The sequence below is a fragment of the Humulus lupulus genome, chromosome 1 (genome assembly GCF_963169125.1).
Source record: "Humulus lupulus chromosome 1, drHumLupu1.1, whole genome shotgun sequence".
In the NCBI taxonomy this organism is placed as follows: Eukaryota; Viridiplantae; Streptophyta; class Magnoliopsida; order Rosales; family Cannabaceae; genus Humulus; species Humulus lupulus.
The window spans coordinates 96,825,120-96,969,298 of NC_084793.1; positions in this window are offsets into that span (position 1 = coordinate 96,825,120).

A 144,179-nucleotide genomic window follows, 5' to 3' on the forward strand; every position below is an offset into this window, starting at 1 on the left:
GATGTTTTTCTTGAAAAACATGAGATATCAATAAAGAATTAACGTGAACTAAGCTTTTCAAAATCAATATCCTGGAAATAACCCGGTCCTAAACTTAGAAGTTGATTAAAATTGATTAATTGATGTTTTTCTTAAAAAACATGAGATATCAATAAAGAATTAACGTGAACTAAGCTTTTCAAAATCAATATCCTGGAAATAACCAGGTCCTAAACTTAGAAGTTGATTCAAATTAATTAATCGATGTTTTTCTTAAAAAGCACGAGATATCAATAAAGAATTAACGCGAACTAAGTTTCTCAAAATCAATGTCCTGGATGCAACCAGGTCCTAAACTTAGAAGTTGATTCAAATTGATTAATCGATGTTTTTCTTAAAAAGCACGAGATATCAATAAAGAATTAACGCGAACTAAGTTTTTCAAAATCAATATCCTGGAAATAACCAGGTCCTAAACTTAGAAGTTGATTCAAATTGATTAATCGATGTTTTTCTTAAAAAGCACGAGATATCAATATAGAATTAACGCGACCTAAGTTTTTCAAAATCAATATCATGGAAATAACTAGGTCCTAAACTTAGAAGTTGATTCAAATTGATTAATCGATGTCTTTCTTAAAAAACACGAGATATTAATAAAAAAATGAATGCGAACTAAGTTTTTCAAAATCAATGTCCTGGATGCAACCAGGTCCTAAACTTAGAAGTTGATTTAAATTGATTAATCCATGTTTTTCTTAAAAAGCACGAGATATCAATAAAGAATTAACGCGAACTAAGTTTCTCAAAATCAATGTCCTCGATGCAACCAGGTCCTAAACTTAGAACTTGATTCAAATTGATTAATCAATGTTTTTCTTAAAAAGCACGAGATATCAATAAAGAATTAACGCGAACTAAGTTTTTCAAAATCAATATCTTGGAAATAACCAGGTCCTAAACTTAGAAGTTGATTCAAATTGATTAATTGATGTTTTTCTTAAAAAGCACGAGATATCAATAAAGAATTAACGTGAACTAAGTTTTTCAAAATCAATATCCTGGAAATAACCAGGTCCTAAACTTAGAAGTTGGTTCAAATTGATTAATCGATGTTTTTCTTAAAAAGCACGAGATATCAATAAAGAATTAACGTGAACTAAGATTCTCAAAATCAATGTCCTGGATGCAACCAGGTCCTAAACTTAGAAGTTGATTCAAATTGATTAATCGATGTTTTTCTTAAAAGCACGAGACATCAATAAAGAATTAACGCGAACTAAGTTTTTCAAAATCATTATCCTGGAAATAACCAGGTACTAAACTTAGAAGTTGATTCAAATTGATTAATTGATGTTTTTCTTAAAAAACATGAGATATCAATATAGAATTAACGTGAAGTAAGCTTTTCAAAATCAATATCCTGGAAATAACCAGGTCCTAAACTTAGAAGTTGATTCAAATTAATTAATCGATGTTTTTCTTAAAAAGCACGAGATATCAATAAAGAATTAACGCGAACTAATTTTCTCAAAATCAATGTCCTGTATGCAACCAGGTCCTAAACTTAGAAGTTGATTCAAATTGATTAATCGATGTTTTTCTTAAAAAGCACGAGATATCAATAAAGAATTAACGCGAACTAAGTTTTTCAAAATCAATATCCTGGAAATAACCAGGTGCTAAACTTAGAAGTTGATTCAAATTGATTAATCGATGTCTTTCTTAAAAAACACGAGATATTAATAAAAAAATTAATGCGAACTAAGTATTTCAAAATCAATGTCCTGGATGCAACCAGGTCCTAAACTTAGAAGTTGATTTAAATTGATTAATCCATGTTTTTCTTAAAAAGCACGAGATATCAATGAAGAATTAACGCGAACTAAGTTTCTCAAAATCAATGTCCTGGATGCAACCAGGTCCTAAACTTAGAAGTAGATTCAAATTGATTAATCAATGTTTTTCTTAAAAAGCACGAGATATCAATAAAGAATTAACGCGAACTAAGTTTTTCAAAATCAATATCTTGGAAATAACCAGGTCCTAAACTTAGAAGTTGATTTAAATTGATTAATTGATGTTTTTCTTAAAAAACACGAGATATCAATAAAGAATTAACGTGAACTAAGTTTTTCAAAATCAATATCCTGGAAATAACCAGGTCCTAAACTTAGAAGTTGATTCAAATAGATTAATCGATGATTTTCTTAAAAGCACGAGATATCAATAAAGAATTAACGCGAACTAAGTTTTTCAAAATCAATATCCTGGAAATAACCAGGTACTAAACTTAGAAGTAGATTCAAATTGATTATAATATGTTTTTCTTAAAAAACATGAGATATCAATAAAGAATTAACGTGAACTAAGCTTTTCAAAATCATATCTTGGAAATAACCAGGTCCTAAACTTAGATGTTGATTCAAATTGATTAATTGATGTTTTTCTTATAAAGCACGAGATATCAATAAAGAATTAACGTGAACTAAGTTTTTAAAAATCAATATCTTGGAAAGAACCAGGTCCTAAACTTAGAAGTTGATTCAAATTGATTAATAGATGTTTTTCTTAAAAAGCACGAGATATCAAAAAAGAATTAACGCGAACTAAGTTTCTCAAAATCAATGTCCTGGATGCAACCAGGTCCTAAACTTAGAAGTTGATTCAAATTGATTAATCGATGTTTTTCTTAAAAAGCACGAGATATCAATAAAGAATTAACGCGAACTAAGTTTTTCAAAATCAATATCCTGGAAATAACCAGGTCCTAATCTTAGAAGTTGATTCAAATTGATTAATCGATGTTTTTCTTAAAAAGCACGAGATATCAATAAAGAATTAACGCGAAATAAGTTTTTCAAAATCAATATCCTGGAAATAACTAGGTCCTAAACTTAGAAGTTGATTTAAATTGATCAGTCGATGTCTTTCTTAAAAAGCACGAGATTTTAATAAAAAAATTAATGCGAACTAAGTTTTTCAAAATCAATGTCCTGGATGAAACCAGGTCCTAAAATTAGAAGTTGATTCAAATTGATTAATCGATGTTTTTCTTAAAATGCACGAGATATCAATAAAGAATAAATGCGAACTAAGTTTTTCAAAATCAATGTCCTGGATGCAACCAGGTCCTAAACTTAAAAGTTGATTCAAATTGATTAATCGATGTTTTTCTTAAAAAGCACGAGATATCAATAAAGAATTAACGCGAACTAAGTTTCTCAAAATCAATGTCCTGGATGCAACCAGGTCCTAAACTTAGAAGTTGATTCAAATTGACTAATCGATGTTTTTCTTAAAAGCACGAGATATCAATAAAGAATAAACGCGAACTAAGTTTTTCAAAATCAATATCCTAGAAATAACCAGGTACTAAACTTAGAAGTTGATTCAAATTGATTAATTGATGTTTTTCTTGAAAAACATGAGATATCAATAAAGAATTAACGTGAACTAAGCTTTTCAAAATCAATATCCTGGAAATAACCAGGTCCTAAACTTAGTAGTTGATTCAAATTAATTAATCGATGTTTTTCTTAAAAAGCACGAGATAACAATAAAGAATTAACATGAAATAAGTTTTTCAAAATCAATATCCTGGAAATAACTTGGTCCTAAACTTAGAAGTTGAATTAAATTGATCAGTCGATGTCTTTCTTAAAAAGCACGAGATATTAATAAAAAAATTAATGCGAACTAAGTTTTTCAAAGTCAATGTCCTGGATGAAACCAGGTCCTAAAATTAGAAGTTGATTCAAATTGATTAATCGATGTTTTTCTTAAAAAGCACGAGATATCAATAAAAAATTAACGTGAACTAAGTTTTTAAAAATCAATATCTTGGAAAGAACCAGGTCCTAAACTTAGAAGTTGATTCAAATTGATTAGTCGATGTTTTTCTTAAAAAGCACGAGATATCAATAAAGAATTAACGCGAACTAAGTTTCTCAAAATCAATGTCCTGGATGCAACCAGGTCCTAAACTTAGAAGTTGATTCAAATTGATTAATCGATGTTTTTCTTAAAAAGCACGAGATATCAATAAAGAATTAACGCGAACTAAGTTTTTCAAAATCAATATCCTGGAAATAACCAGGTACTAAACTTAGAAGTTGATTCAAATTGATTAATTGATGTTTTTCTTGAAAAACATGAGATATCAATAAAGAATTAACGTGAACTAAGCTTTTCAAAATCAATATCCTTGAAATAACCAGGTCCTAAACTTAGAAGTTGATTAAAATTGATTAATTGATGTTTTTCTTAAAAAACATGAGATATCAATAAAGAATTAACGTGAACTAAGCTTTTCAAAATCAATATCCTGGAAATAACCAGGTCCTAAACTTAGAAGTTGATTCAAATTAATTAATTGATGTTTTTCTTAAAAAGCACGAAATATCAATAAAGAATTAACGCGAACTAAGTTTCTCAAAATCAATGTCCTGGATGCAACCAGGTCCTAAACTTAGAAGTTGATTCAAATTGATTAATCGATGTTTTTCTTAAAAAGCACGAGATATCAATAAAGAATTAACGCGAACTATGTTTTTCAAAATCAATATCCTGGAAATAACCAGGTCCTAAACTTAGAAGTTGATTCAAATTGATTAATCGATGTTTTTCTTAAAAAGCACGAGATATCAATATAGAATTAACGCGACCTAAGTTTTTCAAAATCAATATCATGGAAATAACTAGGTCCTAAACTTAGAAGTTGATTCAAATTGATTAATCGATGTCTTTCTTAAAAAACACGAGATATTAATAAAAAAATTAATGCGAACTAAGTTTTTCAAAATCAATGTCCTGGATGCAACCAGGTCCTAAACTTAGAAGTTGATTTAAATTGATTAATCCATGTTTTTCTTAAAAAGCACGAGATATCAATAAAGAATTAACGCGAACTAAGTTTCTCAAAATCAATGTCCTCGATGCAACCAGGTCCTAAACTTAGAAGTTGATTCAAATTGATTAATCAATGTTTTTCTTAAAAAGCACGAGATATCAATAAAGAATTAACGCGAACTAAGTTTTTCAAAATCAATATCTTGGAAATAACCAGGTCCTAAACTTAGAAGTTGATTCAAATTGATTAATTGATGTTTTTCTTAAAAAGCACGAGAGATCAATAAAGAATTAACGTGAACTAAGTTTTTCAAAATCAATATCCTGGAAATAACCAGGTCCTAAACTTAGAAGTTGGTTCAAATTGATTAATCGATGTTTTTCTTAAAAAGCACGAGATATCAATAAAGAATTAACGTGAACTAAGATTCTCAAAATCAATGTCCTGGATGCAACCAGGTCCTAAACTTAGAAGTTGATTCAAATTGATTAATCGATGTTTTTCTTAAAAGCACGAGACATCAATAAAGAATTAACGCGAACTAAGTTTTTCAAAATCATTATCCTTGAAATAACCAGGTACTAAACTTAGAAGTTGATTCAAATTGATTAATTGATGTTTTTCTTAAAAAACATGAGATATCAATATAGAATTAACGTGAAGTAAGCTTTTCAAAATCAATATCCTGGAAATAACCAGGTCCTAAACTTAGAAGTTGATTCAAATTAATTAATCGATGTTTTTCTTAAAAAGCACGAGATATCAATAAAGAATTAACGCGAACTAATTTTCTCAAAATCAATGTCCTGTATGCAACCAGGTCCTAAACTTAGAAGTTGATTCAAATTGATTAATCGATGTTTTTCTTAAAAAGCACGAGATATCAATAAAGAATTAACGCGAACTAAGTTTTTCAAAATCAATTTCCTGGAAATAACCAGGTCCTAAACTTAGAAGTTGATTCAAATTGATTAATCGATGTCTTTCTTAAAAAGCACGAGATATCAATGAAGAATTAGCGCGAACTAAGTTTCTCAAAATCAATGTCCTGGATGCAACCAGGTCCTAAACTTAGAAGTTGATTCAAATTGATTAATCAATGTTTTTCTTAAAAAGCACGAGATATCAATAAAGAATTAACGCGAACTAAGTTTTTCAAAATCAATATCCTGGAAATAACCAGGTCCTAATCTTAGAAGTTGATTCAAATTGATTAATCGATGTTTTTCTTAAAAAGCACGAGATATCAATAAAGAATTAACGCGAACTAAGTTTTTCAAAATCAATATCCTGGAAATAACCAGGTCCTAATCTTAGAAGTTGATTCAAATTGATTAATCGATGTTTTTCTTAAAAAGCACGAGATATCAATAAAGAATTAACGCGAAATAAGTTTTTCAAAATCAATATCCTGGAAATAACTAGGTCCTAAACTTAGAAGTTGATTTAAATTGATCAGTCGATGTCTTTCTTAAAAAGCACGAGATTTTAATAAAAAAATTAATGCGAACTAAGTTTTTCAAAATCAATGTCCTGGATGAAACCAGGTCCTAAAATTAGAAGTTGATTCAAATTGATTAATCGATGTTTTTCTTAAAATGCACGAGATATTAATAAAGAATAAATGCGAACTAAGTTTTTCAAAATCAATGTCCTGGATGCAACCAGGTCCTAAACTTAAAAGTTGATTCAAATTGATTAATCGATGTTTTTCTTAAAAAGCACGAGATATCAATAAAGAATTAACGCGAACTAAGTTTCTCAAAATCAATGTCCTGGATGCAACCAGGTCCTAAACTTAGAAGTTGATTCAAATTGACTAATCGATGTTTTTCTTAAAAGCACGAGATATCAATAAAGAATAAACGCGAACTAAGTTTTTCAAAATCAATATCCTAGAAATAACCAGGTACTAAACTTAGAAGTTGATTCAAATTGATTAATTGATGTTTTTCTTGAAAAACATGAGATATCAATAAAGAATTAACGTGAACTAAGCTTTTCAAAATCAATATCCTGGAAATAACAAGGTCCTAAACTTAGAAGTTGATTCAAATTGATTAATTGATGTTTTTCTTAAAAAACATGAGATATCAATAAAGAATTAACGTGAACTAAGCTTTTCAAAATCAATATCCTGGAAATAACCAGGTCCTAAACTTAGTAGTTGATTCAAATTAATTAATCGATGTTTTTCTTAAAAAGCACGAGATATCAATAAAGAATTAACGCGAACTAAGTTTCTCAAAATCAATGTCCTGAATGCAACCAGGTCATAATCTTAGAAGTTGATTCAAATTGATTAATCGATGTATTTCTTAAAAAGCACGAGATATCAATAAAGAATTAACGCGAAATAAGTTTTTCAAAATCAATATCCTGGAAATAACCAGGTCCTAATCGTAGAAGTTGATTCAAATATATTAATCGATGTTTTTCTTAAAAAGCACGAGATATCAATAAAGAATTAACGCGAAATAAGTTTTTCAAAATCAATATCCTGGAAATAACTAGGTCCTAAACTTAGAAGTTGATTTAAATTGATCAGTCGATGTCTTTCTTAAAAAGCACGAGATATTAATAAAAAAATTAATGCGAACTAAGTTTTTCAAAATCAATGTCCTGGATGAAACCAGGTCCTAAACTTAAAAGTTGATTCAAATTGATTAATCGATGTTTTTCTTAAAAAGCACGAGATATCGATAAAGAATTAACGCGAACTAAGTTTCTCAAAATCAATGTCCTGGATGCAACCAGGTCCTAAACTTTGAAGTTAATTCAAATTGATTAATCGATGTATTTCTTAAAAGCACGAGATATCAATAAAGAATTAACGCGAACTAAGTTTTTCAAAATCAATATCCTGGAAATAACCAGGTCCTAATCTTAGAAGTTGATTCAAATTGATTAATCGATGTTTTTCTTAAAAAGCACGAGATATCAATAAAGAATTAACGCGAAATAAGTTTTTCAAAATCAATATCCTGGAAATAACCAGGTCCTAATCTTAGAAGTTGATTCAAATTGATTAATCGATGTTTTTCTTAAAAAGCACGAGATATCAATAAAGAATTAACGCGAAATAAGTTTTTCAAAATCAATATCCTGGAAATAACTAGGTCCTAAACTTAGAAGTTGATTTAAATTGATCAGTCGATGTCTTTCTTAAAAAGCACGAGATTTTAATAAAAAAATTAATGCGAACTAAGTTTTTCAAAATCAATGTCCTGGATGAAACCAGGTCCTAAACTTAAAAGTTGATTCAAATTGATTAATCGATGTTTTTCTTAAAAAGCACGAGATATCGATAAAGAATTAACGCGAACTAAGTTTCTCAAAATCAATGTCCTGGATGCAACCAGGTCCTAAACTTTGAAGTTAATTCAAATTGATTAATCGATGTATTTCTTAAAAGCACGAGATATCAATAAAGAATTAACGCGAACTAAGTTTTTCAAAATCAATATCCTGGAAATAACCAGGTCCTAATCTTAGAAGTTGATTCAAATTGATTAATCGATGTTTTTCTTAAAAAGCACGAGATATCAATAAAGAATTAACGCGAAATAAGTTTTTCAAAATCAATATCCTGGAAATAACCAGGTCCTAATCTTAGAAGTTGATTCAAATTGATTAATCGATGTTTTTCTTAAAAGGCACGAGATATCAATAAAGAATTAACGCGAAATAAGTTTTTCAAAATCAATATCCTGGAAATAACTAGGTCCTAAACTTAGAAGTTGATTTAAATTGATCAGTCGATGTCTTTCTTAAAAAGCACGAGATTTTAATAAAAAAATTAATGCGAACTAAGTTTTTCAAAATCAATGTCCTGGATGAAACCAGGTCCTAAAATTAGAAGTTGATTCAAATTGATTAATCGATGTTTTTCTTAAAATGCACGAGATATCAATAAAGAATAAATGCGAACTAAGTTTTTCGAAATCAATGTCCTGGATGCAACCAGGTCCTAAACTTAAAAGTTGATTCAAATTGATTAATCGATGTTTTTCTTAAAAAGCACGAGATATCAATAAAGAATTAACGCGAACTAAGTTTTTCAAAATCAATATCTTGGAAATAACCAGGTCCTAAACTTAGAAGTTGATTCAAATTGATTAATTGATGTTTTTCTTAAAAAGCACGAGAGATCAATAAAGAATTAACGTGAACTAAGTTTTTCAAAATCAATATCCTGGAAATAACCAGGTCCTAAACTTAGAAGTTGGTTCAAATTGATTAATCGATGTTTTTCTTAAAAAGCACGAGATATCAATAAAGAATTAACGTGAACTAAGATTCTCAAAATCAATGTCCTGGATGCAACCAGGTCCTAAACTTAGAAGTTGATTCAAATTGATTAATCGATGTTTTTCTTAAAAGCACGAGACATCAATAAAGAATTAACGCGAACTAAGTTTTTCAAAATCATTATCCTTGAAATAACCAGGTACTAAACTTAGAAGTTGATTCAAATTGATTAATTGATGTTTTTCTTAAAAAACATGAGATATCAATATAGAATTAACGTGAAGTAAGCTTTTCAAAATCAATATCCTGGAAATAACCAGGTCCTAAACTTAGAAGTTGATTCAAATTAATTAATCGATGTTTTTCTTAAAAAGCACGAGATATCAATAAAGAATTAACGCGAACTAATTTTCTCAAAATCAATGTCCTGTATGCAACCAGGTCCTAAACTTAGAAGTTGATTCAAATTGATTAATCGATGTTTTTCTTAAAAAGCACGAGATATCAATAAAGAATTAACGCGAACTAAGTTTTTCAAAATCAATATCCTGGAAATAACCAGGTCCTAAACTTAGAAGTTGATTCAAATTGATTAATCGATGTCTTTCTTAAAAAGCACGAGATATCAATGAAGAATTAGCGCGAACTAAGTTTCTCAAAATCAATGTCCTGGATGCAACCAGGTCCTAAACTTAGAAGTTGATTCAAATTGATTAATCGATGTTTTTCTTAAAAAGCACGAGATATCAATAAAGAATTAACGCGAACTAAGTTTTTCAAAATCAATATCCTGGAAATAACCAGGTACTAAACTTAGAAGTTGATTCAAATTGATTAATTGATGTTTTTCTTGAAAAACATGAGATATCAATAAAGAATTAACGTGAACTAAGCTTTTCAAAATCAATATCCTTGAAATAACCAGGTCCTAAACTTAGAAGTTGATTAAAATTGATTAATTGATGTTTTTCTTAAAAAACATGAGATATCAATAAAGAATTAACGTGAACTAAGCTTTTCAAAATCAATATCCTGGAAATAACCAGGTCCTAAACTTAGAAGTTGATTCAAATTAATTAATTGATGTTTTTCTTAAAAAGCACGAAATATCAATAAAGAATTAACGCGAACTAAGTTTCTCAAAATCAATGTCCTGGATGCAACCAGGTCCTAAACTTAGAAGTTGATTCAAATTGATTAATCGATGTTTTTCTTAAAAAGCACGAGATATCAATAAAGAATTAACGCGAACTATGTTTTTCAAAATCAATATCCTGGAAATAACCAGGTCCTAAACTTAGAAGTTGATTCAAATTGATTAATCGATGTTTTTCTTAAAAAGCACGAGATATCAATATAGAATTAACGCGACCTAAGTTTTTCAAAATCAATATCATGGAAATAACTAGGTCCTAAACTTAGAAGTTGATTCAAATTGATTAATCGATGTCTTTCTTAAAAAACACGAGATATTAATAAAAAAATTAATGCGAACTAAGTTTTTCAAAATCAATGTCCTGGATGCAACCAGGTCCTAAACTTAGAAGTTGATTTAAATTGATTAATCCATGTTTTTCTTAAAAAGCACGAGATATCAATAAAGAATTAACGCGAACTAAGTTTCTCAAAATCAATGTCCTCGATGCAACCAGGTCCTAAACTTAGAAGTTGATTCAAATTGATTAATCAATGTTTTTCTTAAAAAGCACGAGATATCAATAAAGAATTAACGCGAACTAAGTTTTTCAAAATCAATATCTTGGAAATAACCAGGTCCTAAACTTAGAAGTTGATTCAAATTGATTAATTGATGTTTTTCTTAAAAAGCACGAGAGATCAATAAAGAATTAACGTGAACTAAGTTTTTCAAAATCAATATCCTGGAAATAACCAGGTCCTAAACTTAGAAGTTGGTTCAAATTGATTAATCGATGTTTTTCTTAAAAAGCACGAGATATCAATAAAGAATTAACGTGAACTAAGATTCTCAAAATCAATGTCCTGGATGCAACCAGGTCCTAAACTTAGAAGTTGATTCAAATTGATTAATCGATGTTTTTCTTAAAAGCACGAGACATCAATAAAGAATTAACGCGAACTAAGTTTTTCAAAATCATTATCCTTGAAATAACCAGGTACTAAACTTAGAAGTTGATTCAAATTGATTAATTGATGTTTTTCTTAAAAAACATGAGATATCAATATAGAATTAACGTGAAGTAAGCTTTTCAAAATCAATATCCTGGAAATAACCAGGTCCTAAACTTAGAATTTGATTCAAATTAATTAATCGATGTTTTTCTTAAAAAGCACGAGATATCAATAAAGAATTAACGCGAACTAATTTTCTCAAAATCAATGTCCTGTATGCAACCAGGTCCTAAACTTAGAAGTTGATTCAAATTGATTAATCGATGTTTTTCTTAAAAAGCACGAGATATCAATAAAGAATTAATGCGAACTAAGTTTTTCAAAATCAATATCCTGGAAATAACCAGGTCCTAAACTTAGAAGTTGATTCAAATTGATTAATCGATGTCTTTCTTAAAAAGCACGAGATATCAATGAAGAATTAGCGCGAACTAAGTTTCTCAAAATCAATGTCCTGGATGCAACCAGGTCCTAAACTTAGAAGTTGATTCAAATTGATTAATCAATGTTTTTCTTAAAAAGCACGAGATATCAATAAAGAATTAACGCGAACTAAGTTTTTCAAAATCAATATCCTGGAAATAACCAGGTCCTAATCTTAGAAGTTGATTCAAATTGATTAATCGATGTTTTTCTTAAAAAGCACGAGATATCAATAAAGAATTAACGCGAACTAAGTTTTTCAAAATCAATATCCTGGAAATAACCAGGTCCTAATCTTAGAAGTTGATTCAAATTGATTAATCGATGTTTTTCTTAAAAAGCACGAGATATCAATAAAGAATTAACGCGAAATAAGTTTTTCAAAATCAATATCCTGGAAATAACTAGGTCCTAAACTTAGAAGTTGATTTAAATTGATCAGTCGATGTCTTTCTTAAAAAGCACGAGATTTTAATAAAAAAATTAATGCGAACTAAGTTTTTCAAAATCAATGTCCTGGATGAAACCAGGTCCTAAAATTAGAAGTTGATTCAAATTGATTAATCGATGTTTTTCTTAAAATGCACGAGATATTAATAAAGAATAAATGCGAACTAAGTTTTTCAAAATCAATGTCCTGGATGCAACCAGGTCCTAAACATAAAAGTTGATTCAAATTGATTAATCGATGTTTTTCTTAAAAAGCACGAGATATCAATAAAGAATTAACGCGAACTAAGTTTCTCAAAATCAATGTCCTGGATGCAACCAGGTCCTAAACTTAGAAGTTGATTCAAATTGACTAATCGATGTTTTTCTTAAAAGCACGAGATATCAATAAAGAATAAACGCGAACTAAGTTTTTCAAAATCAATATCCTAGAAATAACCAGGTACTAAACTTAGAAGTTGATTCAAATTGATTAATTGATGTTTTTCTTGAAAAACATGAGATATCAATAAAGAATTAACGTGAACTAAGCTTTTCAAAATCAATATCCTGGAAATAACAAGGTCCTAAACTTAGAAGTTGATTCAAATTGATTAATTGATGTTTTTCTTAAAAAACATGAGATATCAATAAAGAATTAACGTGAACTAAGCTTTTCAAAATCAATATCCTGGAAATAACCAGGTCCTAAACTTAGTAGTTGATTCAAATTAATTAATCGATGTTTTTCTTAAAAAGCACGAGATATCAATAAAGAATTAACGCGAACTAAGTTTCTCAAAATCAATGTCCTGAATGCAACCAGGTCATAATCTTAGAAGTTGATTCAAATTGATTAATCGATGTATTTCTTAAAAAGCACGAGATATCAATAAAGAATTAACGCGAAATAAGTTTTTCAAAATCAATATCCTGGAAATAACCAGGTCCTAATCGTAGAAGTTGATTCAAATATATTAATCGATGTTTTTCTTAAAAAGCACGAGATATCAATAAAGAATTAACGCGAAATAAGTTTTTCAAAATCAATATCCTGGAAATAACTAGGTCCTAAACTTAGAAGTTGATTTAAATTGATCAGTCGATGTCTTTCTTAAAAAGCACGAGATATTAATAAAAAAATTAATGCGAACTAAGTTTTTCAAAATCAATGTCCTGGATGAAACCAGGTCCTAAACTTAAAAGTTGATTCAAATTGATTAATCGATGTTTTTCTTAAAAAGCACGAGATATCGATAAAGAATTAACGCGAACTAAGTTTCTCAAAATCAATGTCCTGGATGCAACCAGGTCCTAAACTTTGAAGTTAATTCAAATTGATTAATCGATGTATTTCTTAAAAGCACGAGATATCAATAAAGAATTAACGCGAACTAAGTTTTTCAAAATCAATATCCTGGAAATAACCAGGTCCTAATCTTAGAAGTTGATTCAAATTGATTAATCGATGTTTTTCTTAAAAAGCACGAGATATCAATAAAGAATTAACGCGAAATAAGTTTTTCAAAATCAATATCCTGGAAATAACCAGGTCCTAATCTTAGAAGTTGATTCAAATTGATTAATCGATGTTTTTCTTAAAAAGCACGAGATATCAATAAAGAATTAACGCGAAATAAGTTTTTCAAAATCAATATCCTGGAAATAACTAGGTCCTAAACTTAGAAGTTGATTTAAATTGATCAGTCGATGTCTTTCTTAAAAAGCACGAGATTTTAATAAAAAAATTAATGCGAACTAAGTTTTTCAAAATCAATGTCCTGGATGAAACCAGGTCCTAAACTTAAAAGTTGATTCAAATTGATTAATCGATGTTTTTCTTAAAAAGCACGAGATATCGATAAAGAATTAACGCGAACTAAGTTTCTCAAAATCAATGTCCTGGATGCAACCAGGTCCTAAACTTTGAAGTTAATTCAAATTGATTAATCGATGTATTTCTTAAAAGCACGAGATATCAATAAAGAATTAACGCGAACTAAGTTTTTCAAAATCAATATCCTGGAAATAACCAGGTCCTAATCTTAGAAGTTGATTCAAATTGATTAATCGATGTTTTTCTTAAAAAGCACGAGATATCAATAAAGAATTAACACGAAATAAGTTTTTCAAAATCAATATCCTGGAAATAACCAGGTCCTAATCTTAGAAGTTGATTCAAATTGATTAATCGATGTTTTTCTTAAAAGGCACGAGATATCAATAAAGAATTAACGCGAAATAAGTTTTTCAAAATCAATATCCTGGAAATAACTAGGTCCTAAACTTAGAAGTTGATTTAAATTGATCAGTCGATGTCTTTCTTAAAAAGCACGAGATTTTAATAAAAAAATTAATGCGAACTAAGTTTTTCAAAATCAATGTCCTGGATGAAACCAGGTCCTAAAATTAGAAGTTGATTCAAATTGATTAATCGATGTTTTTCTTAAAATGCACGAGATATCAATAAAGAATAAATGCGAACTAAGTTTTTCGAAATCAATGTCCTGGATGCAACCAGGTCCTAAACTTAAAAGTTGATTCAAATTGATTAATCGATGTTTTTCTTAAAAAGCACGAGATATCAATAAAGAATTAACGCGAACTAAGTTTCTCAAAATCAATGTCCTGGATGCAACCAGGTCCTAAACTTAGAAGTTGATTCAAATTGACTAATCGATGTTTTTCTTAAAAGCACGAGATATCAATAAAGAATAAACGCGAACTAAGTTTTTCAAAATCAATATCCTGGAAATAACCAGGTACTAAACTTAGAAGTTGATTCAAATTGATTAATTGATTAATTGATGTTTTTCTTGAAAAACATGAGATATCAAAAAAGAATTAACGTGAACTAAGCTTTTCAAAATCAATATCCTGGAAATAACAAGGTCCTAAACTTAGAAGTTGATTCAAATTGATTAATTGATGTTTTTCTTAAAAAACATGAGATATCAATAAAGAATTAACGTGAACTAAGCTTTTCAAAATCAATATCCTGGAAATAACCAGGTCCTAAACTTAGTAGTTGATTCAAATTAATTAATCGATGTTTTTCTTAAAAAGCACGAGATATCAATAAAGAATTAACGCGAACTAAGTTTCTCAAAATCAATGTCCTGGATGCGACCAGGTCATAATCTTAGAAGTTGATTCAAATTGATTAATCGATGTATTTCTTAAAAAGCACGAGATATCAATAAAGAATTAACGCGAACTATGTTTTTCAAAATCAATATCCTGGAAATAACCAGGTCCTAAACTTAGAAGTTGATTCAAATTGATTAATCGATGTTTTTCTTAAAAAGCACGAGATATCAATATAGAATTAACGCGACCTAAGTTTTTCAAAATCAATATCATGGAAATAACTAGGTCCTAAACTTAGAAGTTGATTCAAATTGATTAATCGATGTCTTTCTTAAAAAACACGAGATATTAATAAAAAAATTAATGCGAACTAAGTTTTTCAAAATCAATGTCCTGGATGCAACCAGGTCCTAAACTTAGAAGTTGATTTAAATTGATTAATCCATGTTTTTCTTAAAAAGCACGAGATATCAATAAAGAATTAACGCGAACTAAGTTTCTCAAAATCAATGTCCTCGATGCAACCAGGTCCTAAACTTAGAAGTTGATTCAAATTGATTAATCAATGTTTTTCTTAAAAAGCACGAGATATCAATAAAGAATTAACGCGAACTAAGTTTTTCAAAATCAATATCTTGGAAATAACCAGGTCCTAAACTTAGAAGTTGATTCAAATTGATTAATTGATGTTTTTCTTAAAAAGCACGAGAGATCAATAAAGAATTAACGTGAACTAAGTTTTTCAAAATCAATATCCTGGAAATAACCAGGTCCTAAACTTAGAAGTTGGTTCAAATTGATTAATCGATGTTTTTCTTAAAAAGCACGAGATATCAATAAAGAATTAACGTGAACTAAGATTCTCAAAATCAATGTCCTGGATGCAACCAGGTCCTAAACTTAGAAGTTGATTCAAATTGATTAATCGATGTTTTTCTTAAAAGCACGAGACATCAATAAAGAATTAACGCGAACTAAGTTTTTCAAAATCATTATCCTTGAAATAACCAGGTACTAAACTTAGAAGTTGATTCAAATTGATTAATTGATGTTTTTCTTAAAAAACATGAGATATCAATATAGAATTAACGTGAAGTAAGCTTTTCAAAATCAATATCCTGGAAATAACCAGGTCCTAAACTTAGAAGTTGATTCAAATTAATTAATCGATGTTTTTCTTAAAAAGCACGAGATATCAATTAAGAATTAACGCGAACTAATTTTCTCAAAATCAATGTCCTGTATGCAACCAGGTCCTAAACTTAGAAGTTGATTCAAATTGATTAATCGATGTTTTTCTTAAAAAGCACGAGATATCAATAAAGAATTAACGCGAACTAAGTTTTTCAAAATCAATATCCTGGAAATAACCAGGTCCTAAACTTAGAAGTTGATTCAAATTGATTAATCGATGTCTTTCTTAAAAAGCACGAGATATCAATGAAGAATTAGCGCGAACTAAGTTTCTCAAAATCAATGTCCTGGATGCAACCAGGTCCTAAACTTAGAAGTTGATTCAAATTGATTAATCAATGTTTTTCTTAAAAAGCACGAGATATCAATAAAGAATTAACGCGAACTAAGTTTTTCAAAATCAATATCCTGGAAATAACCAGGTCCTAATCTTAGAAGTTGATTCAAATTGATTAATCGATGTTTTTCTTAAAAAGCACGAGATATCAATAAAGAATTAACGCGAACTAAGTTTTTCAAAATCAATATCCTGGAAATAACCAGGTCCTAATCTTAGAAGTTGATTCAAATTGATTAATCGATGTTTTTCTTAAAAAGCACGAGATATCAATAAAGAATTAACGCGAAATAAGTTTTTCAAAATCAATATCCTGGAAATAACTAGGTCCTAAACTTAGAAGTTGATTTAAATTGATCAGTCGATGTCTTTCTTAAAAAGCACGAGATTTTAATAAAAAAATTAATGCGAACTAAGTTTTTCAAAATCAATGTCCTGGATGAAACCAGGTCCTAAAATTAGAAGTTGATTCAAATTGATTAATCGATGTTTTTCTTAAAATGCACGAGATATTAATAAAGAATAAATGCGAACTAAGTTTTTCAAAATCAATGTCCTGGATGCAACCAGGTCCTAAACTTAAAAGTTGATTCAAATTGATTAATCGATGTTTTTCTTAAAAAGCACGAGATATCAATAAAGAATTAACTCGAACTAAGTTTCTCAAAATCAATGTCCTGGATGCAACCAGGTCCTAAACTTAGAAGTTGATTCAAATTGACTAATCGATGTTTTTCTTAAAAGCACGAGATATCAATAAAGAATAAACGCGAACTAAGTTTTTCAAAATCAATATCCTAGAAATAACCAGGTACTAAACTTAGAAGTTGATTCAAATTGATTAATTGATGTTTTTCTTGAAAAACATGAGATATCAATAAAGAATTAACGTGAACTAAGCTTTTCAAAATCAATATCCTGGAAATAACAAGGTCCTAAACTTAGAAGTTGATTCAAATTGATTAATTGATGTTTTTCTTAAAAAACATGAGATATCAATAAAGAATTAACGTGAACTAAGCTTTTCAAAATCAATATCCTGGAAATAACCAGGTCCTAAACTTAGTAGTTGATTCAAATTAATTAATCGATGTTTTTCTTAAAAAGCACGAGATATCAATAAAGAATTAACGCGAACTAAGTTTCTCAAAATCAATGTCCTGAATGCAACCAGGTCATAATCTTAGAAGTTGATTCAAATTGATTAATCGATGTATTTCTTAAAAAGCACGAGATATCAATAAAGAATTAACGCGAAATAAGTTTTTCAAAATCAATATCCTGGAAATAACCAGGTCCTAATCGTAGAAGTTGATTCAAATATATTAATCGATGTTTTTCTTAAAAAGCACGAGATATCAATAAAGAATTAACGCGAAATAAGTTTTTCAAAATCAATATCCTGGAAATAACTAGGTCCTAAACTTAGAAGTTGATTTAAATTGATCAGTCGATGTCTTTCTTAAAAAGCACGAGATATTAATAAAAAAATTAATGCGAACTAAGTTTTTCAAAATCAATGTCCTGGATGAAACCAGGTCCTAAACTTAAAAGTTGATTCAAATTGATTAATCGATGTTTTTCTTAAAAAGCACGAGATATCGATAAAGAATTAACGCGAACTAAGTTTCTCAAAATCAATGTCCTGGATGCAACCAGGTCCTAAACTTTGAAGTTAATTCAAATTGATTAATCGATGTATTTCTTAAAAGCACGAGATATCAATAAAGAATTAACGCGAACTAAGTTTTTCAAAATCAATATCCTGGAAATAACCAGGTCCTAATCTTAGAAGTTGATTCAAATTGATTAATCGATGTTTTTCTTAAAAAGCACGAGATATCAATAAAGAATTAACGCGAAATAAGTTTTTCAAAATCAATATCCTGGAAATAACCAGGTCCTAATCTTAGAAGTTGATTCAAATTGATTAATCGATGTTTTTCTTAAAAAGCACGAGATATCAATAAAGAATTAACGCGAAATAAGTTTTTCAAAATCAATATCCTGGAAATAACTAGGTCCTAAACTTAGAAGTTGATTTAAATTGATCAGTCGATGTCTTTCTTAAAAAGCACGAGATTTTAATAAAAAAATTAATGCGAACTAAGTTTTTCAAAATCAATGTCCTGGATGAAACCAGGTCCTAAACTTAAAAGTTGATTCAAATTGATTAATCGATGTTTTTCTTAAAAAGCACGAGATATCGATAAAGAATTAACGCGAACTAAGTTTCTCAAAATCAATGTCCTGGATGCAACCAGGTCCTAAACTTTGAAGTTAATTCAAATTGATTAATCGATGTATTTCTTAAAAGCACGAGATATCAATAAAGAATTAACGCGAACTAAGTTTTTCAAAATCAATATCCTGGAAATAACCAGGTCCTAATCTTAGAAGTTGATTCAAATTGATTAATCGATGTTTTTCTTAAAAAGCACGAGATATCAATAAAGAATTAACGCGAAATAAGTTTTTCAAAATCAATATCCTGGAAATAACCAGGTCCTAATCTTAGAAGTTGATTCAAATTGATTAATCGATGTTTTTCTTAAAAAGCACGAGATATCAATAAAGAATTAACGCGAAATAAGTTTTTCAAAATCAATATCCTGGAAATAACTAGGTCCTAAACTTAGAAGTTGATTTAAATTGATCAGTCGATGTCTTTCTTAAAAAGCACGAGATTTTAATAAAAAAATTAATGCGAACTAAGTTTTTCAAAATCAATGTCCTGGATGAAACCAGGTCCTAAAATTAGAAGTTGATTCAAATTGATTAATCGATGTTTTTCTTAAAATGCACGAGATATCAATAAAGAATAAATGCGAACTAAGTTTTTCGAAATCAATGTCCTGGATGCAACCAGGTCCTAAACTTAAAAGTTGATTCAAATTGATTAATCGATGTTTTTCTTAAAAAGCACGAGATATCAATAAAGAATTAACGCGAACTAAGTTTCTCAAAATCAATGTCCTGGATGCAACCAGGTCCTAAACTTAGAAGTTGATTCAAATTGACTAATCGATGTTTTTCTTAAAAGCACGAGATATCAATAAAGAATAAACGCGAACTAAGTTTTTCAAAATCAATATCCTGGAAATAACCAGGTACTAAACTTAGAAGTTGATTCAAATTGATTAATTGATTAATTGATGTTTTTCTTGAAAAACATGAGATATCAAAAAAGAATTAACGTGAACTAAGCTTTTCAAAATCAATATCCTGGAAATAACAAGGTCCTAAACTTAGAAGTTGATTCAAATTGATTAATTGATGTTTTTCTTAAAAAACATGAGATATCAATAAAGAATTAACGTGAACTAAGCTTTTCAAAATCAATATCCTGGAAATAACCAGGTCCTAAACTTAGTAGTTGATTCAAATTAATTAATCGATGTTTTTCTTAAAAAGCACGAGATATCAATAAAGAATTAACGCGAACTAAGTTTCTCAAAATCAATGTCCTGGATGCGACCAGGTCATAATCTTAGAAGTTGATTCAAATTGATTAATCGATGTATTTCTTAAAAAGCACGAGATATCAATAAAGAATTAACGCGAAATAAGTTTTTCAAAATCAATATCCTGGAAATAACCAGGTCCTAATCGTAGAAGTTGATTCAAATATATTAATCGATGTTTTTCTTAAAACGCACGAGATATCAATAAAGAATTAACGCGAAATAAGTTTTTCAAAATCAATATCCTGGAAATAACTAGGTCCTAAACTTAGAAGTTGATTTAAATTGATCAGTCGATGTCTTTCTTAAAAAGCACGAGATATTAATAAAAAAATTAATGCGAACTAAGTTTTTCAAAATCAATGTCCTGGATGAAACCAGGTCCTAAACTTAAAAGTTGATTCAAATTGATTAATCGATGTTTTTCTTAAAAAGCACGAGATATCGATAAAGAATTAACGCGAACTAAGTTTCTCAAAATCAATGTCCTGGATGCAACCAGGTCCTAAACTTTGAAGTTAATTCAAATTGATTAATCGATGTATTTCTTAAAAGCACGAGATATCAATAAAGAATTAACGCGAACTAAGTTTTTCAAAATCAATATCCTGGAAATAACCAGGTACAAAACTTAGAAGTTGATTCAAATTGATTAATTGATGTTTTTCTTGAAAAACATGAGATATCAATAATGAATTAACGTGAACTAAGCTTTTCAAAATCAATATCCTGGAAATAACCAGGTCCTAAACTTTAAAGTTGATTCAAATTGATTAATTGATGTTTTTCTTAAAAAACATGAGATATCAATAAAGAATTAACGTGAACTAAGCTTTTCAAAATCAATATCCTGGAAATAACCAGGTCCTAAACTTAGTAGTTGATTCAAATTAATTAATCGAAGTTTTTCTTAAAAAGCACGAGATATCAATAAAGAATTAACGCGAACTAAGTTTCTCAAAATCAATGTCCTGGATGCAACCAGGTCCTAAACTTAGAAGTTGATTCAAATTGATTAATCGATGTTTTTCTTAAAATGCACGAGATATCAATAAAGAATTAACGCGAACTAAGTTTTTCAAAATCAATATCCTGGAAATAACCAGGTCCTAATCTTAGAAGTTGATTCAAATTGATTAATCGATGTTTTTCTTAAAAAGCACGAGATATCAATAAAGAATTAACGCGAAATAAGTTTTTCAAAATCAATATCCTGGAAATAACCAGGTCCTAATCTTAGAAGTTGATTCAAATTGATTAATCGATGTTTTTCTTAAAAAGCACGAGATATTAATAAAGAATTAACGCGAAATAAGTTTTTCAAAAGCAATATCCTGGAAATAACTAGGTCCTAAACTTAGAAGTTGATTTAAATTGATCAGTCGATGTCTTTCTTAAAAAGCACGAGATTTTAATAAAAAAATTAATGCGAACTAAGTTTTTCAAAATCAATGTCCTGGATGAAACCAGGTCCTAAAATTAGAAGTTGATTCAAATTGATTAATCGATGTTTTTCTTAAAATGCACGAGATATCAATAAAGAATAAATGCGAACTAAGTTTTTCGAAATCAATGTCCTGGATGCAACCAGGTCCTAAACTTAAAAGTTGATTCAAATTGATTAATCGATGTTTTTCTTAAAAAGCACGAGATATCAATAAAGAATTAACGCGAACTAAGTTTCTCAAAATCAATGTCCTGGATGCAACCAGGTCCTAAACTTAGAAGTTGATTCAAATTGACTAATCGATGTTTTTCTTAAAAGCACGAGATATCAATAAAGAATAAACGCGAACTAAGTTTTTCAAAATCAATATCCTGGAAATAACCAGGTACTAAACTTAGAAGTTGATTCAAATTGATTAATTGATTAATTGATGTTTTTCTTGAAAAACATGAGATATCAAAAAAGAATTAACGTGAACTAAGCTTTTCAAAATCAATATCCTGGAAATAACAAGGTCCTAAACTTAGAAGTTGATTCAAATTGATTAATTGATGTTTTTCTTAAAAAACATGAGATATCAATAAAGAATTAACGTGAACTAAGCTTTTCAAAATCAATATCCTGGAAATAACCAGGTCCTAAACTTAGTAGTTGATTCAAATTAATTAATCGATGTTTTTCTTAAAAAGCACGAGATATCAATAAAGAATTAACGCGAACTAAGTTTCTCAAAATCAATGTCCTGGATGCGACCAGGTCATAATCTTAGAAGTTGATTCAAATTGATTAATCGATGTATTTCTTAAAAAGCACGAGATATCAATAAAGAATTAACGCGAAATAAGTTTTTCAAAATCAATATCCTGGAAATAACCAGGTCCTAATCGTAGAAGTTGATTCAAATATATTAATCGATGTTTTTCTTAAAACGCACGAGATATCAATAAAGAATTAACGCGAAATAAGTTTTTCAAAATCAATATCCTGGAAATAACTAGGTCCTAAACTTAGAAGTTGATTTAAATTGATCAGTCGATGTCTTTCTTAAAAAGCACGAGATATTAATAAAAAAATTAATGCGAACTAAGTTTTTCAAAATCAATGTCCTGGATGAAACCAGGTCCTAAACTTAAAAGTTGATTCAAATTGATTAATCGATGTTTTTCTTAAAAAGCACGAGATATCGATAAAGAATTAACGCGAACTAAGTTTCTCAAAATCAATGTCCTGGATGCAACCAGGTCCTAAACTTTGAAGTTAATTCAAATTGATTAATCGATGTATTTCTTAAAAGCACGAGATATCAATAAAGAATTAACGCGAACTAAGTTTTTCAAAATCAATATCCTGGAAATAACCAGGTACAAAACTTAGAAGTTGATTCAAATTGATTAATTGATGTTTTTCTTGAAAAACATGAGATATCAATAATGAATTAACGTGAACTAAGCTTTTCAAAATCAATATCCTGGAAATAACCAGGTCCTAAACTTTAAAGTTGATTCAAATTGATTAATTGATGTTTTTCTTAAAAAACAGGAGATATCAATAAAGAATTAACGTGAACTAAGCTTTTCAAAATCAATATCCTGGAAATAACCAGGTCCTAAACTTAGTAGTTGATTCAAATTGATTAATCGATGTTTTTCTTAAAATGCACGAGATATCAATAAAGAATTAACGCGAACTAAGTTTTTCAAAATCAATATCCTGGAAATAACCAGGTCCTAATCTTAGAAGTTGATTCAAATTGATTAATCGATGTTTTTCTTAAAAAGCACGAGATATCAATAAAGAATTAACGCGAAATAAGCTTTTCAAAATCAATATCCTGGAAATAACTAGGTCCTAAACATAGAAGTTGATTTAAATTGATTAGTCGATGTCTTTCTTAAAAAGCACGAGATATTAATAAAAAAATTAATGCGAACTAAGTTTTTCAAAGTCAATGTCCTGGATGAAACCAGGTCCTAAAATTAGAAGTTGATTCAAATTGATTAATCGATGTTTTTCTTAAAAAGCACGAGATATCAATAAAGAATAAATGCGAACTAAGTTTTTCAAAATCAATGTCCTGGATGCAACCAGGTCCAAAACTTAAAAGTTGATTCAAATTGATTAATCGATGTTTTTGTTAAAAACCACGAGATATCAATAAAGAATTAACGCGAACTAAGTTTCTCAAAATCAATGTCCTGGATGCAACCAGGTCCTAAACTTAGAAGTTAATTCAAATTGATTAATCGATGTATTTCTTAAAAGCACGAGATATCAATAAAGAATTAACGCGAACTAAGTTTTTCAAAATCAATATCCTGGAAATAACCAGGTACTAAACTTAGAAGTTGATTCAAATTGATTAATTGATGTTTTTCTTGAAAAACATGAGATATCAATAATGAATTAACGTGAACTAAGCTTTTCAAAATCAATATCCTGGAAATAACCAGGTCCGAAACTTTAAAGTTGATTCAAATTGATTAATTGATGTTTTTCTTAAAAAACATGAGATATCAATAAAGAATTAACGTGAACTAAGCTTTTCAAAATCAATATCCTGGAAATAACCAGGTCCTAAACTTAGTAGTTGATTCAAATTAATTAATCGAAGTTTTTCTTAAAAAGCACGAGATATCAATAAAGAATTAACGCGAACTAAGTTTCTCAAAATCAATGTCCTGGATGCAACCAGGTCCTAATCTTAGAAGTTGATTCAAATTGATTAATCGATGTTTTTCTTAAAAGGCACGAGATATCAATAAAGAATTAACGCGAACTAAGTTTTTCAAAATCAATATCCTGGAAATAACCAGTTCCTAAACTTAGAAGTTGATTCAAATTGATTAATCGATGTTTTTCTTAAAAAGCACGAGATATCAATAAAGAATTAACGCGAACTAAGTTTTTCAAAATCAATATCCTGGAAATAACTAGGTCCTAAACTTAGAAGTTGATTTATATTGATCAGTCGATGTCTTTCTTAAAAAACACGTGATATCACTAAAGAATTAACGCGAACTAAGCTTTTCAAAATCAATATCCTGGAAATAACCAGGTACTAAACTTAGAAGTTGATTCAAATTGATTAATTGATGTTTTTCTTAAAAAACATGAGATATCAATAAAGAATTAACGTGAACTAAGCTTTTCAAAATCAATATCCTGGAAATAACGAGGTCCTAAACTTAGAAGTTGATTCAAATTAATTAATCGATGTTTTTCTTAAAAAGCACGAGATATCAATAAAGAATTAACGCGAACTAAGTTTCTCAAAATCAATGTCCTGGATGCAACCAGGTCCTAAACTTAAAAGTTGATTCAAATTGATTAATCGATGTTTTTCTTAAAAAGCACGAGATATCAATAAAGAATTAACGCGAACTAAGTTTCTCAAAATCAATGTCCTGGATGCAACCAGGTCCTAAACTTAGAAGTTAATTCAAATTGATTAATCGATGTATTTCTTAAAAGCACGAGATATCAATAAAGAATTAACGCGAACTAAGTTTTTCAAAATCAATATCCTGGAAATAACCAGGTACTAAACTTAGAAGTTGATTCAAATTGATTAATTGATGTTTTTCTTGAAAAACATGAGATATCAATAATGAATTAACGTGAACTAAGCTTTTCAAAATCAATATCCTGGAAATAACCAGGTCCTAAACTTTAAAGTTGATTCAAATTGATTAATTGATGTTTTTCTTAAAAAACATGAGATATCAATAAAGAATTAACGTGAACTAAGCTTTTCAAAATCAATATCCTGGAAATAACCAGGTCCTAAACTTAGTAGTTGATTCAAATTAATTAATCGAAGTTTTTCTTAAAAAGCACGAGATATCAATAAAGAATTAACGCGAACTAAGTTTCTCAAAATCAATGTCCTGGATGCAACCAGGTCCTAATCTTAGAAGTTGATTCAAATTGATTAATCGATGTTTTTCTTAAAAGGCACGAGATATCAATAAAGAATTAACGCGAACTAAGTTTTTCAAAATCAATATCCTGGAAATAACCAGTTCCTAAACTTAGAAGTTGATTCAAATTGATTAATCGATGTTTTTCTTAAAAAGCACGAGATATCAATAAAGAATTAACGCGAACTAAGTTTTTCAAAATCAATATCCTGGAAATAACTAGGTCCTAAACTTAGAAGTTGATTTATATTGATCAGTCGATGTCTTTCTTAAAAAACACGTGATATCAATAAAGAATTAACGCGAACTAAGCTTTTCAAAATCAATATCCTGGAAATAACCAGGTACTAAACTTAGAAGTTGATTCAAATTGATTAATTGATGTTTTTCTTAAAAAACATGAGATATCAATAAAGAATTAACGTGAACTAAGCTTTTCAAAATCAATATCCTGGAAATAACCAGGTCCTAAACTTAGAAGTTGATTCAAATTAATTAATCGATGTTTTTCTTAAAAAGCACGAGATATCAATAAAGAATTAACGCGAACTAAGTTTCTCAAAATCAATGTCCTGAATGCAACCAGGTCATAATCTTAGAAGTTGATTCAAATTGATTAATCGATGTATTTCTTAAAAAGCACGAGATATCAATAAAGAATTAACGCGAACTAAGTTTCTCAAAATCAATGTCCTGGATGCAACCAGGTCCTAAACTTAGAAGTTAATTCAAATTGATTAATCGATGTATTTCTTAAAAGCACGAGATATCAATAAAGAATTAACGCGAACTAAGTTTTTCAAAATCAATATCCTGGAAATAACCAGGTACTAAACTTAGAAGTTGATTCAAATTGATTAATTGATGTTTTTCTTGAAAAACATGAGATATCAATAATGAATTAACGTGAACTAAGCTTTTCAAAATCAATATCCTGGAAATAACCAGGTCCTAAACTTTAAAGTTGATTCAAATTGATTAATTGATGTTTTTCTTAAAAAACATGAGATATCAATAAAGAATTAACGTGAACTAAGCTTTTCAAAATCAATATCCTGGAAATAACCAGGTCCTAAACTTAGTAGTTGATTCAAATTAATTAATCGAAGTTTTTCTTAAAAAGCACGAGATATCAATAAAGAATTAACGCGAACTAAGTTTCTCAAAATCAATGTCCTGGATGCAACCAGGTCCTAATCTTAGAAGTTGATTCAAATTGATTAATCGATGTTTTTCTTAAAAGGCACGAGATATCAATAAAGAATTAACGCGAACTAAGTTTTTCAAAATCAATATCCTGGAAATAACCAGTTCCTAAACTTAGAAGTTGATTCAAATTGATTAATCGATGTTTTTCTTAAAAAGCACGAGATATCAATAAAGAATTAACGCGAACTAAGTTTTTCAAAATCAATATCCTGGAAATAACTAGGTCCTAAACTTAGAAGTTGATTTATATTGATCAGTCGATGTCTTTCTTAAAAAACACGTGATATCAATAAAGAATTAACGCGAACTAAGCTTTTCAAAATCAATATCCTGGAAATAACCAGGTACTAAACTTAGAAGTTGATTCAAATTGATTAATTGATGTTTTTCTTAAAAAACATGAGATATCAATAAAGAATTAACGTGAACTAAGCTTTTCAAAATCAATATCCTGGAAATAACCAGGTCCTAAACTTAGAAGTTGATTCAAATTAATTAATCGATGTTTTTCTTAAAAAGCACGAGATATCAATAAAGAATTAACGCGAACTAAGTTTCTCAAAATCAATGTCCTGGATGCAACCAGGTCCTAATCTTAGAAGTTGATTCAAATTGATTAATCGATGTTTTTCTTAAAAGGCACGAGATATCAATAAAGAATTAACGCGAACTAAGTTTTTCAAAATCAATATCCTGGAAATAACCAGTTCCTAAACTTAGAAGTTGATTCAAATTGATTAATCGATGTTTTTCTTAAAAAGCACGAGATATCAATAAAGAATTAACGCGAACTAAGTTTTTCAAAATCAATATCCTGGAAATAACTAGGTCCTAAACTTAGAAGTTGATTTATATTGATCAGTCGATGTCTTTCTTAAAAAACACGTGATATCAATAAAGAATTAACGCGAACTAAGCTTTTCAAAATCAATATCCTGGAAATAACCAGGTACTAAACTTAGAAGTTGATTCAAATTGATTAATTGATGTTTTTCTTAAAAAACATGAGATATCAATAAAGAATTAACGTGAACTAAGCTTTTCAAAATCAATATCCTGGAAATAACCAGGTCCTAAACTTAGAAGTTGATCAAATTAATTAATCGATGTTTTTCTTAAAAAGCACGAGATATCAATAAAGAATTAACGCGAACTAAGTTTCTCAAAATCAATGTCCTGGATGCAACCAGGTCCTAAACTTAGAAGTTGATTCAAATTGATTAATCGATGTTTTTCTTAAAAAGCACGAGATATCAATAAAGAATTAACGCGAACTAAGTTTTTAAAAATCAATATCCTGGAAATAACCAGGTCCTAATCGTAGAAGTTGATTCAAATATATTAATCGATGTTTTTCTTAAAAAGCACGAGATATCAATAAAGAATTAACGCGAAATAAGTTTTTCAAAATCAATATCCTGGAAATAACTAGGTCCTAAACTTAGAAGTTGATTTAAATTGATCAGTCGATGTCTTTCTTAAATAGCACGAGATATTAATAAAAAAATTAATGCGAACTAAGTTTTTCAAAATCAATGTCCTGGATGAAACCAGGTCCTAAACTTAAAAGTTGATTCAAATTGATTAATCGATGTTTTTCTTAAAAAGCACGAGATATCGATAAAGAATTAACGCGAACTAAGTTTCTCAAAATCAATGTCCTGGATGCAACCAGGTCCTAAACTTTGAAGTTAATTCAAATTGATTAATCGATGTATTTCTTAAAAGCACGAGATATCAATAAAGAATTAACGCGAACTAAGTTTTTCAAAATCAATATCCTGGAAATAACCAGGTACAAAACTTAGAAGTTGATTCAAATTGATTAATTGATGTTTTTCTTGAAAAACATGAGATATCAATAATGAATTAACGTGAACTAAGCTTTTCAAAATCAATATCCTGGAAATAACCAGGTCCTAAACTTTAAAGTTGATTCAAATTGATTAATTGATGTTTTTCTTAAAAAACATGAGATATCAATAAAGAATTAACGTGAACTAAGCTTTTCAAAATCAATATCCTGGAAATAACCAGGTCCTAAACTTAGTAGTTGATTCAAATTAATTAATCGAAGTTTTTCTTAAAAAGCACGAGATATCAATAAAGAATTAACGCGAACTAAGTTTCTCAAAATCAATGTCCTGGATGCAACCAGGTCCTAAACTTAGAAGTTGATTCAAATTGATTAATCGATGTTTTTCTTAAAATGCACGAGATATCAATAAAGAATTAACGCGAACTAAGTTTTTCAAAATCAATATCCTGGAAATAACCAGGTCCTAATCTTAGAAGTTGATTCAAATTGATTAATCGATGTTTTTCTTAAAAAGCACGAGATATCAATAAAGAATTAACGCGAAATAAGTTTTTCAAAATCAATATCCTGGAAATAACTAGGTCCTAAACTTAGAAGTTGATTTAAATTGATCAGTCGATGTCTTTCTTAAAAAGCACGAGATATTAATAAAAAAATTAATGCGAACTAAGTTTTTCAAAGTCAATGTCCTGGATGAAACCAGGTCCTAAAATTAGAAGTTGATTGAAATTGATTAATCGATGTTTTTCTTAAAAAGCACGAGATATCAATAAAGAATTAACGTGAACTAAGCTTTTCAAAATCAATATCCTGGAAATAACCAGGTCCTAAACTTAGTAGTTGATTCAAATTAATTAATCGAAGTTTTTCTTAAAAAGCACGAGATATCAATAAAGAATTAACGCGAACTAAGTTTCTCAAAATCAATGTCCTGGATGCAACCAGGTCCTAATCTTAGAAGTTGATTCAAATTGATTAATCGATGTTTTTCTTAAAAGGCACGAGATATCAATAAAGAATTAACGCGAACTAAGTTTTTCAAAATCAATATCCTGGAAATAACCAGTTCCTAAACTTAGAAGTTGATTCAAATTGATTAATCGATGTTTTTCTTAAAAAGCACGAGATATCAATAAAGAATTAACGCGAACTAAGTTTTTCAAAATCAATATCCTGGAAATAACTAGGTCCTAAACTTAGAAGTTGATTTATATTGATCAGTCGATGTCTTTCTTAAAAAACACGTGATATCAATAAAGAATTAACGCGAACTAAGCTTTTCAAAATCAATATCCTGGAAATAACCAGGTACTAAACTTAGAAGTTGATTCAAATTGATTAATTGATGTTTTTCTTAAAAAACATGAGATATCAATAAAGAATTAACGTGAACTAAGCTTTTCAAAATCAATATCCTGGAAATAACCAGGTCCTAAACTTAGAAGTTGATTCAAATTAATTAATCGATGTTTTTCTTAAAAAGCACGAGATATCAATAAAGAATTAACGCGAACTAAGTTTCTCAAAATCAATGTCCTGGATGCAACCAGGTCCTAAACTTAAAAGTTGATTCAAATTGATTAATCGATGTTTTTCTTAAAAAGCACGAGATATCAATAAAGAATTAACGCGAACTAAGTTTCTCAAAATCAATGTCCTGGATGCAACCAGGTCCTAAACTTAGAAGTTAATTCAAATTGATTAATCGATGTATTTCTTAAAAGCACGAGATATCAATAAAGAATTAACGCGAACTAAGTTTTTCAAAATCAATATCCTGGAAATAACCAGGTACTAAACTTAGAAGTTGATTCAAATTGATTAATTGATGTTTTTCTTGAAAAACATGAGATATCAATAATGAATTAACGTGAACTAAGCTTTTCAAAATCAATATCCTGGAAATAACCAGGTCCTAAACTTTAAAGTTGATTCAAATTGATTAATTGATGTTTTTCTTAAAAAACATGAGATATCAATAAAGAATTAACGTGAACTAAGCTTTTCAAAATCAATATCCTGGAAATAACCAGGTCCTAAACTTAGTAGTTGATTCAAATTAATTAATCGAAGTTTTTCTTAAAAAGCACGACATATCAATAAAGAATTAACGCGAACTAAGTTTCTCAAAATCAATGTCCTGGATGCAACCAGGTCCTAATCTTAGAAGTTGATTCAAATTGATTAATCGATGTTTTTCTTAAAAGGCACGAGATATCAATAAAGAATTAACGCGAACTAAGTTTTTCAAAATCAATATCCTGGAAATAACCAGTTCCTAAACTTAGAAGTTGATTCAAATTGATTAATCGATGTTTTTCTTAAAAAGCACGAGATATCAATAAAGAATTAACGCGAACTAAGTTTTTCAAAATCAATATCCTGGAAATAACTAGGTCCTAAACTTAGAAGTTGATTTATATTGATCAGTCGATGTCTTTCTTAAAAAACACGTGATATCAATAAAGAATTAACGCGAACTAAGCTTTTCAAAATCAATATCCTGGAAATAACCAGGTACTAAACTTAGAAGTTGATTCAAATTGATTAATTGATGTTTTTCTTAAAAAACATGAGATATCAATAAAGAATTAACGTGAACTAAGCTTTTCAAAATCAATATCCTGGAAATAACCAGGTCCTAAACTTAGAAGTTGATTCAAATTAATTAATCGATGTTTTTCTTAAAAAGCACGAGATATCAATAAAGAATTAACGCGAACTAAGTTTCTCAAAATCAATGTCCTGGATGCAACCAGGTCCTAATCTTAGAAGTTGATTCAAATTGATTAATCGATGTTTTTCTTAAAAGGCACGAGATATCAATAAAGAATTAACGCGAACTAAGTTTTTCAAAATCAATATCCTGGAAATAACCAGTTCCTAAACTTAGAAGTTGATTCAAATTGATTAATCGATGTTTTTCTTAAAAAGCACGAGATATCAATAAAGAATTAACGCGAACTAAGTTTTTCAAAATCAATATCCTGGAAATAACTAGGTCCTAAACTTAGAAGTTGATTTATATTGATCAGTCGATGTCTTTCTTAAAAAACACGTGATATCAATAAAGAATTAACGCGAACTAAGCTTTTCAAAATCAATATCCTGGAAATAACCAGGTACTAAACTTAGAAGTTGATTCAAATTGATTAATTGATGTTTTTCTTAAAAAACATGAGATATCAATAAAGAATTAACGTGAACTAAGCTTTTCAAAATCAATATCCTGGAAATAACCAGGTCCTAAACTTAGAAGTTGATCAAATTAATTAATCGATGTTTTTCTTAAAAAGCACGAGATATCAATAAAGAATTAACGCGAACTAAGTTTCTCAAAATCAATGTCCTGGATGCAACCAGGTCCTAAACTTAGAAGTTGATTCAAATTGATTAATCGATGTTTTTCTTAAAAAGCACGAGATATCAATAAAGAATTAACGCGAACTAAGTTTTTAAAAATCAATATCCTGGAAATAACCAGGTCCTAATCGTAGAAGTTGATTCAAATATATTAATCGATGTTTTTCTTAAAAAGCACGAGATATCAATAAAGAATTAACGCGAAATAAGTTTTTCAAAATCAATATCCTGGAAATAACTAGGTCCTAAACTTAGAAGTTGATTTAAATTGATCAGTCGATGTCTTTCTTAAAAAGCACGAGATATTAATAAAAAAATTAATGCGAACTAAGTTTTTCAAAATCAATGTCCTGGATGAAACCAGGTCCTAAACTTAAAAGTTGATTCAAATTGATTAATCGATGTTTTTCTTAAAAAGCACGAGATATCGATAAAGAATTAACGCGAACTAAGTTTCTCAAAATCAATGTCCTGGATGCAACCAGGTCCTAAACTTTGAAGTTAATTCAAATTGATTAATCGATGTATTTCTTAAAAGCACGAGATATCAATAAAGAATTAACGCGAACTAAGTTTTTCAAAATCAATATCCTGGAAATAACCAGGTACAAAACTTAGAAGTTGATTCAAATTGATTAATTGATGTTTTTCTTGAAAAACATGAGATATCAATAATGAATTAACGTGAACTAAGCTTTTCAAAATCAATATCCTGGAAATAACCAGGTCCTAAACTTTAAAGTTGATTCAAATTGATTAATTGATGTTTTTCTTAAAAAACATGAGATATCAATAAAGAATTAACGTGAACTAAGCTTTTCAAAATCAATATCCTGGAAATAACCAGGTCCTAAACTTAGTAGTTGATTCAAATTAATTAATCGAAGTTTTTCTTAAAAAGCACGAGATATCAATAAAGAATTAACGCGAACTAAGTTTCTCAAAATCAATGTCCTGGATGCAACCAGGTCCTAAACTTAGAAGTTGATTCAAATTGATTAATCGATGTTTTTCTTAAAATGCACGAGATATCAATAAAGAATTAACGCGAACTAAGTTTTTCAAAATCAATATCCTGGAAATAACCAGGTCCTAATCTTAGAAGTTGATTCAAATTGATTAATCGATGTTTTTCTTAAAAAGCACGAGATATCAATAAAGAATTAACGCGAAATAAGTTTTTCAAAATCAATATCCTGGAAATAACTAGGTCCTAAACTTAGAAGTTGATTTAAATTGATCAGTCGATGTCTTTCTTAAAAAGCACGAGATATTAATAAAAAAATTAATGCGAACTAAGTTTTTCAAAGTCAATGTCCTGGATGAAACCAGGTCCTAAAATTAGAAGTTGATTGAAATTGATTAATCGATGTTTTTCTTAAAAAGCACGAGATATCAATAAAGAATAAATGCGAACTAAGTTTTTCAAAATCAATGTCCTGGATGCAACCAGGTCCTCAACTTAAAAGTTGATTCAAATTGATTAATCGATGTTTTTCTTAAAAAGCACGAGATATCAATAAAGAATTAACGCGAACTAAGTTTCTCAAAATCAATGTCCTGGATGCAACCAGGTCCTAAACTTAGAAGTTAATTCAAATTGATTAATCGATGTATTTCTTAAAAGCACGAGATATCAATAAAGAATTAACGCGAACTAAGTTTTTCAAAATCAATATCCTGGAAATAACCAGGTACTAAACTTAGAAGTTGATTCAAATTGATTAATTGATGTTTTTCTTGAAAAACATGAGATATCAATAATGAATTAACGTGAACTAAGCTTTTCAAAATCAATATCCTGGAAATAACCAGGTCCTAAACTTTAAAGTTGATTCAAATTGATTAATTGATGTTTTTCTTAAAAAACATGAGATATCAATAAAGAATTAACGTGAACTAAGCTTTTCAAAATCAATATCCTGGAAATAACCAGGTCCTAAACTTAGTAGTTGATTCAAATTAATTAATCGAAGTTTTTCTTAAAAAGCACGAGATATCAATAAAGAATTAACGCGAACTAAGTTTCTCAAAATCAATGTCCTGGATGCAACCAGGTCCTAATCTTAGAAGTTGATTCAAATTGATTAATCGATGTTTTTCTTAAAAGGCACGAGATATCAATAAAGAATTAACGCGAACTAAGTTTTTCAAAATCAATATCCTGGAAATAACCAGTTCCTAAACTTAGAAGTTGATTCAAATTGATTATTCGATGTTTTTCTTAAAAAGCACGAGATATCAATAAAGAATTAACGCGAACTAAGTTTTTCAAAATCAATATCCTGGAAATAACTAGGTCCTAAACTTAGAAGTTGATTTAAATTGATCAGTCGATGTCTTTCTTAAAAAACACGTGATATCAATAAAGAATTAACGCGAACTAAGCTTTTCAAAATCAATATCCTGGAAATAACCAGGTACTAAACTTAGAAGTTGATTCAAATTGATTAATTGATGTTTTTCTTAAAAAACATGAGATATCAATAAAGAATTAACGTGAACTAAGCTTTTCAAAATCAATATCCTGGAAATAACCAGGTCCTAAACTTAGAAGTTGATTCAAATTAATTAATCGATGTTTTTCTTAAAAAGCACGAGATATCAATAAAGAATTAACGCGAACTAAGTTTCTCAAAATCAATGTCCTGGATGCAACCAGGTCCTAAACTTAGAAGTTGATTCAAATTGATTAATCGATGTTTTTCTTAAAAAGCACGAGATATCAATAAAGAATTAACGCGAACTAAGTTTTTCAAAATCAATATCCTGGAAATAACCAGGTCCTAAACTTAGAAGTTGATTCAAATTGATTAATCGATGTTTTTCTTAAAAAGCACGAGATATCAATAAAGAATTAATGCGAACTAAGTTTTTCAAAATCAATATCCTGGAAATAACTAGGTCCTAAACTTAGAAGTTGATTCAAATTGATTAATCGATGTCTTTCTTAAAATACACGAGATATTAATAAAAAAATTAATGCGAACTAAGTTTTTCAAAATCAATGTCCTGGATGCAACCAGGTCCTAAACTTAGAAGTTGATTTAAATTGATTAATCCATGTTTTTCTTAAAAAGCACGAGATATCAATAAAGAATTAACGCGAACTAAGTTTCTTAAAATCATTGTCCTGGATGCAACCAGGTCCTAAACTTAGAAGTTGATTCAAATTGATTAATCGATGTTTTTCTTAAAAAGCACGAGATATCAATAAAGAATTAACGCGAACTAAGTTTTTCAAAATCAACATCCTGGAAATAACCAGGTCCTAAACTTAGAAGTTGATTCAAATTGATTAATCGATGGTTTTCTTAAAAAGCACGAGATATCAATAAAGAATTAACGCGAACTAAGTTTCTCAAAATCAATGTCCTGGATGCAACCAGGTCCTAAACTTAGAAGTTGATTCAAATTGATTAATCGATGTTTTTCTTAAAAGCACGAGATATCAATAAAGAATTAACGCGAACTAAGCTTTTCAAAATCAATATCCTGGAAATAACCAGGTACTAAACTTAGAAGTTGATTCAAATTGATTAATTGATGTTTTTCTTAAAAAACATGAGATATCAATAAAGAATTAACGTGAACTAAGCTTTTCAAAATCAATATCCTGGAAATAACCAGGTCCTAAACTTAGAAGTTGATTCAAATTAATTAATCGATGTTTTTCTTAAAAAGCACGAGATATCAATAAAGAATTAACGCGAACTAAGTTTCTCAAAATCAATGTCCTGGATGCAACCAGGTCCTAAACTTAGAAGTTGATTCAAATTGATTAATCGATGTTTTTCTTAAAAAGCACGAGATATCAATAAAGAATTAACGCGAACTAAGTTTTTCAAAATCAATATCCTGGAAATAACCAGGTCCTAAACTTAGAAGTTGATTCAAATTGATTAATCGATGTTTTTCTTAAAAAGCACGAGATATCAATAAAGAATTAATGCGAACTAAGTTTTTCAAAATCAATATCCTGGAAATAACTAGGTCCTAAACTTAGAAGTTGATTCAAATTGATTAATCGATGTCTTTCTTAAAATACACGAGATATTAATAAAAAAATTAATGCGAACTAAGTTTTTCAAAATCAATGTCCTGGATGCAACCAGGTCCTAAACTTAGAAGTTGATTTAAATTGATTAATCCATGTTTTTCTTAAAAAGCACGAGATATCAATAAAGAATTAACGCGAACTAAGTTTCTTAAAATCATTGTCCTGGATGCAACCAGGTCCTAAACTTAGAAGTTGATTCAAATTGATTAATCGATGTTTTTCTTAAAAAGCACGAGATATCAATAAAGAATTAACGCGAACTAAGTTTTTCAAAATCAATATCCTGGAAATAACCAGGTCCTAAACTTAGAAGTTGATTCAAATTGATTAATTGATGTTTTTCTTAAAAAGCACGAGATATCAATAAAGAATTAACGCGAACTAAGTTTTTGAAAATCAATATCCTGGAAATAACCAGGTCCTAAACATAGAAGTTTATTTAAATTGATGAGTCGATGTTTTTCTTAAAAAGCACGAAATATGAATAATAAATTAACACACTAAGTTTTTACCAAATGCGCTAAAAGTGAATAATAGTAATGGTAAAAGTAGATTAAAATGAATACTCGGAAAAACCCATTGTCTCGAGGAGAAAAACCTCGTGGTGAAAAATTATAAACATAAAAACAAAATTTCTAGGCCCCCCCAGGCCGTTCCGTGGAGGTTACCCCTTCAGTCTCCTGCTCACCTACCGCGGAAGTCTCCCCGGTCTCAGAGGGCATCTCCTGTTGAAGGCGAGCCTTGAACTTCTTGAGGAAGGGCTCCCACACCTCCGGCGCCAAGAAAAATAAATCGCCGTTCTGGTTGAAGGCCCAGCAGTGATAGAGCATGGCCTCCATGGAAGAGCTAGAAGATGCCCTCTCTGCAACAATGGCGGCCTTGGATTCTTCAAGCTTGGCCTTTGTAGTAGCCAAGCCGGCTTATGTAGCCTCAAGATCGATTTTCGTCGCGGCCAGGGCCCACTGCGCGGCTTCCAGATCGGCCTTCGCAGCGGCCAGCGCGACCTGCACGACCTTTTCGCTTTCCTTGATAGCTGTCAAGGCAGCCTTGGCATCTCGCTCCTGCTGTAGTGCAGACGTGAGAGCGACCTGAGCGGTCTGGAACTCGCCCTTGATCTCGTCAAACATGTCCCTGGACCGAGCTATGTTGCGGTGAAGAGCCAGAGCCGCCTGCAAATGAAAATATAGTAAGGCATGTGCTAAAGGAAAAGCAGAAAAAATTGACTAAGTTAATTAGGCAACCTTACCGTGAGGTTCATACCCAGCGAAGACTCCATGACATTCTCGGGGCTCCTCGTCTCGATCTCCCGCAAGTCCCTCGGGGTGGTGTTGTAGTAATGCTCCATCGTATAGCTCGCAGTCTCGTAGATCGTCCCTCGGAAGGCCTCGGGGAGTTTCTCCAAAGCCTGAGTGTTAACCGGTATACGCATGGTGTGAGTAGGATCTGGCGGGGTTCCAGTTGGCATCTCCTGATCCCGAGTAGGGACAGGAGGTCGCAGAGGAGGTGGAGGCATGTTCTCCACTGCTGTGGGGCCCTGACCCTTCCCTTTAGCAGGAGACTTGCTGACGGGCCCGGGAGGAGTCTTCTTGGTAAACAGGGGCTTCTTAACCAGGGGCCCAGACGATCCAGAAGGAGGATTCCCCCCCTGGAAGATGGACCGCAGGACTTTGTCTCTGAGCTATGTCATCTCTTCACCTGAAACAAAAAAGAAGGGAACATTAGGACACATGTAAGGTTATTTGATTATGAGAAAAATCTAAGGATATATTAAAAAGGTCCTACCCTCCGAGCTGGAGGAGGAATCTATTGCCACGACCTCCGGCCGCAGAGCTTCTATGGGGGACTCTAGGTTTATAACTTCGCGAATGAGAGGGGGCTCGGGCTCCGGATCAGCCTCAGGACTGGACTCCTCTACATACTGCCTAAGCCTCGAAGCTACTACACCCTCCAGGAGGGAGGGCCACGACCTAAGGTTGGTCCCATACTCCTCGAAAAAGGTCGACCTAAAAGCCAGGGTGTTGTCTACTGCTACCGTGCCCCTAAGGCGTCTCATGTCATAGGGTAGCACCAGTTGTTCTACACACTAGAGTAGGGTTACGTTAAGGTCTGGGTCATCATGGTGACAATGTACGAGCTGGCTTGGGTTAAACTTAGCGAGCCGAAGGTCTACAGCAAGCCTGTCTAAGTCCCTAAATAGGTATGGGTTACCTTGGCCAGAGGGGCCGGCTGCTGCCCCGGAAAGGATCTGATTCGCGTCAGGGCCCTGGGCACCTCGAGGGCCCGCTTCCGGCTCATGAGCGGTACCTCATCTTCCTCATCCTGCTCGTCGTTCACCACAGCATCCCCCTCGGGGATGGGCGCCAGTTCGCGAGCTGCTGGGACGGCCTGCGACCTCCTCAAGGCCAGGGTCTGACCCGGAGAAATTAACTTACACGCTAGCATCATCTCATCAGACATGAGTTGGCGGTAGTCTTTTTCGCTTGATGGGAGCCCCGCCAAGGTCTTATATTGACCCCCGAGGGTCACCGATTTAGCTGTCCTCGCAAAAATATATGCACGATGGTATTCAAGTCAATACACATGGAAAGAAACAAATTAGTGAGGATTTTGCGAGCTGAGGATAGAATGAACTTACGAGGACGGTTGAAGTAGTGGTGTTCACAGTTGCGAAACCCGTCGACATAAAGAACTGGTCCTTGAAGTTGTTGGGGTGGCTGGGCAGCTCGATGACTGTAGCAGAGTTGGGAAAACAGGTCAAGTAATAGAACTCGTCGCCTCGCCCCCGTTGATCCGGGCTGGCTTTGAGGTAGAAAAAGTAAAGGATGTCTGCTGGTGTAGGGACCTCCCATTCATGCTTCAGAAAGAGGTACCTGAGCTCCGCCAGTAGACAGTAAGAGTTCGGGGGCAGTTGGAAGGGAGCCAGCCTCACGTAATTTAGAAAGTCCGTGAAGTACTGGTCCAAAGGAAGGAAGGCCCCGGCCTTGAGGTGTTCGTCGCTCCAAGCCGCAAACTCCTCGTTGAGAGGTGTGCAGCTCCTCTCGCCCTCGAAGGGAGGTCGGGCAACAAGAGCACGAGTCACAATTTCAATGTTGTGGGACAACAAGATCTTGTTGACCCTCCCTTGGGTTGTAACCTTCGAGACTATCCTCTCGGCCTCGAAGAAGGCATCAGGTCCCACCTCGACCTCTTTCTCCATGGTGGGACCAAAGTGGGGGATAGGAGATTCAGCAACTATCTCCTTTCCCTTGCTGGCCTGCTGGGATGATGAACCGGCGGCGCTCTTTTTGGGCATGTTCTTCTTGGGCCCCATCTGGTCGCCTAGCGGACAAAGATGAAGAAAATTTAGATAGGCGGCCTAAAAATAGAAAAGGGAATCTAGCGCGAGAAGTGATTTTTGTACACAGGCTGAGGTAATCTCAGCCCGCGGTGCGTGAGGCCACGCGATGATGTGATCATGCGCCTGTGTTTCCAATGGATCCCCGATTGCTCGGGATCTGTGTGTCAGGAGGGTCAGGATAATGTTTGCCTTGGAGGGAAAGTTTGAAAAAGAAAAACCGCCTAGGAAGCGTGACCCCTAAGCTACCCGGTTTTGCACCGCAAAAACCTATCGCCTTCCCCTCCCCAAACAGGCATTCCAGAAACGTTACCCAGAAGAACTACCCAGAAAAGTTACCCATAAATTATCTTGTCCTATACATCACATTCCTAAACATGTTCTCATATGATCGATACCCCTAGGATAAAAACCTACGCACAAAACACCAGCTAAAAACAACCTACAGTGTGCGACTAAGAAAGAAGTTAACCTAACAAAGAAACAGAAATATCAAAAAGTGCAACAGGCAGAGGACTTACAGTGTTTTTGTCGTGTGAAAGTTACAAAGAGCGTAGGAGTTAGAGTCCTGGTGAAGCCTTTAGCACTAGAATTGCGAAAAAACTCTTGTGGCGAGAGCGTAGGGATCTCTGGGACGATAACCGAGAGAAGAAAGGCTTCTGAGGTTGAAGAAGAGAGAAGGTGAGAAGAAAATTTTCAAATAAAAGGTGGCTCATGCGAAAGGTGGCCAACCTTATATATACGTAAGAGGCAAAGGAAGGAGGACCGTTCGATCGCATTAATGCGAGATACGAGGGTCATGACTCGAGAGGCGGAACGACGACCGAAGATAGGCTAGGCCATTTAATGCAATTATCAGAAGACGGACCGTCGCCAACCACGGTGGTCCACGTGTCCGATACCTGCGCAGTGGACGGGACATGAAGAGTCGAAAGAGAAACCTAGAAGCCCTCGCTGTGGTCACAGATGACGTAATGTGTCACGAGCAGGGGCTTGGGGGGCAAATGTACGCCCTAAATATCCGTGAGTAATTAGCGAGCTGGAAAAGGGCATAATTTAGTCCGCCACGTGTAAATCGTCCACCCAGAGCTGTTGTTACGAGTCTCCACCTCCCTAGCCCGAAGCTGATCAGCGAGTTAGCAGTCTACTCGAAGGTAGTGGGTCAGCAGTATGGATATCACGAGCTGGCGCTACATCGAGCTCGAGGTGCAGCGTAGTCTGACTCGAATCCTTGTAAAGGCTACCACGCAAATATCAGACATCACGAGTCTATTCCATTCCTGAATTCTCGGACACATAGCATAAACGTGCGTGTTCAGGTACCCCACGACTGGTTTGGGCCATGCGACCCATTATCTCCCCTTACCTATTGATTAGACAACACCTCATTGTCAGGTTTTAGGAATTAATCATCAGTGTCACAGAGATGACATGATGGGTAAGAAGGTCACGGGATGACCCCCTTTACCAACGCCCAGGCATCCTCTCCCTATAAATACCGAGACACTGGGCGTTGCAAGGGGTTGGCATTTTTCGTTGTAAAGAAACACTTTCTAAAAAAATACTCAAGAGATATCAATAATATTGACTGGTGGACTAGAGGGATTTTAACCTTCGAACCACCTAAAAGGAAAGGAGTGATAACCTTCCTACAATACTAATTTCGCCAGTTTGGAATATATATATTTTCATATTACGGTTCACTATTTAGCACTAATCCATCCCGTTTATTCGTATAATTATCTGTTGGCGAAGAACCGCGTCAACACATATATATACAAAAGTTTATAAAAAAATAATAAAATATTTATAGCTTGATGAATAGTGTTTCACTACATATAAAGAAATACTATTCATTTAGGTAAAAAAATATAACTTTACATCATCCATTGGAAGACTATTTAACAATTTTTTCTCAATATTATAAAGAATTAGACATTTTACCTCTTCCATTAGGAGTGCTCTTAGTCTTCCTCTCTATTTATAGGAAAGACGAGGCTCTAATCATTACCTTAAATTTGAAAATTCTTGTTACTCAACTAATGTTAATATATATTCGAATTTTTTGGTAACTAAACCTATAGTCATAATTTTCTTTCTCTAATGACATGGTTGACTAAATCTTTGTTATTAAATAACTGAAATGTCACTCCGACCTCTAGCTTTTCAAGCTTAGTTTTGTTTGTATTGTTTGTGGAGAATAACATTACACCAAAATGCTACCTACTTTGCATTTGAGCTAGTTACAGACGTGTTTCATGCGCGACTTCAATAAATCAATTCGTCATGGTATTGCCTAGCCACTAATCTCTATTTGAGTTGGTCTCCTCATCAACCATCTTCAACACTATTACTCGCACAAAGAGAAGGAGATAGATGGATATATATGCTATATGATAAGAACCTAAAAAACATTATTTGAATTTCAACTCACGAAAGAGTGTTCTTCTTACAAAATGAAAGATAACAAAAAAAAAATTATTTCTTTGTCTCTATGGTGTCATGTTCTATTTATAGAACAACAAAGTAAGAAGAGTGGCAATGACCAAAACCTAGTTTTCATTAGGCTTAGACCAAGTCCAATGAGACTGGAAAATGAAAAAATGATGTCAATATCACATTATATCACATTCCAATCATGCGGTATTTTTCTCATTATGTTGTTGTTAAGCTACTGTGTCCCACCAAATATGGTGGAGTACTGTAGCAAACATCATAAGTTTTTTATTTTTATTTTTTGCTTTTGGATTGTTTTTTATATTAATATTTTATAAATAAATCTATACGTATATTATTATATTTATAAGATAAAATAATATAATAATATAGATTACAGATTTTGATGTTGTGATTGGAATTGGAAAAAATGTTGCTAAAATTTCATCTTAACACCAAAATGGATTTGATGGTTGGACTTGTCTATAGATTATAGATTTTGATGTTGTGATTGGAATTGCCTATAGATTATAGATTTTGATGTTGTGATTGGAATTGGAAAAAATGTTGCTAAAATTTAATCTTAACACCAAAATGGGTTTGATGGTTGGACTTGCCCTTAGGTGAGAACCATAGTCTAAAAGGATTATGGTTGGTGCAAATTGCAAGCTTTGTGCTATTTTATCTTATAAAACACTATTGTTGGACATTTATTATATTGTTTTATGTAGTATACAATTATACAATAAAATTAATTTTCCAAAAATTATCTGTTGTTCGTATTTTCACCTCCCGACACGTGGCAACTTGCAGTGACTAGCTTGAATGCTCGTAGACATCTTTGATATGTTATCTAGGGGTGAACATTTGACCCGAAAAATCCAAAAAACCCGCAAACTCGACCCGACCAAACTAGAATTTTTACAAACCCATCAAATTCGGGTGAAACCCGATCCGAACCCAACGTGGTTCGGGTCAGGTTCTGATTTTGAAATTAAGGGTACACGGGTTCGTGTGTAACCTGAACCCGAACATAATTAAAAAAAATTACAAGGACCCAATTTGTAAAAAAATCAACATTACCAAACTAACAAAAAAGTAAAAAAAAAACATGTGAAAAGTAAAAAAAAATCAAATAGTGTAAAAAAAGATGGTATTTTTGAATTTTTTTACCAAGGCCCATTTTCGGCCCAAAGCCCATTTTTGGACCAATCCCACCCGAAACTCGACCAAGCCCGAATCGACTAAACTTGAAACCCGAAATCATCCTAAAACCCGAAAAATTCGGATCGGATTCGGTACCACTTTCCTCCACTTGAAACCCGCAAAACTCGAACCCGATGCACCCGAAACTTGAAAACCCGACCCGTGTGCACCCCTATTGTTATCCCCCGAGGCCTCTCTTGGGGCGAGGACCCTTCCAGGTGAAGTCATTTGTCTTTGCCATTTGGTAAACTGTGGGTGCCCTAATGGTAGATTACCCCCCGAGGGTTGCTCTCGGAGTTGGGGGTTCTCCAAGTAAAGCCACTACGACAATAGTTCTCCCTCAGTCGTCCCCCAGGTCCAAGGTTCTTGTTCTCGGACCTAAGATAGCCGCTAGGGGTGCACACAAGTTGGATTTTCGAGTTTCGGGTGCATCGGGTTTGGGTTTTGCGGGTTTCGGGTGGAGAAAAATGGTAGCGAAACTGATCTAAAAAATTTGGGTTTTTGTGAGGTTTCAGATTTTCAGGTTTGTTCGAGTCGGGTTTCGGGTTTGATTTCGGGTTGGGCTGGGCCTGTTGGGTTTTGGGCCGAAAAGCCAAAATTTGCAAAAATACCTTTTTTTTTTTTTTTTTTTCTTTTTTTTTTTTCACATTTCGGGTTTGATTTCTGGTTGGGCTGGGACTATTAGGTTTTGGGCCGAAAAGCCAAATTTTATAAAAATACCATTTTTTAACACATTTTCTAAAAAATACCATTTTTTTTGGATTTCGGGTTTGAACCCGAACCCGAGTTAAAAAAATTTAAATCCCGAACCCGACCTGACTTTTGACAGGTTCGGGTCGGATTTAATCCGAATCCGACAGGTTTTACGAAAAAATGGGTTTTCGGGTTGCGGGTCGGGCGGGTTTGCGAGTTTTTCGGGTCAAATGTTCACCCCTAATAGGCGCCAGGTGTCAGCCGATGCGGGTTTGCAGCGCCAAAGGATCGTCTGACAACCTTTTTGGCGATCCATCCACAGTGTTGTCGAGTGTATGACTCGACAATTCACACTCCTGCTACGCCGTCTGACATGGAGATACTTACAGCACGCCCTGACAGTACCTGGGGCATGTTCCCCATAAAGTAGGTTCCTTTCTGTAGTGGGCCCCGTAGATCTCGCTTGGGCCGTGGTCTCTATTCAATACAACCCAATGCATTGAATTTTTATTAATCCCCCAATAGTGGGAAGAATGTGTATTAATTACTAATGATTAGTATTAATGACCCCAGCCTCTATAAATAGGACTGAGAGTCTCATTGTAAAGGGTTTAGTTTTCAGAGAGAAAACTCCTTATACTCAGAGCAATCTAAACGCTGCCTGAGAGTGCACCATTGGAACTTGCCACAACAAGCTTCCAATCCTCTTAATACCAGAGACTCGTGGACTAGGGCTCTTTTATAGCCTAAACCACGTAAAAACCTTTGCGTTCGTGTTATTTATTTCTTTGATCTCTTGTTTTAAGGTTGATAGCGAAAAAGGCGGTCAACGTTTTGGTGCTTTCATTGAGAGTTTAAAGAAAGCATTCAGAATACTTACAACCATGGTAACTACTCGAAGAGACGTTACAGATGACGTACTCCCTCCTACAGGAGTTGAAGGAGGGGAACCTAGTCCGCAGCCACCTCAGGACATGCTTGAAATGGTGGATTATTATGACGAAGACGCCAAGTAGGAAACCGAAGATGACGGTGTCGACCAGGGGTATTATGAGGAAGAATATCCTCAACCCATGGACGAGAGGAGACACTTGAGGTGGTGGTACTCCGTGAGCAAGTGGCCACCCAGCAACAAAACATCGATGCTCAAGAGAGTAATATTGCTGCCCTACAAGAGATGGTATTTTCCATGAAGGCCACTCTTGCAGCCCATGGGTTGCAAGTGGACCCCAGTGGAAATGTACCAGCTGGGCACCCAGCTGGCGTGCCACCTACGCACCTTGTTGGAGTGCCACATGTCAATACCGTCGGAGTGCCTCCTAAGCACCAGGCTACAGAGGTGTGAGATCCGCCAACTAGGGTGCCTGGTGGATTTGGAACTCCGATGCCACCACAGGGTTGCGATAAAGGAAAGGTTGACGATAATCCTGCTCCAAAGTAGAAGAGGGCTCGTCAAGATCTCAAGGGCCACCAGGTTCCCCGGCAGGCTGGTAAAGATAATGGCCCAGGGGCCCGAGGACACCGCTAGGCTGTCAGCGCTCGTGGAGCTCGGGGCATTCCGCCCTGACGCGCCCATACAGATTGCGCGAGGCTTGAAGGTGGTGTCCCCTTGGGACCTAACCAGCCTCGTAGGAACAACGGTCCAGGGATTCGCCCAAGGAATGCCCTACAGAACTGAGAATGTGGTGTCAGTATCTTGGTAATTGAAAATATCGAGTCCGACAGAGAAACTGAAGTGGCTCGTCTCGAGGATAACAATGCGTTCCGAGGTCAGGCTGACCTATGGGATAACCTTAATGCTCAAAGGTGCAATAAGGCCAATGGGTGTGGGCCCGCCAACAAAGGGCTATCTGACTTGCGGGACAACCTCAACGCCCATAGAAGAGATAATTCAGTGCAGAGCATCAACCAAGACCAAGATCCACTCCGTGCGGAGCTAGAGTGTCTAAAAAAGATCATGCTAAGAATGACCAGGCAGAAAGGCCACGACTCATACTCGGAAGATGAAGAAGTGCAGTCATACACTCCCCACATTGTGGAAGCACCCTTGCCGTAGGGTTTCAAGATGTCGGCCATCCCGCCCTATGATGGCGGCTGGGATCCCATTGACCACCTTTCCAAGTTCAACAGATTGATGTCGGTCCACCGCATCTCTAACGACGCTAAATGTCACATGTTCTCGATCACTCTAACGGGACTAGTAGACGAATGGTTCAAGAAGCATCAGCCAAGATCCATTCATTCGTGGCACCAACTGTCATCTGCCTTCTGAAGGCAATTTATAGGAGCTCGGAAGGTGAGCTTCGAGTAGTATTGCACAAAATCACCGCGGGGACGGGGACCCGCCCCTAATGGGGCAAGGATTCCCCAACGTGGCGGGGAACGAGGGCGGGGGCGGGGCTGATTTCTTGTCCCCGAGTCGGGGTCGGGGCGGGGGCGGTACTCCCCGTCCCGTTTTGGACCCGATTATATATATATGTTAATATAAATGTTTTTCTATATACGTTATGTATAGTATATATAATCTTAATAATTATTACTCAGTATATGTTTTTCTACATATATATATGAATGATAATAATAATTATGTAATATAATATAAGAGATACTAATAGTCTAAATATTGGGATACTAATAGTCTAATTATATAAATATACTATTAAAGATTTAAAATATAAAAACCCTACTGGTATCTAGAACATGAACAGCTGCATGCCGCCCTCTCAAATCTCAAGAAATTTTTTTAAATTTAAAGACTGAAGTGAACCTTATTGTCTCTCTCTCTCTCTGTCTTATTCTGTTTTCCTTCTCCTTGGTGTCTATATTCTCATAAGCTTCCACACAGTACAATGCGTAGAAGAGTGATTCATTCAAAATGTGAGTTTATAATATTTTAAGCATCTTTTCTTTAGTCTCATATATGATCAATAGTAAATAGTAATAGACCATATGAAGAAGATAAATGAATGTTATGCCTAAAAAGGATTTATGTTTTTTTTCTTTCTCATTTCTCTTTTCGGTAGGATGTTTAGTTTGTCTTATTATAGGTAGCTATGTCTTATCTTATATCATATTATATATATGTGTGTATGAGATTTATTTTACTTTTTGCTGTAAAAACTTATTTGACTATTGTGTGTAGTGGATGGACCACTTCAACTTTCTTTTATGCATATAATACAAAAAGAATGAAGCACTAGCTTTGTGTGAATGATTAAATATGTATCAGAAAGTAATATTATATTTATAAATTATAAGACAATATAATAGTATAGAAAAGTTGTGATATATAGTCAATAGTCATAGTCATAATCATAATCATTTTATCAACTTTTCTTGTACAGACTCATATATATTCTAATAAAGATTAGGATTGGGTATATATATGGACTAAGTATATATATAGATGTAGTAAAAAATAATGTTTTCTTTAATATATTGATATTAATATATATTTGAGTTGTTTTCAAACTTTTGTTTTTTATTTATTTATTTTAGTTTTATGTATATCAGTATGTATAATATATAAATATGTGTGAATGTGTATTTGTATATAATTTTATTTTCAATAAGAGTGATGTATATATTATAATAGTTTTATTGCAATCTTTATTTATTTTTGCATGTTCAAAATGTGTGTATGTATGTGATTATAATTTATATTCTCATATTATTGTGTTTTTGTCCATGTGTAGTGCAAAAATGAGTGAGAATGAAAATCCAACAGAAGACACTCCGTCAACATATAGGAAAATGGAAGAAAGAGCAACACCAACTACACCTGTAGAGCTTGATTCAATTCCCCCACCTCCAAATAATCATGATTTAGAAATCCAAGATAATATTGATAACGATGATAAGGGAAAGAGAAAGTTGACTTCCTTTGTTTGGAATCATTTCAAGAAGCAAAAAATTGATGGAGTTGAGAAGGCTATTTGTAACTATTGTTAGAGGAATTAGGTGGAGCAAGCAAAAATGGAACGAGACATTTACATGATCATTTTAAGACATGCCCTCTTAGGAAGAATCGGGATATAAAGCAATCAATCTTTAATCCAAGTAGGAAGAAGGATGGAAGTACTTCACTAGTTGCTACCCACACCTTTGATCAAGAGTTTTCAAGAGATAAACTTGCTAAGATGATCATTTTGCATGATTATCCACTCAATATGCTTGAACATGATGGGTTTAGAGGTTTTGTCAACTTTCTCCAACCATTATTCAAGCATCTATCTCGAACTACTATTAGGAGGGATATATTGAAGATATATGAGAGTGAGAAGACTAAGACAAAGAACTCCGTAAGTGACATCGTAGTAGAGTTGCAATCATAACTAACATGTGGACATCAAACAATCATAAGATAGGGTATATGGTAGTGACTGCACATTATATTGATGATTCATGGATTTTGCGTAATCGGATTATTAGGTAATATAATAATTTGTTTAGAAAAATTGTGTTTTATGTCTATATTTAACATTATTGTATACTAACTACTTTTAATATGCATTCATCTGTATTGTAGGTTTATATATGTGCCTGCCCCTCATACTACTAAACTTCTAGAAAAATAGTTGATGGAGTGTTTGGTTGCATGGTCTCTTGAACGTAAGTTGTCTACCTTAACTTTAGATAACTGCAGTGTGAATATTGCCATGATGGATCAAATGAAAGAAAAAATTGAGAAGTGCTTCTTTACTTATGAAAGGAAAATTAGTTCATATGAAATGTAGTGCACATATCTTGAATTTGGTTGTTCAAGAAGGATTAGGGGCAATTCAAAGTGACATAGAAACTATTCGTGAGAGTGTAGTTTTTTGGAATGCCACTCCAAAAAGAGTTGAAAAGTTTGAAGAGGCCAAGAGAGGACTGTCATGTTCAAGCAACAAAAAGCTAGTGCTTGATTGTAAGACTAGGTGGAATTCCACTTATCTGATGCTTACTAGTGCCATTGTTTATAAAGATATCTTTAGTCGTCTAATACACATTGAGAAAAAGTACAAAAAAGAACCTAGTGAGTGTGATTGGCTTTTGGCTAAAGTTATGTGTGAGTAATTGAAGTTGTTTTACAATGTCACTGAGATGTTTTCTGGGACCACATATCCTACTGCTAATTTATTTTTCCCTAAGATTTGTGAAATTTCATTGTTGCTTAGGGAGTGCCTTCGATCTTCATATGATGAGATTAAGATAATGGCTGCAAATATGATGGAGAAATTTGAGTAGAATTGGACTTTCATACATGGGATATTAGCCATAGCAACTTTGTTGGATCCAAGATTTAAGATGAAGTTGATTGAGTATTACTTTCCTCAACTTTATGGTGGTGAATATAAAATTGAAGTTGAGAGGATTAGAATGTTGTGCTATGATTTGGTGAAAGAATACAAACCAAATGTTGGAAAAGAAAGTCTTGTTGATCCTTTGTTCCACGGTTCTAGAGCTGATGAGGATAATGATGAATGTGTGGATCCTTTGACTGGTTTTGATTTGTTTGTTAGTAGTAATTCAAATGTGGATACTTACAAGTCTGAGTTAGACTTGTACTTGGAGGAAGCAGTTTTTCCTAGGAGTGCAGAATTTGATATTTTAGCTTGGTGGAAGACGGATGGTCTTAAGTATCCTACATTACAACAAGTTGCTCGATATGTTTTGTCTATACCAGTGTCTACAGTTGCTTCTGAGTCTGCTTTCAGTACTAGTGGAAGACATGTGACTCCTAGTCGCAATAGGCTTCATCCAGATACATTGGAGGTATTAGTATGTACACAAGATTGGTTATGGGGTGAGAAACTAGGTATGTTTGTTGTAGCTTGTTCTAATAATTTATGCTCTTTACATAAATATTATTCTAATGCCTATGTTACTTATTTTTTAGATGTATCACAAAAGAGGGCTTCATATCGAACATTATTTGAAGATGTCAAAGATGATGAAGCGGTAAGTTATGTTTTCATTTATTTTTTTTATTTACATTATTATTGCTGAATATTTTTCTATTCACTTATAATTGGAGTTATGATTTTACGGTCCAAGTTTTGTGGATTTTGATTCTTTAAGAATGAATTAAAGACTCAAGTGATGGTGGTGATAGATGAATGGTGGTGACTACTACTAGTTAACAAATTTGAAGACGTTATTATGAATTTATGATTATATTTTGTTTCGTAGGTTTGTTTGAATTTTAAGTTTATGGGTTTTTATTTTAACTTTTGCATGGATTGTGCTTAATTTTAGAACTTATCTATATAACTGTGGATCATGGAATGATGAAATTAATTTTATGTTATTTGAATTTGGTGGTTGCAAATGCTCTTTGATTGTGAAATATTCCAATAAAATAGTTTTTGTTTTTTATTTATAAGAAAATGGTTCACTGACGGGGTCCCCATTACCAACGGGGATTCCCTGCCCCATTCCCCGTCGGGGATTAGGCAGGGGTGGGGACGGGGGGAAAATTAGGAGGGTGGGGAATGCATTCCCCACACCCCCTCGTCCCTATGTGCATCCCTAGCTTCGAGGTCAATGCTTTGGCCAACATTAAACAAGGGCCTTTCGAGACCCTCAAGGCATACATCAAATCCTTCAAGGAGAAGATGTCAAGAACCAAGAGGGTTGATGATGGCCAGCAGTTGATGGCCTTGCAGGCTGGCATTCGCGTGGGGTACCCACTTTGGGATGACCTCCAGCTGAGAGGATGCCGACAGCTCGACGAATAAATTCATCGAGCACAAGAGTATATCAGCTAGAAGGATTACCAGATTTGGAGGTTTGGAGTACCCGTCGTTTTCCCCGCTTCGACCACTCCTGGACATGTGGCATCGAGAATCCAATATTCCCCTTATGCTCCCGTCCAACCAGGGTTGGGGGGAGTCCAGCCCAGCCAAAATGTTCTGCCTTTTAGTTTCAGCGCCATACCCACTCCTGGATTCAACATGGCTCTGTCAGAATACAGAGCAGCGCCCATTGGATATAGTGCTTTTCAGCCTACATTCACTGTTGGAGTTGCTGCACCATCCCAGTCTACTGAATCCAGTCGGGCCCCCAACAGTAGTAGACGTGGGGGGAAGGGTAAGGGCCGAAAGCCCAAGGGAAATGAAATAGCACACGCTGAGCAGGGAGCTTCCTCTGGCGAGATGTATGTCTCACAATACTTTGAGTATACAACCTTGGTAGAATCCCGAGAAAATATCTTCATAGCCACGACACAACATGTTCACTATAGGAAGCCGCAACCCATCCAGAGAGACAGGGAAAGGTGGGACCCTGAAATTTTTTGTTGTTTCCATAACGAAATAGGGCAGCAGACCAATGAGTGCTGCCAGCTCAAGGATGAGATCGAGAACCTCATCAAGCTGGGACATCTACACCAATATGCTAAGGGTGGAGCACGTGAGGCATAACCCACTGCGGCAGGACTGCTCGTGCCACCTGTTGTTCCGCAGGTTCTAGCAGTTGTTCTTGTGGTCCCACAACATTTAGTGGCACAAGGACCTCCTCTGGTGAACGGGCGAGTAGGAACCATCTTAGAAGGGCCCCACTTGGGTGGCACCTCTCGAAGCTCACAGAACATGTATGCGCGGGCTTTGAATCACGATGATGAGGTGATGGCTTTGGCTCAGTTGCCTGCCCAAATGACCCGAATGACTGGCCAAGTCATAACATTCTTCGAAGATGATGCTCGGAGAGTGCATTTCCCGCACCATGACTCGTTGGTAATTGACAGCCAAATCTCCAACAAAATGGTGGTGCGGATTCTGGTAGACAACAGGAGTTTGATGAACATGCTGTTTAAGTTAGCCTTCGAGAAAATAGGGTTGACCATGACAGACTTGTCCCCGTGCGCCTCGAATCTCTACGGAGTCTCAGGAGAGGCCCTCATCCCGATGGGACAGATGAAACTCCCTGTAATGCTTGGAGAGGTGCCTCGCTAGGCCTTCAAATAATGCATCTTTGTGGTGGTAGATTGTTTCTCGACGTATAATGCCATCTTGGGATGACCTGCACTGGTGGAGTTCGGAGCCGTCACTTCCATCCGCCATATATGCTTGAAGTTACTCATGGAGGCAGGAATTGGTATGGTTCGCCGAGACCAGAAAGAGGCGAGAAAATGTTACAATGTCTCCCTCAAAACTCCCGTGATGGTGCTGGAGGAAGAAAGCCCCGAGAAGCCCGAGGCATCGGAGGTACAAGAGGAGAGTTCCATTGAACCAATAGAGGATGTGGAGGGGGTAGTTATTGATACCTCCACCCCTGATAGAAAAATAAAAGTTGGGGGAAGCTTGAAAACAGAAGTCCAAGAGGCATTGGTGGCTTCCTTCGAGAAAACCAAGACATGTTCGCATGGTCGCATTCCAACATGACTGGTATTGATCCGAACATCATATGCCATGCTTTGAATGCCGATCCTTACTTTGCTCCCATCCAACAGAAGTAATGGACGTTTGATCAAACTCGAAAAGAGGCTCCCAAGACCGAAGTAGACAAGCTCCTCTCCAACAGATTTATCTGAGAAGCCCAATACCCTAGGTGGCTATCCAATCCTGTTCTCGTGCCAAAGCCATATGACACTTGGAGCACATGCATTGATTTCTCAGACCTTAACAAGGCTTTTCCAAAGGACTTCTTTTTGCTCCCCAAGATAGATCAGATGGTCGATGCCACCTCTGGCTATGAGTTGCTGTCGTTTATGGACGCATACTTGGGATATAACCAAATATCCATGCATGTCGTGGACTAGAAGCATACTAGTTTTCGGATCGATAAGGGTGTCTACTGTTAAATTGTGATGCCCTTCGAACTGAAGAATGCCGGGGCCACCTACTAGAGGCTGGTTAATAAGATGTTCAAGAACCAGTTGGGGCGAACACATGGAGGTTTATGTGGACGACATGCTGGTCAAATCTAGGACAACTCCCAACCATGTGGCCGACTTAGTGAAGGTTTTCACAGTGCTCCGCCGGCTCAGAATGAAATTAAACCCCCAAAAGTGCAGATTTGGGGTTGCCTCTAGTAAGTTCCTAGGCTTCATTATCTGTGCTAGGGGAATTAAGGCAAACCCCGAGAAGATCAAAGCCCTAATCGAGATGCCACCTCCTTGGAAGCATAAAGACGTGCAGAGCCTGACAGGGAGGACTCGCTTTGTCTTCAAGGCGACGGACAAGTGCATCCCTTTCTTTAATGTCCTTCGAGGAAGTCAGATATTTGAATGATCGGAAGAGTGCGAACATGCATTCAAGCAACTCAAGGCGCACATGGAAAATCCTCCGATTCTATCCAAACCAGTAGATGGAGAGCCTCTCTTGCTCTATATAGCCGTCTCAGAGAATGCTATCAGTTCTACGTTGGTGTGGGAGGAAGGCCATGTTCATCACCTCGTCTATTACATTAGCGAAAGACTCCTCGGTGCAGAATCTAGGTACCCGCTGATGGAGAAATGAACTTTTTGCCTAATGATGGCTTCTCGAAAGATGAGGCCCTACTTCCAGGCACATCCGATTAAGGTCTTCACAAACCATCCCCTTAGACTAGTCCTTCAAAAACCAGAGTCATCGGGAAGACTCTTGAAGTGGTCGGTGGAGTAGAGTTAGTTCAACGTCACCTACCATCCGAGGACCGCCATAAAAGGTTAGGCACTCACTGATTTCATCACTGAGTGCACAGGGAATCAGGAGAAGACTAATGGTACCCCAGCGATCGGACCAGCCTGGAAGCTGTTTATGGATGGATCTTTAAACAAAAATGGTGCAGGGACTGGACTTATTTTGGTTTCCTCTCAGGGGCACAAAGTGCATAGTGCCCTCCACTTTGGGTTTAGTGCCTCTAACAATGAAGTGGAGTACAAAGCCTTAATCACTAGGCTCTGCGTGGCACTGGAGCTCAAGGTCGAGGGCCTCGAGATATTTAATGATTCCTAACTCGTTGTGAACCAGGTAATCAGAGAGTACCAGGCCCAAGGAACAAAGATGGCTGTGTATCTGGCCAAGGCTCAAGAAATGCTACATAACTTCAAAAGATTCACCATTCAACAAGTGTCGCGAGAGAATAATTCCATTGCTGACGCCCTGGCTAAGTTGGCCATAACCAAAGATGTTGAGTTAATCAATGCGGTCCCCATTGATTAATTGGAGTCTCTGAGTATCTCAACTCCAGACGAGGTGGAATCTATACAACCTGAAGATGGGTGGATGGAGCCAATAGTAAAATATCTCATCTCCGGGGAACTGCCCCAAGATAAAAAGGCAGCTCAAAAGTTGCTTTATCAAGTACCTAGGTACATAATAATGGAAAATAGGCTTTATCAGAGAGGTTACTCTTTCCCTTAGCTTCAGTGTGTGTCCAAGCAAGAAGCCAGTCTGATACTCCGAGAAGTACACGAGGGTTTTTGTGAAGATCACGTTGGGGGGCAGAGCCTTTCCAAAAATTTCTCAAGGAAATGATACTTTTGGCCCACCATGAATGGGGACGCGATGGATTATGTCAAGAAATGTGACAAGTGTCAGAGCTTCGCTAACATCCCCTATAGCACCTCCAAATGAGCTTACACAGATGACCAGCCCATGGCCTTTTGCTGTTTGGGGTATCGACCTTATCGGGTCCCTACCTACAGGGAAGGGAGGAGTGAAATATGCCATAGTGGCCATCGAATACTTCAAGAAGTGGGTCAAGGCTGAGCCACTCGCTAGGATCACCTCCGAAAAGGCATTGGACTTCATTATTAAGAACATAGTTTGCTAGTATGGGCTCCCAAGGAAGATAGTCTCTGACAATGGATTGCAGTTTGACAGTGAAGTGCTCACAGACTTCTGTCAATGACATGGAGTTATCAAAAGATTCTCCTCTGTGGCCCATCATTAAGAAAACAACCAAGTGGAAATAGTTAACAAGACACTCAAGTCCACTTTGAAGAAAAGGCTGAAGCAAGCAAAATGAGCTTGGCCTGAGGAGCTTCCTAGGGCATTGTGGAGCTATCGCACCACTGCCAGGACCTCCACTAGCCCTTCGCCCTTCTCGATGGACTATGGGTATGAGGCTATGCTCCCAGTTGAGGTAGCAATCTCCATACACTGACGTGATACGTATAACCCGACCATGAACCATGCTTTACTACGGGAATCCCTGGACCTCGTGGAGGAGTTGCGTGAAGCTTCTCAACTTTGAGTAGCGTCCTACCAACAGAAGGTAGCCATGTATTTCAAATCTAAGGTGAAAGATAGAAAGTTTGGGGTCGGTGACCTAGTGTTGCAAAGAATTTTCCTAGCCACCCGAGACCCCGGTGTAGGAGTGCTGGGACCTAACTGGGAAGGTCCATACCAAGTCGAGAGTGTTGTGTATCTGGGAACATACAAGTTAACCTGACTAAGTGGGGAGATGATTCCTCACTCCTGGAATGTCGAGCATCTTCACCGGTATTACTAGTGATATGAGCAGCAAACATTATTTATTTCTGTAATACCCTTTGTAGCCTTCAGGCACATTTAAAGGGATCCATGTATGTAAAACCCAGTAAATAATTTATTATCTACTTATATTTTTTGGTTTCCTTTATTCTATTAATGCTATGCAAGGGAACCCGCTCGCCTGGACAACTGATCATAGACGAGTCTTCGATCACTTGGGGGGCATGGAGTTAGGGAGCGTCCTAGGAAACTAAGCTTGTCAAATGGAATAAACCTAGCGTCACCTCTCCGAGAATATAAAATCCTAGGAAACTAATCGAGCAACCTAGAAGACTAAGCTTATTCCAGGCAGAACAGAGCTTAACACCTAGGAGCTAGGTAATCTTAGTAGCACGAGAATAGACTTTTGTCACCTCCCATGGACGCCAAGCTTGAGGAGCTCTGACCAAGTCTCTTAATCTCGAGAAGTGAACGGAAGACTGAGTACCCCATACTTGGTCTCGGTCAAACTTGGGACGCCTCCCGTGGATATTGCGCTCAAGGAGCTTGGACCCAAGTTTGGCAGATCTGTGTCATCGGGAGCTTGGCTATTCGATGAGCGAAGCACCCTTAATGTCACATGATCCCATAGGAAACCTAGAGAAAATCTAGCGTAAATGTCCAGTAGCGTGAACATAGAGATTCAAGTTACCTCCCGAGGACAGCGCGCGCCTGAGGAGGAATAACCGAATCCTAATCTTCGAGATAAGGATGGATGCCTGAGCCATTTGTGCTTGGACACCTCATTAACATCACCTCCCAAGGACATCGAGCCCGAGGAGTTTTGAGACAATCTTGGAAGCGACGAGATATGCACTCGGAGAACAGGGTTGAAGACCCTGGCTGACTTCTCGAGTAATGCGTACTCGGAGGGTGGGAGATTTCATGTGCAAAGAGCTCTGACAAAGTATCTTAATCTTGATATGCGAACAGAAGGCTGAGTACCCCGTACTTGGTCCCAGGGCAGACTTAGGACGCCTCCCGTGGACATTGCACTCGAGGAGCTTGGACCTAAGTCCGGGAGATCCGTGACATGGTGAGCTTGGCTAGTCGATGAGTGAAGCACCCCTAATGTTACATGATACCATAGGAAACCTGGAGAAAACCTAGCGTAAAAGTCCAGTAGTGCGAACTTAGAGATTCAAGTTACCTCCCAAGGACACACACGCTTGAGGAGTAATAACAGAATCCTAATCTTCGAGATAACGACAGATGCCTGAGCCATTTGTGCTTGGACACCTCATTAACATCACCTTCTGAGGACATCGAGCCTGAGGAGTTGTTAGATGATCTTGGAAGTGATGAGATATGCACTCGGAGAGCAGGGTTGAAGCCCCTGACTGACTTCCCCAGTAATGCGCACTCAGGGGGCAGGCGATTTCACGTGCAAGGGCTCTGGAAAGCCCGAATCTTTGGATTGCGGGGACACAAGAGGACACTAAGTTAGTTCGAGGTCCTTGAGCCGGCATGCTGTGTTAGACCAATGGTAAATTTCGCGTTAAAGTTACTTCTAGGACTATAAGCCTACAAGAGACACTAAATGTTGGAATCACATATAAAATAGTCTAAGTTCTTATTTTCGTGGCAGTCATGTTACGTTGAATGTATGGAACCTAGTGTTTAAAATAGTTTGAGTTCTTGTTCTCGTGGTAGTCATGTTGCGTTGAATTTATAGAACCAGGTGTTTAAAGTGGTTTGAGTTCTTATTCTCGTGGCAGTCATGTTATGTTGAATTTATAGAACCAAGTGTTTAAAATGGTTTGAGTTCTGATTCTCATGGCGGTCGTGCTAGGTTGAATTTATAGAACCAAGTGTTTAAAGTGGTATGAGTGATTATGCTTGTGGCAATTAGGTTACGTTGAATTCATAGAACCAAACCAGACAAAACAGGACCTAAGGTTTTGGTTCTCGTGAATGCAATATTACGACGAACTAAAAGAATCAGAGTAAAAAGTAATGCAAGTTACATAGTTCTTAAACGGGAAAATAATCACAACTGTGCTCAGGGGCTCGAGCGTTATTTGTCTATACCCCAATAAGCTATGGCACACAGGCCTACTCAGTTTAAAAATTATGAAAAAGCCTTGGGGACCTCCTCCACTAGGTTGATGACTAGGTCTGTTCTCGGGGCACCCTCTGCTGGGTGGACCACAACTTGGGTCGCTTCAATAGCCAAAGTTGCCTCGGCTACTTGGGCCGCCTTGGTAAGGGCGATCACCTCAGTTGGCTGGATGGCCTAGGTAGACTGGGTCACCTTGGACGTTTGAACCACCTGGGTCACTCGGAGACGCTCTTTGAAGAGGATTCTATACTTCTCGGGCTCTCCAGTGAAATCCAAGCTCAAGTCTTGGTTATGGTACCAAGCCACGTAGAAGGCATCCTCGGTGATTGTCTCAACTTCTTTCTTTAGCTTGTCTACCTGACACCGAGAGGACCTATTCAACTCCATGGCTAGGAGGGCTTTTCTCTCCCCTAATGCAGCTTAGTTGATAGCCTCCTTAGTCTGCTCCTGAAGCTAGGATTTTCAAGGACCCTTTGGGCCACCTTGGCTGTGGCCTTCTTTACCTCTACTTGGGCTTGTTGCCTATCCTCTGTGCCCATCTTCGCTTCCTCTTGGGCCCACTGCATGTTCTTGTTAGGAAAACTTATACAGGATCTTTATTTATTTTCATGTAGATCTAATATTAAACAAATTAATATGAGATAACCTAGAACATGTTTCTAAAATTGAATTCAAAGAGAAACAATGAAAAGAATACTTACAGTATACACAACGAAATGAATGAGTCATTCCTTCAGTTTCTCTAACCTTTGTATCCTCTCTGTCGCAGAGTATTATCAAGAAACTTAACCGTTCTTCTAATTTCTTCACAGTATTCCAAAGTATCCTTAGAATCACCTAGACTAGTGTCAGTCTCAACACATGAGATAGATACAGAGATAAGAAGAGAAAATAACAAAGAGGCTTAGAAAAGGACTTGTGTATAGAGAGAATCTAAAACCTATCAGAAAATCTGACTTGTGACTTGTCAAACTTGTGTTTCGACTTCTCTCTAAGCACTTCTTTTATAGACTCAATTAGGCCATTTAATTTAATTCAAAAATCAATAAAATAATAGCTAATTAATAGCCCTAGGTCAAAATTATCACGGGCTTTAGGCCCGTGAAATTTCCCGTTTGATTATAAGCCCATTGGACTTAAAATCAATGCCTGTATTATTTTCTATAGATTTAATTAATTAAATAATTATTTAAATCATTTATCAAATTAATTATTTATAATTTGAACCTTGATTTAATCTTATTTATTAATTTAGATACCAATTTATCTTAATTAATAAATTTTCCATAATTTCTCTTTTCTTCTCAAAATTATACAACTCTGTGAAACTATCCAAAATTGACCTGGTCAACTTTGATAATTCTAATTAATAATTAAATCAATTAATTGAGACTATCTACATGATTTTATCTAAGGTACAATGGGGACCATGGGCCTATGAAATCAAGCTCCAATAAGTCATCATAAATCTAACAAATAAATTTACTAACTTATTAATTCCTCGTGACTCCACTATAGACTCGGAATTGCACTCTTGAATTCATAGAACACTCTATAACAAATATAGATATGCTATTAATTATCCATTGTTACAGCCATAATTGTCACTCAATCCTCTATAGACGGTCTACAATGAGATAAGTCTAAAATACCGTTTCACCCCTCATTGTATTTTATCCGTAAAACACTTGGTTCCTTGTAAATGATATTTCAGTAAACTAATTTAATTACTGAAATGAGATCTCTATCATTTAACACCTTGAACCAAACTAAAAGGAATCCATCGTTTCACTTCTTCATCAGAAGCTATAGATGTTCATATCTATGATTAACACTCCCACTCAATTATACTACCATGTTCCCAAGATGTAAGTATGGGCTAGTCCGTAGGGTAAGCTGGTAACGAACAAGTCAAAGAACTCAAATAATACAATTAGTTAGAATACTAACCACTCAGAATTGAGATTGAATTGACCTACGGTGAACTATATGATATGACTAGAATAGATAATAACGGTATGTTTACTTAACTTATCCACTGTCAATATCGGTCCAGTCTAATGTAACAAATACATCCGATCTTATCTACTTTGCTAATATTCTGGAAAGAACATAACACTGTAATGTGTAAGTAGATCATATCGTAGATTGGCAAGTCAGTGTAAATCCTGTGCACTGACTAATCTTAGGACTAACTTATTTTGAACATATAATCATATTTATATTCCACTGTGATTACGTCACTATAAATAAGATTAGCTATATGCTCGGGATTTAATAGAAGTTTATATTAAACAAATAATCATGAAAATAAAACATGTGAGCAAAGTGATTGACCAAGTAATTTTTTTTTTTATTCTTTTATTGATAATAAAATGAGATTACAAAGAATTTGGGTTTTAATCAGGGCATAAAACCCCAACAAACTCCCACTTGCATTAATTGAAACTAATGCTTTAATTCTACTAATCCCATTTCCTTGATATGCTTATCAAAAGTAGCTTCTAGTAGTGTCTTTGTAAATGGATCCGCAAGATTGTCTTCAGATGCAATCTTCATAACCTTCACATCTCCCGTGGCCATATATTCTCGAATAATGTGATACTTCCTTTCTATATGCTCACTCCTTTTATGACTTTGAGGTTCTTTCGAGTTGGCTATCGCCCCTGTATTGTCACAAAACAACACAAGCGGTTTATCCATTTCTGGAATAACACCAAGATCCGAATAGAACTTCTTTAGCCAGACTATTTCCTTAGCTGCTTCTGACGTGGCTATGTACTCAGCCTCCATGGTGGAATATGAGATTGCAGACTGCTTTACGCTTCTCCAAATGACAGCTCCACCCCAAGAGTAAACACCATTCTAGAAGTAGACTTCCTGTCATCGACATCAGTTTGAAAATCTGAATCGGTGTAGCCTATAGGGTTTAGAACACCACCCTTGTAGACTAACATATAATCCCTAATCCGTCTCAAATACTTCAGGATATGCTCAACTTCTATCCAATGTTCCAGTCCTGGGTTTGACTGATACCTACTCACTACTCCCACTGCATAGCAGATATCTGGTCTAGTATACAACATGGCATACATCAGACTTCCAACTGCAGATGCGGAAGGAACTTTTCTCATTGCATCTTCCTCTTCAGGAGTCTGGGGAGACTGCTTCTTTGAAAGTTGAATTCCATGGCGAGACGGTAAGCGCCCTTTCTTGGAATTTGTCATTAAGAAATGTTCAAGCACTTTATCTATGTATGCTGCTTGAGATAGAGCTAAGAGTCTGTTCTTTCTATCCCTGTGATCTGGATACCTAGAACATAACTTGCTTCACCCAAATCCTTCATCTGGAATTGAGTGCTCAGCCAATTCTTCACATCTGGTAATTTCTTAACATTGTTTCCAATGAGTAAGATATCATCTACATATAGAACCAGGAATACCACTATTTGATTTGCCTTTAGTTGGTAAACACATGGCTCATCAATATTTTGTTCAAAGCCATAGGTCTTGATTATTTCATTAAACCTAAAATTCTAGGAACGAGAAGCTTGCTTAAGTCCATAGATGGACCTATTCAACTTGCAAACTATTCCTTCTTGTCCAGCTACTTTAAATCCTTTTGGCTGATCCATATAAATGACTTCGTCAAGCTTTTCATTAAGAAAAGTTGTCTTGACGTCCATTTTCCAGATCTCATAGTCGAGAGTGGCTGCTATGGATAGGCGGATGCGAATGGACTTGAGCAGGGCTACCGAACTAAAAGTTTCCTCATAGTCCATGCCTTCTCCTTGGGTATAACCCTTTGCCACTAATCAAGCTTTATAAGTCTCGATATTTCCATCAACACCTCGTTTCTTCTTAGATCCACTTGCACCCAATGGACCTAAAGTCACTAGGTGCTTCCACAAGATCCCAGACGGAATTTGAGTACATGGACTCCATTTCCTGTTTCATGGCTTCGAGCCATAGTTCCTTTTCAGGGCTAGCCATTGCTTGTTTGAAAGACAACATATCATTATCACTAGTGTCACCAACCACCATATTAGTTTCACCATCCAAATCATAGTGAACTGGGTTCCTAGAAACCCTCCCACTACGACGAGGCTCCGTGGCTATTTGCACAGGAATAATGGTACTTTCTTCATTTGAATCGACTTATGTCGGTTGGACATGAAGAGTGGGAATTTTATCATCAACTTGCGTTGATGATGATGGAATATTGGTTGGAGTCAATTCTTTAACCATCTCCTCTAAAACTACTTTGTTGCGAGGTTTAAAGTTCTAGACATAGTCATTTTCAAGAAAAGTAGCATTTGTAGAAGTAAACACTTTATTTTCTGAATGACTATAGAAAAGTCCACCTCGAGTACCTTTAGGATAGCCAACAAACATACAAACTTCAGTTAGCGGTTCTACCTTTCCCTCCTTTTTCCTCAGGACGTGGGCGGGACACCCCCAGATTCTATAATGGTGTAAAATAGGTTCATGACCATTCCAACGTTCTAAAGGTGTTTTGGGGATTGATTTTTATGGCACGACATTGAGAATGCGTTTGCGGTTTCAATTGCATGTCCCCAGAACAAAGTTGGTAGAGTTGAGTAACTAAGAATACATATAACCAATTCCAATAAAGTTCTGTTCCGGTGTTCCGCTACACCATTTTGTTGCGGAGTACCTGAGGCAGTAAGTTGTGATAAAATCCCAAGTTCAGTTAAATGATCTTGGAACTGCATATCCAAATATTCTTCACCCCCATCAGATCACAAGATCGTTAATGTTTTACCTAATTGGTTTTGAACCATTGCTAGGAATTTATGAAACTTTGAAAATGTTTCTGATTTCCTATGCATTAGGTAAAGACATGAGTATCTAGAGTAATCGTCAATGAAAGTGACGAAATACTCAAAACCACCCCTGACTTGTACATTCAAAGGTCCACAAACATCGAAATGCACAAGACCAAGTGGTTCTTTGGCCCTATCACCCTTTGCAGAGAATGGACGCTTGGTCAGTTTGCCTTCTAGACAAGATTCACAGACAGGTAATTCACCTAAGGTGAATTCCCTCAAAGGTCCATCCTTTGTAAGTCTTTGAATCCTATCATAGCCAATGTGACCTAGTCTTAAGTGCCATAAATACGTCATATTATCGTTATTGGTCTTTTGACGTTTATTGGTCCTAGGTTTAGCTACTTTGAATAAATCATTGTTAAGAGCGAGGAGTTCATTAGGTCACAGAATATAAAGCCCATTTTCCAAACATGCAATACACAATTGTGATCCATTGAAAGAAATAGATATATTAGAACTTGTGAAAGTCATAACAAATCGTTCTAATTGTAACATGGAAACTGAAATTAAATTTCTACTGAAATCCGGGATAAAAAAGACATCATTTAGAATTAAAAATTTATTTCCGAACTTCAGAAGAGATCTACTTCTACCTTGGATCACAACGAACGCTTCGTTCCCAACTCTAAGATTTAAGCCGCCTTCGTCCACTTCCTCCCACGATTCAAGAAGCTGTAAAGAGTTACAAACATGGTTAGTAGATCCAGAATGAATAATCCACACATAGTTATCATTCTCTAAAACACATGTTTCCAAGATAATTGAACAATAATCATTACCTTTGTTTTTCGCTGCTCGAAACATGGGGAAATGAAAGCAATGCCCCTTCATTTTACAATGAAAGCACTTATCTTTACCTTTCTTGTTTTTCTTGTTCTTCCCCTTAGGCGTCTATGCATTTGGTTGTGCACTCGTCTTTGCAGGCGTGGGGTTGTTGTTTTGTCCACCTTTCCTCTTATTTTCAGTTTTCGAAGACGAAGCTTGGTTAGCTTCAGCCTTAGCTGGATCAACAGCAGTAGTAGTAGCTGTCTTCTTTTCTCCTCCTTTCCTAGGCTCTCCCATTATAGGCTCAAAAATATGAATTTCATTCATGAGATGTGTCGGACCATAGTTGAGTTGATTACGAACGTGCAGACACGTTACCATCCGAGCATTCATAGTGTCATCACGTATGTGCGGAGACTGTGATATCCAAGTATTTACAGTGCCATCATGAGCATTAACGGTGCCATCACGAACGTGCCGACACGGTGCTCGTTCTGGGGATTCCTCAATCATGAATAATTCAGAATTGTCATCAATCAACTCTATGATGATATTCTGCTTCCAATTAAGGAATTTTTCTCCAGTGAGTTTCTCCATCGAAAGTTGAGAAAGGATGGGAGTAGACACAGAGACTACTTCACTTAAAACTACAAATTACCAATAAAATAGAAATCAATCACATTTGCTCAATAAAGCTTCTATTCACACAAATTTCAAGAAATAGCACAACATATACCAAAATATGTAAGATATGAGAAAAAAATACCAAAAACAATCATATCTCTATTTCTTTAGGTTTTTAACTAATCTATTATATCCTTGTCCCGGTTGGCGAGAGTAAAAAAATACTACTAGTTAAATAGAGTTGTAAACTCATTTAATAATGGACATCATTATTAACAACCTACTATTCGATCAAAATAAGTAAACAAAATCTCTTATTTTATGAGCTAGACCCAGGGTTTCGATAATCATAGATTTAGTCCTAGTAGTCACCGTAGGGGTGAGTCTAGTAGAATTTTACCTATAATTATCTATCTTTCGAGATCTAACCTTGTCAAAATAGCTAATGAACACCTTCCGTAGGCGGACGAATCAAAGCGCCCCGAGGCCCCATTAAGCTATTGACTATGTTAAACCAACGGTGGAGATCGAATAAATTCTTAAAATAAGCTCATTATTAAATTAAAAAATAGTATTTTTATTATTTATTTTTAGAAAATTAATAACTATGGTTCTCCAAAAAATTGAAAAAGATTAAACTTTTAAAACCAAAGTCCTATAATTTCCTATTAATTCTAAAGTGTCACATTGAAACAAATTCAATTAATTTAGAATTAATTTGTTACTAATCAATATTTAGGTTTAACTAATATAATGAACCTATACAATGAAGTCCAACTCAGGTAAATGACCCTTAACAATTGGGCTTGTATGGAGGAGGACTGGGTTCAGTATGTCGTTCCCACTACAAAGGCCCCTAATCTTCCATACATGGTCCAAAAAGACAGGAATTTAAACCTTCATTTTATTAATTGATTTGGCCCACTATAGTCATGCAAAGCAAATGAGCCTTCAAAAGTGGAATCACCCACAAGAGAGGAATTTAAACTTTACATTTTCTAATGGGCCCAAATAAAACCTATAATTTTATGAATATTTTTTTTGGCAAACACCATATATCTAACAAACATATGGGCCACTATACGCATCTAAGCCCAATTGCAAAAACACCACATACAGTGCAAACAGACATGTTATAATTGGATGGGCCTAATCATGTTACTATATGAGCAATTCTACGAATTTATGCAAAAATACCACAATTTATTTCATTTGCAAAAATACCGCAATTAATTATCTAGAATTTATCAAAAAATTCAAATTAATTAAATTTTTACATTAAATAAGTCAATTTAAATGAAATTTATCAACAATTAACAATAATTAATTTAAATTTAATTTATCAACAATCAATTTGGTTTAGGTTAATTTGAAAAAAAATATTAATTTAATTTAAATAGGCTTTATCAAAAATTAACCAAAGTTAATTTAAATCCCATTTATTAAAAAATATTTTATTAATTGGCTAAAAAATGATATTTTTCAAAATTTAACAAATTTTAAAATTTAAAATCAATATCTAAACTGTTTTTCAAAAATATCTTGTGTTGTTACAACTATAAGCAAATATTTTAACCATTTTTAAAAAAATAAAATATTAATAGTTATAACAACCCTAAAATATCTTAAAACAGTTAATCAAATTCAAATATCCATAAAAATATCTAACTAACAATATTCAAATTTCAAATAATTCAAATAATACAATTAGTTAGAATACTAACCACTCAGAATTGAGATTGAATTGACCTATGGTGAACTATATGATATGACTAGAATAGATAATAACAGTATGTTTACTTAACTTATCTACTGTCAATATCGGTCCAGTCTAATGTAACAAATACATCCGATCTTATCTACTTTGCTAATATTCTGGAAAGAACATAACACTGTAATGTGTAAGTAGATCATATCGTAGATTGGCAAGTCAGTGTAAATCCTGTGCATTGACTAATCTTAGGACTAACTTATTTTGAACATATAATCATATTTATATTCCACTGTGATTACGTCACTATAAATAAGATTAGCTATATGCTCGGGATTTAACATAAGTTTATTGTTGACGCGGTTCTTCACCAACAGGTAATTAAGAAACTAAGATAATGGGATTAGTGCTAAGTAATGAACCGAATCAGATGAATGATCTTAAAATGAACTGATGATACCAATACTTTTTTAGGTGGTTCAATGGTTAAAATCCTTCTACTCCACCGACCAATATTATTGCTATATTTTTGGTATTCTTTACAGGGTATTTCTCTACACAATCGAATCCCAACCTTTGCAACTCCCAGGGTCTCCATATTTATAGGAGAGGACACCTGGGGGTTGGCAAGGGGGGTCATCCCGTGACCTCTTACCCATCATGTCACTTCTGTGACATTCATGATTAATTCCTAATAACTGACAAATGAAGTGTGGTCTAATCAGTAGGTAAGCGGCATAATGGGCCGCACGACCCAACCCAGTCGTGGGTGCCTGAACACGCACGTTTATGATGCGTGTCCGAGAATTCAGGGATATATCAGACACGTGATGTCTGATATATGCACGTTTACATTGCGTGGTTGACTTTATAAAGGGTCACAGCTTCCAACTCAAGCTCGGCCTCGAGCTGGATGCCTTCTTAACCCGCGATCTTCATACCTCTAACTCAGCTCCTTAGTAATCTTAATAAACCTTTGGTTACCTTGAGCTAAAGAGGTAGGACCTGACAACAGCAGATTTAGGCATGTGGCCTCCACGTGGCTGATATAATTATGCCATGTCTCAGTTCGCTAATAGCCCGTGGAAAATTAGGGCGTACATTTGCCCCCCAAGCCTCTGCTCGTGGCACATGACGTCATCTGGGGCCACAGTGGGGGCTTTTAGGCTTCCTTATGGACTCTTCACATTCTGCCCATTACGCAGGCATCGACTACGTGGAGCATCGTGGTTGGTGACGGTACGCCTTCCGAGAACCGCATTAAATGGCCTAGCCTATACTCGGCCGTCGTTTTGCCTCTCAAGTAGAGAGCCTCGTATCCCACATCAGGGAAATCCAACGGCCCTCCTCACTTGGCCTTTTAAGTATATAAAAGGGGTGGGCACCTTACGCATGGGCCACCCGTTCATTTGAAAATTTTCTAATTTTCCCATCTTCTTCTTCCTTCTCAGCCTCAAGAAACCCTCTTTTTCTTCCAGTTACTGTTCCCAGCATTCCAGAAGTTCAAGCGCGAGAGCTCCTTTGAGGCTTTGGCACTAGCTATTCCGACAAGGCTCCAACCCAGACGACCCCTTCATCCTCCCCACAGCGAAACACTCTATAAGTTTTCTACTTATGCATGCTTTAAATTCCCTCTTCACTGTAGCTTAGGTAAATTGTTCCTGTAGCTGCATGCAACATTCTGCTAGTTTTTTGTGGGTATGATAGGCGTAGGTTTTTATTTTAGGGCATCGATCGTGGAAAAAACCATTTAGGAGAATGGCTCATAGGGTACGCTTTCTGGGGAAATTTTCTAGGTAGGATTTTTGGTATGCCTGTTTGAAATATCGAGTCTTTTGGGTGCCAAAATCGGGTAGCTTAGGGGACACGCTTCACAGGTAGTTTTTGCACTATTTGCCTACTGAAACTTTCCTTCCAAGGCAAACTTTTATCCTGACCCTCCTGACACACGAATTCTGAGTAATCGGGGATCCGTTGGGAGCACAGACGCGTGTTCATAGAATCGCGTGGTCTCACTCTCGACGGGCTGAGATTACCTCAGTCCGTGCAAAGGAAACACTTCGCTCCAGATTCTTTCTTATGCTTAGGTCGCCTTTTCTTTAATTTTCTTCTTTTGTTCGCTAGGCGATTCGATGTGACCCAAGAAGAACCCCCCTAAGAAGACCGCTGGCAGCTCGTCTTCTCAACAATCCAAAGGAAAGGAGGTGGTGGCGGACTCTCCAATCCCCTCTTTCAGGCCGGCCGTGGAGCGGGAGATCGAGGTGGCGCCCGATGCTTTCTTCGAGGCCGAGAGGATCGTCTCGAAGATCACCGACCAGGGGAAAGTGAATAAAATATTCCTTTCCCACAATATCGAGATTGGGAGGGGAGCCCTGATCGCCCGACCTCCCCTAGAAGGTGAGCGGAGCTGTGCGCCGCTCGACGAAGAATACGCAGCCTGGAGCGACGAGCACGTCAAGGCTGGGGCCTTCCTCCCGCTGGACCAATATTTTGCCGACTTCCTCAACTACGTGAAGTTGTCTCCTTTTCAGCTCCCCCCTAACTCCTACTGTTTGTTAGCGGGGTTGAAATATTTATTCCTGAAGCAGGAATGGTAGGTCCCCACCCCGGCGGATATCTTATATTTTTTCTGCCTCAAGGCCAGCCCGGAGCAGCGGGGGCAAGGCGACAGGTTCTACTACTTGACCCGTTTTCCAAACACGGATGCGGTCATCGAGCTGTCCAATCATCCCAATGACTTCAAAGACCAGTTCTTTATGTCCAAGGGGTTTCACAACTATGAACTTCATTACTTCAACCGTCCTCGTAAGTATCTTTTACTCTTAGCTCGTGAGTTGACTATTGAATAGCTCCCCTCATTTGTTCCTGACTTAGAAACAATCATACAGCCATTTTCGCGAGGACGACCAAGTCTGTGACCCTCGAGGGTCAATACGAGACCTTGGCGGGGCTGCCCCCCGGCCAAAAGGACTATCGCCAGCTCGTTTCAGATGAGAAGATGCTGGCGTGCAAGCTAATCTCTCCCAGCCAGACTTTGGCCTTGAGGAGACCTTGGGGCCTCCCTCCAGCCCACGAGATAACACCTATCCCCGAGGGGGAGGACGCGGGGGCAGGAGAGGACGAGGAGGACGAGGTGCCCCTCGTGAAGCGGAAGCGGGAGCTGGAGGTCGCCTAAGAAACAGACGAGGAGAGGGTCCGATCCGGAGCAGCCGGCGGTCCCTTTGGGCAAGGTAATCCTTATATGTTTAGGGACTTAGATAGGGCCACTGCAGACCCTCGGTTAGCTAGGTTCAATCCCAACCAACCCGTTCAACGTCATCGAAGTGACCCAGACCGCGATATAACCTTACTCCAATGCGTCGACCAGCTCGTGCTGGATTACAAAAGTAGCCGCCCTAGGGGCATTGTAGTCGTAGATAACACCATAGCATTCAGGTCGGTCTTTTTCGAGGAGTATGGGACCAATCTTCGGTCGTGGCCCTCCCTTCAGGAGGGTATAGTAGCTCTGGGCCTTAGGCAATATGTAGAAGAGTCTAGTCTCGAGCCAGATTCGGACCCAGAACCTCTTCCAGCCTGCGAAGTCATTATCCTAGATTCACCCGCTGCAGCTCCGGGGATGATGGTCGTAACCATAGATTCCTCCTCTAGCAAGGAGGGTAGGATCCCTTTCAATATACTTGAGATCTGTTTTCCCTTTAACTTTTGTTGTCTTGCATAAATATTTCTACTTGTATATTAATACTTTGCCTTTGATTTCTCAGAGGAGATGTCTCATCCCATAGGCAATGACCTGCGAGCCACGTTCCCTGGAGGGAACCCTTCCGGGGCCTCTGGGCCCTCGGTGAAAAAGCTCCGGCTGGCAAAGAAGGCCATCGGGAGTACTTCTAAGTCTCCTGCAAAGGGGAAAAATCAGGCTCCGGCAGCTCCGGAGAAACTGCCTCCGCCTCCTCCTGTTATGAAGATACCCCCTCCTCCCCCGCGAATTCCCAACCTAGCTCGGGATACGGAGGTGCCCCCTGGGACCCTGGCGGCCACAACCCCCGAGGTGCGCGTCCCGGTGAATCCCCGAGCTCTGGAGAAGATCCCCGACGTCTTTCGGGGAATGGTCTACGAGACGGTGAGCTACACCGTGGACCATTACTACAATGCCACCGAGAAGGACCTGAGGGTGATCAAGACAAGGAGCCCGGAGAATGTGATGGAGTCTTCGCTGGGGATGGCTCTCACAGTAAGATGACCTCGCCTTTGTTATTCCTTGCTCACTATGCATCATATGTTTATTATTTTTTATTTAAGGCAGTTGCCTTATCATCTTTTTGGCTTTTTGCAGGGTGCCCTGGCTCTCCACCGGAGCATATCCCGATCTCGAGCCAGGTTCGATGACATGAGGGGGGAACACCAGACTGTCCTGGCCGCCCTTGAGATTGCCAAGAAACAGGCGCAAGAGGCTAAGGATGCCCTGGCAACCGTGCAGGCCGAGCTGGATGCGTCTCGGCCTAGGCTGCAGGAGGCCGAGGTTACCAAGGCCGCGCTTGCTGCTGCGAGAACTGAGCTCGAGGAGGCCAGGGCTGCTCGGGCCGCACTGGACGCCGCGAAATCCGAGGCTGAGGAGGCCAAAGCCGCCCTGGCGACGGAGAGGGCAGCCTCTAGCTCCTCCATGGAGGCTATGTTGTACCATTTCTGGGTCTATAACCAAGATGGTGACTTCTCCTTCATGGGGGAGAATGCGTGGGAGAGCTTCTTGGAGAAATTCAAAGCTCACCTTCAGCACGAGGCGCCCTCCGAGACCGAGGAGAACTCCACAGCCGCCGAGCAGGAGGGCGAGGTGGTGACCTCATCGGAGCAGCCTGGTGGGGCCTAGGACTTATTTTCCTTTTATCCTTTGCATACATTTTTTTTGTAACTATGTATGAGGTTTTCTAACCTCGGGACAATTGGCTTTACCAACTTTTTACTTTTAATTAATTTGCATCATTTTACCTTTATGTGTTTTGGCAATAGTCTTAGTTTTTGTTGGTGCTGCGATTGATATTTTATGCTTTTCTAGGAAAAAACATAATCAATTTTGAGCCAACTTCTTAGATAAGTACTGGTTGCATCCCGGACATTGCTTTAAAAACTTAGTTCGCGTTAATTTTTTATTAATATCTCGTGCTTTTTAAGAAAAACAACGATCAATCAATTTGAATCAACTTCTAAGTTTTACCTGGTTATATCCAGAACGTTAATTTGAAAACTTAGTTCGTGTTAATTCTTGATTAATATCTTGTGCTTTTTAAGAAAAACACTGATCAACCAATTTGAATCAACTTCTAAGTTTTAGGACCTGGTTATATCCAGGACGTTAATTTGAAAACTTAGTTCGTGTTAATTCTTGATTAATATCTTGTGCTTTTTAAGAAAAACACCGATAAACCAATTTGAATTAACTTCTAAGTTTTCAGACGACCTGGTTATACCCAGGATAGGACTTAGTTCACGTTAATCCTTTATCAATATCTCATGTTTTTTAAGAAAAACATCGATCAATCAATTTGAATAAACTTTTAAGCCTTTAAGGCGACCTGGTTATATCCAGGTACCATATGCCCCCCAAGTAATTAGGAAAGGGTCTTTCGTGGTTACTTAAGATTACATTCGCAAATATACACAATAATGAAAAAAGATTTAATTCTCATTGCTTGATAAACAAAAAATGGCCTTTCTGAATAAGCCTTACAAGGGTGTTACTGATAATATTTCTTCAAATGGATGGCGTTCCAAGTTCGTGGGACCGCTTCTCCATTAAGCCGAGCTAAATTGTTGGTTCCTTCCTTTATGACCTCGGTTATTTGATATGGCCCTTCCCAGTTTGGTCCTAATACTCCATCTTTGGGATCCTTACCAACTAAGAAGACTCTTCTAAGGACCAAGTCGCCAATGCTAAAGGCACGTTTTTTAACCTTTGAGTTGAAGTAACGAGTGATTTTTTGCTGGTAATGCACGAGCTGGAGCTGTGAATCTTCTCATCTTTCATCAATCAGGTCGAGGGACGCGCAAAGTAGTTCGTGGTTGCGGTCCTGGTCATACGTCTGGACTCTATGCGAAGATACCTTTATCTCGACAGAAAGGACTGCCTCACTCCCAAAAGCCAGGGAGAAAGGAGTGTGACCCGTAGGAGTCTGATGTGAGGTCCGGTATGCCCACAATACCTGGGGGAGCTGTTCTGGCCAGACCCCCTTGGCTTCGTCCAGCCTCTTCTTAAGGCTCGCCTTTAGCATCTTATTGATGGCTTCGACCTGCCCATTAGCCCGGGGGTAGGCCACGAAGGAGAAACTTTTTCAATGCCGTACCTTTCATAGAATTCGGTGAAGAGGTCGCTGTCGAAATGAGTCCCATTGTCGGATACGATTTTCTTTGGCAGCCCAAATCGGCAGATAATGCTAATGACCACGAAGTCGAGGACTTTCTTGGAAGTGATTGTTGTCAAAGGTTCTGCCTCAGCCCACTTTGTGAAGTAGTCGATAGCCACCATAGCATAGCGGACCCCGCCCTTTCCAGTAGGGAGGGCGCCAAACAGGTCGATTCCCCAGATCGCGAATTGCCACGGGGATGAGATCATCTTCAGCTCGACTGGGAGAGCTCAGGCAACAGTGGCGAATTGTTGGCACTTGTCACATTTCTTGACGTACGAGATTGAGTCCTTCGACAGAGTGGGCCAGTAATACCTCTGCCTTAAGAGTTTCAGGGCCAAGCTTTGCCCCCCAGTGTGGTCCCCACAGTAACCCTCGTGCACTTCCTGAAAGATGGTCTTTTCTTCGCCTGGCAGAACACATCGTAGGAGGGGTAGGGAGTGCCCACGCCGGTATAGCACCCCATCTACCATCGTATACCTTGGAGCCTTGTACAGTATCCACCGTGCGTCATTACGCCCTTCGGGTAACTGTCCTTCAGTGAGATACTCGAGGATGGGGGTCATCCAGGTCGGTCTGGCGTCGATCATCTTGACCTCCGCCCCGACTTCTTCTATACTTGGTTTCTCCAAGAACTCTATCGGTACTAACCCCAAAGCCTCCGTGTCCCCGGAGGTAGTGAGCTTGGCGAGGGCGTCTGCGTTAGTGTTCTGCTCTCGAGGTACCTGCTCGATTGAGCCCCGTTCAAATGCGGACAGCTCGACTTTCACCTTGGCCAGGTAAGCAGCCATCTTGGTCCGCCGTGCTTGATATTCACCTAACACCTGGTTTACCACGAGCTGGGAATCGCTGAAGCATTGAATGGAGCTGGCCTTCATCTCCTGGGCTACCCTTAGCCCGACCAGCAAAGCTTTGTATTCGGCCTCGTTGTTGGACGCCTTGAATCCAAATCTCAGCGCCGAGTGGAATCTATGCCCTTCTAGGGATATCAAAATGATTCCAGCCCCGGAGCCGTTCTCATTAGATGAGCCGTCCACGAAGATCTTCCATGATGCCTGGGCCGAGGTGACCTGGGGTGAATCTTCCACATAATCTTCTCTGAATCCTGTGCATTCCACCACAAAATTGGCCAGGGCTTGGCTTTTTATTGCAGTTTGTGGGGTGTACAAAATCTCGAACTGACTGAGCTCAATAGCCCACTTCAACAGGCGTCCCGATGCTTCAGGATTTTGCAAAACCTACCTTAAAGGTTGATCGGTTATGGCGTGTATTGAGTGGGATTGGAAATACGGCCTGAGCTTTCGGGAGGCCGTGATAAGACAGAATGCCATCTTTTCCATCAATGGGTATCGGGACTCGGCCCTGAGAAGTCTCTTGCTGATGTAATAGACTGGTTTTTGAACCCGGTCTTCTTCTATGACCAATACGGCACTAGCTGCATCTTTTGTGACAGCTAGGTAAAGGAAAAGAGGCTCCCCTGCCGTTGGTTTGGAAAATACGGGCGGCTCAGCCAAATGTGCTTTTAGGTTGAGGAAGGCACTTTCGCACTCCTCTGTCCACTCGAACTTCTTATTTCCCCGGAGCAGGTTGTAGAATGGCAGGCACTTGTCAGTGGATTTAGAAATAAATCGATTAAGGGCTGCCACCCTTCCTGTCAGACCTTGGACGTCCTTTCGCGACCTAGGTGAAGGAAGCTTGAGCAATGACTTGATCTTATCGGGGTTTGCCTCGATTCCTCTAGTGTTGACAATGAAACCCAAGAATTTTCCAGACGCGACCCCGAAAGTGCACTTCTGTGGGTTAAGCCTCATGCCGTACTCCCTTAGTATCTTGAAGCATTCCTCCAGGTCGGAAACATGGTTATTGGTAGTCTTCGACTTGACCATCATGTCATCCATGTATACTTCCATGTTCTTCCCGATCTGGTTGGCGAACATCCTATTCACCAATCTCTGGTATGTAGCACCGGCGTTCTTCAATCCGAACGGCATGACCTTGTAACAATAGACGTTAGTTGGGGTCATGAAGCTAGTGTGCTCCTGGTCCGCCGGATTCATGGAGATCTGATTATAGCCTGAGTACGCGTCCATAAAGGACATGAGCTCGTGCCCCGCCATGGCATCCACCAATTGGTTGATCCTTGGCAAGGGAAAACAGTCTTTGGGGCAGGCTTTATTCAGGTCGGAGAAGTTGATGCAGGTCCGCCATTTCCCGTTGGGCTTCGGGACCAGCACTGGATTGGCGACCCAAATCGGAAACTTGGCTTCACGGATAAAGCCGCATTTCTTGAGCCGGGCTACCTCTTCTTCTAAGGCTTCAGCTCGAGTTGTTCCCAGGCGCCTCTGTTTCTGGGACTTTGCAGGAACACTCTTATCCAAATGAAGGGTGTGCATGATGACATTTGGACTGATTCCCACCATGTCCTCGTGTGACCATGCGAACACATCCAGATTCTCCTGCAAGAACTTGATCAGCTCCGCCTTCCTTTTGCCACAGAGGATTTTCCCAAGCTTAACCGTCCGTGAGGGATTTTGTGGATTGATATTTACTTCCTCGAGCTCTTCAATAGCTTGGAGCTCGGACTTATCCTCACCTATTCGAGGGTCAATATCCTCACTTAGGACGATAGTTTCCCCTTCGACGCTCTGAGGTTTTTCAATCTCAGGATTAGGCAAAGGTTCTTGAGATTCCTCTTCTCCACCTTGGACGACCATTGTTAACTGCCCAGTTTTAAATTTTCCCTTCATGGAAATGCTGTAGCATTCCCTGGCAGCAAGCTGATCGCCATGGACTGTGCATATCCCTATGGAAGAAGGGAACTTCAGCGCGAGGTGGCGGACGGAGGTGATGGCTTCAAAAGCTATAAGTGTAGGTCGACCCAAAATGGCATTGTATGAGGCGAGACAGTCAATGACCACGAATTCAAGGATTTTTGAGACTGTCCGAGGTCCCTCTCCTAAGGTGATCACCAGCTCGATCGTCCCTATAGTCGCTGATCCTTCTCCAGAGAAACCATAAAGCATCATGGAGGTCGCCTTCAGCTCGGTGACAGACAAACCCATCTTCTCCAGCGTGGACCGGAATAGAAGGTTTACCGATCTCCCATTATCGATCATCACTCTCCTAACCCTCCGATTAGTGAGCTGCACTGCTATGACCAGAGGGTCGTTATGAGGGAACTGAACGTGGCTGGCATCTTCTTCAGTAAAAATGATTGGTTGCCTTTCCAATCGGTGCTGCTTTGGCATATGCTGCTCGGGGACGAACTCTACTCCATTATGAGCCTTAAGTTCGTTGACGTACCTCTTTTGGGCACCTTTGCTCGTACTAGCCAAATGAGGACCTCCATAAATTGTGGAGATCTCTCCTCCTATCACTGGAGGAGGGACGTCCTGATCTACCCGAGACCCGGGCTGAGTCTGGGACTTCCGGAGCTGGACGGGCTGCGGGAACTTTGTTCCAGTCGTATTGAGCCAAGGGGCCGGCTTCGATGAGAGTCTCGATCTCATCCTTCAGGTGTCTGCAGTCATCGGTATTGTGGCCAACGTCGTTGTGGAAATGGCAAAACTTGGAGGGGTCTCGCTTCCCCTTCTGGTGCTTTAACGGCTCCGACTTCTTTCAGGGGAGGCGAGCAGAGTTTGCTAGGAAGATGTTCTCCCTAGAGTGGGTGAGCTCCGTATAAGTCGCGTAGACCGGCTTAAATTTTTCTACGGACTTATTCTTCTATGGGCCGTGCTGGTTGCCCTCACCGTTCACCTTTCTCTTGCCTCCACCAAACTGGTTATTCTGTGTGACGTTCTGGGTCACTGTCATGACCTCCGTCACCACTCCAGTGGGCTGCTTAGGGACCTGGCTAGTTCCTGCAGCTGAGGCTTGGGCCTCCTCCAAGTTGATCCACCCCTGGGCCCTATTTAGGAATTCGTTTATGGAGCTGACTCCCTTCCTTTGTATCTCATTCTAGAGTCCCCCTCCGACAAGGATTCCAGTTCTCAAAGCCATGAGCTTGGAGCTATCATCTGCGTCTCTTGCTCGAGCAGTGACGTTCGCGAACCTACTAAGGTAAGCCTTCAGAGGCTCGTCGGGTTGTTGCCTCACGTTGGCCAGGGAGTCGGCCTTGACACGGGCAGCCTGGGAAGCTCGTAATGCTCTCTTGAAGTCAGCAGAGAAAGTTTTCCAGGAGCTAATTGATTGTTTCTTGCTTTGTTTGAACCACTGCTTTGCCAGCCCAGTCAACGTGGAGGGAAATATTAAACACCTCAGCTCGGGGCCAATGTTGTTGTTGACCGCGTTTTTGGCCAACGACGTGAGAACGTCAAAAACGATAAAACCTTCAAGAGAAATAAAACGACACAGACGGTTTTGAAAAGAAAGTCAATAACACACACAATTTTTATAGTGGTTCAGCCCCAATATGTTGGTAATAGCCTAATCTACTTAGAGTTGTGATTATAGATCTGCACTCAAGATCAGATGAAGCTGAGTCAACTGAGTTTCTTCATTGCAGATTACAAAAATACAAGAATTCTCTCAAATGCAAATACTTTCTCTATCTAGAAAACTCAGATCAAAAGTTCAAAAAAGAAGAGCCCCTTTTTATGATGCCACAAGCCTTGTATTTATAGGCTTAGGATCGTACAGTTGATATCCCCCCACAATCGAGATATTTTATTATATTTATTACATTTAAATTACAAAAATATTCAAAATGTAACAGAACACCAAATTTGTGGGAAGAATGAGAGATTCCCGCGTATGCCAATACCGATTCTTGTTGAAGCCATTTCTGGGAACCTTGACGTAGTCTGTTCTATCTGGTTGATGAATATCACCTTCTGGTCGACCATACCTCTACTAGGCAGTTATGCTCTTGACTGGGCAGTCATGCACTCGACTGGGCAGTCATGCACTCGACTGGGCAGTCATGCACTTAGCTGGTAGGACATGCACTTAGCTGGTAGGACATGCACTTGGCTGGTAGGACATGCACTTAGTTGGTAGGACATGCACTTGACTGATAGGACATGCACTTGGCTGGGCAGACATGTCCTTAGCTAGTCGGACATGGTCATGTCCGATCGGCCAAGTTCATGCCTGGTCGGACAAAGTCATGTTTGGGCAGGCAAAGTCATGCCTGGGCAGTCAAGTTCGTGACTAGTAGGACAAGTTCATTCCTGGGTAGACAAGTTCGTGACTGGTAGGATAAGGTCATGCCTGGTCGGTCATGACACTTCTCAAGGCAGTCAAAATTCTTCATCAGTCTACCGGGTCACTTTATCACAACTCTGAGGAGTCAATGTATTTATTGACTATTTAATGTATCTTTTACGGACCATGTACTGCCACTTGTCACCTCTATTGCCACGTCATCGATCTCCAATTTTTTGGGATAACAGTTGTGGGCCATCATTAGGATATTGAACATACCTAGATGATCTGACGGATCTCCATCTCCGTTGAATTTGGACAGGTGCGGCATACGGAAACCGGGCGGGTATGCCGTTGCTGCTATGCTGGGGGCGAAGAGCTTAAGTTCTTCCCCTGAATCGTATTCGTCTTTTTCTTTTTCTGACAGGAGCTTCCTCATTAGCTCCTCTATCTGAGTCAGGCGCTCAAGGGTTTTTTCCTGATTTCCTTGGTTGTTCCGGGGCTGTTCAACAGCTCCGGATCCATTGTATACGTTTGGCGGGTTATTGTCCCTCCTATCTTGAGATAGGTTATATGGGACATTCCCACTGTCGCGTACCTCGGACAGGTCTTCCCTTGGGCGAGCACGGCTGCCATTTCCTACTGGGTTTCCCCTTTGAGAGTTTAGACGATCTCGGAGGTCGTCCCTCGGGGTGGCTTGAGGACTCTGCGCTGAGCTTAGGCGTTGGCGCAGGTCTTCGCCAGAAAAGTCACTATGGCGGCTTCCGATCCAATAGCTCCTATTTGAGAAGCTCGGAGCCCGCCTCTGGGGATGAGGATCCGAGACTTCTCTGGGCGCCCTGCTACGATGGGAAGGTCCTGCGGAAGGTGGGTTTCTCCTACTGCTCCCATAAGCTGGAATATCTCGGACTGGCCAAGGAGGAGACAGATATCTTATCAGCGAAGGAGGATGTCTGAATGGGGACGCAATCCTGGTCCCGTCAGGGTGGATCAGGTTAGGTAGGGGCCTCTCGGCCCTGCCAACCTGCGGGTCTTGCGCTTGGCAGTCTGAGCGGGGCACAGGACAGCTGGCCGGGACGGGCTGTCGCTATGAGCCCTCCCCGAATCTCCTGCTAGAATTCCCTCGAGCCCTCCTAGGTGCGCTCGAGGGTGGTAGTGAGCTGGGAGTTGAAGTTCGGACCGAACGGCTATACTGTTGCTCGGCCTTGGGTATACTGTTGCTCGGCCTTGGGTAGTTCTTCGAAGGTAGTCTCTCGGTGGTGCGATGAGGGAGTAGAGTTGGATGTCGGGGATCTGGCCGACCGGCTAGGCGTGGACCGATTACCCCGGTGGGACTTATGAGTCTCGCCATGCCTCTTTCCAATGTTAACGTCGGTTGTAAGAGGGGGTAGTCGGGCCAACACCTCCTTAATCTGTTGGTTAGCTTTCGCCAGTTGACTCCTCAGCTGAGCATTAGGCATCTCTACTGTCGTGTAAAAATCTGGGTTCGGATTAGGTGGCCGGGGTGCCGAACTTCCAGTGTCATCTTGGCCTATTGGCTGCTTGCCCGGCCGCTGCTGAACTTCAAGGTTTTGCTCACCGGAGATGGCGGCATGATGGGCCTCCTGCCCATCATGTTGGTCCGCCTCGTTACTGTGTCTTGAGCTAGTGATCACCATGGTTGGGTATTTGCGATAGCACCAATCTAACAAGCTCTCAATGAAAGCACCAAACTGTTGACGCGGTTCTTCGCCAACAGGTAATTAAGAAACTAAGAGAATGAGATTAGTCATAAGTAATGAACCGAAACAGATGAATGATCTTAAAATGAACTGATGATACCAATACTTTTTTAGGTGGTTCAAAGGTTAAAATCCTTCTACTCCACCAGCCAATATTATTGCTATATTTTTTGTATTCTTTACAGGGTATTTCTCTACACAATCGAGAGGACACCTGGGGATTGGCAAGGGGGGTCATCCCGTGACCTTTTACCCATCATGTCACTTCTGTGACATTCATGATTATTTCCTAAAACCTGACAAATGAAGTGTGGTCTAATCAGTAGGTAAGGGGGATAATGGGCCGCACGGCCCAACCCAGTCGTGGGTGCCTGAACACGCACATTTATGCTGCGTGTCTGAGAATTCAGGGATATATCAGACACGTGATGTCTGATATATGCACGTTTACATTGCGTAGTTGACTTTATAAAGGGTCACAGCTTCCAACTCAAGCTCGACCTCGAGCTGGATGCCTTCTTAACCCGCGATCTTCATACCTCTGACTCGACTCCTTAGTAATCTTAATAAACCTTTGGTTACCTCGAGCTAAAGAGGTAGGACCTGACAACAGCAGCTCCGGGCATGTGGCCTCCACGTGGCTGATATAATTATGCCATGTCTCAGCTCGCTAATAGTTCGTGGAAAGTTAGGGCGTACATTTATATTAAACAAATAATCATGAAAATAAAACATGCGAGCAAAGTGATTGACCAAGTCAAAAAATGATTTATATTCTTTTATTGATAATAAAATGAGATTACAAAGAATTTGGATTTTAATTAGGGCATAAAACCCCAACAGTCCTTGGTGGCCTTTTGGACAGCCTCTTCAAGCTCCCGAGAGCTCTTTTGTTCGGATTCTAGGGTGGCCTGAACTCGGGCAAGTCATCTTGAGGGCCTTGGAGTTTTTCCTTGAGAGAGGTTATCTTGTCCTGGGACCTCTGTAGTCGGTATGACTTCTCCATGATGATGTATCCCAAGCATTAGCAAGCCAAGGCGGACTGTAGAAAAGGAAAAGGTTAGCCCAAAGCATTGCTGAATTAAATTAGAGCTTTGAGAATGAATGACTTACCTAGATAGAAGCGTACCGACACGAGGCCACGAGAGAAGCCTTGTTGCTGTCGCCCAGTTGGAGCTAACCCCCCTGAAGGATCTTGACAGCGAGAGGGGCCACAATCTCCCCTAGCTTAGTAGATAATAAGGTCTCCAGCTCGGCCCGACCTATCAGAGGAACGACTGGTCTCTCTCGAGGTGGCTTTAGTAGGCGAAGGGCCTCCGCTGTCTCATGGAGAGCCTTGTTGCCTTCCTCCAGCCTTGCTTCGAAATGTTGAAGCATCCTCTCGTATTTCTCCAGCAGGGCCCCTTATACTTCTGGGGGTACACCAGAAGACGGACCTGGGGTGGCACCACCTCATGTTCTGTGTCTTGAGCCGCTTTTTCTGGCCAGGGCGAGGAAGGATTTCCAAGACTGGGGGCAAGTCGACCGTAGGAGTTTCCATAGGGGGAGTGGGAACTCTTTGCCTCTTGGCTGGAGGAGAGGATTTTGGATGCTCCTGAGGACGTGATGACCCCTCTCCCGCTGAAGAGCTTGGGGGTGCTCCTAGCCTCAAGGCAGATCATGCAATATCAACTAATCCCATGTGAGTTGCAAGAACAAATCAAACAGTTAGTGTATTTCTCCACAGTTGGGTATTGCAATAACATAAGCTACTTGGAGGCCCACCGTGAGTTATGCTCGGTGCAAGCAGTGAGGATATCTTATCCTATTTCTGATCTCACAACTCATGTTAGTGCCATATTGGCAAAACCAGTTAGATTTGAAAGACGTCACTCGGTCTAAGGGAACGAAGCCCCAAGGAGTTGACTGTCTCCTCGGGTGGCAGAGTACACGTCTATTAAATCTAAATAATCTTGAAATTCCTCCCTAGTCCATCGTCGATGTGAAATTTGACCACAATGAAGGAGAACATGAGAGGCCCAAACGTGCTCGGGACTTTTCCTCTCCCCTACCTGGGGAGCATAATATAGGGTGAGAGGTAGTTTATCTAGAGCAACATGAGAGGCTTCTCTCCCCGCCTGAAGCTTTTCCTCAAGATCCGATCCTCCTAGGCTTCTCGAGCTTCTTCCACGGCACACATATTATCCAGTCGTTCCTCCGCAAGCCGCTTCTGTAAAGCCCTCCGAGTTAGCCTGTTAATGTAGTTGGTATGATAGGACGCCAACTCCCGAGAATTCTTAGACTGGCGATACTTAGTCACCTCCAGGTTGTTGATTCTTTGTTCCACATTGAGGAGCCCCGACCTAATGAGATTGGCTTCCGTTACTAGGATGCTAAGTTCCAGATCTTGGTTGGTAAGTGACTTCATCGCCTGAAGATGATCCTCGAAGAGCTGGACGTAATGGGTTTGGTAGAAAGGGCCTATTCAAAAGAATGACTAAGTATCGAACACAAAAAATCCCTAAAAACATGAAAGATAAAATGATGGGGAAGATACTCACCAACCTAGGCGAAGTTGAGAATCAGGATTGGATTGCTACGAGTCAGGAAGCCGTCCGTGAAGAAGAATGTGTCCTTGTAGTCTTGAGAATGATTCTCATTGTGGTGAGGAGCCTTTTAGTCGAGTGACGAGGTCGCGTACTTTGCCAGAGTATAGTATCCATCTCGGTTGGTTTTCTTCTTCCTTGTAGTGGTGCGAAAGCTGTAGAAATACATGAACTCCACTGGCGAAGGCTCAGACCACTTCTGCTTCCAATATAGAATGTACATCCCCTCGAGAACTCTGTAGGCATTGGGAGAAAGCTGGAAAGGGGAAATCCCCACAAACTTTAAAAATTTCACGAAATATTGCTTGAGGGGTAGGGTAGCCTCTACCATCAGGTGGGCCTGACTCTAGGCGCCCAAGCCGTTAGCGCTGCTATATGATTTTTCGGACTCCCGACAGAGGCGGATAAGAAACTTGTCCCCAACCGAGTAGTGCCTCATGATGGCCTCCATGGCATCGGGGTGTCGAAGCAGGGTACGGTAGTCCTTCACTCGAACTCATCACTCTTGTACGTCTTGGTAGGGTGTGGAATCAGAGCTCTGTTAACTTCTTCCACGGTCAACCCCTTGCCTTTGGGAATTTCAGGCCTCTTCGCCATTTGGCTATTGGGATGAACGACCAACTCCCAGGTTGGTTCTCGGGTTCCCACCCTCGCGTTGTCCCAGGAAGTGCCTTGTTCGTGGGCCATGTCAGAAATCTCCTAGTCAAAGAGGTAGAATCCATGTTTGTGTAGTTGTCGGAGTTCCTCGGACATCTAAGACAAAAACCAAGCAGCTAGTATTCTGATCGAAGGAAGGATGGCCAAAACACGGATGACTATAAGGATACTGCTCGGGGAGAAGAGGAAGATTTTTGAAATACGGGTATCCTTGACACCTAAAAATAGACTGGAGGGGAATTCCCATATTTCGGTCACAGGCTTAGAAATGTAGAAATGACACAAAAAAAATTGAGGGCCATTTTGAATGTCCCTACTATCGAAATGTGCCTAAAGTGACTCGTGAAAACCAGAACACAGACTCCTAAATACCATACCATTGGCATTCCTAAACATATATAAAAAATCCGCAAGCATACAAAAAAAAAAAGACAGTTCAAGGGCACTTACTCAAGATGAAACCCAGGTAAGTGCTAAGGTGAGTCCTGACTCTGAAGTAACGCTTGCCGTCTGCCTAGAAATATGACGATTCATGCCCATCGTCCAAAGCTTCGGGAAAAAATGGTTAAAGATAAGGGCGAGAGAGAATAGAGGTTTCTATGAGGGTTTTTGATTTTCTTGTGGCTAGTGTGAGACTGAAGATGGATTTTTCTGGGTCTTATACCCAGTAAGGCTTAAGGGGGAAGCCATCTCCCCACGACCATCAGATTGCTTACCTTGATAAGATCATGAGAGGGATCCGACGGTCATGGTTCAAAAAGGTGGGGATCATAATCATTGTTTCTTTGAGAAAAGACACCTTGGGTATAGAGTGGATGTTTGGGATCACACATTTGATCCTTAATTAAATGCGCGGATTAACGAGCCCAATAATGGGGCATTGATAAGTGGGTTTACTTTTCAGAGTAATGTAAGAGGAAAGCCCAAACATTTTTCCCAACATTTTTTCAAACCGCTCCTCCTAATTTAAGTCTCCACTGCCAGAGGGCGAGTAGAGACTTGAGGGGCAAATGTTGTCCGTATTTCATTTCCTAACACGTGGCAACTCACAGTGACTGACTCGGACGCTCGTAGACATCTTCGGGATATGTTATCCCCTGTGGCCTCTCTTCAGGATATGTTATCCCCGGAGGTATGGTAGCCACAGAAGCCTCCGTGAATCTCATGGATGATGGTGTTGATTTTGGTTCCGGCAACACACCTAAGGAAAGGTATGGACAACCCCCTTCGGTAAAGCTTTCCATCCATAACCACGTATCGGGGAGCTTGATATTGGAGCTTTCTTGCGTCAGCCTTATCAGTGGGGAGCTCTCCGGTGGTGAGAAATCTAAGGATGGGTCCTATCCAGGAATGGGAATGGTCGATGATGGCATTTACCCTCTGTGTCTCGGTAGTGGGTGCTTCTAATTGCCCGATGGGCACCAGGCCATATTGTTCGATCTCCGGGTCTGTTGCAAGCTTGGCCAGCGTGTCCGCGAGTGAGTTCTGGTCCCGGGGGACCTGGCGGATTTGGTAGCCTTTGAAATGCTGCAGTAGGCCGCGGGAGAGAGACACGTAGGCAGCCATTTTTTCGCCTTTCGTCTGGTATTCCCCGGATATTTGGTTTACCACAAGTAGGGAGTCGCTGTATACTTCGATTTTTTGGGCTCCGACTTCTCTGGCCAGTCGTAATCCAGCTAACATGGCTTCGTGTTCTGCCTCGTTGTTGGATCCTGGGAACGCGAAACGGATGGCGCTCTGGAGCTGATGCCCTTGGGGAGATATTAGGATGACCCCTGCTCCAGCTCCTTTTTCATTTGAGGCTCCGTCTACATAGACCTTCCAGGTGGGAAGTTCCGGGACAGGATCTTCCGGGAGGTCATTCATCCCCGAGCATTCCACAATAAAGTCCGCGAGAGCTTGTCCTTTTATGGGAACACGCGGTTGGTAGTGGATGTCGAACTGGCTTAGTTCCATGGCCCACTTAAGCAATCTGCCAGAAGACTCGGATTTCTGCAAGACTTGTCGGAGAGGGTGGTTGGTGAGTACTTTGATGGTGTGCGCCTGGAAATATGGCCTTAGCTTCCGCGAAGCAATTAGCAAGCAGAGGGAGAGTTTTTCGATCATTGAATATCTGGACTCGGCGTCCAGTAACCTCTTGCTTACGTAATACACAGGGAGCTGGATACGACCATCTTCCCGGACGAGAGCGGCACTCACTGCGTGCTCTGTCACAGCTAAGTATAAGAACAACGCCTCTCCTTCGACAGGTTTGGACAGAATGGGAGCTCGGGTTAAATGTTCCTTGAGGTGTTGGAAGGCTGCTTCGCATTCGGGGGTCCACTCGAACTTCTTGTTTCCTCGCAACACATTGAAGAAGGGGATACACTTGTCAGTGGCCTTGGATACGAAGCGGCTGAGAGCATCTATCTTTCCGGTAACGCTCTGGACATCCTTATGCTTCTGGGGGGAAGGCATATCTATGAACGCCTTAATTTTCTCAGGGTTGGCTTCCACTCCGCGGGAGCTGACAATGAAACCGAGGAACTTCCCAGACGAGACCCCGAAAGTACATTTCTTTGGATTCAGTTTCATTCCATACTTTCGGATCATGGCGAAAGCTTCCTCAAGGTCGTCACTGTGGTCCCCGGAGGTCTTGGATTTTACCAACATGTCGTCCACGTACACCTCCATGTTCCTCCCCAGTTGGTCCTTGAACATCCTGTTTACTAGACGCTGGTACGTCGCCCCAGCATTCTTCAAACCGAAAGGCATGACCACGTAACAGTAGACACCCTTGTCCGTGAGGAAGCTGGTGTGTTCCTGGTCCGCGACATGCATCTTGATCTGGTTGTATCCGGAGTATGCATCCATGAAGGATAAGAGTTCGTACCCGGAAGTAGCGTCTGCCATCTGATCGATTCGCGGAAGAGGGAAACAATCTTTCGGGCAGGCTTTGTTTAGGTCCGTGAAGTCAATGCACATTCTCCAGGACCCATCGGGTTTCGGGACCAGAACTGGGTTGGCCAACCACACGGGATAGTGTGACTCCTGGAGAAAGCCTATGGACATCAGCTTGTCCACCTCAGCTTTGACGGCTTCGGCCCTCACTGGGTCTAACGGCCTCCTCTTTTGGCGAACTGGAGTTGCAGATGGGTCTATGTTGAGTGCGTGGCACGCAACATTAGGATTAATCCCCGTCATATCAGCGTGGCACCATGCCAGGATATCCTGATTATTCTTCACAGTGGCCACGATCTTATCTCGAATGGCCGATGGAAGGTTTTTCCCCACCTGAATGACTTTGGTGGGATCTCCCGGGTTGAGGATCACCTCTTCGACTTCCTCCATCGGCTCTATCGCTTTCTCGATTCCCACTCTTGGGTCGAGTTCGTCAAAGTATGCCTCTTGAGCACCCCCAGTTTCTGGTAATTCTTCCGCCAAAGGAATGGCAGCAACCGTCTCCTGGACCGTGTAGACGGATCGGACGGAGACGTTATAACAGCTTCGTGCGCTTTGTTGGTCTCCTTGAAGGGTACCGATACGCCCATCGTCGCATGGAAACTTCAAGCATAAGTGGCGTATTGAGGTTATGGCCCCACAATCGATTAGGACCGGTCGGCCTAGGATGGCATTATACGCCGTGGGGCAGTCGACCACCACGAATGTGCTGTGCTTGAAGACACAAGCGTCGCTTTCCCCTCTGAGGGTGACTGGAAGTTGAATTTTTCCTAGTGGCATGAGTGCATCCCCATTGAACCCTTGAAGCTGGATGGGGCATGGGGTCAGGTCTGTCTCGGTTAATCCGATCGCGTGGAAGGTCGTTTTGAAGAGGATATTTACGGAGCTTCCGTTATCGACCAAGATCTGTGAGACCTTCTTATTGGCAATCTGGGCTTCCACCACGAGGGGATCGTTGTGGGGGAAGTGCACATGTCGGGCATCGTCCTCCGTGAAGGTGATGGGAAGGTCCATCATTCGGGGACGTTGAGCAGGTGATTGAACCAAGGCGCACATTTCCCCGGTGTGTTCTAACTCCCTCAAGTACCTCTTCTGGGAGTTGCGGGTGCTTCCGGCAAGGTGCGGTCCTCCGGAAATGGTGGCTACGTGTCCGTCAACGGGTGGTGGAGCAAGGCCGAGCGGATATGGGTTGCCAGGTCCTGGAGCCAACAAGGCAATGGGTTCCGGAGCAGTTGGAGCAGGAAGCGCTGGGAACTGAGACCCGGGAGCTTGGGGGTGACTGGCTCCAGGAGCGCTAGCGGTCCCCCTCTGTCCCGGGGAATATGCAGCTCCGTGAACTACTCCCTGTCCGGGATAGATAATGGGTATCCTCACCCACTGACCGAGGTGTCCCGCTCTTACCAGGGACTCGATCTCATCCTTCAGCTGAAGGCACTCGTTCGTGGTGTGCCCCACGTCTCCGTGGAACTCACACCTATTATTGGAGTCTCGCGGACGCCTTCCTCCGTGAGACACTTTCGGGGGCTTCCTGTAGTTGACCATATTACAGGTCGTCCGATAGACATTCTCTCGCGAGTCTATCAAACTGGTATACTCCGTGAACTTGGGCTCATAGTCCTTCCGGGGTTTCTTTGAATGGTCTCCCCGGTTGGAGTTTCTTCCGCTTTGTTTGCTCCGCGATTGGCTCAAATTTCGTTCTGGGCCCTCCGCTTGCGGCTGCGGCAGGCCAGGAGCGATACTACATCCGGTTTGTGCAGCTCCGTACCCAGAGAAATGGGTTTGACTCGGCGTTTGAGCAGACGCGGAAGGCCCATACACACTTGGAGTGAATTGGGCTCCTGGAAGCGTGAGGGCTGGTGCGGGAGCTTGCGAAGCAAAGCTCGGCGCAGTCACGGAAGGCGTTGGAGCTGGGGGAACTCCAAAGGCCTGCTGGTAGGCATCCTCAAGGTTGATGATTCCCTGAGCTTTTGACATGAATTCGGACAGCGTTTCTGCCCGTCTCCTTTGCATTTCCCCCCATAGCAGGGAGCCGACAGTAAGGCCCGATTGAAGGGCGATCAGCTTCATGTCATCGCTGACCTTGGTCTTTGCAGCAACTTCCATCATTCTCTGAATGAAATCTTTGAGGTTCTCATTGGGTTGCTGCTTGATGTTGGTTAAGGAACCAACCTCCATGTCGTGGTCGCGGGCAGCAATGAACTGCCTCCTGAATGCGGACTGTAGCTCCTTCCAACTGTGGATTGATCCGGGAGCTAATCTTTTCCACCAGTCCTCCGCAGACTTGGTAAGGGTGAGTGAGAAGCACATGCATTTGGCGTCCTCACTGACGCGCGCCACTTGCATCATTTTGTTGTATTTAGCTAGGTGGGTACGCGGGTCTGTCCTCCCCTCATATAATTCTATGTGAGGCATTTTGAAGTTATCCGGGAGGGACGTTTCCACGATCCTCCGAATACATGGTTCCAGGTCTTCCTCCTCAGAGTCTGACAGGGCCCCACTTTGCTTCCGGACCAGCTTGGTCAAGGCAGCAATCTGTTCCTCGAGCCTCTTCGTATCACTCTCCGGGAGGTCACGTCCCCGGAGCTTGTCATTAATATGATTTCGGAGGTCATCTCCACGAGGCCGGGCCTTTTCTCCTTTGGCCTTTTCATACTTGGCCTCCAACCTTCTTCTTAGGTCCACCGTGGACCAGCTATCTTCGGAGTGCGAGTTCGCAGCCCGACCGTCCTCGTTGACGGAATCACTGGGGCGGTTGTTCCTTCCCCTAGGCCTGGGTGCCTTAGCACCGGGCCCTTTAGGCACGGAGTGCCCCCTTTGGGCTGAAGGACGTCTGGGCTTAGGAGCGCCAGAGACCTTCTGCGCGGGGGGGGGGGGGCAGTCGGCCTGGTGATTCACGCCTTTAGGAGGTGCAGGGGCGTCAGCAGCGGCTGGATCCGGCATAGTGGCATCAGCTCCACCTAAAACAGAGGCGTCCTCGTCCGAGTCGCCTAGGTCTCCGAACTTGCTTTGGAGGCGCTCCATCATGCGCTGCATTTTTTCGGAGAGGCGCTCCTGCTCAGCAAGCTTGGCTTTGGTGACCTCCAGTTCTTCGGCTACTTGGACCAGTTCTGGGTCCTTCTCATAGTAGCAGCCGTCCTTGTAATAACCGTCTTGGAAATACTCTTCTTCGTCTTCTAAGTATGTCGTATCTTCCGTACTGACCCGATCCTGGCGGGATGTCGGGTCTTCACCTTGGTAGTCCAAGGGTTCGTTTTGCACCGCATCTTCCATCATAGTATCGGGGTTGACCCTAGCATTTTTGTCAACCGCGGATTTTCTCGTAGTCACCATCTTTTTAGCACGGAGTGAATACAAAAAACGTACACAGAAAAAGAGCTGACTAACAACTTCCTACAGCTCTCAATGAAAGCACCAAAATGTTTACCGAGTTTTTCGGAAACGAATACGAACGGAATAATAAAAAGACAAGAGCTATAAAAGTGCAGAAATATAAATAAACAAACAGTGTTTTTACGTGATTCAGGCGTTAACGAGCCCTAGTCCACGAGTCGATGTTATTATACTTGTAGAGAATAACAGTCAAACAGCTGGTGTATAAGGAACTCACAACCTCACAGTGTTTCTCTCGGGTTCTCTTGGAGAAGATGAAGCTAGAGAGATTTTTGTAGAGTTCTTTCTATGTGATTTGTTGGCCGTCCCCCCTATTGTAAAATGAGGGGGTCTTTATAGCTAGGGTTTTGGAATAGGGTTTTTCTCTACGTCCATGAGTCTTAATTACACCAGCCATAAATAGGGGATACAATTACTGTAGTAGCATGGCTACAAGACTCTATGTGGGTATATTTACATGAAAGTATGGGGAATACACAAAGTCAGCCGTCTTTTCCAAGCTGTCAGCGGAACAGTAGGGGAAAAGGTACCCTTAGGCGTGCTGGGATGTGTGCGGCTTTGACCTGTCGGGCGTGTCAGGCGGGATCCTGTGTCAGGTGGATATCATTCCAAATATGCCTCCTCCACGACTCGTCCGCCTGGTCTTGTTCCGTGCGAGGCACGGAACTGTTTCCGCGAAGACCACTTGAAGAGCTTCTCCTGGAAGGAGTTTCCCCGAAGGATACCCCTTCGGGAGTCCGGGAGAGTTGACGAGCTTCCGTGTCGCGTTTGCTTGAAAGAGTAATCCGGACACTAAACGGGAGAGGCGAAGCCTTTCTGTCCATCCGCGAGCTCTAGTCACCTACCGTGAAAGACATTGATAATTCTGCTTCCCCGAGGATATCCATCTAAACGCTATCCGGAAATCTGGATAACTCCTAGTCCGAGCCTCTCTGAAAACCTAGTTACAACGCATCAACAACATCCATCCATCAAGTTATAATCCATTAAATAACTTTGGGTTATAATTCTAATCTCCGGGACCTTGAATTCTATCAATCTAGGTGATAAAATCCATCCCGAGCCTTAACTTTTAGATTCCCGAGCCTAAAACCTCCTTAGGGTCTAAAAACCCACTAAGTTCCATGGCCCCAAGATCCCATGCCTCAGCCCACCTCAATCAGAAACCCCAACCCCCAAAACAAGCCATGTACGCTGCGACCCAATCTATGGTATGCCGCGACCCGCCCTTCTTCCTGGGCTCCCAATTGTCCTAGAGGACCGCGACTCAGCAAGAACAATGCCGCAACCCAACCCTTCGAACCTAGAAAAATCCTCCATTTTCACCACCAAAACCAAGCCAATTTACCCCAAAATCAATCCAACAATCCAATTCATTCACCACGTAAGTTCTACTATAATCTCAGCAACAAAACCTAACAAGAATTAACCCCAAACCTCATCTAGATACTCAAGAGAGATCCACCACCTAGCTCACATGCATAACTTTGAAACACCAACAAAACTCAGCATAATTCAGTTAATTAAGTACTAGAATCCTTACCTCAACTGATAGCTTTGCCCTTGAGCTAATCCTCAATCACAGCCAGCTTCAATTCTCTTGATAAGCAAGCCCAAATTCTCTAATAGATCAAAGTCTTAAACCTTCCAAAGAGAGAGAGAAAACTCCAAGATAGGGAGAGGGTCGGTTCACTAAGTTTCTGAATGCTTCCAAGTTTTGTTTACTTAACTTTGGTCTCTTAAGTTTCCTCCAAGGCTCAGAGTACCAAAAACGTCCGCGAGGGAAAAATGGTAAATTTCCCCGATAATCCCTCCTAAATGTTCTAACTTCAAATATATCTCCAAATATTTATTTTCATAACTCGATAACCCAATAAAATGTCTAATGCTCGAGATACCCCTCGACTTGCCCCGAGTCGAGTATTCGACCCCGTTGTGACTTTCTAGCTAAACCGCTCCCTAGGACTGTCTCGGATCGTGCAACACAAATATATCACAATATTCACAATAATCATAAATATTGCATTTATTTCCTCAATGGGCTAAAATTACAAACATGCCTCTAATAACCAAATGGGGCCACATGCATATTTAATTCACCTAAACATGCATTTCTAATCATATACTCATCAAATTCACATATTCATATAATAAATCACTTATTGCCATCCAGGCACAATAATCAAGGCCCAAAGCCTTATTAGAAAATTGCGATGTTACAGTGCCCTAATGGTAGATTACCCCCCGAGGGTTGCCCTCGGTGTTGGGGGTTCTCCAAGTTAAGCAACTACGACAATAGTTCTCCCTCAGTCGTCCCCCAGGTCCGAGGTTCTAGTTCTCAGACCTATGATAGGCGCCAAATGATTTTTTGACAACCTTTTTGGCAATCCGTCCATAGTGTATGACTCGACAATTCGCACTCCCACTACGCCGTCTGACATGGAGATACTTACAGGATGCCCTGACAGTACATGGGGTATGTTCCCCATAAAGTAGGTACCTTTCTGTAGTGGCAACTTGGGTTGTGGTCTCTATTCAATGCAGCTCAATGCATTGAATTGGTATTAATCCCCCAATAATGGGAAAAATATGTATTAATTACCGATGATTAATATTAATGACCCCAGCCTCTATAAATAGGGCTGTGAGTCTCATTGTAAATGGTTCAGTTTTTTAGAGAGAAAACACCTTATACTACGAGCACTCTAAACGCTGCCTGAGAGTGCACCATTGAAACTTCCCACAACAAGCTTCCAATATTCTTAATACTAGAGACTCGTGGACTAGGGCTCTTTTATAGCCTGAACCACGTAAAACCTTTGTGTTCTTGTTATTTATTTATTTGATCTCTCGTTTTAAGCTTGATAGCGAAAAAGGCAGTCAACATTATCAATTTAATTTTTATTTCCATTAAATAATATATTAAATATTATTTATAAAATAATATTATTTTGTGATATTAAAAATAATAGTTTATTTTTTGAATTGTTTATTAATACCAAAATCCTACTCTTATGTTATCGATCTAGTGTGATGACCGCATGACCTGTAGTTCTAAGATTCAATAATTTAATTAATTTTACTAACTCTTAGCTCAATTTATTAATTTAATAACAATAAATTATTCCACTAAAAATTCATAGTTGAATTTTCAAAACTACAATCTTACATTATTAAAAGCTATAACTCAAAAATTAGTTCGTTAATTTAGTCAGTGCATAAGTTATGACACTTGACTAGTTATTCATAATTAGAGCTAGGTCTAATGCTAGTTAATATCTGTAATTATATTTTTATGCGAAATGTCCTTGTATTTGTAAAATTAGTAAAAAATTGTGCCTTCTACATGATTTTGGTCAATAATTTTTTCATAACACTCAAATTACCATCTGTTTTACGTAATTTAAATCATTAAAATTTATTTGACTAATGACACATGTTATGCTATATTTGAAAAAATTACTTTTAATATTATAAATAAATATTAAAATAAAACATTTTTCTTTAGTCTCTCTCCTTCCCTTGACCTCAACCCCCCTCTCTCTCTCTCTCTCTTCTTGTTGTTCTTCTCAGATGACCCATTGACGCAGTTTTTCATCAACTGTCTTAGAGAGAAGTAGGCAATTAAAAAGAAGAAAAAAAAAGATGAACATTGAATTTTTTTGAGTAGTTCAGTAGTTAAATCTACATAGTTCACGAATCACTTTTATTTATGTAGAGTTAAAAGCTTAGAAACCATTTTCATAGCTCTTTTATTCAATCTGAAAAAAATAATGAGTAAGCCAGTCCTATTTATAGAGGGGTTGAACGCCCATAAGTTTAGGAGGAGGTTACGAAATATTTATTTGAAGACAAATAAATGATAATAAAGTAAATAGAAATATCTAATCAGTCCCTTAAAAAGTAAATCCATAATACAATTCAAAATAGATGTTTATTTAAATTATGCATGGCCACTACACGTATTCAAGCTAACTTATACATGTAAAATCCTTCTGAGTTGAAGTAATAGAGATTCTTCAAGCAGACTATCTATTGACCACACTCTGAATCTTGACTTATATCTTCAAGATGGATTCCTCCTTTTACTGAGATGCTTCGTCGTTAAGGTCTATGTTAAAACTCTACACCTTATCTAGCGCATAAACCTATTCCGAGAAAGTAATTTTATGAGACTCCTGCATAATATCCCTTTTTAAGCTCATTCATCAAAATATAGAACCATCGGAAGTTGATTTATTCTTCTAAAAAATCAGGTATAACAACCCACATTAGCCAAACTTTTATTGTATTTTCTCTCTCTTCCTTCTTCTCCTTTGCTAAAAACTCGAACTAACTCAAAATTCTTAGACTAATTAAGCGAAGCACTAGAGAAATCATCACCATTAATCTCAAATTTTCATTCCAAAAATTATACATAATAAATTAATTTCAAACCAACAATAAAAAAATCCACATATAGAAATAAGATCTGTCACTTTTCCCTTTATCAAATATGGGTATTCAACTTGCAATGGCAGAGAATGTGAGGGCAGTTATGGAGGAGATGAGAAAATCTATTTCATAACATTGGAGAAAATCAACCCTTTCGAAGAACATTTATCTTTACCAATCTCAAATCTACACCTATCTCCCTCTCCGTCGTCGATTAGTCAGCCACTTCCTCAATATACAAGAAGAGGCAGGACTCGCTAGAACCGACCTACTTCTCCTATTGCATGAAGCCAAATGATCCCCAGCTGGTCACGCTGACACCAATCGTAAGAAAAAAAAGGCCCTAGCCAATCGCCCTAACTAGACACAGAAGTTGGACCAACACACATAACAAGGATCTGCTAAAGTCGTCATTGGCCATAGTTGATCCCCGAGGCCCTCGCCGGTCGCTTAGGCCCCTCGTTGCTCGTCTGTGGCCATCGCCACTCGAGCCTCATTTTGCACCAGAATGCACCTTCAACCATTAAATGAACAAGACACGTTGGATTACCATTTTTGGTGAGACACAAAACTGTCTCCAGCCAAGTGTACCAAGATTTACCCTGATCGGGAAACAATGTGCCACTGTCAGCCCTTCCCATTTCTGATGCTATAAATAGTGCAAACTGAAATGTAACAAAGAGAGAACAATCAGAGAGAGGAACAAGTCAATAACTGTTCATTTTCGGAGAGAGCTTCTACTCTCTATTATTATAACTACCCCAAGAACAAGATCAAACTCAGCTTGTTCTCGAGGGTTCAAAGTTCATAAATAATACTGACTAAAGTGGATGTAGGTCATCTTTTTTGGGCCGAAACACTATAAATATTTACATCATTCATTTATTAATGGATTTAATTCTCTTTTCTTTAGCTCACTTTTCATCATTAAGATCCGCTCAGAGGTATTACACACAAAACAACTCTTCATTTATTGCTTTGTGCAAGTTGAAGAAAAAATGAGTCAACATTTTGGTGCTTTCGTTGAGAGTGTGAGTCTTAGAGTGTGATCTTCTCACCTACCACCCAAGGTGTCCCACCCCTTTGCTTGTCATGGCACCTAGGCATAGTCCAAATAAAGAGAACGGGCCTGCGGTCCCACCAAATCCTCTTCCTGCTCCTCCTCCGAGGAACGTCGAGGAGGACCCTCATGAGAACCTGTATGAAGGCAATGGCAACCACATCTCGAGGCGATACTGGAGGACGTCACCACCTTGAGAGAAGAAATGGCATGGTTGCGCGCTATAAATATAGTCGATGTAGCAGAGATGGCTGCCCAACAACGAAACATGGAGCAACGCCAATGAGAGGCGTCCCTCACTTTTGAGACAACAGTACACATGCAGTAAAGCGCCGCCAAGCTCCTTTAGAGCAACCCCATTCCTTGGACAAAGAAGGAGTGGAGCAATTGACCACACGTCACTCTAGGAGAGCTGCAAATCCTGAAAGATCTCAGTCTTGGGTGGGATGACCTCCTCGACCTCCAATCCAGGTTGGACAGCGACTGCCCTAGGCTCGGGATTGTGGTGAAGGCTTCGTTAGCCTCTCACTTCATAGTCGGCCACATAGGCAAGAGGAGGACACCAATAGTGCCCACACTAGTAGCATCTTCACACGTCTTGGAGAAAGAGTGAGACCCGAAAATGAGCCAGACCTACGCAGACACCTGAACGACTGGCGAGGTGACGTCCATGGTCAGAACGTGGAAAGCCAAGGTGACTTACATGACCATCTGAATGCTCAAAGGGAAGAGCAAGGAGACCACCATGGGCAAACCCCAGTCACCTACACTTAAGGGGTTCCAGTCATTGATGCCCGACAGGCCCAGTTGCCAATGACCTAGTTCTTAACCAAATCGAGTAAGTAAGAAGGGTGATCTGTGAGAAGGGTGGGACTAAGAATGGAAAGCTCTCTTTGAATCTAAGAAAGGCGAGCTCCTTCTCTCTCCCCATCGCTGATGCGCAGCTACCTGAGAACTTTAGGATGCCACTAATGGTGACCTACGATGGCAAAGGATATCCCTTAGAGCACAACTTTGAGATTCATATGGAAATTCACTAGGTGTCAGACAACACGCAATGCAAGGTTTTCTCGGCGACGTTGGTTGGAGCCGTGAAGCAATGGTTTAGGAAGTATCATCCTAGATCAAGTGTCTTCTAGGAACAACTCATTGAAGACTTCTACTAGTAGTTGTATTTTGCATGAATCCATCCTCGTGAGGCTAACCACCTTGCCAACCTTAAACAAGGCGAGAAGGAGATTTTTAAGGACTATATCATGAGGTTCCAAGAGGAAGCCGCCCACCCCAAGATGGTTGGAGACGAGGGATGACTACTGGCGATCATATCCGGCATTAGAGTCCAGAGCCCTCTGTGGAACAACTTGACCAATAGGGCAACCAGTTCAATGCGTGATTTCTTGGACCGTGCAGATAAGTTCATCAAGCTAGATGAGGTGGTAAAGAATGTGGACCCAATGAAGACTAGCAACCATGGTCGAAGGAGTGGCAAGGACCGGAAGGGTAGCCAGAACAACGATAAGGGGAAGAGAGTGAGCAGTCACCAAGTGTCCTACAAGCAAGGGCAATACTACAAGAAGCCAAAGCAAGTGGGGAGACAGCCTATGTATGAGCCACGCTTCGCCAACTACACCGCCTTGGCCTGGACGTGTGAAAATATCTTCATGGCGACCGAGAACCAGAAGCCATACAGAAAGCCTATCCCGATAAAGAAGGATCCAAGCAGACACAACCAGCCCAAGTATCACTGCTACCACAAAGACCACAACCATGACACTAACAAATGTCATCAACTAAAGGATAAGATATAATTCTTGGTCGGAAAGGGCCATATGACCTGTTTCATCGATTTCTACAAAGGCCCGAACTAGAATGATGGTTAAAACAAAGAGAGACAAAGGCAGTGGTCACTGCCAAACCGGCCACGATTACCAGCCTCCGTCGACGAGGTGCCAGAAGTGATAACTACTGTTGTCTTCATTTGTGGAGGACCAGATCTCGCGGGAGACAGTAACAAGTGTTGGGAAAGGTATGCACTTAATTTGCGACATCAGACATACGAAGTGATGAGGAACAAAGAAAGACCCAGCGAGGTCTCACGCATGGAAGACCAAGATATTGCCTTCACCAGCGAAGACTCAAGACACGTTCAATACCCACACAATAACCCCATGGTAATCGTAGCTCATATCGCTAACCTAAAGGTGCTCAGAATTCTAGTTGACGATGACAGTTCTGTCAACATCCAGTACAAGTCATGTCTGGATAGATGAAATTTTTTGTTCGCGACCTCGCGTCGTGCTCAACCACGATCTATGGGTTCAATGGCGAGGGCTTGGCCCCCATTGGATTCATCAAGATCCCGGTGACTCAAGGCGGTTCCCCTTAGAGAAAACTCGCATGGCAACATTCATGGTCATTGATTGCTCGTTGTCGTACAACTTCATTGTAATGACCCAAATTTCCTAATAAGGCTTAGGGCCTTGATTAGGGGGCTAGGAAGGAATATCTTGGAGTTATATGATTATGTGATATTTATGTGTATCATTATGTGATTATGTGAGTTATATTATAATATAACTAGATATGCATGTTTAGGTGTATTAAATATGCATGTGAGCCCATTTCTATTTAATTGGGCAATTTTCATAATTTAGCCCGTTTTGGGTATATTTGGAATATATGTGGTGTGTGTGTGGTACTTCATTATTATTTGGTTATGCTTGGGTTACTTAGCACGAGACTATCCTAGGAGGCGAGCTAGTGGGAAGGTCACAATGGGATTCATACTTGACTTGGAGTGAGTCAAGGGGTATTATGGGTATTTAGCACATTACCGGGATACTAGGTAATGGGAATAAATATTTGATGATAAATTGGGAGTTAGTGAGATCAGGGGGAAATTCTGGGAGTTTTGACTATTTTACCCTGGTGGGGCGTTTTTGGGACCCCGAGCATTAGGATTTGCTTGAGGTTACTTAAGCTTGAAGTAACCTGTCAGAAACATAAAAAGAACGTTTAGTACCTTCTCTCTCTCTCGTTCCCTTTTTGACACCCGGTCACATTTTCAAAGGAAACTCGAGTTTTAGGACTCGGATTCAAGCAAGGATCGAGGCATAGTGATTCTAGGAAAGATTAGAAGCTTATTAGCCAGAGAATTTAGTTGGGAAATGACTCAATTAGAGGTAATCTGAGTTTTAAGTTTTTGAGTTTTTAAGCTTCGATTGAATTTTATGTTTTGATGAGTTTTTGGATGCTTTGAAGCTTGGGTTTTATTTGTGTTGGATAATTAGAATGTTTGGGAACTTTGATTTTGGGATTTGGAGATGTTTGGATAGGTTTTTGGAAGGTTTTTAAATGGAGAAAACAAGGTTTTCAGCTGGGTTCGTGGTTGGGCTGCGACCCTGTTCTTGGGCCCTGAGGCCCAGTCTTGACGAGGAAGGTGAAGTTGGCTGATGGGCAGTTAGGGTCGTGGCGCAAGGTGGCACGCCGCGGTGCTGGGCATAGGAAGAAATGGGTTCATCCTCTGTTTGGAGGCGGGCCGCGACGCTTAAGGGCAGTTTTGTCCAGATTTGGTTTTTAGTCGTGGGAACTTAACTCTAAGGGCCTGGGCGATCCTACTACCCAGTTGAGTAGGATTCAATGTCCCGGAGGCTAGGATTGGGTCTAGAAGTATTTATTTACTCATTTTGATGAGGTTTTTATATTATGGTTATGACTAGGTTATCAAAAGGGGCTTGGAAACAAGATCGTGCTTGTGGCTCGTTTATTGGTAACATGTGCTTGGACCAAAGGTAAGAAAACTGCACCCAGTATGTGATATGCATGGTTATTAACGAGGCATGTTGTGTGCTCTATATATGGAAATTGATTGCATTGTAAATGCATAGTAGCACATGTGATTAGGACATGACATGAATATTGAATATGGAATTGATCAGAGCTTGAGTCTCTGTAAATGTGCATGATCATAATTATGCTAGTGATTGTTGAGTAAGCATGCTGAATGCCCTGTATTTGGATATTTGACATATGATATATGCCTAGTTGCATTGCTTACTTATGAATGGTACTGACCTATGAGTCAGGCAATGACAATGGTGTTAGTATTGATTTTGAAGCTGTGACTTATTAGTCAAGTTCGACAGTGGTATTAGGCACTGGTAGTATGGTATTGGATTATGAGTCAAGAACGGTATTGCGTGTTTAACGCAAGCTGAAAATATTAGATCTAATCGACTTAAGCATTATCAACATAAGCATGAAATGCTTGATTGGCCCCAAGTTCGATTAAAACAAAAGCGCTTGTCTAGTCTAAAGGCTAGTTACATAGAGCCAGGGCCAAAAGGCTCAGGTGACTGTAACGTGACATGGCTTAGGGTGCGAAGCCCAAGTTCATGAATTACTAGTTACTTATCTGGTTCAAGTTCGTGACTTATTAGTTACTTATCTAGTTTAAGTTCATGACTTAATAGTTACTTATCTGGTTCAAGTTCGTGACTTATTAGTTACTTATCTGGTTCAAGTTCGTGACTCCATAATCACTTATCTAAATGGGCTGCAAGCCCCAACCTGATTACCAGAATCATTATTGATATTCACTTATCTGATTGGGCTGCAAGCCCCAGCATGATTACCAGAATCATTATCGATATTCACTTATCTGATTGGGCTGCAATTCCCAGCATGATTACCAGAATCATTATTGATATTCACTTAGGATTGACTTGATAGTCATCCATACAGGAGGGTAGGGCCTACAATCATTTACTTGGGCTTAATTGCATGCATGAATATGGATATTGTTTCTAGGCATGTTTATTATGATTCAGTGACATGTTATTACCTGTTCATGAGCATATTGAGTTTTCTTGCTGAGCCTCAGCTCACGGGTGCTATGTGGTGTAGGTAAAGGCAAAAGAAAGCTGAACCATCCTTGAATTGGAGAGCTTAGGTGACGATGTGTACATATGCGGCTGCTTGACCGCCACGACCGATGGTTTAAAGAGGAACTAGCGTTAAACCCTATTTTGCTGCTTATGTCGGCTGGCTGTAAATATTTTATTGTAATTAACCTTTAAAATATATTTTTGGGATCCCAATGTATACAGTAAACGTTTTAGTGAAATATCGTATCTTTAACCAAATTTTTTTACCCTAAACCGTTTATCACACTTAGTTACATGATTATGGCCAAATGGCTCGGTTAGCGAGTTTAGCATTGTTTAAATTGCACAATGTAACATTCCCTGGGTAGTAGGGTGTTACATTTGTGCTAGGACGTCCCATACTCACTGATCTATGCACTATAACGTCTATTTGGCACCTCAACATTAAGTTCCCCACGAGCAAAGGTATCAGCTACGTCAGAAGGTATCATGAATATTACAATGCCTCGATTAACAAAGCTAGAAAGGGAAGCACCACCGTATCCATTATGCACTAAGGTTTGGTTTTGCAACGACAAAACAGTAAAAACCGAGTATGAGGCGTAACTAGCAGGATTGCACATGGTGAAGAAATTGAAAGTTAAGTGTCTAACGATCAGAAGCGACTCGTAACTGGCGGTCAACCAAATCCTTGGCAAGTACCAGACCCACGGACTACGCATGACTGCCTACCTAAACAAAGCTAAAGACATACTTGCTCAGTTTGATCGCTATATGTTCGAGTAAGTCCCTAGAGAGCAAAATTCCAATACTAATGCATTAGCAAAGTTAGCGAGCGCAAGAAATGCGGAGACCCTCAATGTCGTTCGAATCGAGTTCTTAGTAGCACCCAAAATTAGTCCCACCATGTGTGACGTCGAGGCCGACAACCATGCCATCGGCGACCTTGCTATTGGCTACCGTACCGTTGGCGATTGTGCTATTGGATGTTACGCCGTTGGCGACCTTGCCATCAACGACCGCACCATCAACAGCCGCGCTGTTGGTGACTGATCCCTCGGTGTCGTCATTGATATGACCATAACACCTAAATTCTAATTGATGAAGACGGCGAGGCCACATACAACGAGGCTGTAGACGACAAAGACAGCGAAGCCATGGACAGCGAGGCGACATATGACTTAAACTGGGAGGCCAAGATTGGAGAGGCCATGGATGGCGAAGCAAATGGTGAGGCTACGATTGGAAAGGCCAGGGATAGCGAAGCAAATGGAAAGGCCACGAATAGTGAAGCAGCAGATGGCAAGGCCACGATTGGCGAGGCCACGAGGCCACCATCAAGGAGAATCAAAATAGACATCCTCAGGATAATCTTGATTTCTCTAAGTCCCCTATAAGGTCTAATATCGAATGGAAAAATTCGTTGAGACAAGCTAGCCGATCAAGAAAAAATGACATTTTACAAATGACCTAAGGGGCCGCGACCCGATCTCGGGTCCGGTAGTGGGAACATGAGAGCCATTGTAGGTGACTGGGTAGAACACAAGCAACTTTCCCCCCGTGCTAGCCACTACAAGCGACCGGGAAAAATAAGCAGTTTACTCAAATTTCACGAGAGTTGTCATAGGCGCAGGAGGGGCCCTTCGCAGGTCCCCTCATCAATCATAGGGTCGGTCGCAACATAAGTTACCAGGCTCCCCCGCTCTCCTAGTCACTTGGGGGGCATAAGGGATATCCTGCGCATCGAAAAAAGCAGCGGACACACAAATTCATGAGAAGTGCGTATAGAACAAAATAGAGTGCATGTAAAGTTCGCGCAAGGCGCATACAGAATAAAGCATGCAAACAAACAACAACAAAAAAGTGAAATTCAGAAACTTTTGCGAAGCAACATCAAACATGGATGAAGAATATAAGCATAAGTCATCATCAATATACATCAAAAAGCGGCCGAGTTAAGGCTAATGTTCATACAGACAAGACAAAAGCTCAATGTAAAGAACAACAAAAATAAAGAAAAATAGTGATGAGAAACCTATGAAGGGTCGGTGGAGTGGGCCCTCACAAGTGTCGCCCTCTCCAGTGGCCCTCACCAGCGGTGCCCTTAAGCCTATGCAAGGTTCGTGGAACGACCGCCCTCACCAGTGGCGCCATCACGAGTGGCTCCCTTGCCAGTGGTGCTCTCACCGGCGAAGCCCTTGTCAATGGCGCCCTCACTAGTGGCGCCCTCTCTAGGGGCCAGTTTTCCAACAAAGGTCGTGCCAAGTGAAACCCCCTTGGCGCCGCCTCGCTCCGGAGGAATCTGACCAATGCCATCTTTATCAATGCATCAACAACGACGTCCCCCAAATTATTGGCGACGCAATCGTCAACCTCCTCCACACCTGCCTCCTTGGATAGGCGAGCGTGGCAGAATGTCAAAATGTTTGTAGCAGTTGGCTTGCCCATGAAACTGAACTCGAGAATGTGGTTGAAGTGCTAGAGAGAAAAAAAACATGTATTTAGTCTTCCTGCTACCACCCCTATGAGGCGCCTCGACCTCACGATGAAACTTGTCACACTCATCCACGAGAATCACGTACATCACGTATTGGGTGCAGTTTTCTTACCTTTGGTCCCTGCACAAGTTAAGAATGAGTGACCCTCGATCACAATCCTGGTTCTAAGCCCATAGCAATAATCTAGTCACAACCATACTATAGAATCACATCAATAATGAGTGAATAAAGGCTTCCAGACCAAATCCTAGCCTCCGGGACATCGAATTCTACTAAATCGGGTAGTAGGATCGATCTCGAGCCCTTAGGTTTAAGTTCCCATATTCAAGACCTTCCCAAGGCCCAAAAATCCCTTAAGCATCGTGGCCCCAGAAATTTGAGCCGCGGCCCACCCTAAGTCAGAGAGGTTCATCATTATTTTCTGGACACAGGTCGCGGTGTGGCCCTGCTTCAGAGAAACCGCCTAGCCTTCTGGGTTTGTGAGGGCTGCAGCGTCCCAAGAATAGGGCCACGACACGACCCCGTGAACCAAGATTTCTCAGATCCAAATCCTTCCAAAACTCACCCCAAATTGTAGCCAACCCACAATTCAACCTCACAACATCCTTATAATGTCCTAGGCAACAAAACCCGTCATTCGAATGGAATAAAAACTCACTGAACCATAAAATCCAAATCAAAGCTCAAGAAACTTAAGGAAACAGAAACTCAGAAACTTAAATCTTTGATTACCTTTGATTACGTTGTTTTCTAGCTAAATCCTCTGGCTATCAAGCTTCTAAATTTCTTTAGAATTGTTATGACTCCAACCTTACTTGAATCTGAGTTCTAAAACTTGAGTTTCCTTCGAAAATGCTAACAAGCCGAAATAAGAGAACGAGAGAGTTTTCCGAGTTTTATAGTTATGAGAGGTTACATCGAGTTCAAGTAACCTTAAGCAAATCTCAAGGCTTGGGGTACCCAAAAACGTCCCTGAGGGAAAAATTGTCAAAATCCCAAGAATTCCCTCCTGATCTCACTAACTCCAAATATATCCTCAAATATTCATTACCATTACCCAATATCCTGGTAATGTACTAAATACCCAAAATACCCCTTGACTCACTTCGAGTTAAGTATTGGTGCTATTGTGACTTTCCCATAGCTTGCTCCATAGGATCGCCTCGTGCAGTATAACCCAAATATATCAACATAATGATGTGATCTCACACATATATCACATATATGCCATATATACTCATAACAGGCCAAATTACAAAAAATTCCCTTTTAATCAGAAACATGCCCACATGTATATTTAATACACCTAAACATGCATATTAAGTCATATTATAATATAACTCACATAATCATATAATGATTCACATAAACACATAATTTCCATAATTTGCCATCTTGGCCCCCTAATCAAGGCCCTAAGCCTTATTAGGTAATTTGGGTCATTACACTCTAGATCCGAGCAGGTCTTCTGGAGATCCTCAGTCTCTTGGTCAAGTTGGTGATGAAGGTTCACCACAGTCAATTCCGCCTGAAAAGTAAAGCAAATTGTGAGAACATAACAAAAATAGAAAGAAAAGGAGACAAGTCAAAGTAGTTACCATAACAGTGTTCTCCATCTGTGTAGAGTCCAAGAACTTTACTTAGCTAGTTAGATAGTAGTAGTAGTAGTAATAGCTAGTAGTAGTTATAGTATGTTTATTACTGTGGATTTTGGTTCAAGCCGGAACTTAGTTGAACACTCGTAGCAACACTCATATATTTTATAAGTTTAACCTATAGTTTAAGAATATTAATTATAACATAAGGTTTGATTAATATAGTTGATTATAGAGATGATATTTATTATACTATAAGGTTTAAATAGAACTAATAAGATCATGACACTTGTCATGTGCATGCTTATTGAGAAATTAAAGTATTTTTGAGGAATGGTTTTATAAGACGAATATTTGAAAACCCCAGAATCTGCCAGCAGCTTTAAAATCGTTATATGACTCAGTCAAAGCTATTTACTCCATTCAAATTAGGTTGAAAAAGTGCAATTACGTGTATAATATTTTAGCGTATGCCGATATATCGCAGCTCTAGGGGCGATATATCGCCACACGGGGAATACGAAAAATACATAACTTTGCAAAAACGTTTCGACGAGCCTCGAGAATACAAGCCTAGGCGATATATCTCCTACCATGGGCGATATATCAGCTCTAGGGCAAGATTCTTAAACATTTTTGAAACCGAGCTCATTTTAATCCTTAACCTCTTAGCAAGCCTCTGAATCTTTTGACCGAGTCTTAAGCCTCTGTTGAACGAATATTCAAATGTTTTTCAATTAAATAGTCATTATTTTATTCAAGCTAAAAGAAGATCTTTTCATTCTTGAACTCTATAAATAGGACCTTGTACCCAGCCATTTCTTTCATTCTTCAAGCTGAGTTCAGAGCCTTCAAGCTACTAGGTTTACTTTAGAGTGTTAAACACTTGGGTTGGGGTTATAAGATTTATCATCTTAAGCTTATTAAACACTTGGGAAGTAAGGTTAATATTGTGTTTTTTGATAACGAGGTGTAGTTCGGTTATAGTGCATTCAAAGGTATTCCTATTCCTAGTTCATTTCTGTATGTTTCATTAGTTCCTTGTAGTTTTGTTTACTCGGATCCTAACTTGCTATTTTCCATTCTTGGTTAGGTATTTAAGTTCTTTGAACTTAAGATTTCTTGACGGTAAGTTTCTTCTCGGTGGTTTAGTTCATTTCTTTTCATCTTTTTCTTTTAGAAATACTCACCTTTCTATTGTTGGTTTTAGGAGTATTCCAAAATCCCGTCCTTGTTCTCACATCCTGGTATTGGTAAGGAAAATATGATAGTTTCTATATGCTTATGTGTTATGTGTTATGTATAATATGTTATGATAATTTTATGTAATGTTTTTATCTAGGGCTCATAGTTTTTTAGTTAGCAAGCCCTAGCGTTTATCATTTTTATGTTTAAAGTTATGATTTACCCTACCTTAGATATTAGATAGGGGACCTAGATGGGTTATCATATGCTACCATGTGATCTAACCTACCTCAGATATTACACAGGGGACATAGATGGTTTATCACATGCCATAATGGCCATTAATATTATAGTCCTATATGGTATACGTCTTTATAGTCATATGTTTATGTTTATGTTTTATGCTTTTAGTAGATTTTCCTTGCTGGGCATTAGGCTCATTCCTTTATTTTTATATGTGCAGGAAAATAGTTATGGCGGCAAAAAGATTCTTGGCAGCTTGGGGTTGTGTATTGAGGAAGAATGGATTCGGTGGACTGCGTGACGATTCGAGGACGACGTTGTTTTAAGTCTTTTTAATTATGATTTCTATGTATTTTCCATACTTGATTTTGTAACAACTTTATTTAAGATTTAAGTAATGTTTTATTTTTATTTTCCAACAATGGGATCCCATACCATACTCTGAATTTTATGTATTTCGACATTTTCTTTATAGTTTTTAATAAAGTTATGAATGTTTCATATGTATGTTTTCTTAAGAATAGTGTCTATGTATAAGTAGTTTTAATGGTCCAAAGTCTAGAATTAGTTGGGTCATTACAACCTGTTGGCAGGAAAAGTCGAGAGAGGAGCTAGTGGTCGCCAATTGCCAATTATAGAGGATACAATGGTCTAGTGCTACAGTCTCTAGCATCCCCCTCACCACACTAATGACCGTCTGAAGAGGTGCGGGAGGTGGCAACTCAGAGGATGACGGCACAGCAGGGGGCAACACGTGCGTTGGCGCCGCAGGACATGGAGTGCCCTCCAGGAGAGGTCCTGATGGAACGCGAACAGTAGACGTGGTAGCTAGAGGTCAGATCCGGACCGTCTTAGCTTTCCCACGTGATCGAATCTAGGATGAAGATCGTTTCTTTTGTCTTCCAGACCCCTCTAGAATAGTCAAGGGCTGAGAAAAATACTTTGATTGGTCTATGGGTCCTGCGATTCAGAAATCAAAGTGTTCGGTCTGTCAAGGGAAAAACAAAATCCTGACATCACATAAATAAGATCAAGCAAATAGATTTGAAATTCGGTGGTCACTAAATACACAATAAATCTATGAATGAAGCTCACTAGAAGGTGCCCCTCCACTCCGATGAAGATCTAAAAGGCTCATATCAGCCCAGCTCCTCAAAAGAGACCCCATTGATGCCTCGTTCTCTATATTAAGCCCACACTCATTAAAATTGGTGGAGAAAAAGTGCATCGATGCAAGCTCTGTCGCGGTAGCAGCCAAAAAGTCATCCCAATGAGAGCGAAAGGAACAACGCAGCGAGGACTGTGAAGACTCCCCTGTGCTTGAGTAGGTCCCGAAGAGCCCACTGCGGAGGAGGTCCCACAAGCACCGACCTATTGAGGTGTCGAAGTGTCGCAGAAATCTTGGGATGATGAGTGTGCCGGGCGAGGAGTTGAAGGGCCTCCCACCTCGGGGGTCGCTGGTCACCAACCATGATGGGCCCGCTATTGCTGGTCGCCCCCATTCCTACCTCGCGGAATTTCGGGACCCCATGTCCCATGATATTAGTGTTAGTAAGCCTAATTATCCGAAAGCCTTGCTCATCAACATGCTCTATTGGTGGGAGGGGATTTGTTACATTCAGGAACTGATGAGCGCCCAAAAATCTGCAAAGCCGTAGAGTATGGTCAGAATGAAGAAAGTGTGTAGTCTTACACTTTGTCGCCACTTTGATCTATAGAAACTCAAGGCGATCCTAGTAACCGGGCCACATCATCAGACGAGCAAGGGCACCTGTCAAAAACAACACACGCATTCGAAAAATGCAAGTCAAGTACAGTTAGGTGACCCTCAACACCCTCGTGGAGAAGCTCACGGGTTGCCAATGGCTAGGCCTCCCATGCAGGATGGCGGGAATAGCACCCCAATGCTCCTAAGTAGTATCTCAAGAAGAAAGGGAGTAAATTAATAACAAACTCTCCTAAAGACTCCGTGGGTGGAGTTTATACCACTCGTGAACAAGTATCTGTAAGGGTACTCCCCGGCGATTGACTTCCCACTGACTACTAAGTTTGACACCTCGCTCTGAATGTGAAGGTGGTAGAATCCATACGTCCTCCCATCTGGATTAAACTGAAGTGATATAAATAATGAATCTCTCGAGGCATGGGAGGCTCCCAGCCTTAGCTGCAGTATAATCCATGAAGTCCGAGAATAATCTGATAGGTGTTGGACGTCAGTTAGAATGGTACCACCTGAAAGTAGTTGGCAGCATTGGCCAAGTAATCGTGCAGTGGGAGGATGAACCCATGGTCACAGTGTCGAGGACTCCACACCTGCCAGCCCTCTAGGGCGTGATTTGGACGCTTTCCGGGCCTGGGAAGCTTGCACTCAGTGGCGTCCAAAAGAACATGGTGGGATCTTATCTGCTCAAGCTCAGCCACGCTCATGACAGATGGACTGTAAGAAAAGTCACCCTTTATTGACGATGGTGGCGTGTCGTGAGCCCACCTAGAAACTATGAAAGAATCCTCGCTAGAGGATGACCCTAGCTCAATGATCGTAGGATGAACAACACATTGCCTCGGGCGAACCAAATCCTGATAAGGCTGTTGGGGAGCCATAAAGACAATAAAAATGTTACCTGAAATAAGCAACATTCAAAGAGTCAGTACTAGCAAACCACAAAAGATAATCCACATGACGAGCCCGTTCTCCACAAGCGAATAACACGACAACCTGCTAAGGAAAACTCACAAAATATTCATAGTACATTGCTGTCACTACCAAAAGTTGGCAGGGACGCCCGGGGACTCAGTGGCATAACCGAGGGATAGAGCCTTGAAATTGTAGAACAACCTTTTTTGACAAAGTGAAAACTTCGTCGACAACCATAGCCACACAAGGAATAGGCAAGTCGAGCAATCATGTCCCAGGAGACAAGGGCATGACCTTTGTGGACAAAGGGCACCCGTCGCCTGCACATGTGCATGCCAATGAGAACCCCTTGCTAGGCACGTGATCCTTTCCAGTCGAACGCGCGCCCCTGGTAGCCCAGCGCGCCCTGACACCTACGAGCGCACCCCACTCACCATTCACATCGTTTGCAAACCAGTCACACCCGGCTTGCAAAACAGGCACGACTTGCTCGCCAATCACACCCCCTTGCAAACTAGTCACGTCCCGTTCACCAGTCATGCCCCCTCGCCAACCAAGCACGCTCTGCTCACTAGTCGTGCCTTCACGCTAGCCAGGCATACCTTGCTCGTCTGTTGCACCCCTCTTACTCAAGGGCTCCTCGTCAATTGTCACTAGTGCCCTTCGCGAGCTAATTTATCCTGCCCCCACAGGCCACCTCCACTCACCTCGCGCTTCTGATGGCCGCCGTCGCCGATCGACTCTCCATAGATGAATCCAAAGCTCAAAGGTGCTCCATATCACCCCAATGGAGAATGTAGGCAACCCAAGAGGCAATTACATCCAGATCTATCCTAAATCTACATAGCCCAGTCAATTTATACTATTAATTTCATGGGTCAAGAAAGAAATCTAGAAATCATCCAAGAACACTAAAGAATACATGCATACAAAAAAAAATCAAGTGGATTTCTAATAATGCGCAAAATTAATGGGCAAGGAAGCTTACCACGATGGAGAGAACGCTTGTGGAAGATGACCCAGTGGTGAGAGACGCGAACCCAATGGTAGGAAAATACCCAATGGGGAGGCAGATAGCTTGTGAGGGCAATGAAGATGGAAAAAAAATCCTTGGAGCAAGTTCTTAATGAAGTGGGAAAATCATAACCTTTATAGGATCCTTTGGCTAGCACTTCACCTCGACGCTCCGGCAACTAAGTGGTTCCCTGCGAAGGAGGAAGAAGGAGAGAAGGTGGCTTGGCTCTTCTTGAAACAAAAAAAATGAAGTAAGTGAGGATGCATGCCCCCTCCTCTGTTGTTACCTTAAAAGGAGCACCTTGGTGGCTCCCTGCCACCGCCTGTGAATCAACTGTTCAGGAGGGACCCACTTGCTTTTGACAAGAAAGGAATCGCTCAATGCTCAAGATGACTTCTCAAAATGGAAAAACTGCGAATAACACCAACCAGGAGGCAACATGGGCTCCCATAGAATTCACTCGGGCCCTCGTCGCCAGTTGTTGATTGCTGCTCAACACATCACCAGCGGCAACCGCGGTCAGCTATAATGGAAAGATTTGGGGATCGAATCCTTTAATCATGGTCAGACCACGCAAGTATGGGTTAAGAAGCCATCCCATCAACAATCCCAGTTGTCAAGACACCCATCATTCACTAATTTTTTGCATAGTAAACGTAATACGAATCTACAATGAACAATGATTCGTGGTTTATAAATATGAGCTAGTTGTGCCCCATCAGAAGAGGAACTCACGGCCAAAAATCCACCTTACACTCCCAATGAACAACATTACACAACTCACACAAACCCTCTCAAAGAAAATGACCCGAATCCAGGCATGAGTTAGAAAGCGAAAATGAGGATAAGTTAATTTCCATCATGAAGAGCAATCCGTGTCAAGCAAATCTTGGGCCATTGTCTGTCTGCTGTTGCAAAGAACAATCAACTCTAAGCTCCTGAAGCCAGTAACTGGTGCCCTGAGTGACTAAGGAATGGGGTTGGTGGCCCCAAGAGGTCGATAGTGTTGATCGGGAACGACTGGAGGTAGAGGCTTTATTTGGGCGATCGTTGAACAAGAGGCCAGCGGGCCGGGCGATAGACAGGCCCATCATCACTCGCTTGTTAAATCTCGACTCCCGATCAAGGGAGTTTCTTGGGCCAACCACCTAAGGGTGCCCATAAAGGGATTTAGTGAGATGGGACTTCCACTAAACTCCAGCGGTCTGCTAGAGCCTTTGGTCACGTCGGAAGTGCACGCCCGCTATCCCAACACAACAATCACCACCAGCTGCCGTGAGGAGTGGCCCTCGCTACTTCCCCAATACACAAGAAGAGACATGACTCACCAGAATCGACCTACTTCTCACATCGCGTGAAGCCAAATGATTCCCAGGTGGACACACCAACATCAATTGTAAGAAGAAAAAGGCCCTAGCCAATTGCCCTAGCCAGATGCACAAGTCAGACCAGCACACATCACAAGGATCTGCTAAAGTCGCCATCAGTCATAACTGATCCCCGAGGTCCTAGCCGGTCCCCAGTTGCCAAGTCCCCTCATTGCTCGCTGGTGGTCCTCGCCACCCAAGCCTCATTTCGCACTAGAGTGCACCTTCAACCGTTAAATGAACAGGACATGTCGAATTACCATTTTTGGTGAGACACAAATTGTCTTTAGCAAAATGTACCAAGATTTAGCCTGAACGGGAAATAAGGTGCCACCGTTAGCCCTTCCCATCTCCGCAACTATAAATAGTGCAAATTCAAAATGTAACCAAGGGAGAACAATCACAGAGAGGAACAAGTCAGTAACTGTTAATTTTTGGAGAGACTTATACTCTCCATTACTGTAACTACCTTAAGAAAAAAATCAAATTGAGCTTATTCTTAAGGGTTCAAAGTTCATAAATAATACTAACTAAAGTGGATGTAGGTCATCTTTTTTGGGCTGAACCACTATAAATCTTTGCCTTATTAATTTATTATTGCATTTATTTCTCTTTTCTTTAGCTCACTATTTATCATTATGATTCGCTCTGAGGTATAACGCACAAAACAACTCTTCATTTATTGCTATGTGCAAAATGACGAAAAAACGAGTCAACATTAACTTGTTAGTTTATTTTTCAAGGTCATTTTAAACCATTGCGTTTATAATTTTTTGGGAAGTTTACATTTCTATACCTAGACTTCAAAATAATTACAAAAATACATTCAACTAAATTATTTACACTAATACCGGTGCCACGCCAACATCATATACGGAATTCTAAACTAATTACTACAAAAATTGAAAAAAAAAAAGAGAAAATCTCGCTTTTCAAAATTTTCCATTTTTTTTCTTTTAAAAAAACTACCTTTTTGTATCTTATGATGCTAATAAGATACCAAATGGTTACCTTTTCATAATTTTTTTTATGGACTAAAAAACTTCACTTTAAGATAACATTATCTCATAGGTTATATTGTATTATCTTGTTGTTTAAAATACTTTTACGTGTTTTTTTTTTTTTTTTTTGTAGAAAAATTTACATTACCTTCAAACATATATAAGAAAGTAATAAGTTACAATAAATATAAGAATATATCATATAGTTTATTAGCAAAATTAGTATAATAAATTATGTTGGTAATGTGACCGATTCTATGATGTTTAATATATTTTGGTTTACTTATAAGTTTTTTTTTTTTTTTTAAAAAAACATATCAAAATTGTTTTATAAAAGAAGCTTATATTAGATTATCATAGGTTACTTTATAGTAACCCATGAAATTGCTTGATATATTAAATTTTGTTCAACTTTAAATTTGTTACTTATTTGTTAATAAATTATTAAATAAACAAAGTGGTAGCTTTTGATTTTGGTTACCTTTTTTGGTGATCGCAAAAAAATAACCCTTTCCATATATCAAAATTATTACCTTGAAGAGTAGGTCACAATGGTACCATTTTTTAAGCTCAACCAACTAGCAGTCTGGCCGAAAAATAGTTTTGAATATATAGAAAAGAGAGAAGAGAAAGAAAGCAAGAAAAGTGAAAAAAATGAGAGAAGAGAGAGAAAGCAAGAAAAGTGAAAAAAAAAAACAAGAAACGTTAAGAAAGAAAAAAGAAAGAAAGAAAGAGAAGTGAGGTGCTGACATAAAGGGAGAGTGAGAAAAGTTTAATTTTTTAAAAGTCGGTAGTGTGAAATCATGTATATGTGTAAATAAAATTGTACCGACATATTTGTAATTAAAATGAGTTTTTGGTTGCTGAATGTAGTTATTCCTAATTTTTTTTGGGGTTGTTTTATGGTTATTTCTTACAAACCTTCATTATTATAATATTTTGGCGTAAAGGTGATGATAATGTGATTTTGAAGCAGTTAGAAGTGCACTTGTTGAAATGTCTTGCAAAGTATTATAAACCTCCGAGTTTATAAAAAATTTAGAATGCACCATTTTAGTTTCTGGTACGTACGAAATATGTCCAGCCACAATTTTTGTTTCTTCTGCAAATTGGACAGTATGTGTTGTTTATGGTGACTTTTTTTTGATTAATAATATTATCATTAGCATTAATGTTGTATTTGATTTGAATAAAAAAATATCAATGAAGGGATATTTTATTTATGGTAATGATTGGTTTTGTATGTGTTTTTACCATGACGATTAGGAGTAATTAACAACAAAACAAGACATGATGTTCTCGGAGTGTGAACTCCTCTCGGTACCCCGAACTAGCCAGACGATGATGTTGTTGGAAAACATTCAGAGTGCGCATGGAAATAGCATGGTGGACTCGTTTGATAAACAACAAATTTTTTTTCCCACCGCTCATATAAACAGTATATATGTTCTAGACTACATGCAAGAACCATCAATATGCAATATCATTAATCATGCAACATATATGTATATATATAAACGCTCATACATGTATATATACATAGATATATATGCATACACATATATATACAGACACTTATATATTATATGCACATGTATACAAATATTTAAGGACATAAATATTTAATTCTTGAAGCCTATCAAGTCTCATTGAGTCTTTTTGTATAAATAACGGTATTTCTATCCAATGCTTACTCAAACCACAATCTTCCGTAGTGTTGTCAATACCTCAAGATGTGGGTGGGCACATAGAGAACAAGGATTTGTAATTTAGAAATCACAAGTTTATCTCAACACAAGAGTATTTGGATTATGCTTTGAGAAAATGTTGGAATAATAATAGAAGAAGATGAATAATTTCTTATCTGACAATTTTCTGAAAACTCTTATGAATCACCATTGTCTTTATCTTATTATCACATAATATATATAGATTACATATTACATTATTCTTCATAATAATAATAATAATAATAATATACAATCATAATGATGATAGGAATTGATTTACGTAATATCTAACTTACTAAATTTAAAAAATCTATTTTGAAATTATTAAATAAATAAATAAAATATGAAAAAACCAAGATTAATACTTTATCAGTTCACACGCATGGCACAATCCTTGGACTGTGTTGCGCGTGTGACACAATCCTTTAGAGAATATTGTATTTTTCCTATTTTCTTTTATTTATTTAAATAAATCCTTTCCACAAATATATGGTATCATCTTTTTAAGGAAAATATCACAACCATAATTTAAATTTTAAAGTCAAAATTCAAAATTCAAATTAATGATCATCATTATCATCATCTTTTAAAGATTAATAAATCAAAACTATTTTGACTTACCATTTTTATTTTCTTCCACTAAATTAAAATAATTAATTTAAAAAATTAATTAATTTATTATTATATACATTTCGAAAATTCTATATTTAAATAAATATATTTTCAAAATTTAATAATTAATTATTCAGCCTCAATGATCATATAATTGTATATTTGACCAAAAATTGAGACTTTTGGTCGCAGACCGGGTCAAAATCTCAGATTAATTAAATAAGAAATACTATGACATAAAAATATTAATTTTTTCTGGCACTGGGACTTTATAGTTGAGCCAGTAAGTTTAAGAAAAATTGATTGATGTTTGAATCTCAATCAACCGGGATTAAGAATGAGTCTTTCTTGCTCGAGCCTTTAAGGGTATTTTGGTCAATTTGATAAAATTACCAAAATTATGTGTTATGTGACAAAATTTATTTTTGCTCACATTTATTTTATTTTAGCTTGGAGATATTTAAAATCTATAGGGTAAAAATTTGGTTAAATTTGGAGAGTGAAATTACCAAAGGGCCCTTTCAAGGTTGTGGCTAGGGCACTCAAGAGCCTTGGACACCTACCCTAGGAAATGTAAGAGCCTCACCCACTCATTGGCGTAACCCTAATCATTCCACTCTTAAACAACTAACCATTTTTTTTTTAAATTTTCTTTTCTCTCAAGAAAACAAAAACACCTTTTCTATTTCCTCTCCCCTAAAACTGAACCCTAGCCCCATCTACTCTCCATTTTCTGCCATTTTCTCTCCATGAGCCAAGGACACTCTTTCCCCATTGAAGGAGGGAGGAGCTCAAGAACACACTAAGAAGGGTAGTTTCGAACCCTACTCCACTTTTCTCCTCTCTTTCTCTTCAAACCCGAAACCCTAAGGGTTATGTTGCATGCATGTGATCTAATAGTCATGTAAGGCTTTGATCTTGTGTTCTAGGGTTCAAGAGTGGTGGTTCTAGGAGGATCTCAAATATTTGAAGCTTGTTGTGTTTTAGTGAGAACCAAGGTAAATATTTTAGAGTTTTGGCAATTTTCCACTCATCTCCATCTTCTACCCTATTTTTTTTTTTAAATATGCATGTGGAACCTTGGGGCTCAGTTTGAGTGTATAGAACACAAGGAGAAAGTTTGAAAGGCGAAGGGAACCTTATCTCCAAGCTAGAACCATCAAAGGTAGATTTTTTGTTGGTTCTTGAGTATTTTTGGTTATTGATATAGATCTGGTTGTATAGGTTGTTTTGTTGGTTTTTGGAGTTTATTTTATGCTTGAAGTTTAGCTTGGTTGATTTGTTGAATTGCATGCATGCATGTGGCTAGGGTTTTGCTAGTTGTGCTTAGTTTTGCTAGAATGTGTAAAAAATGCATGCTGCCAAGTTTTCGTGGTCTGACTTCCAACGGGTCAGTTCGTACCTTACTACCTCTATCTGTGGAAATAATTTCTATGTTTGCATAGTTCTAGATGAGTACTTAATTTTAAGCTTCTTAAAATCGAAAAAGGTATTTTCAAACCAAAGTTATGATCTTTTTGGCATCTTGATGCAATTTGGAAAATTTCTGGGCAGCATGCACTACCCAGATTGTTTTGAATATTGAACACGTTTTACTGAGCCAAAAGCCATGAAATTTCATAAACTGTTAGTTGAAATATGTATAAGGATCAAAGAAAACTTTTAGAAGAAAATTAAAAATGGTTAAAGTGTAATGGCTTTTCAAAGTTTTCCCTAATAATCTGAAAACGAAATTTCTGGGAAGCAAACACTTCCCATATTATATTACATTTTTGATTGGGTTCCTCTATCCGAAATTTTGAGAGAAACTAAATTAGATATGATTAAAAATTCTGGTAAAATTTTTGAAAAAACTAGACTACTATGTAAGAGAAATAATTTTTCTAAGAACCCTAAAAATCTTAGAGAAACTCCTAGGCTGGAGGCACTGCCCATATTTCTTTAAATGAATTAATGAGTTTTTCCTTCCCAAAATTTTTGAAACTTGGTGAGAAAATTTTTAAGATAGGTATTAAGGCTCTGGTAAATTTTTTTATTAAAATGTGTCACAGTTTAAAAGTAGTCATTTTTCTAAGTTACCTAAAATCGGGGAAAAACAGTAATTTTAAACCTTAACAAAAAAACGAGTTTTAGGAGGTTAGTTCTCCTAACCAAAATTGATTTTTTGACGCGAGCTTTCGCCTAGTTCCCGTCATTAGGGCGCATAATACATGAACACGATTTTTAAAGGTTGTGGTTAGTGAACCTAACATTTAATATGAGCTTAAAAGCGGGATTTTTATCACGTTAAAATGAATAGTGAAAAAGTTAGGTTAGGATTTGGAAATGAAGTTGTTTTAAAAAATAGCTAAAGTTTTGGATATCTAACAAATCCCAAATTAGTTTAAGGTTATTAAGAATTCATTTTTACCATTTTTCAAACTCGGGGTCCAATTGCCCTTTCTTTTCAAAAATGACGTAATAGAGATCCTAGGTTATGGATTTAAAGATAGTAAAATTGGGAATTAGGTTTTATAAAATTGTAAAATGAAAAGTATTATCGTCAACAGATAATAAATTGAAAAAGGTCGAAACGCGGTATTTTTGGGTAAAGAATGGAAAACGATAAACTCCATACTTGAGTAGAAATTGAGTGGTTTCTAAGAATAAGAGTCGTTTAAAACTTCTTTTGTAAGTAACCAAAATACGCATAATACGATTGAGAGAGTATTCTAGAGATAGAATATTAAAATGCATAGTAGGGAGAGCATGTTGCGGTAAGGATGATTTTTCTCATGAAACCGTAAATTTATTTAAAGCGGAATCTGGTCTTATACACTACAAAAGTGTATAAGAGAAATGTCTGTATAGAGTCTCTAAGAGAACTTTATTGAATGTAGCTATCATGAAGTATTAACTATAAGATTAAGCCATAGTTTATTCCGAGTCATTATGTGGTTTCACTACACTGTTATCTAAGCGTGAAGGCTCACTTCTGGATAGAAGGCTTCCACAAGCAAGCGCTGAGGAATCTAGGTAAGACAACTTATGATATGTTTGGCTAGAACATGTTAATGACTAGTTTAGATAACTAAGTTATAAGCTAATAATTTGAACTAGTCTTAGAAGGTTTACTCAAGACCGTGGTCCCAGAGGGTTCGCATACTCATGACTTAGGTAAGCAGTCCAGCTAGCTACCGCGATGACTATGAACTCCGGCTAGCCATCGTGGAACTAAGTGAGAAACCTGTTCGCCACCGATGACTATGTGACTAAGGTCGGTTGGCCACCACTATGTAAGAAGTCTGACTTAACACCTGTGACATAAGAGTCCAGTTAAACTCCGTGACATGTAAGTAAGTTAATTCTGGAATCAAATCTCTATGACTATGAAAGTATGTCGAATTCTTCTAGGAGTCTTGGTAACCGGTGTAACTAGTTTATACTCGTCGACGCTATGGCAAAGATATGTTAAGATATTCTAAGATATGTTAAGCTATGTTAAGTTATGTTGAAGGTTCCTCTAGAACCCTAAGTAAGTATGTATGTTATGATACGAATGACTAAGTAAGTATGTATGTTGTGATACCAATGACTAAGTAAGTATGTATGTTACCTGTTAAGACTGTATGTATGCTCTGTGATTTTCTACGTGCAGGTGTACTTTCAGGATATAAATTTTTGTTATGAGACATGAACATAAGATTGCCAGGATGATCGCACGTTCCCAAAATGTATATTAGGGTTCGGTTTCACTAGAATCCTATTCTTGGTTGATTATCTGCCTAGTTACATTTAGTTAAGTTCTTGCTCTGTTATGTGGTTATGTTTGTTAAGTTGTTCTTACTAAGAATTTCGCTTACCTAGTTGTTTCGTGTTGTAGGTAAGCTCAAAGGCAAAGTGGATCAGTGAGCGCTGGAGTTTATCTGCGAGGATGTACATGTTGAAAGACCTTTTGGGAATTTATGTTTTGGGGGCTGGAACCCATATGATAACTAAGAAATTATTTTGGGCTTGTTGAATGTTTTAAAATTATGACATTGTAATTTTCTTTTAAGTATGCGAATACTTCTGAACTCTTGCATGTTTTGAAAAGTTTTTTTATATGGATTTTCGGTTACCTTATTTTAAAAATGATTACATTTTTCCGCAAATTATGTTGAGAGATTTTTACGGGACGTTACAATTAATCTCATGATTACTCCACTATAAATATGAGAATGAACTCTTGATAATTATAGACATATATTTACATAGCACTTTGTTAAAGAATAAAGTGTCAATTGATAAAATCGTTACATACAACATTAATCCTCTATTAATGGATCATAATTAAAAGGAAATAAAATTATCATTTTACGTTTTTAACTATATCTAGCTCCTAGCGTACCATTGACTTTACTAGTGAAGGTTGTATCACAACAAGTTTGCGACATGAGCGCTCATAACCTTTTCAGTCCCAAAAGTCAACCCAATAGGGAACCATTATTCAATCTATAAGAAGATATAGATTCCATATCTGTTAAACTACGTCCCCAGCCATATATATCATTTATTCTAAAAAACAGTTGTTCTTAGTCTGATCATCTTGACAAACCTTAACGCATGAATCAAATGATCAGATGACATGCATAGGAGTTCATAGTAATCTCAGGATTAAGATCATCATTTGATGTGTTTGATTAATACTACGAAACAATGTTTAAAAAAGTATTAACAAATCACATCGGGTCCAGTTTTATATATGACTATATATAATGTACCTTTACTAAAGTGTACTACTACACTAGTGTCTCGGATTTAGGTCACTTGTATTCACAATACTAGCGAACTGTACTAGTAGTAATTAATCTAAAGATTCCATAACCTTATTATAATGCGAACTGTTTAAGTTCATTATCTCAATCTCGATCCTCTCATACTAATATGAGATTAAGACCACATAGATGAACTTTGGAATCTTTTGATATTTACTTAATATTATCAACATAATATCGGACATAGTCTATATATATAATAATTCAATTCAATTATTTATTTCATTTAAAACATTTGTCAACTACAATTGCTTTAAGGGCACTATTCCCAACAATCTCCCACTTGCCCTAAAGCCAATTGTGACATCTCTTTCAATGTGTCACTCACATTATCCTGAACAAACCTATCTAACAAAATTTATGTATACAGTTTTGTAAGAAACTGTTGTGAAGCTATCTTCAAGATCGTTACATCAATTATGTAAAATTCTCTCAAATTAAATGATACTTCATTTCATGTGCTTTTCCCTTCTTATGATTTCTCAGTTCATCCATAATTTTTATATATCCATTGTTTTCGCAATGAGATACTAGAAGTTTATTCAAGTTTGAAACCCTTTCTAGAATGGCAAAGAACTCTGCTAAATCAAATAGCCTATTTAACTGCTCAGTAGCTGTTACATTTCAGCTTCTATGGTGGAATATACTATTCTGAAATGTCCAACACTTTTCCAGTTTAATGTGTTTCCTCGACAGTTATAGAAAGTGATTCTGATATAAATTTTTGAAGATTTATATCTGGTTTAAAATCAATTCATCCTTTGAGATTTTAGGTCACTGCCTAAATACACAAACATATAATCTCTATTATATTCAAGATACTCAAAGAATCAAGTCCTTATAATTATTCAATGACTCAATCCAAAATTGGATTAACAATTGCTGACTATTCCTACTGTTTAACAAATGTCAATTTTAACATATAACATTCGGTACATTAAACCGTAACATCCCGTAGTTTGAACACCGTTAGTAGCCAATGAAGAATTTTGTGAAATGTTATTTCGATAAATAATATTATGTGAAATTATGTTATTATGTGAATTTTATAGCTGTTGTGCTAATTTTATAAAGGGTTTAGGCCTATGCAAATAAAATTGGTCTTGGACCGAGGGGCTAACCCTAATAATAGAAAACTCTTAGATTAGGTAAAATGAGGAATACTATGGCATAAAAATATTTGGCAACTGGATCTGTATAGTCAAGCCAGTAAATTTAAGAAAAATTTATTGAGGATTTAATTCCAATCTACCGGGCTTTAGAATGAAAATTCTTGCCCGAGGCTCTAAGGGCATTTCGGTCAATTTGAGTAAATTATCAAAATTATGTGTTATGTGAAAATTTATTTTTGGTCACATTTATTTTATGTTATCTTGGAGATATTTAAAAACTTTAGCGTAAAAATTTGGTTAAATTTGGAGAGTGAAATTACCAAAGGGCCCTTGAGTGCATTAGAAGTGAGTTAAAAGGGCCAAGAGCATTTTAGTCATTTCCAAAGGTGGAGAGAGGGTGTGATGGGCAGCTAGGCTATGCCCTAGTGTACTCAAGTGTCTATGACACCTACTCTAGGAAGAGTAAGGGGCTTACCCACCCATTGGCTAAACCCCTAATCATTTCCCTCTTACACATCCAATCATTATTTTTCTTAATTTCTTTTTTTTTTCCTCAATAAAACAAAAAGGAACTCTCTCCATTTCCCTCCCGAAAACCGAAGCTTGCTCCCTCTTCCCTCTCCATTGGTGCAATTTTCTCTCTAAGGAGCAAGAGCACTCTTTCCCCATTGAAGAAGGGGGGAAGCCAAAGAGCACACTAAGGAAGAGTAAGTTCGAACCCTACTCTATTTTTTTCTTCTCTCTTCTTCTTCAAATTTGAAACCCTAAGGGGTGGATATACATGCATGTGATTCTAATGGCCATGCATGACATGGATCTTGTATTCTAGGGTTCAATAAAGGTGGTTCTAGGAGAATTCTCAAAGTTGAAGCTTTTTGGTGATCTAGGGAAAACAAAGGTAAGGGTTATAGAGTTTTTATGTTTTTTCACTCATCTCCATCTTCTACCCTAACATTCTTTTAAAAATCTACATGTGGAACTGTTGGAGCTCAGTTTGAGTGTATAGAACACAAGGAGGAAGTTTGAAAAGCTAAGAGAACCTCATCTCCAAGCTATAACCATCAAATGTAGATTTTTGGTTGGTTTTGAGTTGTTTTTGGTTATTGATGTTAGATCTGGTTGTATATGTGGTTTTGTCAGTTTTTGAAATTTATTTATGCTTGAGGGTTAGCTTGGTTGATTTGTTGATTTGCATGCATGCATGTGACTAGGGTTTTGCTAGTTGTGTTTATTTTGCTAGAATGTGTAAAAATGCATGCTGCTAAGTTTTCGTAGTCTGACTTCCAATCGGTCAGATTGTACCCTACTACCTCTGTTTGTGGAAATAATTTATATGGATTCATAGTTCTAGATGAGTACTTGAGTTTAAGATTTGAAAAATCGAAAAATGGTGTTTTCAAACCTAATTTATTAACTTTTTGGCATCTTGATGCAATTTGGAAAATTTATGGGCAGCAAGCACTGCCCAGATTATTTTGAATATTGAACATGTTTTACTGAGCCCAGAGCCATGGAATTTAGTAAACTGTTAGTTTAAATATGCATAAGGATCACATAATTTTTTTAGAGGAAAATGCAAAATCGTTAAAGAGTAATGGTTTTTCAAAGTTTTCCCTAATAATCTGAAAACGAATGTTCTGGGCAGCAAACACTGCCCAGATTGTCTTACATTTTTGAATGGCTTCCCCCATCCTACAAATTATGAATTTTTGAGATAAAATAAATTAGATATGATTAAAGATCTTGGTAAAATTGAATGTATAGAACATATTTGACTTTTCCAAATCTAATATTTAGAAATATTCAACCAACCATTTCTTTACTTTTGATAATTTCTCTACATCATTCCCAATGATCAGAATGGTATCAACATCAAGAATAAAAATCACAACAGAATCTTTGATTAAATCAAAGATATTTAAGATCTGATGACTCGTTAAAATCCAAAGGCAGATTCTAGAAGCCTTGCAAACAACTTTTCTTTTGATCTTTTATTTCGAATCTTTTTGGCTGAAATCTTCAAACGTTTTGTCATGTCAGCCATTCAGAAAAGACTACTTAGACATAAATCTCACAATCCATGCAAAAAGCAATGGATAAGAGTATGTAAAAAAATTTAAGCTTGGTTACAGTAGAAGGTTTTTATTCGAGTAATAAATTTCTTCTTTCTGTTCATAGCCTTCGACAATTAACCTTACTTTGAACAGTCTATACTTTCCTCTGTTCTCCACTTTATCTTGAATATCCTGTTGCAAACTGAAGTTTAATGAACTTTAGTTGGATGTTCAAGAATCTAGATGTCATAGGTGTAACGTCCTACGTTTCTGGGTACCTTTAAACGACTCAGGTCGGGATTTTTCCCCCGGGTTAAGAATATTATTTTAAATAATATTATATTTTGTTTGTAAGTATTCCATGAGTTATTGCTAGCCAAAATATGAATTTTGTGATTTTAAAAGTCAAGATAAGACTTTCGGTCCTGGACCGACACAAAAACCCTGATCAGGTAAAAATCTCGGAAAATAAAATGAAAAATCATGGCAATTATATTTTGGGCATAAAATACATTCATAAAAGTTAAAGTTTGGTCAAAAATAATAAACATAAAAGAAAATGGAAATTTTAAGGCATTTTGTGGTAAATGCCTAATTTTGTCGAAATGGGGAATTTTATTCCATGAATGGACCTTAGGTTAAATTTTATTTTGTGGTTAATTAAATTAAATATGAGAGACATTTAATTTAATTAATTAATAGTAAGTTTGGTGATTAAAACTTAATGAGAGTGAAAAAGGTGTAAGAAGTCAAGTGGGCAAGTGGGTAGAAAAGCACTCAAGTGTTTTGTGATATTTTGAAGAGTTGTGTGAGCCATTCTAACCCCCAAATCCGACCACTCTCCCTCCCTCATTCACTCTTATCTGATTTTTGAAGACTCTCTCAAGTGTTCTCTCCATTTGCAACCCCAAGAACACCAAAGAAACTTGGAAGCTAAGTCTTGGTCTAGGAAGGGTTTTCCCTAAGGTAAAGTTTCATTAATCTAGACTTTTGTAAAGTTTTAAGCATAGAGTTTCAAATAGCTAATTGACTATGTTGTTGGGGGAAGTTTGTTAGGGTTTTTGAAAGGTTTTGAAGGAGTCAAAGCTTATAGGAAGGTCCAAACCTTAAGCAAGAACACCAAAGAGGTAAAAAGTTTACTTTTGATGATTTTGTTGTAGGGTTTTTAGTTTTAAGCATTATTTTGTATATCTAATGCTTAGAGTTTCTTGTTGATGATGTAATAAGGTTATGGTAGTTGTTTAATAATTTTTATGATGCATGAGTATTGATTTTTGAAAATGGGAACCAAAACCCCCAAGGGTTTTGTAGGATACCCTAAAACAAAACATGTTTTGAGCTGTGACTTCCAAGGGGTCAAGCAGCCACTGTATATTGTTTTTGTAAAATTAAATTGTACTGTGATGTTGTTGAGATTGAGTACATAAAATTGAGCTTTTGAAACACAAAAAAATGTTTAGAAATGAGTAAGTTATGCTATTTCAAAGATTAGGTAAAAAACTGTTTTTTCGTATTCTTATTTTTGGAACCAAGTTTGGACAGCCACTGTATAGGTCAAACGAACCCAGTTTTTTCTAAAATTTTGTGGAAATATTACTTGCATAACCTATTATTCCACTGTAAAATTTGGTAAGAAAATATTGAATGGTTTGAAATTTATTAACTGTCAAAGTTTGGAAAAAATAAGGACTTGAAAATAATGTCATTTTTACCTCATTGTTGGAAAATGATTTCACCAATCAAAAATGCTCATTTTGACCTAAGATTTTTCAAAGACCTAAATGGCATAACAAAAATGGAATTGGGAAATTTTGGTAACAATTGGGTAAGTAAATTTCAAGTTATGAACTAACGAAGTATGTAGTTAAAAATGTGAAAAATAGGTTTTTCACACTTAGTGTAAAAATGAGATTTTGGAACATAAGGTAAAAAGTAAAAATTTTCTTATTTCAAGATATAAATTGGTAAGTCTTGAAATCATATTTTCACTAAAATTATCCCTTTGAGTTTAAATGAATTATTTTTATTAAAGAGTTTTTATTCTTTTTAAAAATAAGAGATTTAATTTATTAATAGTTAATAAATTAAAAGAGGGTTTAAAACCCTATATTTTGAGAAAATAATTAAATGAATTATTTTTCTAGTAAGTAAAAATTGATTAATTACTTTTGGAAAATTAATTAGTCAAGATGAGAAATTTATAACGGTTTTCCTAATTAAGACAAATTAGGCAATTTTCTTAAAACGGTTTTTAGATATTAAAACCTTAAGAAAAATAAAAGGAAAATTTAAAGAGTTTATTTTCTTTAAAAATAATTAAGGAATTTATTTGTATTTTCTGGATATAATACCGGCTAAAATCTTACATATTTTAACCGACTAGTCGAAAGTGCGGGTTAATAGTGATACCTTGAAAGAATAAGATTTTTAGCGGGTTGTGGGGAAATACCATTGTGATACCGGAGCCTAGGTATCGAGACCTTAGGATAGGTCTCCCCGAGACTTAGGGTTTAGTCTCGAATATTTTGTATAACTTTCCTTAATAGGTTTAAAACCAAATAAGGATTGTAAATCCTTACAAATGACTTTTATTAAAATGACCAAACTGCCCAAAATAATAATAATGAATTATTAGTGCCATAATTAATCCGAGTATACTGTATGGATAACTACAGTATTGGCTAAGCGTAACTGGACTGAACGTTGGAGGGTGAAAACTTGCTGAGCGCTAAGGACTCCAAGTAAGTCAACTTATATTGTATGGCTGCAACATGAAATGATTATTGTCTTGTATGTTAGTATAGGGATACATGCATATACATAGGCTGTCATAGAAAGTTGCTTAGAGACGTTAGTCTAGTGAGTGCTGATTTAGAAAATATGAACGGTAGAAGTCCGTCATATCCTAGACGGTTGATCCCCGTCACACTGCTTGATTTTATTTATGTCCGGTTCATTACCGAGACGAGTGGCCATGAGATGAGGATAAGCTGGTTAAACCTAGGGGCGCCAAGATAAATGGGACCTAGGGGCCCTCATGCTTACTTAATCATTGGACGGTTAGAATCCGAGCAAGTGCTCTGATAAGTTATTCCCGGATAGCAGCCGTGAATATTGGCCATTCCGTGAGAGTGCCTAGAGATACTAGGGGTTGCCAAGATTGAGTGAGGCTGAACACCCTAGGGGCAGCTGCTCACCAGCACCACTGATTAACATAGAAGTCTCCATAAAATCGTGTAAATTGGATTACACTCTTGAATATGTAGCGATGCCCTAGGTAACACGATAGTTACCCTTGATGAGAATATTTATTGGCTAGATCTTAGTGTGGGGACTCAGTTCTCTTTTACAGATTAGCAATTATGTTGGAGGGCGCGTTACGCATGAATTGTTGGAAATTGTCGAGCGTTGGTCTCGAATTATTTGGTGATATAATATATCTGCTTGCTCTAGGATTTTCTGAGTGCAGGGATATAATTGTTGATAAGATATAGTTGTGATATAATATATCTGCTTGCTCTGGGATTTTCCGAGTGTAGGGATATAATTGTTGATAAGATATAGTTGTGATATAATATATCTGCTTGCTCTGGGATTTTCTGAGTGCAAGGATATAATTGTTGGTAAGATATAGTTGTGATATAATATATCTGCTTGTTCTGGGATTTTCTGAGTGCAGGATTTTTATCTAGTTACGAATTAATTTATCATTGGTTATCAGGCATGACCATAAGTTTGCCAGGACGCTTTAGCGTTCTTGAAATTGATTGTTTAGGGTCCGGATGGGTCCGGAACCCTAATTCTCTACATGCTTTGTTTGAAAGTTGATCTTACTAAGCATTTTCGCTTACCTAGTTGTTTCATGTTGTAGGTCAGTGCAAGGGCAAGGCAGAGCAGTGAGCGCTGGAGTCTTCCTTGCAAATGTACATGTGGACCGACCTTTTGGGAAGCCGTTTTATTTTTGGAAATGTTGTGTAATTTTCCTAAACTAGGCTCACTCTACTCTTTATAAAATATGTTGAAACTAAATGTTAAGTATGGCCATACGACTTTTTTAAAAGTTTTTTTTTTTCTATACGGGTTTTTGAGACATTTTGTTAAATGAAAACATTTATATTTCCGCATTATCGAGTCTTGAAAATCCGGGTCGTTACAATAGGAATTCCAAATTCCATTTCTAGATTCATGGTGTTTCAACCATTGTTTTTTGTTAAAATCTTTCATTACATATTAGTATGTGAATGAAATATAGTTAGATTGTGTTACACACAACCAACTAAACTTTATGTTTGTAATAGAGTAGTTACTAATTAACACTCCCACTATAATAAAACTTTACAAAATTTGTGATATTCTTTGGTTTTATCATTGTTAATTATCAATAGCTCTCTTACTTGACTTATAGTCATTATTTCTAGTACAAGTTAACTAGAAATATAATGATTATAGTAATCAAGCTTCATTAAAGTAGAATTTAAGTGATACAAACACTATTGTAATCTTTTATGATTTTTAAATTGTTTTACTAAATGACTTCATGAAAAACTTTAAATTTATTCACATAATTACTTGTGAATCCTAAGTTTTAAGTCTTTGATGTTGTACAATCAAACATGTACAGAGTATAAAAAGTGTCAAAATTATAGAAATAATAAACACGATAATGATCACTTATTATCAGTTTAATCTTATCTAAAATGATTATATTTCATTTTCAAAATACTAATGTTTCTTAGCATTCTAGTTGTATTTGAGTTGGGTTTGAATTCCAAGTTCACATGCAAATAACTTGAATTCCAAATTCGAGTTTAGACTTCCTTTTGATCAGATCAAACATGTCTTTAAGTAATTTTACTTTGAATGTTACATGGAAATTTCTAGAAATTCTCTTTTGCGTTCAACAAAGATGAACATATTTTAAATGAATATCAATCAATATTGACCTAATATTCATTATCTCTTTTAGCTTTGAACATTAAAAGATTGAACACAATCTCTGTGCATTAGCTAAACAATTATGTGATTTTTGAGCCTTTATTAGATAAATGTCTTTTGGTTAACTTTAATTAGTAGACCATATAAACAGGGAGAGAACCAATGAACGGTTATAATAAAAGAGTATCTTTTATTTTTTTTATGTTTCTAATTAATTATAAACTAATCTAAAAAAAAATAATTCACATATATGTTTCACTTAATTGTTCTTGAAATAATACATCTTAAATCTATGATTTGCACAATTATTCATGATTCATAATTATCAATATACTCATTGATGAAATAGGTAGAACAAATATATTTCAAAAATAACAACTGAATTTATTAATTAAAAGAAATATTAAACTTGTTCACTCATCAAATAAGGGAGTCTAAAATATTGTTTCTAGAAAGAATTCTAGAAGCAATTCAATGAAAGAACTTATTAGTTTCTTTCATAATGAAAATCAACTATTTCAAAATGACTAAAAATTTAAATTGTTTTTAAAGTAAACAAAATAAAATTCTAAACTAATATTTTCTTTATTAAATTGTCTTCATCATTTCTTTTTCGCTTTGGTTTTAATGCAATTACTATTTTTCTCAGAAGATTTATGCATCCCTGAAAACAAGAACAAATGAAAAAATAATATTAGCGGTATAATTTTGAATCAACCATTCAAAATATTAAAGAAGAGTATTTGAGTAAGTTGAATTTACCCCATATCTTAAAAATTGAGCATATGTTAGAGCATCACTCTTTATCAAGGCCCACATCTCGTATGCAGTTTCAATCCCATTTATCTTTCTTTAATGTCGCCATGCATTGTCGATAACATGCATTGACGTGCCATATGATTCAATCTCATCCATTCACTATATTTTTCATGTTCATCAAAGCTGGATGAAAAGCTTGGAACCTTTGGAGGTGGATCAAAGATCACTCCGTTCAAGTTCTGTGTTCCAAGGACAATGTGAATTCCTCCATACCATCTTCTTTTGCGGTTAAGACAAAATGGAATCCTTTCCAAGATTCTATCGATGAGGTGTGTGTCGATTCCCAAGTTTTCAAGTACTTGATTAGGAATAAGAGAATTAACCATTGTTGCTAGAAATAAATAAAATTTAATGAATTAAAACTTATGTGGATGCTAAAAATTCTATACTTGTTAAAGACCCACATCTTGTGCTAAGGTCCCATGAAGGCCCAAATACGTACATGTGCCTACACCCCTAGACGTGTGTTGGGAAACCTCGCCAGGCGAAGCCTTGTTAGCCACATGGCGCCTCATCTCACCAAGCTGCAGCACCTTGTGAGACCCTCGTCTCTCAACAAGGTGCACCTCGCGAGACCCTTATCAGGTGCCTCGCGCACCAAGTAGCTGCACCCTCATCTCACACCTCACGCGCTCAGTAGGTGCACCCCGCGAGACCCTCGTCTCGTGCCTCGTATGCCCAGCAGGTGCACCCCACGAGACCCTCATCAGGCACCTCGCGTGCCAAGTATCTGCACCCTTGTCTTGCGCACCAATCAACCACACGACACCTCACACTACACAGCCTCACAACGCCTTGCTTTCCATGGAAGGTGTCACCAATAGAGCAATCATATGAGCAGAGGAGGAACATTTAAAGGTTAAAAGAATAGGATGCCTTGTGAGGGTAAGAACCTACACATGACTCAAAGAGATCGTACAGGTATGAAGTACGTATGGGGGTACGACTCTGAAGACCCCAGGTATCTGGCCCTAATATCCACACTAGACAAGTAGTGATCGTATGAGTAAGGTATCTGATGTGGTCCTTCTTAGCCAACCTCTGACATTCATACTAAACAGGTGGTGGAGGTATAACCAGGTACTGAAATTGAGGTACTCCTGCAGACCCTCGGTGTGCTGGAGCTGACCCCCACACTCCTGGCACCATTACCATCTATAGAGTGCATATGCAGGGTTGTGTCCCCAGGGGCCACCATGTACAGTGAGCCAATAGTGCTCTGCCATAAATATGACCTCCCTTCACGTGAGAAGGGGGTCGAATTTTTGGAGAATTTTGTAGCCAGTTATTGCTAACGAAACAAATATTCAACATTCTCTCTATTTTTCACTCGATAATTCTAGCATTTACATTTTGTGTTCTTGAAATCATAAGGAAGTTTGCTTGAAGTTTAGTCAGTTTAATTCACTTCTTTTACAACTCAAAAAGTTCTTGATCTAACTTAGTTGACGAGTTCTTACTGTCAACAATTTGGCGCCGTCTGTGGGAAGGATAAGTGTTAAGCCACTGTTATTCTATTGATTCCAGAAGAGAAAGATGCCAAGACATTCCAAGCATTTGAGAGAACCACGGGAGGTTGAGGTCCACCTGGACGGAGATCAGTTGAAGGCCTCCATGAGGAATCCTCCACCAACCGAAAATGTGGATGCACCAAAGAAGCCCAGAGCTCCCAAAAATGAAAGGGACGCTTCATCCCTAGCTGTCCAGCCCGATGAAAACTGTCTATGACCGGCCACTGCCCGGTGTCGGAGCATTTCTGCCCCCAAGGCCGCCGCAGGTGACGAACTCCGGCCAGCAAGATATAGGTCCATAATTGTGCAGGCCCGACAAGAGTCCCCAAGTACTTTCCATATGCTCGAGCTCTAGGACTCGATTCCATGAAGAGGAGATACGCGAGTTACACTGAAAAAATCAAAGGCTACAAACCACCTTAGGAAATATGCAAGAGGTGTTGAATGGCCTGTTACAGGGAAAGTCAAGCATGCCTATAACTAAGCGAAAAGGGGAAGGCCATGAAAGAGGAAAAACTACAATCCCTGTAGATGACAAGAGGAATCGACTCTCCACTAGCAATACCCCTCAGCCAAAGCAACATGAACGTCCCAGACAGGCAAAGCAGCCTAAGAGGTCAGAGCGGAGGAACAACGCTGACCCTCATAATGAAGTTGAGGTCACTTCAAGGGAAACACCCCCAGACTTGAGGGAAGAACTCAACAGGAAAAGGATGAATGAGAGGACCACGCCTCCCGTGGCTCCCCCGGAGGACAAAAGGAAAGGAAAGGAGGCAAGGCTTAGACATCGAGATTAGGAGCATAAGGACCAAGATAATCACCGCGTTAAGGGGGCACGCTGTCGACGATGAGTTTGATTACGAATCACCCTTCATTGGAGAAATCCAAGCCGTGTAGCTCCCAGCCAACTTCAAAGAGCCTCACATGACCCCATCGAGGGAAATACAGACACAAAATGTCAACTTGATGTGTTCAATGACCTAATGAAGCTAAGGGGAATTAATAGCAGAGCCATATGCCACTGTTTTGCTGTCACGTTAAAGGGACTTGCATACAAGTAGTTTAAGAGACTCCGGCCAGGGTCCATCAGGTCTTGGCAACAATTTTCTGATAAATTTCTCCAGCAACATCACGGTGTGCATGATTATGCCATGCCACACACCAACCTCACTAATGTGAAACAAGGAGAAGAAGAGAGCCTGAAGAGCCATATCCATAGGTTTAATATGGAGGCAGCCAAAGTAGGAAGCCAAACCCGTGGGGAGTTAAAAATGGCCATTACAGCCGGGGTGCGCCTGAGTAGTAAGCTGTGGGATAACATTCTAAAGAGGGAGGTCACTGACTTGGATGATTTCTACGAATGGGCACATAAGTACATTCATGTTGAAGACGACCATGAGAACCTGAAGGCATCACTTGTCAAGCACCCGACCCCTGAAGGTTCGAATGATGCAAAAAAGAAAAGAGAGTATGAAGGGCCAAGAGATGACCATCAGAGGAAGCACAAACACGGAGGTAACCTAACTCATACTAGGGAACATATCTTCATAGCGAATGAGAATCAGGTGCCCTTCAGGAGACCCCCACCAATGAAGAGAGATTGGTCAAAGAGAGATCCCAGGAAGTATTGTCAGTATCATAAAGATATTGGCCACACCATGATGGAATGCACTCATTTAAAGGTGGAAATTGAAGAACTCATATGTAGGGGGAACTTGGGTAGATACGTTCGAAGAGAAAATGAAAGACCACCCTCGCCATGAGCATGAGATGTAGCCCTAGAGGTGCAAGGAGAGGAGAGGAAAATCTTCAGAGGACTAGGATTCGGAGGAGAATCAAGAAAGTGGCGAGACATATACGCCAAGGAAGCCAGACGAAGTCCACCCCCATGCATGTTAAGCTTAGAACAACGACCCCCTAAAAACTTTAAAGGGGAAAATGATTCAATAACCTTCATCGAAGAAGACGTACGGGGTGTGCATTTTTCGCACAATGACCCCTTGGTATTAAGTGTACAACTGGCTAACGTGAGGGTGCATCGAGTTCTGATAGACAATGAGAGCTCCATAGACATCCTATATTGCCCAGCCTTAGAGAAGATGGGACTGGGCATTGGGAACCTAAAGCCCAGCAACACCTCCCTGTATGGGTTTACAGGAGACTCGATACAGCCCCTGGGCACAATCGAGTTAGCCCTCACCATGGGAGAGCCACCCATACAGGCCACTGTAATGAAAAACTTTGTCGTTGTAAGTTGTTCCTCGGCCTTCAATGTGGCATTAGGGAGACCCTCCGTGAGAGAATTGAAGGCGATAACCTCAGTGTACCACTTGGCCATAAAATTCTCAACTCCAAGGGGGGGGGGGGGGGGAGTAGTGAGCGTGAAAGGGGAACAAAAAGAAGAAAGGGAATGTTATAACATGTCCCTCCACACAGTCATAAAACCGCCAGTACCTATGGCGATGGTAGTGCATAGGAGCACAAACCCGCATGAGTTAAACCCCAGAGTTACTGAGGAGTTCAGAATCGATGGTTGTGCATACGCGCCTGAGAGGGAACATCGGGTAAAGCACCACTTTTAGTACGATAAATCAAAAGGGTTACCATAGTTAGCCTCCCAACACAGTTGTGAGTCCTCCCCTTAGAAGCAACTATGAATAAGAAGGGTAGCCTAGATGCCCTGGTATGTAATAGGAACAATGTTGCCATAGATACCTATGTACTCCACTCATTTTTATTGAATATGTTTCTTATTGGCATGTCACACTCCTCATTTACGTGAGCACGTATCTAACTCTCGTGTACCTATCATTAATTGTTATCAAAGTGCATGAGAAAAATGATCAAAGTGCCCGAGGAGATAAATCTCACCAACCACTTGGGGGGTAGAGTATACAGCCAAAAAGGGTCCTAAAAGAGACCTTTATAAAAAAAATAAAGAAGAAAACCTTGCAAGAAATCTCTTGAGTTCACGAGGATTAGCTACCCTTATGAACATCAAGCGAGTCAAAAGGTTTTACAGGAAGAACCTCCTAATAAAGGCTGATTCCTCTACGAGAGGAAAGGCCTCAGGAAGAGCATCCACCAATAAGCCTAGAGTGGCCACCAAGCTATCTAGCCAAAAAGGGTCCTAAAAGAGACCTTGTAAAAATAGTACTATGCATAATGACGAGAAGGACGCTTCTCGCAAAAAATAACAAGCACGCGTGAAAATATATAAAAGGATAGCTAGAACCCAAAGGGTCAACATATCCTTACAAATACAATCAAGGTGCACCAAAGAGACCATTACTACCATTCCAAATAAATTATCAACGAGTTATAAGAAAAAAGAGTCTTATCGAACCCCTTTTGCTCCTGCATACAGAAGTGGGCTCAAAAGGACCTCAAGCATAAATAAACAAAAACAAAAGATCACAAACACACACACACACACACACACACACACACACACACACACACACACACACACACACACATATATAAAAGAAAAAAGTTGTGATAATGTTGCAGGATAAAGTTAGCACCAACCACAACAGGACTTAAAAAAGTTCTTGAAGGAAAAAACAAAAAACCAGGAGAAACCTCTCCAACATAATAAGGTTCGAGTAAGCATACAACCAAATCAAAGTGAAAAATAAAAAATGTAGAAACGAAGTCTCAAGGCCTCCCACTGCGAGCATTCCACTCGGCCGCCTTGGCAACGACATGGTCCCTGAAGGAGGAGAAGTCGAAACCAGGATTCTTCCTCCACATGTCATAAAGGGTGCGCTCTACAAACTTATACTTATCCTTTGCCAAATCAGCCTCTATGAGGGTGACTGCCTCCCGCAACACCTCAACCTGAGCTTCCGCTCTCTTCTTCTTTTTGGATGACGAAGAGGCCTTCGCCAGGGCTTTCTCCAGCTTAAGGTTGACATCGGCAAGCTGTCCCTCAAGCTCCTAAACTTTGACCGCTAGACTATCCCTTTCTGCAATGGATGAAGATTGGTCTTGTGCCAAGTCTACAAAGTGCTGAGCCACCAGAGAAGCCTGCAAGGAAGCAAAAAGTGAGCAAACAAGGAACCCAAAACACAAAAAAGACCAATGTAAGATCTATGAACTCACCCAAGTTGTGGAGTGCACAAGGGTATCCCCAAGCTCCGCCATGGTAAAATTCCCGAGACCTTTCCACTTGGACTCGGGGATACCCTAGGCAACTCGGGCATACCTTTGCACATAAGGGGCTAATGTACGACCCACCCAGGACGTCCCCTCCAAGTTGGGAGTGCTCGGGTGAGAAGGGACAGATGACCCACTCACCAAGCGAGGAGGAGGCGCAGGAACATCAGACGAAGGGTACCTTGAATAGCCATGACTAGTGGGGTCATAAGGAAGAATATCAAATTCATCGAAGGACGGCAGAACGAAGCACCCTTGCATGGAATATGGACCGCGGGAATGAGAAGTCGTGTCGTGGCACGTAGGAGCAGAATAGGGGCGTCCCCTAAAGGCTGGTGATAGCCGAGTTGGACGTTTAGATTCAGGTGAAGACTCCTCAGGCACCCATTCAACATCACCCTCGTCTGAGTGAGGTTCTGCCAGAGTTGCCTTCTTCTTTTACTCAGAGATGTGCCATAGTAGGTCGGGCTCCGAAACCCTGGATAGACCATAGTAATTGAGGTTGGCCATAGTAAAGAGACGGGCAACCATTTTCTTTGCAGGGTCTACATCAAGGAAGTCATCTACTGGCGCTGCCTCTGACTCAAGAACGTCGGGGATACTGAAACTCTTTGAACAATCAACTTAGTTATCAATATGAGTATAAGTTCCACAATAGCAAACTAAATATAAAAGGAAAGACTTGAAGTGCTTACTTGGAGATGAGCGTAAATGTTCACGGACAGAAATGGGACCTTTCACAAAGAAAAATTCCTGCTTCCATGAACCCAGGTTAGAAATGGAACCCTCTATCAAAGAGACCTAAGAGTTGGCAATTTGTAAAAAGTAGAAGCTCTTAGATTTAGGAGAGGGCATGAGATTGTGCATGAAATGCACTTCCTGGGCCGTGGGAGCACGACCGTTAAGCTTCATGAACGCCATATACAGGCTGCTTAAGGTCAACCAACTGTTGGGTGCCAGCTGAAGTGGAGCAATGTCAAAGTGATTCAGGACCATGACGAAGAACGGGTGTAGGGGAATGGTCCCACTGGCCTTCAAAATTTGTTCACATATAGCGACATAGCCCTTGGGGGGGATTATCAGCCTGAAATTTATTGGAGGGTACATATAGCTTGTACTCCTTGTTAATGTGGTATTTCTCAGACAACTCTAACAGCCTGTTTTCTTACACATTAGAAATAATGGTGGACGCCAACAAAGGACCGGAGTCCAGCTTCTCGGGAGCAACCTATCGTCCCATTTTATTTGAGATGTCTGCAAAACAGATCACTTTACCCTCCATTTTGTTATTTTTACGTGAGTTTTCCATCGAGACATCGAGTGTGGAAGCATCAAACATGGGTGGATTAAGGACAAGGGTTGAGGGGAACCAGGGGTGACCTCGGGGCTACTATAGGGAGAACACGGGGCTGAGGGTTCAGGAGGGAGGTTTCCCTCTATGAACTCTAGCTCCATTTGTAGGTCAAGAAGGCTCACTCTAAGGCTTGCAATGTGATCATTAAGATCAAAGGAGAAAAGGACTCCATCACCCCTCAAAACCGAGTCTATCTCGTTCTCCACCACCCAGATTTCATGCCTAAGCTCGACCATGTGTTAAAGGTGACATATATGGGTCCTCCTCAAGGTGTCGTAGTTTTGGTAAGGGTTGTTTTCGGGGGACCCCGAGTCTGAGGACAAGACTACAAACTCAACCCCCGGAAGAATGCTAGATGACCCCTCACATGCCATAAAGACGCGTCTTGTTGGTGATATGCATGCAAGTGTATGTGGAAAGTGTACTACAAAACACAAAGGAATAAACTCGAAACCTCTAGACACAAGTGCTCGAAACAACCAACTACAGGGTGTAAGGGAGGTTATATGTGCTAAGAGGTGCATATACATAAATTAGCTAACGAGGAGCTCCGACCAAGACAACCCTTCCCAAGTAACACTAATTTAGACCCGTTAAACACAAGAAAGGGTGAAGGCATGCCTTGAGTGGGTGAAGTTTCTCACCGTCGCAACTGCAAAAGTATCAAGGGTCAAAAGTACACACCAACAAAAAAAAGGAGATAGATATTTTAGTCTCGAAGTTCATTTATAGATGTTTATATAAAAAATAAAAAGAAAAGAAAGACAAAGTGACCTTGTGAGGGATAGAACCACCACCTCTTGGAAGCTTTGAAGACAAAAGCACCACCAAGCTAAGAGAAGAAAGTGTACTAATTGTCTTTGAGAAGAAGACCTATTTATAGGAGGCTCAAACTCATCCTAGTCATTGAATCCAATGCTTGATCTATGGTAAAAAATGAAGCCAAACACCTCCAGGGATCATGAGGATCACCACCTCCAAAGTGTGTTTTTACATACCACCAAAGCAAAGAAACACACTAACACCACCTATGCTTTGAAGACACCATAGCGAAGAGTCACCAGAGTGCCTACAAGCCCTCTCCTAGAGTGGGGGGCAAGTGTGGATGCTAAAAATTCCATACTTGTTAGTGACCCACATCTCGTGCTAAGATCCCATGAAGGCCTAAATACGTACATGTGCCTACAACCCTAGACGTGTGTTGGAAAGCCTCGCTAGGCGAAGCCCTATTAGCCACATGGTGCCTCTTCTCTCCAAGCTGCAGCACCTCGCGAGACCCTCGTCTCACACCTTGCATGCCCAGCAGGTGTACCCCGTGATACCCTCATCAGGTGCCTCGTACACCAAGTAAGTGCACCCCATGAGATCCTCATCAGGCACCTCGCGCGCCAAGTAGCTGCACCCTCGTCTTGCGCCTCGCGTGCCCAGAAGGTGCACCACGCGCGACCCTCATCAGGCGCCTTACACACTAAGCAAGTGCACACACGAGACCCTCATCAGGCGCCAAGTAGCTACACCCTCGTCTCGTGCCTTGTGCGCCCAGCAGGTGCACCCCGCGAGACCCTCGTCTCGCTCCTTGCATGCTAGCAGGTGCACCCCGCAAGACCCTCATCAGGCGCCTCGCGCACCAAGTAGTTGCACCCTCATCTCATGCCTCATGCACCAAGTAGGTGCACCCTGCGAAACCCTCATCTCGCACCTCGTGTGCCTAGCAGGTGCACCCCACAAGACCCTCATTAGGTGCCTTGTACGGCTAGTACCTGTACTCTCGTCTTGCGCACCAATCAACCACACGACGCCTCACACCACACAACCTCAAAACACCTTGCTTTCCATGGAAGGTGTCACCAATAGAGCAATCATATGAGCAGAGGAGGATCATTTAAAGGTTAAAAGAATAGGATGCCTTGTGAGGGTAAGAACCTACACATGACTCAAAGAGATCATACATGTATGAAGTACGTACAGGGGTACGACTCTGAAGACCCCATGTATCTGGCACTAATATCCATGCTAGACAAGTAGTGGTCGTACGAGTAAGGTACCTGATGTGGTCCTTCTCAGCCAACCTCTGACATTCGTACTAAACAGGTGGTGGAGGTACAACCAGGTACTGAAATTGAGGTACTCCCGCAGACCCTTGGCGAGTACTGGAGCCGACCACCACACTACTGACACCACTACCATCTATAGAGTGCATATGCAGGGTCGTGTCCCGTAGACCCTTGGCGTGTACAGTGAGCCAATAAGTGCTCTACTATAAATATGACCTCCCTTCACATGAGAAGGGGGTCGAATTTTTGGAGAATTTTGTAACCAGTTATTGCTAATGAAAACAAATATTCAACATTCTCTCTATTTTTCACTCGAGAATTCTAGCATTTACATTTCGTGTTAGTGAAATCATAAGGAAGTTTGCTTGTAGTTTAATCAGTTTAAGTTCACTTCTATTACAACTCAAAAATTTCTTTATCTAACTTAGTTGATGAGTTCTCACTGTCAATAACATATAATAAATACCAGATATTATTTGGAAAAGTAAACATGATGCATGAATGCAACATATAAAACACACATAAAAATTATATACTAATCCACAATAAATTAATTTTAAAATTAATGGACTAGCCTTGGGGTAGGTCAGACTAATTCAAAATTAATTTTGTGACAAATCTCAATTTCATAAGTGAAAACTTAAAAACACATTTTTATCTTTTGACTTATGAACTACCGCTAGTTTGGTCAAGATGTACTAGTCGTGCTCGAAAGCCTAGATACATCTTCGAAGTGTAAACCATTATTTTCGATTAATTACTTAACTTAAGAGTGTGCCTTAGGGTTAGTCAAAATTAAAATACATCATTAATTATATTCTTATAAATGAAGTCAACCTTGAGATAAAATAAACATATTCAGAAGCATTTCCTTAAGGAGGTTGCAAACAGAGGCGACATGAGGCCCTTCCTATGCCTCTCAGTGTTCAACCAATAATGGAGACCATAAGACTGATTGTCAGAACTCCCTCTTCCACTCACTATTTTGGAAAAATGTGTTTTTCACAAAATCAATATTTTTTTTAATTTAGTTGTAAAAATAAATTCAATTATTTTTACCAAATGATATTCTAATAATTACTAATCTAATTAAGCAAAATAAAAATGAATAAATTTTGCCCTTAATTCTAATTTAAATTTTGCTTTAATTAAAAGATTATCAATTTTATTTTAATAAAAAAAATTCATTAAAATAATAAATTAAACAAATTTAATTTTGATTTACCATCTTAACTAATTAAGACTAAATTTATTATTATATGAACTATCATATATAAACATATAATTATGGCCTACGATTATGACCTATTATGACTTATAATTATGATCTATGACCTAGAATATATTATCTTGTATGATTAGCAAATTAGCATTGTTATGAACACTTGTATGAACTTATGGTATGTTTATTATGACTATATGATTATATGTTTGCTTGATTGTATTTTCCTTACTGGGCTTAGAAGCTAACTCCTTATGATGTTGTTGTGCAGACAATTGAATATAGAAAGGTAGGTGGCGAGTGGGACCTAAAATCTTAGTGATGTATTCATGGGGACCATATAGTCAAGAAATCATCAATGGGGCTATGATTTTATTTTTCAAAGCATTTCCTTTTAAGTTTTTATTTTATTTATAATGTTTCTAATTTTATTTTGTTAAAGACTACTATTTTTTTAAAAGAGAAATATTTATGTTTATGATCCAACGCTGTGTTCTCAATAATTTTATGAAAAATTAGGGCGTTACAAATGGTATCAGAGCCACGACTATATTGGTCCTGAATGTTCTCATCAAATACACCAGACAACTACAAAGGACCAACTCGCTACCAAGTAAGAATACACATTTTTCGAAATATGTTTGTAATGTTTCTCTTGTGTTATTTTTAGAAATTAGCTCAATGGACTCAATTGTGGTTAGAAAAGTTAAAGCGATAAGAATAATACCAGAACCTGAGTATGAGAATGAGTTCGAGAGAGTGTTTCTTAGAATCAACCGAATTCACAAAGAGGTTGGAAAAGATTATCGATAGTCATACAACCCTTTCAAAATCACATAAGAAGTTCATAGTTCTCATGCACTCAGCCAAACTACCGCTAGCAGAACTAAGTTTAAAGATAGCATGGAATGAAGTTTTATTCATCATGATGTACTTATTGAAGATAAATATGACACATTTATTGATAGGTTTGCATGAAATTTTAGAATGTTCGAGGATGTTATATTACAAAATGGAGAAATAGGAGAAATGGTTCATCAGTTACCAGACAACCTTAGAGAATGATTTCTTAGTCACGTTCCTTTTACTTCAAGGTTAATCTACACTCAAGAGGATTATGAGGACTTCACTCAGGACATGGTAGAAGAAGGATCTGATGTGGAGGATTAGACGAATATAAGAACACATCGTTAAGTTTTATTTTATGTTATTTTAGAAAAATTTTCACTAGTTTGTAAATAATTTTTTTTATTTTAATAAAACATGTTATTTTTTTTTCATTGTTTAGTGAATGTTAAGAATTTTGGATTCAATTGAAACTGTAAAGTTTAAATTCCTCTCTTATGGGTTAGCCTATTTGTGAAGGCCTATTAGCTTTGCATTATTAGATTGGATCTAATTAAAATGAATAACAATTAATAAAGCAATTGTTCAAATTCCTGTCTTTTGGGTTCAAGTGGGCTAACCCATAAGAGAGGAATATACTGAACCTAGCCCTCCTCCATGGAAAATTTGAACAATTGATTTATTAATTGTTATTCATTTTAGGTATGTGCAATTAAAAATAACACTTTTTTAGGGCACTCACCTAGACGCGAGCCCTAAAAATTTGTGCAATTAATTGGATCTAATTAAGAGAGGAATAATGCTCTTAACCACGAAGTCGAGGACTTTTTTGGAAGTTATTTTTGCCAAAGGTTCTACCTTAGCCCACTTCGTAAAGTAGTCGATGGCCACCACGGCATAACAGACCCTGCCTTTTCTAGTAGGGAGGGCACCAACCAAGTCGATCCCCCAAACTGCAAATGGCCATGGGGAAGAGATCATCTTCAGCTCGACTGGGGGAGCTCGGGCAACTGTGGCGAATCGCTGGCACTTGTCGCACTTCTTGACATACGAGATTGAGTCCTTGGATAGAGTGGGTGAGTAGTATCCTTGCCTTAAGACCTTTAGGGCCAAGCTTTGCCCCCCAGTGTGATCTCCGCAAAAACCCTCATGCACATCCTACAGGATGGCCTTTGCTTCGCCTGGAAGAACACATCGTAGGAGAGGTAGGGAGTACCCACGTCGATATAGCACCCCATCTACTATCGTATACCTTGGGGACTGGTACAGTACCCACCGCGCATCATTACGCCCTTCAGGTAGCTTTCCCTCGGTGAGATACTCAAGGATGGGGGTCATCCAGGTCGGCCTAGTGTCGATCATCTCGACCTCCGCCCTGACTTCTTCTATACTTGGTTTCTCCAAGAATTCTACCGGCACTAACCCCAAAGCCTCCGTATCCCTGGAGGTGGCGATCTTGGCAAGAGCGTCTGCGTTAGCATTCTGCTCCCGAGGTATTTGCTCGATTGAGCCTCGCCCAAATGCGGACAACTCAACTTTTACCTTTGCCAGGTAGGCAGCCATCTTGGGTCATCGTGCTTGATACTCGCCTAGAACCTGGTTTACCACAAGCTGGGAGTCAGTGAAGCACTAGACGGAGCTCGCCTTTAGCTCCTGGGCTATTCTCAGTCCGGCCAGCAAAACTTCGTATTCGGCCTCGTTGTTGGAGGCCTTGAATTCGAATATCAGCACCGAGTGGAATCTATGTCCCTCAGGGGATATCAGAATGATTCCAGCCCCGGAGCCGTTCTCATTGGATGAGCCATCCACGAAGATCTTCCACGACGCCTGGGCCGAGATGACCTGAGGTGAGTCTTCTACAGGATCCTCCCCGAATCCTGTGCACTCTGCTACAAAATCGGCAAGGGCCTGACTTTTTATAGCAGTTCATGGGGTGTATAAAATCTCGAACTGACTGAGTTCGATAGCCAACTTTAACAGGTGTCCCGATGCTTCAAGTTTTTGCAAAACCTGCCTTAAAGACTGATCGGTTATGACGTGTATTGAGTGGGACTTGAAGTACGGCCTGAGCTTTCGGGAGGCCATGATAAGGAAGAACGCCAATTTTTCCATCAATGGGTATCGAGATTCAGCTCCGAGAAGTCTCTTGCTGATGTAATAGATCGGTTTCTGAACCCGGTCTTCTTCTCGGACCAGTACGGCACTAACTGCATCCTCTGTGATAGCTAGGTAGAGAAAAAGGGATTCTCCTGCCTTTGGTTTGGACAGTACGGGCGGCTCGGCCAGATGTACCTTCAGCTCGAGGAAAGCACCTTCACATTCTTCTGTCCATTCGAACTTCTTATTTCCTCGGAGCAGGTTGTAGAATGGAAGGCACTTGTCGGTGGATTTTGAAATAAATCAATTGAGGGCTGCCACCCTTCCTGTCAGGCCTTGGACGTATTTGCCTCGATTCCTCGGGTATTGACGATGAAACCCAGGAATTTTCCAAATGCGACTCCAAAAGTGCACTTCTGTGGATTAAGCCTCATGCCATACTCCCGTAGTATCTTGAAGCACTCCTCCAGGTTGGAAACATGGTTATCGGCAGTCTTTGACTTAACCAGCATGTCATCAATGTACACTTCCATGTTCTTCCCGATCTGGTTGGCGAGCATTCTATTTACTAACCTCTGGTATGTAGCGCCGGCATTCTTCAGCCCGAATGGCATGACCTTGTAACAATAAAAGTTAGTCGGGGTCATGACGCTGGTGTGCTCCTAGTCTGCCAGATTCATGGAGATTTGATTGTAGCCTGAGTACGCGTCCATAAAGGACATGAGCTCGTGCCCTGCCGTGGCATTAACCAGGTTGTCAATCCTTGGCAAGGGAAAATAGTCTTTGGGGCAGGCTTTATTTAGGTCGGAGAAGTCGATGCAGGTCCGCCACTTCCTGTTGGGCTTCGGGACCAGCACGGGGTTGGCGACCCAAATCGGAAACTTGGCTTCACGGATAAAGTCGCATTTCTTGAGCCGGGCTACTTCTTCCTCTAAGGCCTTAGCCCGGGTTGTTCCCAGGCGCCTCTGCTTCTGGGACTTCGCAGGAACGCTTTTGTCCAGATGAAGGGTGTGCATGATGACATTTGGACTGATTCCCACCATGTCCTCATGTGACCATGCAAACACATCCAGGTTCTCCTGCATAAACTTGATCAGCTCCGCTTTTCTCTTGTTACAGAGGTTCTTCCCGAGCTTGACCATCCGTGAAGGGTTCTGTGGATCGATGTTTACTTCCTCGAGCTCTTCAATAGCCTAGAGCTCGGACTTATCCTCGCCTATTCGGGGGTCAATATCCTCACTTAAGACGATATTTTCCCCCTCGGCGCTCTGAGGTTTTTCAATCTCAGGATCAACTAAAGGTTCCTGAGATTCCTCTCCTCCACCTTGGATGGCCATTGCTAGTTGCCCGGGTTTCGATTTTCCCTTCATGGTAATGCTGTACCATTCCCTGGCAGCAAGCTGATCACCACGGACCGTGCATATCCCCGTGGAAGAAGGGAATTTCAGCGCGAGCTGGCGAACGGAAGTGATGGCCTCAAAAGCTATAAGTGTGGGTCGGCCCAAAATAACATTATATGCAGTGGGGCAGTCGATGACCACGAACTCGAGGAGTTTGGAGACTGTCAGAGGTCCTTCTCCTAAGGGGATCACCAGCTCGATAGTCCCTATAGCCGCTGATCCTTCTCCCGAAAAACCATATAGCATCATGGAGGTCGCCTTCAGCTCGGCGACAGTCAAACCCATCTTCTCCAGCGTGGACCGGAATAGAAGGTTTACTGAGCTCCCGTTATCGATTAGCACCCTCCTAACCCTCCGATTAGCGAGCTGCACTGCTACGACCAGAGGGTCATTATGAGGGAACTGAACATGGCCGGCATCTTCTTCTGTAAAAATGATTGGTTGCTTCTCCAATCGCTGCTGCTTTGGGAGACGCGCTCCGGGACGAACTCTACTCCATTATGCGCCTTGAGTTTGTTTACGTATCTCTTCTAGGCGCCACGGGAGGAGGGACATCTTGATCTATCCGAGACCCGGGCTGACTGACCGGGACTTCTGGAACAGGTCGACTTGCTGGAACCCTGTTCCGCGTGTATTGAGCGAAGGGGCCGGCTCTGATGAGAGTTTCGATCTCATCTTTCAAATGCCTACAATCATCAGTATTGTGGCCGACGTCGTTGTGAAAACGGCAAAACTTGGAGGTGTCTCTCTTCCCCTTCTGGTGCTTCAATGGCTCTGGCTTCTTCCAGGGGAGGCGAGCAGAATTCACCAGGAAGATGTTCTCCCTAGAGTGGGTGAACTCTGTATAAGTCGCGTAGACGGGCTTAAACTTTTCTATGCACTTATTCTTCTTTGGGCCGTGCTGGTTGCCCTCGCCGTTCCCTTTTCTTTTGCCTCCACCAAACTAGTTATTCTGTGTAACGTTCTGGGTCGCTGTCACGACCTCTGTTTCCACTCCAGCGGGCTGCTCAGGGACCTGGCTGGTACCTGCAGCTGAGGCTTCGGCCTCCTCCAAGTTGATCCATTCCTGGGCCCTATTTAGGAACTCGTTCACTGAGCTAACTCCCTTCATTTGTATTTCTTTCCAGAGTCCCCCTCCGACGAGGATTCCAGTTCTCAAGGCCATGAGCTTAGAGCTGTCATCCACGTCTCTGGCCCGAGCAGCGACGTTCGCGAACCTGCTCAGGTAAGCCTTCAAAGGCTCGTCGGGTTACTGCCTCACGTTAGCCAGAGAGTCGACTTTGACGTGGGCAGCCTAGGAGGCTCGGAATGCCCTTTTGAAGTCAGCCGAGAAAGTTTTCCAGGAGCTGATTGATTGTCTTTTGCTTTGTTTGAACCACTGCTTGGCTGGTCCAGTTAGTGTGGAGGGAAATATCAGACACCTCAGCTCAGGGCCAATGTTGTGGGCCATTATCAGGGTGTTGAACATCCCCAGATGATCCGACGGGTCTCCATCTCCGTTGAATTTGGATAGGTGTGGCATACGGAAACCGGGTGGGTATGCCGTTGCTGCTATACTGCGGGCGAAGAGTTCCAGCTCGTCCCTCGAATCATATTCGTCTTTCTCCTTTTCCGACAGGAGCTTTCTCATCAGCTCCTCCATCTGAGCCAGGTGCTCGAGGATTTTGTCCTGATTTCCTTGGTTATTCCGGGGATGCTCAACAGCTCCGGATCCATTGTGTATGTTTGGTGGGTTATTGCCCCTCCTATCTTGTGATAGGTTATTTGGGGCGTTCCCTCCGTTACGCACCTCGGACAGGTCTCCCCCTGAGCGAGCATGGCTGCCACCTCCTACTGGTTCCCCTCTATGAGAGTTAAGGCGATCTCGCAGGTCGCCCTCTGGGTGGTTTGAGGACTTTGTGCCGAGCTTAAACGTTGGCGCAAGTCTCCGCCAGAAAGGTCACTCCGGCGACTGCCGGTCCAGTAGCTCCTGCTAGAGAGGCTCGGAGTCCGCCTTTGGGGGTGAGGATCCGGGCTCTCTCTTGGTGCCCTGCTACGTCGGGAAGGTCCTGCGGATGGCGAGTTTCTCCTGCTGCTTCCATAAGATGGAATATCTCGGATGGGCCGAGGAGGAGACAGATATCATATTGGAGACGGTGGATGCCTGACTGGAGATGCGATCCTAGTTCCGTCAGGGCGAATCAAGTTAGGTGGGGGCCTTTCAGCCCTGCCAACCTGCGGGTCCCGTGCCTGGCGATCTGGACGAGGTGCAGGACGTCTGGTGGGGGCGGGCTGATGTTGTGAGCCCTCCCCGGATCTCCTTCTGGAATTTCCTCGAGCTCTCCTGGGCGCGCTAGAGGCTGGTTGGGAGCTGGGAGTTGAAGTTTGGACCGAGCGGCTATACTGTTGTTCGACTCTACGCATTTCTTCGAAGTTTTCCTCTCGACGGTGCGATGAGGGAACAGAGTTGGATGCCGGCGGTCTTTCCGAGCGGCTAGGCCTGGACCGATTACCCCGGCGGGACTTATGAGTCTCACCTTGCCTCTTTCCGACGTTAGCGTCGGTTGTAAGAGGGGGTAGTCGAGCCAACACTTCCTTGATCTGCTGATTAGCTTTTGCTAGATGGCTCCTCAGTTGAGCATTCTCCATCTCTACCACAGTGTAAAAACCTGGGTTTGGATTAGGTGGCCGGGGCGCCGAACTTCCAGTGTCATCTTGGCCCAACGGCTGTTTGCCCGGCCGTTGTTGGACCTCAGAAATTTGTTCATCGGGGATGGCGATATGATGAGCCTCCTGCCCATCATGTTGTTCCACCTCGTTACCGTGTCTTGATCGAGTGGTCACCATGGCTGGATGTTTGCGATAGCACCAATCTAACTAAGCTCTCAATGAAAGCACCAAACTGTTGACGCGGTTCTTCGCCTACAGGTAATTAAGAAAATAAGAGGAAGGGATTAGTGCTTAACTATGAACTGAAACAGATGAATGATCTTTTTGAGATGGGATGGTGACACAACTACGTTTTTTAGGTGGTTCAAAGGTTAAAATCCTTCTACTCCACCAGTCAATATTATTGCTATATGCTTGGTATTCTTTTATAGGGTATTTCCTTACACAATAGAATCCAACCCTTTGCAACTCCCAGGGTCTCCATATTTATAGGAGAGGGCACCTGGGAGTTGGTAAGAAGGTCATCCCGTGACCTTCTTACCTATCATGTCAACTCTGTAACATTCATGATTAATTCCTAAAACCTGACACATGAAGTGTGGTCTAATCAATAAGTAAGGGGGATAATGGGCTGCACGGCCCAACCCAGTTGTGGGTGTCTGAATATGCACATTCATGTTGCGTGTCGGAGAAGTCAGGGATATATCAGACACGTGGTGTCTGATATATGCACGTTTGCCTTGCGTGGTTGACTTTATAAAAGGTCACAGCCTCCAACTCTAGCTCGTACCATGAGCTGGATGCTTCCCTCGACCTGTGGCCTTCAGAGTCCAGACTCAGTCCTTAAGTAATCTTGGCGAACCTTTGGATACCCCGAGCTAATGAGGTAGGACCTGACGACAACAGCTCCGGTCATGGGGAATCCACGTGGCTGACTATAATTTAGGCCGTATCTCAGCTCGCTAA